Source organism: Pelecanus crispus, chromosome 5, assembly GCF_030463565.1.
Source record: "Pelecanus crispus isolate bPelCri1 chromosome 5, bPelCri1.pri, whole genome shotgun sequence".
NCBI lineage: Eukaryota > Metazoa > Chordata > Aves > Pelecaniformes > Pelecanidae > Pelecanus > Pelecanus crispus.
Window position 1 is genome coordinate 30,301,761 of NC_134647.1, and position 119,486 is coordinate 30,421,246.

Genomic DNA, 119,486 nt, shown 5'->3' on the forward strand with positions numbered 1-119,486 from the left:
TCCTCTAAGATCACAGAGCCGCAGTAAGGGTTGAGGTTGGCAGGCACTTCTGGAGGCCATCTAGTCCAACCCCTGCTCAGAGCAGGCTCAGCTGGAGCAGGCTGCTCAGGGACACATCCCATGGAATTTTGAGTATCTCCAACCACACGCACTCCGCAGGCTCTCTGGACAACCTGGTCTAGCATCTGACCACCCTCCCAGTTAAAAAGGTTTTTATGTTTAAATGGAATTTCCTGTGTTTCAGTTTGTGCTTGGTACCTCTTGTCCTTTCACCGTGCACTACCGAGAAGAGCGTGTTTGCCTGCCGGCAGCTGGACCGCTGCTTGTGCTGTATGGCCCCTGGTGCGCTGGCACGGTCTGCGGTGGCTGAGGGGAATAGCTGGCACTGAAACCCTTGCCCAGGGGAGATTTTGTTCAGGTGGGGAGCCCAGCCCATGAAGGAGAAAGCGGCCGTGACAAACAGCAGTGCCAATGAGGATCTGCGCAGGCTTTGGTTTTCCTGTGGTTTACCTGGCTTCTGTAGCAACATGAGTCCTCTAAACCAACTTCCTAAGGCTCAACCCTCCCTTCTTTTTATCCTTCAGGAGTTAAGGGGTTTTTTTCCAATGGAAGACTTTTCCTTAGTTCTTTTTAATATTTCAATTTATATGGGTTAGCTGACTGTAAATCGAAAATGTTATAGTTGTTTACTACAATTATAAATTTGTTAAATGTCTATACAGTTCTTGCATATGTTCTTTTCATGTTTTTTTTTTCTTTTTCCCTCTTTGCTTTTAGCTCCGTAGTTGAGATTTTTGGATTGGTTTACTTTGCTTTGTGTCCAATATTTTGTTCTAACTGGCTTAGTATTAATTTGTTTTAATAAACATTTTACAAATGTAGTATTCAGGGTAACTTGCTGTAGCTGTTTTCTTTTGGGCTTGTTTGGGCTGTGAGTTTTTTATTGTTGTTTTTGCTTGTTTCTTTTCTATGTTCTCTCTGAATGAATCTGAGCTCCATTGTCATCAGTTTGCATGAACCTTACTAAATTATTGAATTACATCTGAAGAGGGGGGAAAGACATGAGTTTGCAAGTCACTTAGACTCCTCTGGAAATTTTATGTAAAATATTTAAGTTGTGGTGTGTTTGGGTTTTGTTTTTTTCTTTACCACCTTTCTTTTTCTTCAACAGTGTTTTAAAGATTGCACTTTTATCAACGTTTTGACAGTCAAATTGGTCAGGCTATAAGTGGGTTTGAAAGGACTGAGTGGTGAAATTCAAGCGCAAGTTGACTCTTGTTTCTAATTTTCATTTTCATGTTTCTAATGTTTAGAAGCGACGATGACTATCCTTATATCACAGTCTCAGGTTTGTACTTTCAAGGAAGGAGAATTTTGTTTCTAAATGATGAATTCTGATGGTATTTGTACACTAATTTGGATGCTTCAATGGGGAAAGGTTGTTGTGGTTTTTATTTTTATTTCAAGTAAATGTTTAAACTTAATGCACTTGATGTAAGCGAAGGTCATGTAGCATCTTGGAAGTCGAGAGATCATTTTGTAAGCAGCATGTGGGAGGATACCTGCTCTTTTTCAGCATTAATGCACATAGAATTTTTCTCTTGTGATTGCAAAATACATGTGTCTACTACACTGAAAATTAACGTTGGAAGAAGTATTAAGTAAAGGGGCAGGAAACACTGTTCTTGATTAAAAAAAAAATATTGCATATTGCATGAAAGGCCTTTATGGCATTCCCTGTGTGATATCAAGGTTTTATCCATTCATATTTGTGCATGCACAGGGCTTATTTGTCAGCTAGAAAGTGTTTCATTGAAAGATGGGTCTGAAACAAATTACTATGTTGAAGTAACTGAGATTTTGGAAATTTCGGATGTGGATCCTAATTTTGCAGGTTGAATACATGAATTTAATAAATACAAAATAAACTCTAGAATTGCTATATCTGCTCCACTCAAGGGAGGGCAATAGGGCATCAATCCAGTAAGTCAGAGCATAAATCATCTAAGAGAAAACCAGCCAGCTTCCGTCAGTTCAAGGGGACATACTTCTGAGCTTCAGCTGAAATCTTTAAGGTTTTGTGCTGTTTCAGAGCCAGAATGCTGTCAGTATAACAGAATATTCATCCACGTGGTTGGGCTGAAATCAGCTGGTGTCAATAAAAAAACCTCCAGTGACAGGCATGAGCCTGGATCAGGCCCCAAGCAGGATCATAGAATCATAGAATCGTTTAGGTTGGAAAAGACCTTTAAGATCATCCAGTCCAACCATTAACCCAACACCACCAAGTCCACACCAAACCAATTAAGGGTAGACTAGACTAAACCATGTCCCCAAGTGCCATGTCCACCCGCTCCTTGAACACCTCCAGGGATGGTGACTCCACCACCTCTCTGGGCAGCCTGTTCCAATGCTTGACTACCCTTTCCGTGAAGAAATTTTTCCTAATATCGAATCTAAACCTCCCCTGGTGCAGCTTGAGCCCATTTCCTCTTGTCCTATCACTAACTACTTGGGAGAAGAGACCAACACCCACCTCACTACAACCTCCTTTCAGGGAGTTGTAGAAAGTGATAAGGTCTCCCCTCAGCCTCCTCCAGACTAAACAACCCCAGTTCCTCAGCCGCTCCTCATAAGGCCTGTGCTCCAGACCCTTCACCAGCTTTGTTGCCCTTCTCTGAACACACTCCAGCACCTCAATGTCTTTCTTGTATTGAGGGGCCCAAAACTGGACACAGTATTCCCGGTGCGGCCTCACCAGCACCGAGTACAGGGGAACAATCACCTCCCTGCTCCTGCTGGCCACACTATTCCTGATACAAGCCAGGATGCTGTTGGCCTTCTTGGCCACCTGGGCACACTGCTGGCTCATGTTCAGCCGGCTGTCTGCCAACACCCCCAGGTCCTTTTCAGCCAGGCAGCTTTCCAGCCACTCTTCCCCAAGCCTGTAGCATTGCATGGGGTTGTTGTGACCCAAGTGCAGGACCTGGCACTTGGCTTTGTTGAACCTCATACAATTGGCCTTGGCCCATCAATCCAGCCTGTCCAAGTCCCTCTGCAGGGCCATGCTACCCTCCAGCAGATCAACACTCCCACCCAACTTGGTGTCCTCTGCAAACTTACTGAGGGTGCACTCAATCCCCTCATCCAGATCATTGATAAAGATATTAAACAAGGCTGGCTCCAAAATGGAGCCCTGGGGAACACCGCTTGTGACTGGCCGCCAACTGGACTTAACTCCATTCACCACTACTCTCTGGGCTCGGCCACCCAACCAGTTTTTTACCCAGTGAAGAGTACGCCTGTCCAAGCCATGAGCTGCCAGCTTCCCAAGGAGAATATTATGGGAGATGGTGTCAAAAGCTTTGCTAAAGTCCAGGTAAATGATATCCCCAGCCTTTCCTTCATCCAGCAGGCAGGTCATCAGACCATAGAAGGAGAATCAGGTTGGTCAAGCAAGACCTGCCTTTCATGAAGCCAAAGGATCAGGTTCCACCGAGATTTGAACTCGGATCGCTGGATTCAGAGTCCAGAGTGCTGACCATTACACCATGGAACCACTCCTGAGTGTACCATTCTGCAAGAATATTTGTGCTGTTCAGTTGATTTAAATGTACAAATTATTTTGCTATACAGTTATCAATCATGAAAAAGCTTTACAACTACAGGAAACAACAATTTTCAGGAGTGAAAATTATGTTCACAATTTATACTGCCTTGTACCAAAACACCCAAGAAGGTTAGTTGCATTAGTTTCTTACCTGCTGCTTCCAATTAAGACTCTATTTAGCTTGATTTTCTTCAACAGTTCACGTGTTGGACAACATAAAATCAACGACCGCTTCCTATCACTCTGCCTCGAGCCAAAATGCTAATTCTTCCTGTGTTCTTAACTGGTGTTTTGATAGCAAGTACCACAACACAGGCAACTGCACAGATAGGCTGCCAGTGTACATTCTTCTCCCAGCTGCGCAGCTGCCTCAGGCAAGCTAACTATAGCTTTGTTTTTGTGAGTGGTATGTCAAAGCCATCTATTTATAAACCAAATTAGAAAATGCCTTGGAACTGTAATTTTTCTTTCAGGCTTCACTTTCAGCTATCCAGAAGCTCAGTATTCCATATTCATAGATTTGGTTATAAAATTTAACTTGCCTGAAGAATAAAAATAATATATTAAACAAAAAGAACCCTGTTAAATTTTTAAAATTTTGGAATATAGATATCAGTCATAAAACATTTTAAAATACTTTTATACCTTTACCTGCAAGATGAAATGTGAAGGATGTGGGGATGCACTAACCAAATAAAGAAAATGCATACTTATTTTTTCCATTTTCCATAATTTCCAATGAGTAGTTATCCTGAAAAATATTTCTTAATGATAAACTGCTATTATGCTTTTTTTAAAGGTTGGAAAAGTGAGGTGAGATGCTTAAGAGAAACATTCTAAACATGTTCACTGGTTTTGACCTTCTTCAGTTTCAAATCAAGATGCACACTGACCAACTTTTAGAGGTTTGAATGGCCTGGATGCTGGTCCAAGTCTTTGCTAGATATTTATGAGGATCAGGCCCTAGGTAACCTGAAACGAATATCAATAAAAATGGCATTCAACATAAATGGGGATCCTTGATAATGTGAGGATAAGCAACCTTCCAGAATCCACAAAAGAAACACAAACTCTCCAACTCTTTCCGATTTTCAGATCAATAAACTGTATTGCAGGGGCCCGACTTTTCTTGTCTTTGTTGGGGCCTGGGTGAAGTGGTGGAGTTTAGATCTTGATTATTGGGCCAAACTGCATTAATCTCCTGTGGAGTAATATTTTAATCTGTAAGTAGCCAGCCTTTTCTCAGTGGGGCCATTCTCTAAACACGAGAGCAGACAGCATGAGGAACGAATAGCCTATAGTTACCCATAGGCAGGTGATGTTAGGAGTCCATGCAAGTGATTTTGGAAGTGTTTTCTTTATTAAATAATAGTTCTCTCTCGCAGATTAATCTCCTATAACTAAGCACTTTCTTTAAATATAAACGGCTCTGTGCCACTTTTAGAACACTCAGATTACTTTGTTAAATTATTAACCAGTTTTTATCATCAGTAGGAGAGTTTTTATAGAAATGAGAACAGGATCTCACTCACTGGTTATTTTTATAATGTGCCAATGTGAAGGCTTGTACTTGTGACAAGACTCATGAAGCATAACAGAGCTGTTGTATGGATTTTAAAGGAATTAAAAAAATTAGACATAGAAAAAATTCTTTTTAGGTGTAAAGCTCCATCCAGGTTTGGTCCTCACAGTGTATTTTATGTTCTGCTTCTGAAATCAGTGGATGCTGAGGCTGCTCAGCAGCTCTTGGTAAGTTTTTATCATATTTCAGGATCCAGCTAGTAGGCTATGAATCAACATTCATATAGATATGAAGCAACAGGAAAGCTTGTATTTAAGGCTTAATGGACTGGTAAGCATTTTCTACCTTGACATAAGACATGGGTTGGCAGTAGGCTATATGTTGTCAACTCTGTCTTCTCATGATTCTTCTATTATTTGTATTAGGGGCTGCAGGTAGAGTAGCACTGAGGTCCTGTTTCTCTTCAAGGCCTGACAGGACGAAGGTCCACCTGTAGGGGTATGGCTGGTGCATTGCTGTGGATATTTGGATAATATCAATAAATATTTGGAAGTGCTTACTCCCAAGCTCTGCATGATCTACCTGGAGTATACCAATGTACCTGCTACCCAACAATTCCAAATCCTGGACAAGTGTGGAATGGGGTGAGGCATGGAGAAGTCTCTGTAATGATGCCTGCCAGCTTCTGAGCAGTGCAGCTTCTGGACAAGAGAGACATAGGCTCGAGAGACATAGGCTTTTCCAGAGCTGGAGCTCTGTCCTCCTTGGTAGGCAACTGAAAACAATGTTTTGCTCCAGACTGCAATGAAACATAATGCAAGAATATATCAAAATCCACCAGAAAATTCAATTACCTTTCTGCGGAGTACAACTTATCTGTTGTTGTAACTGAAAATACTTTGGTGAAGGATGGTGTAACAAATGAGAGTTGAGAGAACATGGATGTCTCTTCCTCCTAGGCCCTACAGCGTTACTTTCTCCAAATAAATTTCAAAGTCTCTGTTTTAAATCTCACATGCCTGTTCCAATTTTCCTATTCAGATGGTTAATCATAAAGTATTTGCTAGGCAAGTATGGATGTCATGAAGGTGATTTGTGAAATCTCTGAGAACTTGCATTAAAAGGCCATTTTTTCCCACTAGTGTCAGTGTACCCAAAGTTAAAATTTAAGATTCAATAACATCACTCTCTGCATCTTGTTACGCTGTGGTGCATTTCCACTTCTCCTTTCTGCACTACACAAAACCAGATTTTATTTTCAATGGAAAATTACTAAATTTCAAAATTGTGTATGGATATATGCTTTGTGCAGTTTATATAGCAAAATGCTCTTCTGACATTGGCAAAGCATATTCAGCAGATGGCTGGGGAGAGTCTAATCCTCTCCCTCCTGGCACAAGGTATGCTAATTACTATGTGCCTTGAGCAAAGAGCCTTCTAGATATTCAGCCACCTTTCATATTGGGGCACTAATGTCTGCTGGGGAAGGTAAGGGAAAGATCTCCATGTAAATTCCTTGAGGACATCTTTACTGTGAAAATGAAAAAAATGTAAGAAATCTCTACTATCTGCAGACATCAGTTGGAAAAGTAACAGGGCTTGCTGTCAGCCTAATTCAGATCCCACCAGGGATTTGTGCTGGTGGAGGTCAGGTTTGGCAGTGTAAGTGGGAAGAGATTACAGCTGCTTCAATCAAAATGGAGTCAATTTTCAGAGGATGCAGCAAAGGATCTCTCTGTGTCTCCTCCCAACACAGCCATTTGAGAAAGACGTGGTATGAGGGTCACCGGATGAGCATTTGGCACTTCTTGTCTTGTTATTTGCAGTTCCATTGAAGTGGCAATGTAGCATCACAGCAGAGGAGCCAGAAAGATGCCAAGAAAAATGCTGCTTGCCTGACACGGGAAAATCACTCAATGAAACCCAAGACACTCCACCATGGAAAGCAACCCAGAGAGCTCCCGTACTTCCAGAGCTGTTCAAAGAGTAGATGCACCCCTAATGCTGACCCAAATTCCTCGTTCACAGGTGCCTCAATTCCAACAGCGACATGACAGGAAGCCAAGGGATGGGAAAGACAAAAGGATATGGTGCTTGCCCTGGCACCTGCAGAGATCTGGCTGCCCTTACCCAGTTGCTGCAGCCACAGAGCCCTTCTCTGCCCCTGCCCCACCACCCGGCATGGCAGTGAGTATGAAACGTGACCTGGCTGCAACAGCAAGTCTGCTGTGGGGGCTGCTGGTGCCTGATGTGGCTGGCAGCAGGGAGCTGGGGAACTTAGAGAGATGCTGACCAGTGTCTTCATCCGGCAGTGAGGTCTCCTCCAAATAAGAGCCTGGAGATGGCAGTGGGGATGGAGAAGGAGCTCAGTGCCTGACCCACATACCTACCTGTAAGGGTGTGGTGGGTTGGCCCTGGCTGGATGCCAGGTGCCCACTAAAGCCACTCTATTGCTCCCCCTCCTTGGCAGGACAGGGGAGAGAAAATATAATGAAAGCCTCATGGGTCAAGATAAGGACAGGGAGAGATCATTCACCAATTACTGGCACAGGCAAAACAGACTCGACTTGGGGAAATTAATTTAATTTATTACTAATCAAATCAGAGTAAGGTAATGAGAAAATAAAAACTAAATCTTAAAACACCCTTCCCCCACCCCTCCCTTCTTCCTGGGCTTAACTGCACTCCCGATTTATCTACCTCCTCCCCCCTGAGCAGTGCAGGGGGATAGGGAATGGGGGTTGCAGTCAGTTCATTGCACGTCTCTGTCACTGCTTCCTCCTCAAGGGGAGGACTCCTCACCCTCTTCCCCTGCTCCAGCATGGGGTCCCTCCCATGGGAGACAGTCCTCCATGAACTTCTCCAATGTGGGTCCTTCCCACGGGCTACAGTTCTTCACAAACTGCTCCAGCGTGGGTCCCTTCCACTGGGTGCAGTCCTTCAGGAGCAGACTGCTCCAGGCTGGGTCCCCTACAGGGTCACAAGCCCTGCCAGCAAACCTGCTCCAGCATGGGCTCCTCCCTCTCCATGGGTCCACAGGTCCTGCCAGGAGCCTGCTCCAGCGTGGGCTTCCCGTGGGGTCACAGCCTCCTTTGGGCACATCCACCTGCTCTGGCATGGGGTCCTCCCCGGGCTGCAGGTGGATATCTGCTCCACCGTGGGCCTCCGTGGGCTGCAGGGGCACAGCCTGCCTCACCATGGTCTTCACCACGGGCTGCAGGGGAATCTGTGCTCCGGTGCCTGGAGCACCTCCTCCCCTTCCTCCTTCACTGACCTTGATGTCTGCAGAGTTGTTTCTCTAGCATATTCTCACTCCTCTCTCCTGGCTGCTGTTTTGCCACAGTTCTCCCCACCCCCCTTCTTAAATATGTTATCACAGAGGTGCTACCACCGCTGCTGATGGGCTCAGCCTTGGCCGGCCGCGGGTCTGTCTTGGAGCCGGCTGGCATTGGCTCTATCGGACATAGGGGAAGCTTCTAGCAGCTTCTCACAGAAGCCACCCCCCCACTACCGAAACCTTGCCACACAAACCCAATACAGGTGGAGAGCCTCCTGGGCTGTTGGGAGGGTGCTGGTCACCTGGGGGCCTCCTTGTCTTTGTATTTCCAGCAAAGGCCATCAGGCCCAAACACTGCAGGTCTTGGGTGTGATGCTTAGCCCTTTTCCCTGCATGCTCTTGGAGCCTTTTACTCAGGGACTTAGTCTGCCAAAATGACCCTCATGAAACAAGCCCCCCCATCCCTGCCCAAACCTGTCCCCAGAAGGTGGATGCCACGTGGGGACCCAGCCTCTGGAGAGACAGCAGCTCTTCCAATCTCCTCTGTGGCAGTAAGCCAGCTGGGAGGATCTCCCTGCCCACAGGTTACGTGGGCACTACTGACCTATTCTGGCTGATATGGTGGCATCAGCCAAAAAAAAAAAAATCCCAAAGGCAAGATTATTTTATTATCTGTTCTTTTTAGAAGTGAAAGTTGTTACCACCTGCTATTTGCCATTTTAATACTCTGACTTACCAGCTGTTAAAGCTTCTGTGCTGGCTCTTTTCACTTGCCACTAGAAGGTCCCATTTCCACTCACGGCGGTACTGGTGGAGAAGCTCTTGGGGTCCATCACTCATGGCCTGCATCACTGCTGCTGGGGGCCCTGTGAGGTCCAATGCCAGAACCATGGTGGGAGCAGCTGAGAGACAAACAGGACAGTCCAAGCCACAGTAGCAAGCTGGGAAAGATGCTCTCTGCATGCTCAGAAAGTGTTCCCCTGCTGTGTGAGCATATTATTTCCTCAGTGACCTAATTTTATGAATAAAAAATTCTTCCCTCTTCATAACTACAGCAACAGAGAATTTTATTAATGTTTGCCACTATAAAGAAAAGGTTACTGTGTCTTAATTTTACTAGGTTGCTTTTAAACCTGTAAGATCTTTATGGAAGTTAGGAGATAGCTTGTGATCAGCTGTCAGTCCTATGTGCACGGTCCTTCTAGAAATGAGTCTGTAGGGATGACTCAGGCTTGGCAGCCCAACAAAAGATGTTCCCTGTGTAAAACAGTTACCTCTGAAAATGTAAGAGTCTTTCTTCATTGCTCTGGGGGGGGAAAGATTGCTAAGATAATCATGAATATTTTAAATATTCAGCTCTGCAGCTGAGCTCTGTGACAGCTTGTATAAGCCAAATAACATTTTATACCCTGACTGGATAAGCACATTAGTGCTTCCAGTACAGATTCTAGTTTCGTCTCTGCAACTTGTTGCCTTTACACATATGTCTGGGACCAAAAAGTGTTCCAGAAACCAGTATGTAAATGTCACTTTAAACCTGTTCATGTACTTACCTAAGCCTAGACTGAGGGCCATTACCATATGGCCACATCTGTAAGGGCTGCTTGGCACTAGGAATTACTAAATACAAGGTATCTTTCCCTGTACTCCAGCAGCAAAGAGGAGGTACCATGTGAGCTCTGCCGAGCAATTTGCCTCTCTAAAAGGAACCCTTAAAAAAGCAATGAAGGCAGATGTAGGGTTGCTGTATTGCTGAAGATAGGACCACAGAGAATACAACGTCATGTGAAAAGTCTGCAAGTCTTGGTCAGTATCCACACTTGGAAACCAGGGAGAGGTTTCAGGCATGGTAGCTCCTGGGTGGTAACCAGTGCTATTTTACACTGGTCTGGGTACTGCACTGCAGTGTAGAGTGGGAAAGTCAAATTTAAAACAATTGGGGTCAAGAAAATAGGGTGACTCTTTAGTTATCATAAAACAGGCTGACATTTTGAACTGTACTGTTGAGTGGCCAAACTTCCTGAAGCAGAAATAGAATTGCATGGGTTTCTTGTGGTTATAAGAATGGAAAATAATGAAAAAGAGATGATATAACTCTGATTGCATTACTTTCATTCTAAGCATGATTTTTTTTTTTTATTAGTAATGCTCTTTGTCCATATCCATTCAGCTATTGTTATTTCCCCCAAAAAGATTGTAGGTGGTATAATGTTGTGAAAGACTGCTGTATTGCTTAAACAATCACTGAATCAATGGATGGTTGTGGCTGTTTAGAAACAGTTTTCTCTTCTACAAGAAAAGTCAATTTATCTATAGGCATAATGAGGAAAAAGAGACATTTTGTGCTCAGCAGGATTTCTTTGGTAAATGGAAGTTTCATTGATTATGCAACTGTGTTGGAAAGCAACATAAATTTTGGGATGGGGCTAAAATAATATAAAAAAATAAAGGCAGGAAAACACTGTTCAGTGGGAAGGACCTTGAACTGCCTTTGGTCTGCAGAGGTCAGATTGTCCTTTGGACTGTGCAGTTAATCTGCTTTGTACCTTTGGGCATGTTCCACTGCTGTTTAATGCTTCAATCCACCAAGCTCTACCAGTTGAAGTGTATTTGTTTATTTATTTAAGAAATTCTTTTGTACTCCAAGCTCCACATATGGTATCAGCACATGAGAACAGTAATAAAAATTAAGAATAATTCAAGTTTCTGTGACTAAATTCTTTATTTTGCAGCCCCATGATCCAAGTTTTGTCTATGTGTTTGTTATGGGAAGAGGATTTGGTCTGAAACCCAACTTAATCACAGGTGAGATTTCTTTTGATATTGGTCCTTGCTCAGGCACTTTATCCTTGCAATGTTTTGATTACCAGCAAACTGGTCCCTTTCAGCTACAAGTAGGAACAGCCAATTTTCTGGAGTTGCTTACAATAAGCAAATATTTTCTGCTGCAAGTTAATACATTCCTATGGTTTTCTTAATACTTATGTGAAATTCTTTAACTGTGAAAGTGTAGTTGGTGCAACTAAGCCTTAATTGGAGGTGTGAACTGCTTTTGGTGATGTATCACTTCAAGCTGTAGCTGGCACATGTACGCATACAGACAACTTTGTCATGCCACTTTAGCTCGGCTCCAGCAAGAAATTGCTCTGGCATCATTATGCATCAAAACCTTTGGTTTCTCAAGGCAACAGTCTTGAGAAAGGAAGTGACCTCCTTCTTTATGGGGCTTCTCGTGCCCACATGTAAAAAGCAGGATGAAGAGGATGAGAAACTGAAAGATGGTTACAGTTGGAGCATTTCTTAGCCATAAGATATGGATGGAATTTAAGAGAGAAAAGCAAATTAATTAATTCCCTGTAAGAAGCAGTTTTGTAAGTAATAACACAAAAAGTTATTTTTGAAGTATGGGTTTTGAATAATAAACATGTTCTTGGGGGTGGGGTACTATAGGAAAACTAGTGTTTTTTCAATCATGTATGCTACAAAGATACTCCATGCAGGATAAAATAATGCTGTTTTAATTTCCAAGGAAGCCTTAAAAAAAAAAAAAGCTACATTTCCATAGTAACAACAAATAATAATGTGTGTTTAAACTTACAGTTAACTAGTGGGATAAGCAACTCCAGAAAATCATGGGAAACATATGCATATAGAGAAATAATAAGATCTTTGAAGGGTGACTAAGTGTGAGTTCATGTGGGCGAGAGGAAGAATGGAAGCAGCAGGGTAAAGGGCATAATTTCACATCCCCAAATAATGGGTTCTCGACATGACAATCCACATGGTCAGGCTGTGTGTGGCTCCTGTGTGTGTGAAAGAGGAGTATCCACTTCCATGGTCATGAGGACTTGTGGGGTTTATGCACTCTAGAGATTTGTGGCTGAGATTTTTGTCCAGAAAATTAGCAAGAAGACTGAGGGGTGCATACTACACCAGGAAAGACTGTTTGGGTCTTATTTGCCTTTGTACCAAGCTGAAAAAGCAGAAGTAATCCCCTGAAGTATCTGCTGCATTATGGCACTGGCATTTTGAGTCTAGCAAACTAGTAAAATATTATTGGGCTGTGATTCTTTCTGTGCTTTGGGAGACTGAAAATTTACTGGAGCTTCCTCAGGAAGCAAGAATCTGCTCAAGGAATTAACTGCAGAAATTATGCAAAGCATTCACTAGGATCTGTGCATAATTTTGATGCAATGTTACAAAACAACTATGTTGACATTACTAGATGCTGTCTTTGGCAGATGGGTCATGACAATCACCAAATCTGTGACTGACCTCTTTAAAAATTGGGAATCCATAGGTTCAGACTGATTAGTGGGGAGAAGCTGAAAGAGGACTTTCTTTGGCTGTATATCAAACTTGTAAGGAAATTAGTTTAGAAGGTCTTGGGGGGGGAGGGGGCAGGCATGATAACACACCAATCTGTTATCCACATCCAACACTGAAAGTTATTTATGTAAGAAAAAATATATTTTAGTAACTCAAATGTGTCGGGGACACCATAGGACTTTAGTGCAACACTTTGATAATACTTTGCACTGATTTTTCTTAAAAATTCAGACCATCTCTCTAGAGAGATGATGGTTAAATGTTTTAGGCTCTCTAGAGGAATCAGTGCCAAATCCTAGATACATCCTCGAACAGGAACCTTTCAGGATAGTGTGTTTCATGTCTGATTCATCCCTATGCCTAATTAGGGAAGGAGCAGGGAAGCTGGTCCACGTTTGTCTACGAAGAAAAGGCAGGACACCTAATTGGATAAAGCAGTTTCTATTTCTTTTTCCTATTTTGTAGATCTGCATTTTATGGAAATGCCAGGATTTTCCCCATCTGACTAACATTGCTGATTCTCAGCATTTTTACCTACCTTTTATAGCATAGGATGACAGCAGTGATGGCAGCAGCATCAGCACAGGTCTCCCTGCTGAATGCAAGACTGTGTAGAAGTCTCTTACTTGAGCAGCAGCCTCAGCACCTGCAAATTATTGGAGGAAGAATTTTTTTATTTTTATTTTTGGGTGAACATAAGAAAAGCAACTATAACACCTTCAAATGCTGCACGTCTATGCCGAGCAAACCAGCTTCCAAGTAGTAGTAGTAAGTTGCTTTTCTCAGTGAGGTTTAGTAGCTCAAGCATGCATTGTACTGGCATGGCCACATTCCTTCTGCTTCTCAGGCTAATGCAGTCCTTGCTATTCTGGGCATCTCTGTGCTGAAGGTAACACCCTTAATGTTTTCAGCTACAGTCTCATGAAATTTTCAGCCATCGCTTGGGCTTAGATGCTGTAAGCATCGAGAGTCTGGTCATTTCTACCAGCAGGGGGAATGAGCTATTAATGCTAGCACTGGCACAAGAACAAATGGGTTTCTTTTAGGCATGAATAAATTTAGGCTGGGAAGTAAAAGGATTTACTTAGTGGTTCTAACAATGAACTTCTGGAATAGCCTTCCAGTGGTAGTAGAAGGGCAAAAGCCCCAATTACTTTTAAATGCAATGTATGAAAGGAACTGCAATTGAATAGCCAGTGGTAGCTGGGGGCTGGACTTCATGACTCAAGAGACCTCTTGCAGCCCTTTTCTCCCCCGTGCATGTGCAAGTGGGTCAGGGAAAGAGTGACGATATCTTCCCTGCCCTTTGCAAAGTCACGCTGGAATAGCTGCAATCTGGCTTTTTTAGAACCTACCGCTTGGAAGTATTTGATCAGCTGTGGCAAGTCCTGGGGATGTGAACATGTATTCAGTTTGAAGGAAATATAAATCAAAGTACAGATTTAAGTAAGATTTCCCCTGCCATCCCATCTTACTTTCTTGACACTGTTTTTACATTTTAACTCACAGAGTGAAACGAGCTAGCAAGGAGCAGGCTGATGTCACAGCCACAGTTAGAAGTGCTTGCCTATCAGAAGAGCAGCATTTTTTTTTCTGCTAGTGGCATATGTTTTACTTGCTAAGTATATCCATATCAGAACAGCTGACAAAAGTGTTCTAGATAGCATTGCTGACCAGCATGTTTCTGCTGCTTCTCTGTGTCTTATTAATAAATTGGACAATATGGTGAATAATTGGAGCCTTTAGTATCATAATATTTCCATTGACGGCAAAAATACCTCACTGCAGTATCCTGTATACAATGACTTACATGCAGTTGTCTAAATGTTTCTGAGGAATCCTACTAAACAACTTACTAAATCCTTTGGCTATGAATGCTTAGTTAATTACACAAGAGTACAGTGAGTTAATTCTGAAATTGCAGTCTGGTGTGGTTTATTCAAAAGAATTTTTTTCTGCAATCAAAAGTAGATTACTGATGCTAAGTTTCACCTGGATACAAATTGAACTGAAATTAATAAAACTTTGACTTGTTTGCTATTAGCAGCACAGCTGAGCTCCCTTCCCTTTCTTGCTGAACATTGGTAAGATATATTCTTTCTATCATCTTACTTTCTTCACTTGACTTTACCATTAACATTTCACAATGTTGAGGGGAGGGGGCTGGCAAGTATATCCTAATTACCGTGTATATTCTAACTTGCAACACTGGAACATATGGTACTGACAAAAGAGTTCATTTGTGTAGTACTACTGGTGAGAGGAGTAGCTAACAATGATGTGCATGCAGAGCTTGGTAAATGAATGACAGTTCTGATGGAAAAGGGGCGTTTTTACTGTATTCTACTTTATAATATTACTGTGTTTAAAATAGTGTTGTGCCCATTATTGTGTGTTCCACTATTGTACATGGAGGGGAAAGCTGGGTTTAGGGCTCTGTTGAACTATGGACTAAGTAGCAGGAGAAAGCTCTTCTTCTGAAGAGTATGAGGTTGAAATAAAGATGGAAAAGTGAAGAGCCATGGAAACCCTGTTCTGTTAGATCTACAGTTTGGAAAGTAATGTTTGCTTCAGAAGAATCTAGAGCCACAGCTTTGTTTCCTCAATCAGTCTTATGTGTTTGTCACACTACTGTGACATTTATGCTTTTTTTTCCCCCAGTCACTAAAAGGTATTTAAAGCAGTTAAAAGAAACAGAATAACTGAAAAGTACTTATTTTTCTGACCAAATGCTGGGTTGCTGCTGAGCTGTTAGGTGGTGGGATGTGTAGCAAGAGGTGGACATATTACAAAAAAAAAAAAAATTAACAGCCCTTCATATAGAAATACTCTCTTTCACACTAATGACTGAGCAGCTCTTTGAGAATAGCTGAACATGGAGAATCAGTGAGTAATCAAACATGTTTGATTTTTAAAAAAAAAGTCATAGTAATGCAATGCATTGTTCATTACAATTGCCAGGTTTCTTCTAAGTATAAATTATCCGTACTTACACTGCGTATGATATAAAGTAAGGAAACATAAGTGGCATGAAGCTTCAGTACAGCTTTGTCTAAGCTGTTAACCCCCTGTTCAGAAACAGAGAATGGCTACCACCTTTTTTTGCATGCAAATTACAGGTTGCGTGGATTAGTTATGAGCCAGCTAATGAGGTTCTATTGTTCAATGTCCCCTATGTAATTACCACTTTTTAGACCTGCAGTGTGCTTGGGACCCCTCCTAGAGCTGTTATATTTTTTTCTGTTATTTACAACGCTGGCTGACTTATTTGCTACTGCAAATCAAAAGAAAATTTCTCTAACAGATCTGTCATTTTGTCCTGTGTCTGTACAGCACGGAGCACAGCAGGATCTTGGCCTACGGCTGAGCCTGCTAGTAATATGAATAAATCATAATCATACTTGACTGCTGCACTCACCTGATAGCAGAGTTCAGCAACGGCTGCTTCTGCTCTGCTGTTTGTGCTCCCTGTTCCCTGGGGCGTTACACCCTTCATCACCCAAGGCCAGTGTCCTGGTTTCGGCTGGGATAGAGTTAATTTTCTTCCTAGTAGCTGGTGTAGTGCTGTGTTTTGGATTTAGTAGGAGAAGAATGTTGATAACACACTGATGCTTTTAGTTGTTGCTAAGTACTGCTTATGCTAGTCAAGGACTTTTCAGCTTCCCATGCTCTGCTGGGCGCACAAGAAACTGGGAGGGGGCACAGCCAGAATAGTTGATCCAAACTGACCAAAGGGCTATTCCATACCATATGACATCATGCTCAGTATAGAAACTGGGGGGGGTTGGCCGGGGAGCAGCGATCGCTGCTTGGGAACTGTCTGGGTATCGTTTGGCAGGTGGTGAGCAATTGCATTGTGCATCACTTGCTTTGTATATTATTATTATTATCATTATTATTACTATCATCTTTATTATATTGTTGTTATTCTCATTACTATGTGTCGTGGTTTAGCCCCAGCCAGCAACTAAGCACCACGCAGCCGCTCGCTCACTCCCCCTACCCCAATGGGATGGGGGAGAGAGTCGGAGGAGTAAGAGTGAGCAACACTCCTGGGTTGAGATAAGAACAGTTTAATAATTGAAATAAAGTAAAATAGTAATGCTAATAGTAACAGTATAATAATGATAATAATAATAGTAATAATAATATACAAAGCAAGTGATGCACAATGCAATTGCTCACCACCCGACGACCGATACCCAGACAGTTCCCAAGCAGCGATCACTGCTCCCCGGCCAACCCCCCCCCAGTTTATGTACTGAGCATGACGTCATATGGTATGGAATAGCCCTTTGGGCAGTTTGGATCAACTATTCTGGCTGTGCCCCCTCCCAGTTTGTTGTGTGCCTGGCAGAGCATGGGAAGCTGAAAAAGTCCTTGACTAGCATAAGCAGTACTCAGCAACAACTAAAAACATCAGTGTGTTATCAACATTCTTCTCCTACTAAATCCAAAACACAGCACTATGCCTGCTGCTAGGAAGAAAATTAACTCTATCCCAGCCGAAACCAGGACAGTATGTTACTTTATTTCAATTATTAAACTGTTCTTATCTCAACCCAGGAGTGTTTCTCACTCTTACTCCTCCGATTCTCTCCCCCATCCCATCGGGGCAGGGGGAGTGAGCGAGCGGCTGCGCGGTGCTTCGTTGCTGGCTGGGGCTAAACCATGACAGCCAGCCTTGAACTGCCCAACTGGTATCACCTGATACTACCAAAGTAACTGGGCTAGTCTTCCTACACTTAACCTCCTCTTAAACTGAAAATTTATTGATGCAGCTTCCTCTTCTGAATGATCATCACTATTGTCAACTTGATAGCTGGTGTTCTTATGGCATCCTTGCAAAGACTTTTTGATAAATTAGTCATCCATGTTTGTATCTCCTGAACTTGTTTCCTTCATGTTCCATCTGAAACAGAAATATTCCTCTTTCTATTAAAATGGTAAACAGTTTGTCTCTGTGAGGAATATCCAGGAATACCCCATCTGCTCATGTGTTACAGGACCTAACTGGATTCTTGAAATAAGTGTTAGGTAAAAGACAAATGTTGAAATGCAGAAATTTTCTTTATTTCCTAGTAAGACACAGACTTATTGCGCTCACTCAGCAAGATCAATATTATTTATGCCTTGGTAAGAAGCAAGTTCTTTAAAAATGTATTCTACATAGACACTTACCTAAGTCAAGTGATATGCTGACTTTTTTTCTTTTTTCAGGTGGTATCAGAAAAGGCATTTGATCATGTTGGAAGGTTATATCTTTAGCACTAAGTTAACAGAGCCGGGACTAACATTTCCTGACTGGCTGTCAGTATGAACCGCCAAGACTACTATCAGCAGTTTTGCATCTGAAGCCTTTTTGGTTTGAATTGTAGCATTACAAAATTTCATCCCAGGTGCTCACTGACCTCCATCCTGATAAAGGAGGAAGAAATTTAAAAGCTCTGGGCAATTATCTGGAGATGTGATGTAAAGTTTATTTATCACCCAGATTGAAAGTACATATATGCCTTGCATAGTATGTATTTCCTCGCTAGCCAGTCTTGAAGCACCGGCTATCAGTGGTTTCCTGCGTGCCTCTGACTTGGATGTTTCAATTTATTTCACTTGGCACAGATGCTGCTATGATAATCCACGCTTCTGGTATTGTGTTTTCAGACATCTGCAGTGCAATCTATCTGCGATTATTTAATAGTCTTTCAAAGATGAAAGGTTGAAAAAAACCAGCAGCTGTCATTCCTCGTGGGATATTTCATTTTGAGCTGATTGTGCCCAGTGAATTGCATATGACTGTCTGAAGATTTGTAGCAGGTTTATGAAACACAGCTTCAGCCACATGTCCATCAGGGACTGGGAGACTAGGCATGTCTGCTTCAGATGGTTATTCAGGTGATTATTTCTGCTGGACTTGTACATGAGTTAAAAGAACTTTCAAAAATCTTTGCCCTAGACAACCCTTGTAGAAAGAGGCATTCATGATTTTCTCCCCTCAAAATCTGGACAGCAAAAATAAGAACTGATAGTTTTAGAGCGCAGGTGTTTCTACCATTCATTGTTGCTAGCTTTGTTGGGTTTTTTTGTTGTGTGGTGAAAGTTAGTTTCTGGATTTTATTTTTTTAATTGTATGGTCATTCTACTCCTTTGTTCTTTGTTCCTAAAATATTTTTTTAGTTGTATTTATTTATGTTAGCTCTAGATGCACTGACATAACTGGTCCTTTGATTTGTTTGTATATTTATGGGGAGAAACAGGAGCTGCTGTTGGTTGAAATATTCTAGTGGTATCTAATGATGAGGAGCGGCTGGGCTAGGTGTGCTGCATGGGAAGTGTCAAGGAAGACCATTTTATATAGAAAATTGGTACAGCTTTCTCCCTAGACCCAGACAACAGAGAAATCCTAAGGCATGTTTTCTGTTATTTTTCACACCTGGTCATCATGTGGGTCTGTGTCTTCTGTGTGTTTATCTGCTGTTACACACTTAGATTTTGAGCTTCCACAAGTAGCACCTATTTGACCAGCATGAGAATTCAGAATTAAGTTTTTTTTAAAGTAATAACACTACTGCTACGAAGTAGTCTGCATGGTAATGATTTGTAAAACTGCTTATACTTTCTAAATTAACTACGATAATGAATTCAGGCTGGAATCTAAAGAAAACTATGTGAAGCAGAGAAAATTCCTATCTTTCTGGAAATCCACGTGGTATGCAGACTCAGATTAGAAGGAATAAGCTGACAAATACAAAGCAATATCCAGACAAAAAGGAGAAACATCTTTATTTCCTTAGCAGTGAGACCTGCACCAAAATAAAACATATCTATTCTTGGGTATTAGAATTCTGCTGGGCAAAATGTGCACTAAGAATTCAATATCTAAACTTGTCCCTGAACTCAGCTTCCAGGTTTTGTGACTGCTGAAGCCATGGAATCAATACAAAGCAGCAGATTAATCTTCTCATATATCTTTGAGGTTATTTTTATCTTTGCAAATATTCTTCATATTGGTCGTTCCCCCCAGGCATGCTGGACTGAGGTATGGGAGTTAATACTCACCGTACAGAAATGCACTAATACGTCTTTCTGTTTGTGGTCCAGACTGCCTGCTGTTGAACACAGCACACCAGAGTGGATTTACACCAGGTCACAGTCTGATTGCGCACCTTCCTGCAGTGCTCCTTTTTGTTTATTGCACACATTGTTTCGTCAATATATGTACATTCTTTCGGTAACATTTTGGTTCACACCTTCACAACCACTTCATTGCAGGTTGGCTGCAGCGAGTAAGGATGAGTGGGTCACTGGGACTAAAGAAGAGAACAAGGTGGGAGATGCACGGAACAAATCTGTGAGCTGGAGGTGTTGGGAGGGAGCAGAGGGGAGCCTGAAACTCCACACAACACTTGGAGTGGGAGGAGAGGAGGGAAGGGCCCCTTGCAGCCCTCTGCAGCACATGAGGACTGCAAGCTGTGAAATGGCTCATGTGCCTTATCTGTGCACCTGCAGAGCTTCCCCGGAGAGGATGAGCCGCCTGCCTCTGCCCTCAGGGGAACAAACCGACCTGTGGCGGCTTCTTCATGGCTCCAAAGTCTCTTCCAAGCCTTGCTCAGGGCTGCCGGTTTTCAAAGTAATTTCACTCTGCGTGAAGTTCTTAAAATAATTTGAATGTTTCCAAACTCAGCTTCTTGCCGTTGTGCGCGCTGCAAGAGTGGGTTCCTCTGCGTTACCCCAACCAGGAGACGACGTACTCGCTCCCTGCCCGCCCCGGGTACAAGTTCAAACCTTTAGCGCTTGTCAAGGCAGCGCGAGGCGTCGCCGGTCCCTGCCGCGCCCACCCTCCCCCCCCCGCCCCCGGCGGGCAGCGCGGAGGCCGTGCCCCTGCTGCAGCTCCGTGACCCGGGGGGGCGTGGCGTGCCCTGCCCCGGTGCGCACCTCAGGGGTGCAGGGGGGGGGGGGGGGGTCGGGGTTGTCGTGTCCGTGTCCGTGTCCGTGTCCGTGTCCCCGCCCCGTTCCCCTCAGGGGCGCGCGCCCGGCGGCAGCACAACGGACAGCGGCCGCGCGGCCCCGCCCCGGGTCACGCGCCCGGCGCGGGACGAGGTCGGCGCGCGTGCGCCTGCCGCGGGGTTGGCGGTTGGAGGCGGCGCGGGGCGGGGGGGGAGGTGAAGGGGAAGGTGCGCGCGCGCCGCTACCCGCCCGCCCTCGCGCTGAGGTAACGGTCTCCTGTAACGGTAGCGAGAGGAGGCAGACGGGCGGGTGCCGCCGTGCGGAGCCGCCCGCCTCACTCCGCCCGCCCGGCCCCCCCGCCCTCCCCCGGCCCCCAGGGCGCAGCCCGTCGGGGGTGAGGGCGCCGCGCTGCCCCCCCGCCGGCCGCCCCCCGCGCCGCCCCGGGGCGCTATGAGCTATGAAGCCGCCCGGCAGCATCCCCCTGCGGCAGCCTCGCTGCGGCCGCCGCCGCCTCCCCGCCGCCGCCTGCCGCTCCACGCTCCTGCCGCTCCTCGGCCGCCTCGTCTCGCTGCTCCTGCTGCTCCATGGCTCCTCCTGCCCCCGGGCCTGCGCGGCTGCAGCGGCCGCCGGTGGGTATGACGCTCTGTGTGTGTGTGTGTGTGTGTGTTCGTGTGCGTGAGGTGTCTGCTGCTCCTCGGTCCCCGTCCTCCCCCGGCCCCCTTGCCTCCGCCCTGGGTGATAAACCCCGATAGCATCCATTGCCCCTGCACGATTTCTTCCTCCGCCCCTTCCAGCTTTGTGTATGTGTCTGTTTCGGCGTGTAGAAAAACGGGGTTCAGAAAATGTTTCCTTGATTGCTCACAAAAAAGAGAGAAATGTGAGGTTTCCCCCTCTGATCTTCTGAAGCCAGTGCTGCAGTGTTTTAGATAGAGGATGGTGTGCGTAGAAATACGCTGGTGAGGTATGCGACAAAAAAAGGCTTAGGTGTTTTTTGTGTACGGGGATCTGACTGGGAAGCTAATTTGTTTGTTTGGGGTTTGATTTTTGTTTATTTGATTTTTGTTTATTTGCTTTTGATTGCATATAGATGACGTGGAATGCTGAATATAGTTGGTTTGTGCATTGTGTTATTACTGTTATTGTTACATTCCGTGTTGATTGACTGTGTCTTGAAATTTTAATGAGGAAGGATAGAGGATTTCATCTGAAAAGCTGCCACTGAAGAAAAGGGCTCTTGTCAAAGTTAAAAGAGAGAGGTAGAAAACTTCCTATTATGTAAAGGGGATTGATTAGCATTGAGTGCGCACGGACTCTGAACTCAGTTTGTCTTAGGAACATGGGGAGTATTCTTAGCCTTTTGTAGATGTATATTTGGGGTTTTGTGTGTGTGTGTCTGAGAGGGAAGAGAACTTAGCTATCAAAGAGGGTGTAGGGAGGGGGTAACTACATATCCATTAAGGTTGGGTCTTTTCTTTTTTCCCCTCTTGGAGCTTGAGAGGCATTAAAATATTTATAATCTATGACTGCATATGAAAACGTATATGCATTTAAATAAATAATGTTATTTCTGAAACCATTTTATGTGTGAAAAATGAATCAGATCTAGCTCAATGAGTAAACTATCTTGTTTGCTTGAGTGATTAATAAAATATTAGAATACTGCAAGCTAAATATGTAGCTTTTTATGGAAATAAACACATTCTGCCATCTAATTTATGGCTGGCATATCTTTCTTCCTCAGACCTGCATTGGAATGAAACGGCAGGCGGTATAGAGAGAGTACTGGCAGATGGAGAGAATACATTTCAACAGAATAAAAGCAGTAACAGTAAAAATAACAGCTACAGCAATGCAATCCAGAAAGAAATTACACTGCCTTCAAGACTAATCTATTACATCAACAGAGACTCTGAAACCCCTTACCATATCCTGGATACTAGGGCAAGGCACCAGCAGAAACACGACAAGGTAGGGTAAAAAGAGGCTCATCTTGCAGAATTTTCAAAATGGTAATGTGTGATGTGGAAATGTGTTTGAATGTTTTATTCTGTAGATCTTTGAGACTTAATGGTAGTCCTTACCACCGTTTTTAGGAATTGAAGGAGCACATGTAATTAAACACGAATGTAATTTCCCTTGTGTTAATTTAAAAATAATTATTTTGAATTTCAGGATGGTTCAGAAGCTGAACTGTAGATAAAACAAATGGGAATTATGTGAAGTTGACTTGTCTGATCAGTGTAGATTCCAGTGTCTTGACTTATGGTATACCATCATCAACAAAATGCTTCCTCCAAAATAGCTCTAGACTGCAGAAATGTCTGCATAGGGAGTTTCTTTAGAATCCTGAACTTAACAGCATGAGTTACTTGGCTTTGAGTGTATTGTGCACTACCTAATAAATGCAGTATTGGTTTCCTGCCAGTGTATGACCAGCGACCACCACTGTAAATTGTTACCAGCTTTGTCAAGTAATACCTGCCTTTTTCATTTTTAATGACAAGATCTAATATTTAATTTTGTATAGATGCAGATAGTGATTTTTCTTTTTTTTTTTTTCCCTGAAGTTGCATGGGATTGAATTTGGTTTTGTGAAATAACTTGGTAAGGAAGTAAACCTATTCTAAACTATATCGCTTAGGAGGCACCCTTTAAAATTATTCCATCCTATTTTTGTAAATTTTTATTTAAAAAATTAATTTCTTCCCACAGGTTAAAAAGGGAAAGTGAAGGTAAAGGTGGTTGGTATAGGAATAGATTGCTGTGGTAGAGAAGATAGACAGCAAAGCAGATCAGTGTGTATGATATTACTGAAGGCTATAAAGGAATTGAATTGCATTTCTTCTGAAATTTTAGGAAGTGAATTTATTATGCATTATATGTCCTTTTGTTGATATTGATTATGTGCCATTTCAAATGTGGAATTAATATGGAGACACTGTATAATCTTTGAAAAAAAGATGAGATAGTTGAATAGTTTTGATGTTTTAATGGGAATAAAGGTTTCTTCCTAGCTTATTGAACTTGGATACTAGTACGTGCCTTTGGATCCATCTAAATACACCAATATATTATGGATGGCACAGAAAAACTGTTCGATTGTTGGAAACTGGAGCTACTTAAGAGAATAGTACATTTAGAACTAATACCACTTTAAAGTGAGACCACTCATTTAAATACACTTAAACATTAGGGACTTTCTGTTCCCCTCTTTGGAGAGGGGTGTGGGAAGAAAGGGATTTGCAAGTGCTCGCAGACTTGCCTTTGGGAATGGTGCTTCTTCCATGTTTCTACATGAGTTTTTTCTTGGGAATCCACAGAGAATGTCCACCAATCTCTTTACTTACCCAGCATTGCCCACAAGAACTCTGCTGCCATTGCCTATCCTTCCTATGCCCTACCTTACATTTATCTACCTGTTGGGGTGAAGCTCTGCAGAGATCAGTGCTGACAGAATCTGTATTGATTTCCTTGCTGCTGAGTATTGTGTAAAGTGGATCTCCTTTCTATTCACTGTGTCCCTTTTAAGCGTAGGGAATGCTAACACTGCAGTTTTTCCCCACAGACGGGTTCTTTAGGCTTGGGGCTTCATGGAGAGTGACATTATGTTGACTTCATTCTTCTGGCATGAAACTTCTATCGCTTTGATCCATTTAATTGAAGGAAAGGGTTGATTATGTTCCTTGTCTGGATTGATTTTTGCATGTCTTGCTTCCAGAGCACCATAGAGGGCTTCCCCCCCACCCCCCCAACTTGCATCTTGTGTCTTTCCTTGCATGAAGTAATTTCTTTGTCCTTCCGTCTATTTTACCAATAATACAATAACAAATATTTTGGTTATTTTGTTCTGTTTAACGTTCGCTATAATCGCCTCTGTAGAGCATTAATTTTGGGGGGAGTCTGCCTAGGATGTAAAAAGAAAACAATCCATAAAGAAAACAGAATGCAATTGGATTGTGAAAGATACACTAGGGTTTTGATTTTTTTGGGGGGGGGGGGGGGAATTTTTCAGTACTTGCTTTTGTCTTTTCCCAGAATTAAAATAAATGCTGTGTTGTAATGAATCCTACTTGTGAGATTTTTGCTGTCTCCCACATTGGTAATAAAAAGAAATAACCAAAATAGCTTTATAGTTAGGTAAAGAAAGAAATCTGTATTTAGGATTAATTTTTAGCATGTGGAAAAAAAGTAGAGACAAATATGATGACCTTATATACATACACAGGGGACAGTTGAAGAAGAAAAATACCTTTTTTTTTTTTTTTTTTTAACTGTTCTTGGAACCATACATCCTTTAACCTGTATTTTCTTGTCAGCCGTAATATAACATTTGTAAGGCATATGATATGGATATACTTCTTAACTATGGATACTATCCAGTAGACCCCTTTCTATGTGGGACTTCATTATAGTTGCCAGAAGAATATAAACCATATGGATAGTTTGTGGGATTAGGCCTGAATACCTCAGAAATGCTGAGTCACTATAAGAAGAGGGGAAGAGGAAAGCAAATTGTGTGCATGTGGGAAGAAAGAGGTGAAGCTGGAGAAATACAGTTATGTAAAATGATTTAAAATATTTTGTTTTTTAAAGTATCTTCCTAAAAGTAAGGGTCTACAACCTTCTTCATGAAATGTATGTAGAAATGAAGGACTGGAGGAGAAAACTGTACCAGAGAATCAAAAATTTAAGTAATAAATTGCTTGCTTAGCACTGATCCTCTTTATCCCCTTTTGAATTTGGTGAACGCCATCATAATGAGAGGGTGTATGTGATCTAAACTGTTGGTAGAGTCTCTCTCATTTCTTCTTACAAGAAGCTTTTTCTCACTGTTGAAAAAAGGGAATGTTCACTGTAGTTTTGACTAAGTGGTCTATCTCCAAGGTGGACAAAAGTCCACTGTATAAACTATTTTCTCTTTGTGCTCTAAAAAAAGCATATTTTAAATACTTGATGCTTGAAGACTCTAAAATCTGTATACCTGTTTCCTCATAGTCAAATTAAAGCTAGCTGTTTTTGAGATCTTCTGAAGTTATTTTTAGTGTGAAATGCTCAAAAGTGAGCATCTGTTTATAAAACCACACTGAAGAAGCTCACAAGAATCCTTAGACTTGCTGAAGAGGTCTGAGTCATTTGTGTTCTGCGGCTCTGTCTTTCTAAACTTCTGCAGATGGAGGCAGCGTTTTGAATGAACTGGTAATCTCTTTATTGAATCAGATGACTGCTTTGATTAATTTTCGCAGACTGCATATACAAGATTCTTAGGACCTAGCGGGAAGACTGCATGGGACGCAACTTGTCACAAAAGGCTAGGAGCAAGTCCTTATGGTGGCCAGCAGAGGGGAAAAATCTCACAACCCAAGATGTCATCTCAAGATAATAGGATTGCCAGAGAAACACAGCTCAGGGCAATCTTACCAAATTTTGAATGGAAAATTGCTTGAACTAGGCGCATATGAAAGACGACTGTATATGCTGGATGGCTTCTAACTGTTTTTAGATCACTGAATCATAAGTTCTCAGAAGCTGTAAAGAAGCAATGTCTTCATGCATATTTTGAAGCTGCTAGTGTAGTTTTGGGGAGGAGAGAGTTGTTAAGGAAACTGTTTTGCAGACCTTAATGACTGGAAAAAAAAAGTGTGGTGGTAGTTTTGACTGTGAAGACAGTTCCACCCCCCTAAAAAAAATTATATTCATTTTGAGCTATTTTTCTTGGGGTGAAAACTCCAGGTGCTTTTGTTCAGCTCAGCTGTTTGTCATTTTAATAAAGCAACTATTCCTGCCAGGCTGAATGTTGTGTTTTCTGCTATGTTGCCCTGCTTTAAAGGTTGAAATACAGTGCTGTCTCAGTCCTTTATGCAACTTTGGTATGTAGCATATGGAAGTTGAGAAGGAAAGCATCCTTAAAATGAAAACAACTGTATCACAGCCATTGCAAAGGAGGTGGCACTGAAGAAAAAGCAGGCCTGTGTTGTAAAAGATGAAAGGTCATGGTTAATAACCTCTCAAGAGGTGGCATCATGTGAATTCTTACTAAAATCCAGATAAAAATCCTATGCATTAATTATTGTCTTCCATTCCCTTTCCTATCTTAGTCCAGGCCTTCACTTTTAATCCCCATGTAATGAAAACTTATCAAAATAATGAATGAACTTCATGTGGCTTATGTGTATGAGTTTAAGATAGTTGGAGAATCTTTGTAGTATTTCAGCTGGCTTTACCTTTTTTTTTTTAAATTTCTGTGGTGCAGCTTCAATTTACACTACTTGCAAATGGATGATTTTGTGTACTTTGTCTTTTTTTCTATTCTATATTGAATTTATATTTATGCAAAAGGCTTATCTGGACTCTGCGTCTTCAGTATTACTGACTAACTAGAGGGTTGAAATTGGTCTTCCTATCTTCTTTGGTTTCTGGGAGTAGAAAGCCATCTTCCTTACGCCAGCTTCTCCTCAAGCAGATCTACATGTTGGTTTCCTAGCTGAAATGTGGGCCATGATATTTCTGAAACTTTCTAATTTTTTTTTTTTTAATATATTTCTGGGTCCTCTCATGAGCTTCAAGCAATAACATATAAAAGGTTTCAGTTCCCAAGTGTTAGGTAGTGCAACACTTGCACTTGTTAGGCCTGTTTCAGTATGAAATGATTTATTTCCAATGAATAGTAGAAGGTTATCTTGGCATATGTGCCATATAGTGATGTTTTCCAAACACTAAAGAAGCATGGCTTCTGTATGAAGTCTGAGGATTGGCAAACAAGCTCAAAGAAGAGTAAGGAACTAATACATAGTAAGTCACATTGATTTGTGACAAAACTTGTGCTATTATCAGAAAGAAGGTCTAGATCAAAAAATGTTTTAATGGTGACTTAGGTTTCTAATTCCAAAATGGGAGTGATAAAACCCCTTGCTCAGCTACTGAAATGAGAGAGCAGCTTTTGGCCATTATTTTAGTCAGCAGAACTACATGCAAAAATAGATTTCTAAAAGCAGTGAGCTTGTTATTTGGTGATCATATCTGTATGAATATAGCAAAAGACCCGTAGGTACTATCAGTCAGTTAAATAATGCTGTTACTTTTGTTTAAAGACTTGTGACAGAACTTAGTATTTTTGAAGGGATAGCACATTATTGTGTTTGACATAGTTTTGCTGTGAAGAAAGTAAAACCAATATAGGACTTTATTTTGGGGATGATGGTTGTAAATTCCTGAAAGTCTGGAAAAAGTGAATTATGGACAAACGATGTCCAAGTGCAATAATGAAAACAATGAAAGCGTTCAACTTGTGACATGGATCAGTAGAACTGAGATTCCAGTTACAGCGTTCTAGTCCATATTTTTATCCTGAAACTTGTAGTAAGCTAATGACTGATTTGAAAGAAACTGGAATTTTTTAGGTATATGGATTTTTAGCTTGGAAAAAAACCTTGAGAGCTACTGCTTTGCACAAGCAGCTACAACACTCTTAAAATGTCCCTGGTATGAAGAATCTCTTATTACAGTGACTACACTAGTAATCTGAGCTTCCAGAACAGTGAAAAAAAACCCTTCCCTTCTCCCCTTCCCTCCCAAATTTGGGGTTGGGAGCAGGAAAAATTTTAAAGACTCACACTCCTTCAACCCACTCCTCTATGTATTGTCAGGAAGTCTTTGCTGCAGAAGAACTATGTAATTTTGCAGCTTTGCCATTGGAGTAGTTTATAGCTGTCAAAGCGGGAACCTCTGCAGAGGTTTGTAAATGACAAACAAATGTGTACAAAGGAACTTGGTCTCCTGTTTGTGTAAGTAAAGAATACTCATGCAGATGTGAACATACGCATGTATGCAAGTGGTACAAGATGGTGATGTGTAATATTTTTCCTGTGAGAAGACATGACATCTAGCCTATATATATTCTTCAAAATATATGCTAATCTACATTATATTATTGTTTGAATTTGTATTTCTGTGCCAATCGGAAGACCACTGTATTTCAGATTATACTTCAGGCATTGTATTACACAGTAGCTGATAAGAGAATACTGTGGAAAGATGAGCTGTATAATAGGATGCCACAGATACTTTTCTGAAGTACTTCCTGCCATCATGGTGGTACATGACAGTTGTAATGGCCAAAACCACCTGGTGACAACTGACTGGTAGTTTTCTGTACTAACTTGTTACAGGAAAAATGTCAGTTTCAGGATTTAATACTTTAGTCTCATTACCTTCACCTGATTTCTGGCTTACAGCTTTTGTGGGTTGTTATCTATTATTGAACTGGCTTAACAAAATCTGTATTTTGCTGCAGCAGTGGTGTATCACATTCACCTGAATTCAAAACTGGTTTTGCTAAACTGCACGGATTTAAAATCCAGTGTTCATTTTGTAACCAATGGTTTGAGCTGAGTTTGGTGGAGAACACACCCTACTGCAGGGCAGCAAACTAGTGTCAGCTGCTTTGCAGCAGTTGCTTATGTGTACAGACTACATCTGTTCAGTGAGGCACAGTAATAGATAGCAAGTGGTGTTTTTATATACAGAAGCTACTGTTTTCAGAAATGGCAATGATTAATATCTAGTCCTAAAAGATGAAGTTTTTCTTATGATATTGTAGACCAAGAATACAAGTTACTTGAATTTTAAATTGCAGAAAGATAAAGACTACATGGTTGACGGCTTAGAAACTTAAGGGGCGATATACATGTGTCATTAAATGGGCTTGACTGGACAAAAGAAAAGCGGTAGCAGATCAGACTAGACATCCATCTAGCTGTCCCTGAGAGCAATCAGATGCCTAGGGAGGGATATAGGAGCATAACAGTCAAGGGGTGCTACTTCCTAGACTGGTCTCCCAGACTTCAGCAATTTGTGGCTCAGGATCTTCTGGGAACCACAACTTGTCACTTGGATTTAATATCCTTTGATAGGAGTTCCTGATCTTGAGGCTACCAATTTTTTTTTTTTTAATACACATACATTTTTAGTATCTGTGATGTCTTGTGCTGAAGTTTCAGGATTTGGGCATGTTTCAGTACACAATGATTGCTTTTGAAGTGTGTTTTATTATTCAAGGTGGCGTGTCATCCTCCACATTTAAGCATTTTCTTAATCAGTTAAGTAGCTTGAATCTTTTTGAAAGGAAAGATACTCAAGAGTTTGGCTTAGTTAGTTGTTTGGAATTGGTAGTCAGAACAACAGTAGTGACAAAACAAAAAAAAATTTGACGTGGGAAACAAAATACTTGGGTATTTCTCTGTTGCAAGTGATTATTTAGCCTTGATGATGCTCTTGTTCTAAAAAGTGTTTCAAAGAATAGACATTTTAAATAATGCGTAGTCTGTTAGGAGAAGTGAAAGAAATGCTGCACTTGCATCAGACTGAAAAGAAAGAGTGCATTTTTATTTCTAAACTAACCCTGGAAAAAGAATATAGTCACTTTTGATGTTAGTTTTTTGCTCAACTTGGCTAAGTACAGCATTTGGGATCACTGGTAGTTTCTAAAACAACTTGTAAACATCATTAATGAAATACTACACTGAGTAAGTCCTGATTGGGCAGTCACTTTGCCATGTTATGTGTGTTAGGAGTGTTATGTCATAGATATGTAAATGATAATCTTACCTTAAAGGAAAGACTCAATCTTCATGGTTTGTATGTAAAAATGCAGTGTACTCAGAATTACCATGTTCATCTTCGAGTAGGTGATATTTTGAAAAACTTCATACAAAAAACGTAATAAAAACTAGGTACTTTAAGAAATTCTGTAGTTCTTATTTCTCATGTTTCAGAATGATCTTAATGGAATAGTACCTGCTCTTTTAAACTTTCCAGATAGTTAATATTGAAGTGTTGCTTGTGGCATATATATGAAGACACACAATTTTAGGTTAAGTGTTACATGTGAAGGAGACTCAAAGCAGTAGCTCCTGTAACTCTTAAGTGGAATCTTTATGGGATAAAACTAATTGCAACCCTTTTCCTGCAACAAATTTTCACGCTTTTTTTTTTAAATTAAATCAATACATTAGCATGTTGAAAACATAATGAGGTTTTTGTCACAAACAGGTGCTTGAAAAGCTTCTTGTGACATTTGTTCCTTGGTTTCACTGCGCAAAAAAGCGGAGCAGGGGCTGAAAAGCCTCTCCTACTAGGCATGCATTTAAACTGAGATTCTATGCTTTTTTTTTTTTTTTTAAATATATAAGCTAGCTTTTATCCTTGCAGATTCTCTCAGATTCTCTCTTGATGGAGATTCTCTCTGTCAAGTCACTTGTCTTTATACTTGGATTCAGAGCAGCTGTAAACTCAGTTTGCCAGGCTGGTGTTATCTCAGTGAATTGGTGAGACAACCGTTAAGATTAATTTACCAAAAAATGTAACAGAGAGCAAGCTTGATACTGGTTTGCTTCCTTGTCATTTTAGATATCACCTAGGAATATTATTTTTAAAATTCTTGTTTAAAGTGGTTGTATTTTTTTGAATAAACAAAACCCAGGGTTTAGGTAAGAGATTGTTTAATGATATTAAAGATCTTTAAAATATTTTGTAACTACACACTTTTTTTTTTAAAGCAGCTTGACAACAAAGCTCTGTGATGCTCTTAGAAGGGAAATGATAATTCTGGGGGCAAAGAAAGATAAACTAACACAGGAAACATCACAGCTGATTTTAATCGCTATAGCAACTTTTAGAAATAGTTGTTTGAAATTATATTGAAGGATTTTATGAAAGATGACTGATACCTTTGCTGCAAAATAAGATGAAAATCAGTGCTGCTCTGTGTAGTGCAAGAATGGAAGAGGAACATAAAGAATTTATCCTGTGTGGAAAAATTTCCAGAGGAGAGGAAAATTGTAGGCCTTGTGGGCCATAAAAGCTAACCGTCGTATTATTTAAGTTATGCCATAAACTATCTAGAACTTTATATAGTTTTTGTGACATACCTGAAGATTCATTGTGGTGTTTAATAAAAAATAGTATTTTTTTTTGTCTTTTGATTAAAGGGCTTAGTCATAGTATTCCAACTTTATGTAATTATTAATGCCCTATCAAATTAGTGTATAAGTAAGCATGATTTGATTAGAACATTATGAGGGAATAGATTCTATGAAATTCAGATCTAATCTCTTCTACCCTGCTGGAACAGTGTCTTTACAAAAAGAAATTCTTGGATCATCTCTTATCTTTGCCTTATTTTTCTAGAAAACAGATGAGCATGTTTTAAATTTCTTTGGCTTCAGTTACAACAGTATAGAAAATAATAAAGAATACAATTTATATATCTGACAAAAATTGAATATCCTGAAAGTTAAAGTTAAGTCCCTATGCGAGACAAGCTAATGTTTTGGGTTTTTTTTTTGTTGTTGTTGTATGTTGAGCGGCATCAGTCTTCTGTACACTGGTTTGGCTACAACGCTAAGTACAAAGCTTTTAGTTGTGAAGGGATTACTTTGAAGGAGTCTTTCATAACATATAATACGAGCCTTGCCATGATTTGCTTATTTGAGGGCGTGTATTACAAATGCTTTAATTATTTCAGGCCTTTTAAAGTGAATGAATGCAGTAACATAATTAAAAGAACAGTATACTACATTACTTATGCTTTTGTTACATAGCCATCTGGTGATGGCAAAATACAGACATTTATGTGACTCTTTTTTGGTTTTTTTTTTTCCTCCTTGTTTTTGTGAGGAATGAGTGTGTATTTGAAAGCATGCTTTTCAGGTACCATTTGCTTCTCTTCTCTTCCTTACCGTCTAAAAAGGCAAATCGTTTTGAATCAGAATTTGGTACAAGGGCAAAGCTTTTCATATGCCTATGAGATTCATGAAAATAAGCATGTTTTGCATAACTTTGTTTTTCACAGGTGTTTGTCACATATTTGTTGCATATAAAGCTCAGTGATTCTTTTGACAACTTTAAATGTTCTGCAAAACTGTATAGTGCTCCTGTGTGTTCATGTTTACAGGCTGTACATCTGGCCCAGGCAAGTTTCCAGATTGAGGCCTTTGGCTCCAAATTCATCCTTGACCTCACATTGAATAAGTAAGTGCACAATTTGAGGTTTCTTTCTTTCCTGCTCTTATTGTCTTTAACTTATGGTACAAGGTCAGGGCATGTGAAATCCCAAGATCTGTGGAAAAATATGCTGTTACCCAAATTTATTAATACAAAATAATATTTAGCCTTTTTTAAGCAAGGTAACTGTTACCCTTGCTGATGTCCGTAACGTACATACCTTTAAAATTTTATCAGTCATGATAAAATAAATGATGATAGAGAGATTCCAGTACCAGTAGTGCTTTAAAGGTGTGGATTTTCTTGTGCATTTTTTTACTTATTGATGAACTGTCATGCAGATGTTATTTTAGTTGCTGAAGTTGGAGTGTAGGAGTATTGTAAATACTTGTATGAATGGCTCATCTTTAATGACCTGGAAAACATGCTATTGTCACTATAATCATGAAGTTCCTAATGAGATGAGAATCCTAACGGTTTGGCTGTGCTGAAAGGTGCAGCTAGAATCTGTTTACTAGTAAGATAGACAATTTTACATAATGGTCAGGTCTAGAAGATCTGACTTGCGATACAGGTCAATGGTGGTTTAGTTGTTTGTATCACATCTATTTATATCCCCACCCGAAGGTATGGAACTATGTGTTTTTCTAAAAATTGTAATTTTTTTTTGCCACTGGAAGTTTACATTGAGAAAGTTTAAGAATAAGGTAGAAGTGTAAAATCAATACTAAATACTAGACAAGTAACATTATCTACAGTATTGCTTAAAAGTGCATCTGCCCCTTGTGCTGCCCTTGAGCCTTTCAGCACACTTAAAGGAGAAACAAATTTACAGAAACAATTGCATACTGGTTTAAAAAAAAAAGTGTTCCTCTGGTCTTGAGGTCCATATGAGGTCTTACTTTGGTCTTAACTGTCATGTAATGAAAGTTTTGTTAGGGAGAAAAATGCAAGCTTATTAAATCTAATAGCTTTTCAAAGCAGCAAGCTATGGATTTATAAAATTTGCTGAACTGTTATATTCACATATTTTGCTCCTTGGCTGCTAGTTGTCAGATGTTTTGCTGTGAAGGTGAACTGGAAACATTTTCCTTCATCCATGCATGATTTTGAAGTTAGGTTGCTCTTGCAGTTCCATCTTTTAAAATGTGACACAAAGTTTTGAGTGGCTGGCGAAAGGTGAGTTAGTACGAAGGCAGGGAATGGCACACAGAATGGAAGGAGGAGGAAGGCTTGAAGATAACTGGGTGTCCTCTAGCCTCTGGAAGAACTATAGTGTAGTGCAAGACTATGGTGTTTTGTGAGAGTTGGAGTTGGACCCATGCAGAGTAATTCCAGTGGGGTGTTCATGACATATTTGTGAAGGGAACCTATGTCTAGTGGCCTCTAAGCTACACGGAATTTCTCCTCTTGGTCTGCTTGCCACTGTTTCTGTTTGCACGTCCAGCCAGTAACAAGACTGAGCGCACATGCCCAAGATGGAACCTTATGTAGGATATGGTTGGTCACACAGACCATCACAGAGAAAAAACATTGCCTTTACTGGCGCCACATACAAATGCAAACAGCACTCAAGTGAACAAGAATACAAACCGCCTGATGTTCCAGCCATCTTCTCCAGCTGATGGGAATTGGAAGTTTGCTAGTGAAACATGTGCACTAGCCCTCTGCTGATTCACAAGCATGCCTATGTTCACAGACTCAAATGTTAACACAGGCTTCAAGGTTAAACATTCATGTCTAGGCCTGAGGTGTCTCTACTTGGTCACTGGCTTAGACCCTGGGTCTTTCCAGATACAGGTCTCCTTGTAGTTGTTGACTGAAGTTTGCTTGCACATCACACCTATGCAGAATAGAGAGCAAAGTCACATAGAAAAAAATGACAGGTAGGACTCAATGAAAACATAGGCAGACTGCAGTGATCAGGTGTAGGGCTGGGCTGAACAAACCTACTGATTTACACTAATGACTCCTTTTTATGCCATTTCCCCTCCATTTTCCCACACTTGTTCCATCTTGATTCGCCTTCCCTACCTTTGGCACTTCCCCTGAATGTCCCATAAAAATGTTTGCACAAGCCCCTGCAGAAATCCTGTAACAAGTTTGTTCTTTCCCAGGAGACCCATGATGACATTGTTTACCACTTCTTATCTGTTCTAAGGTTCCGGTTGAACCTCTTCAAGCAATGCCTGAGTGGCTCCTTCCATGGCCCATCAGTCAGTGACCTAAAAGAGATAATAATAAATACCGGAGCTATTATCTCCTTTTCATTAGGGTTTGTGTGTCTAGGTGTTGATTGCTTTTCCTGTCCTGGTCTCTTACACTGAATTGGCTGTTAACCAAATACCATCGCAAGCCCCATAGCCTTACATTCCCCATATCCTTGCAATGTTACCCATTGTCCAGCCCTGCTGTTTGTCCTTGCTTATTTGTAACAACAAATGGTCCATAAAGAAAGTAAATGTATGTATTTTTTCCAGCTTTGGTTGCTTTATCAGCAATCAAGAAATGCAATGTCTTTCCCTTCAAAAAAAGAAAGGGAGATCACTTGCTGTGCACCTTATGCAAAGAAGTTCTGCCTTTGGGGTATCAAGAACTTTCTTACTGGCTATATGTAAGGTGCAGGGTGTTCAGGTGCCTTACTGGTATCCCAACCATTTGCCTCGTTATACATTAGGTCTTCTCCTAGCTTCCTAAGTGGTTTTTGACTCAAATTTTGAATCTTTATTTGGTTCTGCTCCAGAAAATGATGATTTCAAACCCTGTCCTACTTTTTGACCTGAGATAAGGCTCTAAAACAGTAAGTCATAAAACTTGTAACATCATAAATTGTATATACCCATAGACAATGATTTGAAAAAGACCCATTCTCATATCTCAGTTACATTTATGTGTTCAGCAAAATGCTGCCTTTTGCTACTATGTTGGATTACAATGAATTTTAGTTGACATACTGGTATTACTAATGTCTACTCAGAAGGAAGGGCAGAAAAACAACAGGGCCACAGGACTGGAGCTGTTATGTGCTATTGGCCAAAATAATCCAATTGCATGTGGAATACGTATTCAAAAACTGGAATACCCTTGAATATGTTGAACATATATTTGTATCAGTTACTCTCAAGGTGAGTTAGTCACCTATTCTGTGTGTGCATTCTGTATATTCTGGTTTTGTCCCTGCCTTTTTTAGGAAAGTTCTTGGAGTATATAAAGCTGAAATCAGAGGATGGCTGTTACCTACAAAGAGGTTCTAGTTTTAAGTTTTCTTTACCTTTGCTGAAATCTGTGCAGTTGCCTACCTTTGATGTTCCAGCTACTCTTTTTTTCACAGCAAGTAGTATAACCAGGAGGTGAAGAAAACTGGATATTCACTTGCATTAACAACTGTCAAGATTTTGTGACAAGTGGCAATCTGAAAGTTTCTGGAGCATGTTAATATAAATTTTTACTTGATGGTTTCTATCTTGCTGTAGTGCAATGGCACAAACAGCTTGAAGGAAATAGAAGTTCATCAAACCTTTTGAATCCAGTGTGCAGAGACGATTCAAGTGTTAAGAGTTATATGGAGTTTGAATGGGTAATCAGCTTTTCAGTTGCACAAGGCCTACAGGTGTTAAAACAGGTGAAATATAATTTGTTGTCCTAAAGGTCATTGTTAGCAGCTTTTTCTGACCAGAAGACTCAGGAAAAAAGATTAGTTTTGAATGCTTTAACAAGGTGGACTACTCTGAAGTTTCAGACATCTTGCCCCTCATTACACTTCAATGTTTGACCAATTTCAGGCTGTCAGTGTGATGTCATTTATGACAATGCATAATTTGCAGATACGTGGATTACGGAAATACTTTGATGCAAAAAGTAATACTTTTTTAACTGTAATGGATTAAATAATGTTTTAGTTAATGCTCTTCATACAAAAATGAAAGATTGTAGGGTACTAGTGGGGTAATGATTAATCCCATTTGAAAAGTTAGACTTTTTATAATTCAGCTATGAATTGTCTACCCAAACTTGATAAATGCCCTATGCAGCAAGTAATATGTAGCATTGTCTTAAAAGCCAATTTATATAAAAAGCCTTTAAAAGTCTTCATTAATTTCAGTAAATTCATACTTTCATTCATATTCATATTTCAAACAATACTGTCAATTCATTTGTTGTAACAATGTATTTGAGTAATTGATGATCCTAGTATATCTGAACAACTTTTTTTATTTATATATTATATACATAAACAAATGTCTGTGAGGTGCTAACAAATCACTTTTTAATGATCTCTTTTCCACCAACATGTAAAAGGCTTTTAAGTTGCTGATCTTCTGTTGAAGGACAAGTGTTCTGCAGGTAACTCTCATCTCCTGTTTAAAGCTAGCAGTCTTTATGTTCTGGTGTAGTACTAAAACAAATTAGGGTGCAATGCTGCCAAAAGCAGTGAATTAGAAATGTCTACTTGCTGGTTTTTTTAGTGATGAGGGAAGCTGGCTATATTGTCTGGCAGTTTTCAGCTGATGGTCTAGCACCAGTTTCTAAATAAAGGAGTCTCCTCCAGCACTGGGGGCTGGGGCCATGCTAGAGCCTTCCCCCGCACTGGGACTGTGGTGGCTGAGGCACATAAAAGGAATGCGGAATTAGGTATCTGAGCTGTACAGAAACGGAAAGTAAAAAAACAAAGACAAAAACTTCTCTCCCTTCCTACTGAAAACTTCTCTCAAAATTTAGGGTTTTGGGGGAAGGGGGGAAAAAAATCACCAGAAACAGCCTGTATTTTTCAGCTTTTCCTTCTTTTCCCTGTAGGAGTCCCCCTTTTCAGGAAAATCCGTTTCCAGGAAAATGGATTTTCTTTTCAATGAAGAGATCATATGAAAAAATCTGGCATCTTTGGCATGAACTGAAAAAAAAAAAACCCACCACATTTGACTGCAACATGACTTAAATATTTTGAGACATTAAAATATGATGACTTTTGTGAGCAGTCAGTCTCTTATGTGAAGTGCAGCATTATGGACAACATACTACAGCTGATTCTATCCATCAGTTTAAAGCTTATAATTGTTGTGTAGTCTTTGTGGTATATGTTTCTGCAGGGTTGAATTTAACTTGGGAATAGTCCCAGAGGAGATCACATTGTTAGCGTAATTTAAAAAACAGTAGGGTAATAACTGGATTATTTGAGAATCTATTTGATTCTTGCGTTTTCTCAAAATTTTTTCTAATGGAAATGGGAAAACTTTTCCAGAAGGAAACTTCAAATATTTGTAACATTTTCTTTAATAAAAACTTAAACATTTAGGGTGCTAAATGAATCCTATAAGATACACAAGCTGTGTGAATTAAATGTGATAGTATTAGTGTGGCAAGTTTAACTCTAGTCTGCTTTTTAAAATTTGTTACAGGTGAGATGGAAAGAACTCAGTGTTAGGATTTTACAACAATGTGTGTGTACTCCTGTGAGTAAGTGCAGTCTTGAGTATCTCAGCTGTAGATAACAGAGTTTTACTGCCTCATTTGCCACTCCCAGAACTGGAGGCAATCTATCATGTATCATTGTCGTGGGTTAACCCCAGCCAACAACTAAGCACCATGCAGCTGCTCGCTCACTCCCCTTGCCCTGGTGGGATGGGGGAGAGAATTGGAGGAGTAAGAGTGAGAAGCACTCCTGGGTTGAGATAAGAACAGTTTAATAATTGAAATAAAGTAACATAGTAATGATAATAATAATATACAAAGCAAGTGATGCACAATGCAATTGCTCACCACTCACCGACTGATACCCAGACGGTTCCTGAGTAGCGATCGCTGCCCCCTGGCCAACTCCCTGCAGCTTATATACTGAGCATGATGTCATATGGTATGGAATAGCCCTTTGGTCAGTTTGGGTCAACTATCCTGGCTGTGCCCCCTCCCAGTTTCTTGTGTACCTGGCAGAGCATGGGAAGCTGAAAAGTCCTTGACTAGCATAAGCAGTACTCAGCAACAACTAAAACATCAGTGTATTATCAACATCTTCTCATGCTAAATCCAAAATGCAGCACTACACCAGCTACTAGGAAGAAAATTAACTCCATCCCAGCTGAAACTAGGACAGTCATTTGCCTCAGTGGGCATTTCACATGCAAAAAGACTTAGAGACAGATACTAAAACCTCTCCATATTTTTCAAGACATGTTAATGTGTGAAAAAAGCTTTCTTCTGTTGTTTTAAAAATCATAAAAACCTGACAGTGTGAAGAAAATTCCTTCTCAGCTACTGTGTTCAGTCATAGATTAGAAACATTGATTATAAGCAATAATTCAGTTATTCTGTCTTCTCTTAGTATTTTGTTTCTGTAATTTTAAGTGTTTAGTACAATTCTATTCAGGTATGCTTTTCCATCCTGTCACTAAGGTGGTGGTAAAAATGTGTATTTTATGATATTATGTATGCATGTGCATTTGTATGTTTGCTAAGGTGCATTGTCTAGTGTTTTACTCATTCACTCTTCCAGGAGTACAGTAGGAGGTAGCACCAATCCTGCCACTGACCAAGGGCTTGCACTTTTAGCTCAATGTCTCAAATATTTTTCAGCACTATTTCTAGCTCCTTGTTGTCTACTTCTTTCATTCCTCCTAGAACTTTCCAGATCAGTCCTTTTAATATTTTTTCTTCTTTTTTGATCTCATTTTTCTTCATCTCATCCCCTTCTTCTTAGCAAGTGTTTATAAAATAAAAAGTGTGTATGTATGTCTGTTTCTATATATGTTTTATAGAGGAGAACTTACAACTGTGGCCATAAAAATTAGCGTTGCAGTCCCTGACTTTGAAGCACTCAAGTTTTGGATTTCCTTGTAGCAATTAAGTAATGTCCATATGCCTCCTGTGCAACGCATGAATAGAGTTGTGCTCCGTAGAGTGCCTATCAATAAAATCATTGACAGCGGAACATATTTCAACAAGACTATAAGAAACTCAGCATACGGTAATATGTTTGAAATTCCACTTTTTTTTTTTTTTTTTTTGTGCTGGTGTAAGAGCTCTGTATTCCTGCATGGGATCTGGGAGCCTCTGGGAAGAGACATCTTAAAGAATTTGTTTAAAAAAAAAACAAAAAAACCCCACCCAAACAAAAAAAACGCACCACCAACCAAAAAAAAAAAACCCCAAAACCTGAGAGGACATGCAGTTTGTCTTTTAAAATGCAGACATTGGTGTGGTGAATATTAGGCCTCTTGTCAGACCACTTGCTTGTGGAGTGAAAAGACTTTATTCTGTGCACTCCTGATCCTGGATTTAATTAAGTGTGCGTCTCGCACCCTTCTGAACAGAGTTTTGAATGCCTGTCAGCTGAGATGCAACCACAGCCATTGGTTTGGTGGATTGTTAGGGTCAACAAGCTCAGGGCAAGACAAATATACATCTGGGGCAATATGATAATGCTATAAAATTCTGTGTGGCAGGATGGGGATGTTTATTGCCTCCTCCCGTGTAACAACTACAGGTATCAAATACAGGAGAAGGTTTGAAAAGAGGTGCTTTTCACAAAAAAAATTAAAATGCAAATCTTTTTGTCACAGGATATTGTGCATATTTAAACTATTTACAGGAGTTGAAGGATTGGAAGAACTTACAGAAAAGAAATCTGCTGGGGGCCATCGAAAACAATTATACTAGCTCTGGTTTATGAAATCCTGGTGTCACAGATCACTGAGTGCTGAGAAAACTCTGTGAAAAATTGCTACCTGTGTGTATTTGCTGTCAAACAACATACTAAGCAGTTGTCCGACTTGATGTAGATTTTTCAGTCTGTTTCTGAGGTGGTCCAGTCTTGTAAATAGTGAGATCTTTATGCTGAAGTGCATTACTAGGATCTCAGATTCTGTTATAGTCAGGCTGAAATATTTGCATTTGGAGCTGGTATAAAGCCTGTGTGTGCTTGGCCTATGACTGATTAAGTTCATCAAACTAGCTCCTAAGAGCCTGTATCTCTGAGTTTAACTTGAATCAATGACAGAGCTAAAGTTGTGCAGTATAGTTCAACATGGAAGCATGGATTAAAGGAACCAAAATAAACTTTTAGTTTGCTGGAGTATCGAAATGTATTTCTGATTCTGCTGTGGTCGTTAATCTAATCTGAAGGTGGTCAAGTCAGCTCTCTATAAGTATAAATAAACTTATTTCACTAGTTTTAGAAGTAAAATAAAATAATAGAAAACACCCACACCCACATCTGGTTGGATTTTTCCTTCATAGTAAGAGTTGGTTTAAATTGGACTGTTATCATTAGACACAAAGTATCAGAACAGGTGGAGCATTCAGTGAATTCTCTGAGAAGAAACCCAAGTTTCTTTTGTTTATTTAAAAAAAAAAAAAGCTTGCTTTAAATGAAGGAAGTTTTGGCAAACATGGTTATCATTGAATGAGACCATTCTGGCAAAGACAGATGGCAGCCCTCAGCCTTACACTACAGGTTAATAAAATTCTTATTGATAATTCAAAACTACCTGTTTTCCAAGCTGGTGATGGAAGAAAGGGATCAATTAAAATGCAGTATTGAATGAACTTGAACAATTGTTTAAATGAAATATTTATTTTGTCAATTGCTCTTCTAGGAAAGTTCTGTCATAGCAAATTACATTGAAGGATTTTCTGTGACACAGTACTCACATCTTCTGTAATACTGTCTAGCCGCTCATTTCTTCACACCCTTTTACATGGCACTTTTTAAAGTGGTATCATCTTCAGTGCTATGGTAAAGGGAGATATGGTAGAAACTGAGCAACATACTGTTCTTAATATTCTGAAGAGCTCTTCAAGCTCCTACTTTGAAAATGCTTGCTGAAGTAGCCATTAAAATATAGCATGCTCCATTATCAGATGGAGGGCTTCAGGACATAACTAGAGAAAGGATGATGAAGAATGTGTTGTCTGAACTCCCTTGAACTGACTCAGGGCTTCTTGCACTGAGGGAAGCAGACTGATCCAGAAAAGAATCTGGAACATTTTCTGCACATGTTCTATATGACTTCAGAACATGCTTTCCTGTCAGTCTTTTTTGGAGTTCTTTCCCCATTTGAGGACCTCTTAAAAATACCTAAAATATCACCTAGGCAATTTCAGTTTAATAAATTTATTGTCAGGTCATCCTTTTCTCTACCTGAAAGACAAGCCAAATAAAAACAAACAACAAGAGCAAGTGTGTGCAAGAAGTGATTTTTAAATAAATGTACTGTTTACTGTTATAGAATCATTATGGTGTTAATAGCAGAAGTGAGTGGGGGCTTTCTTTGATTCCATAGTTATGAAAAAGTTAACCTATATACCTGAATCATCAGTTGTTTCTTTTAATTGCTTGTAAACACAGATGCTTGATTCACAGTATCACATTTTGATTTTTAAGCTTCTTCAAGATAGTATAAGAAAAAGTAGTTAAACCTTGCTGTGTTTTAAAAAAAATTACAATGAATATTTGCAGTATATTTATTCCTTGAAGACACTGTTGTCAGAGCAGCTTCAAAGACAACAGCCAAGAAAAGACTACTGTAAATACATACTAGACAATAATAAATTCCTATAAGAACAGTTGATTCAACAAAGCTTGTGGATATAATTGAAACTGGTAGGACAAAGAAGGCTATAGATGGCCATTTCATTAGATGACAGTGTCTTGATGATCTAATAAAATGCTGTAGCAAGGTCTCAATTTGGTTTTCACATCTTTGTGTGCTACTAAACTATATCTGTCAAATGGACAAAAACATCTGATGGGTGTTCTGTTAAGTAATTCAATAAAAATAATTGCTCAGACACCGGTACTGAGCTTGAATAATTTCAGAATACTTAAAAAAAAAAAAAAATTACTGCTTGATGGTAGGTTAGTATAAAGATAATTCAAGAAGTATGCAAGAAAGATAATTCAACTGTAGTGTGATTTTTCCACAGGCTGCATACTAGGTTCCTGGAAGCTAACTTGTTTACTTGTATGAGATATCTTTTAGTCATTTCATAGCTGTTACCTACCCAAATCAATTCTTTTCACCAGGATAGTTAGATGCTAGCTGAAGTAAGCCATTTTTCACACTGCAGCTCTCCTCCTAATGAAGACAGCAGCAGTGAAATATGTGCTGGGGAAGTGGATGTGAGTTCTTCATAAAGGATCTGCTGCTTGCTTTAACAGCTGGCCTGTGTCTTCAAAGGCAGCAACTACCAGGAATGGCATATCCCTTTATTGCTTATTTTGCATCTCTCAGTGTAACTCAGATAGAAGAGCTGGTGATGCAGGACAGCTTAATAAAAACAATTATCTAAGACAAACAAAGCAGGGTGGGAGAACTATGGAAAAGGACACAGCAGACTAAATTTTTTTTTCATAAGTTCATTCAGCATGTTGCAATTTGATGTGTTCATTGTAAGGCATCGTGCCAATTTGTCACTAGCCTGAATATGCTTTTGTCTGATGTGATCATGACTTACACAATTGTTTCAATTAAAGCTTGCACTGTTTCTGGTGCTCATAATATTGAAAAATAAATTTGCTGTACTGGGTGCATTTCTGCTCAATCAAAATGTAAATGGATCAACTGAAAGGTGACAAAACACAGTCCAGTGTAGATGAGGCACAAATGTATTTTCTAAAATTCAGGGCTGCCTTTCAGAGATAAATTTAGGCATTCTGTAAATGATAAGGAAGGAAGAAGAGTTACTTTGTGATGTGGAGACCCCTACTTTATGCATGAGCTCTGTATCTTATTCTTTAGCCACTTGTACTTCTACATGAGCTCTTAATCAGTGTATTCCAGGCCTTTCTTTTTGATGCCACTTGCATAAAGGATCCCATCACACCTACTGGTGAAATTGCAGTGCTCTTCTGTATGTCTGTCTTTCATGTTGGGAAAAATGTTTGAAAGTTATTTTGGTTAAGTGTTCTTTTTTTTTTTTTTTTTTTTTTTTTCTTTTCCTCAAATAATTTCTCCTGTCTTTTGTCCAATTTGTCAGCATTAATAACAGGTAAAAGTTTTGGTAGGGAAAATTTGCAGTAGCAGTTTTACGCTTATTTTTACAGCTGTTGTTATTCGTGGAACTTCAGCAAAATATGGAACAAACTCCCTTACCAAAATTCTGTCTTTTTCTTTGCGGCAGTAGTGGAATATTTTGCTGAATTTTTCAGTCCTAGACTACTCTGCAATATCACATTTCAATACTAACCATTTATAAGCACATTTATGGATGTGTTTGTACTGATTTTCTATGAATATAGAGAACAGGACTGAGACTAGCTTTTTTATAGAAGTAACTGGTTGTGTGTACTAGCAGAGCCATGCTGGAAAATGCTTGTGTCCTGGTTTCGGCTGGGATAGAGTTAATTTTCTTCCTAGCAGCAGGCATAGTGCTGTGTTTTGGATTTAGTAGGAGAAGAATGTTGATAACACGCTGATGTTTTTAGTTGTTGCTGAGTACTGCTTATGCTAGTCAAGGACTTTTTCAGCTTCCCATGCTCTGCCAGGCGCACAACAAACTGGGAGGAGGCACAGCCAGAATAGTTGATCCAAACTGACTAAAGGGCTATGCCATACCATATGACATCATGCTCAGTATATAAACTGGGGGGGGGTGGCCAGGGAGCAGCGATCGCTGCTCAGGAACTGTCTGGGTATCGCTCGTCGGGTGGTGAGCAATTGCATTGTGCATCACTTGCTTTGTGTATCATTATTATTATTATTATTATCATTATTATACTGTTACTATTAGCATTACTATTTTACTTTATTTCAATTATTAAACTGTTCTTATCTCAACCCAGGAGTGTTTCTCACTCTTACTCCTCTGATTCTCTCCCCCATCCCATCGGGGTAGGGGGAGTGAGCGAGCGGCTGCGTGGTGCTTAGTTGCTGGCTGGGGCTAAACCATGACAGCTTGCAAACATACTGCCCCCCTCCCGTTCCCCGCTCTTCCCCTGAATAAGATCATGGTTGTCTTGGATTAGCAGTACACATTGAGGGATTTCTGGATGATTGGAAGCAAGGTGTTCTTTAGGATGTTTGCTAGTGTAGACAGATACTTGAAATAAGTGATACAAGGTACCTGGCAAAAATGTCAAGGTAGAGGCATACAGTTTAATGAGAAGCTGACTGATTTTTTTCAATGGAAAGTTCCAAATTCTCGCGGCCCTGTGGCAAATGTTAAGAGAAAAATGCTGTTGGCAGTATGTTGGCGTTACATGTGACAAGCTTAAGAACATAATAATGATCAGAAACTAGTGTTAAATACCCTGTTACAGTGTAGCATGAGAACAGGTTTATGAAAGACAATAGCTTTATAATAGATTTTCTACTCCAACTTCTAGGTGCTAGATACTGTGTTGTATGTGGCAAAAGGGTGGTTCACAAATTAAAGGTGCGTTTTGTTCACAGCATGGCATTTGGGGAGTATATCATGAATAGCAGGCCTCAATTTTTTTCAGAGAGAATTTGTTCAGTGTGGAGAATTTCATCGATGTGCGGATCCTACAGGACAGTAGTGTTGGAAAGTCACTGATGAGGAAAGTGTAGAGTCTACTGGAAAAGCTGCTGTCTGTTGCATCCTTGCTTTATATTTCTAGCATATATATAGGAGTATTCCTTCATAAGCATGTCATGTTAGATATCCTGTCATGTGGGATACTGTATTGCTACCTGAATCAGGAATCTCTTTGCAGTTGGAAGTAATGAGAGGCTAAAGAATGGAAAAGGTTGGCAGATGAAGGAAACAACTGGGTTACAACAGAAGTTCAACCAAAATCCAAGAAAAGAGCACTGAACTCTGGAAAGGTTCTGCAAAGGGTGGGCTAAAGAAATTTTGAGCACCTCTTGTGTCACACAAAATGGGATAAATCTAAGAGACAAATGCTGTAATTAAACTACAGTTAGTTGTGAGTCAGTAGACACAGTGCAGAATCACCTACTGCAAGTCTTAGAAGATGCCAAAAGCACTAGATAGCACTGAAAGCAATTCTGAGATTGGTCATCTAAGTTTAGTAGAAGAGGACAAAAAAGGGGGTGTGACAGTGTGAGATTGATTTGGAAACGGGTAGATAAAGGCTGATCCTGGAATTGGATTGAGGAAACCAGATGGTCTCTGTGAATTCAAGCAGAAGTGTCTATAAAAATCTGAATCTGGTCAAGGCTCTTTCAATGTGAGCATAGTTCCAATGTTTAACCATCCTCAGTGATTTTTTTTTTTTAAACTTGTATCTAATCGGAATTTTCCATTTTCCTACTTTTGTCAGTTACCTCTAGCCTTGTCTATACCATCTCATTAAGTACTGAGGATGGCAGTCCTTATGCTTCATAAGTATGAAAAATGCAAAGAAGAAAATTATATTATCAACACTCTAAAGTTTAATTGCTTTGTGTATGTAATCCTCTTTAGAAGCTTCAAACCTTGCCACATTGAAGAAGTGAATGTTTGCATTGTAGTCAAGTGCTTACACTTTTTATAAAGCATTTGTATTGTCTTGCAGAAAATGTATAGCTTACTATGTTACAAATAGAGAAAGTGAAAATTATTTTATGCAACTGAATTTATTTTTAAATCTGCACTTTAAAAATATATCTATTAATGTGGATTTTGATAGTAATATTTAAGACAAATTATGAGACTTCAGTCATTATGCATGGCTGTTAGTGTTGGTTTTGCAGGCACAAAGTGACCATAAAATGGTCTCTCAATTCCATGAAAAAGGACTTTTGAGAGAACCACAGGTAACTGACTTCTGCAGGATCTTCTCTGAGAAGTGTAGTGCCTGATAAATGCAGCATGAAGAATTGATTTTATGAGTCAGTAGTCCCAGAGTTGAAGTGTTACCAGGATTGCTAATAGCCTAATCTGAGATACCCATTGTCATAAATTGTTGTTAGTCGTGAATTCCCATCAGAGCTATTTTGTCAAACCAGGCTTCCATAATGATGATGATTTTTATTCATAGCAACAATATTTTTGTTTGATGTACGTACCACTATCAGACCCTTTAAAGATTTTCTTTTTTTTTTTTTTTTTTTTTAATTCAGAAGGGTACAGGCTCTTAGAGGCTTAAAAAATGCTGAGAATTCTGGATCACATTAAGTAAAATGCTTATCTTGCATATATGGTGGGGCCAGTTAACATATTTAACTGCTTTGCTCTCCCTGGGCCACTGTGCTGCAACCCTGATTATAATGGGGTGAGAGGTGAATCGGGCATTGAAGTTATCCCAGGATATGTACAGGCTAGCTAATCTTATTTAAAAAAACAAAGGAATTTGAACTGAAAATTATACAGTATGGGAAGTTTTTATGCTTCAGAAAATTTTCTTGCCAGAGTTAGGAAAAAAGTAAGAGTGACAAAAGAATCTGAGAAGAAAAAGTGAAAGGAAGAGAAGGTGTAGTGGGGGGGAGTGTGTGTGTGCTGTTTTTTTTTTTTTTTTTAAAAGAACATTACTGGTTTTGGAAAAAAAATCAGTATTTAAAGTTGTGAAAGTGAGGTACAGGTAAAGTATACACTCTTATCTTCAGAAAAATCGTGTATGTATTTGTTCAGCCTTACTCTGTTTAATGTTTAGATGAAACATAAAACTTACTTGAAAACAGTAATGAACTAAATATGCATTTTGTCAGTACCAGTTACTGGCAGCAAAGAAAGTTCTAAAGCCATGTGATTTTTTTTTTTTTTTTTCATATTTAAAAGGCTGATAATCTAATTGTAAAGCTAAAATATAGGGGATTAGGTTGCAGAATGAAATTCCCCCTTCTGTAACACACTCTGACTTCCCAGTGCACCAGCAAACCATTTACTGGATACAAGCTGCTTGATTTTTTTAAACTAATTTACAAGGAAAGAAAAAAATGGTTTGAAAATTCTAACAAAAAAACCCAAACCCACCCATAGCAGTAGAAAGAATATTCAGATTTTTCTCATCTTGATTTTTCCTTTCTTTAACAGTGACTTGTTATCTTCCGATTATGTGGAGATTCACTATGAAGATGGAAACCCAAAGTTTTCTAAGGTATTGTGCTCTTAAAATGTGTCGGAATGGTCTTTCTGAAGGAACAATGCCAATAAAATGTCAGAAAAAGAAAGTTTTGCAAGACTTAAAAACACCAGAAGTGTTTTTCCACATGTACAAGGTAACTATGATTTCATCTTGTAAGGATACCTCAGTAATACAAGAAGAATCATAGAAAAAAGGAAAGCTGTGTGTCAGGGTGAGGGATAGGCAGTGGTAGGTGGTAGTAGTGCAGATGATGCAGATACTACCATAACAATTACATCTTGTAAAATGTAGGGGATGTAGGCATTGAAGTCACCATCAGTATAGTCTTCATTAATTATTTACATGTCCTTAGCAAAAAGTGCAAGGGGAAGGGATAATGGTAATCTAAGACATTCAAACAAACCGAAAAAACTTGCAGTGACTTTTCTTTGCAAGAATTATACGGTTATGAAACAGAAAATGAAAGACTTGACTCCAGAGGTTAAAGTTTCAGTTATTACAAAACCAGCATATTGCTTGACATCCAATTAATTACATTTGTCAGACTAGCTCCCAAATTGAATTCAGTGCCATAAGCTATTGATCCAAAGACAAAGAGATCAAAGTTACGCAAAATAGTTCAGCACTGACTAAGGGAACCAGATCAGTCTTTTTGTTTGTTGTAGTAACAAAATGAGGACTGGTAGGTTCCTAGGAAGGTTATAAACTACATTTTCAGGGAATGACTTTTTTCATATTTGGTATAAGTGCTGGAATATTTGTTGTGAGCCTATTACATGTGAAATATATCTCTATTTAGAGTGGAGGAAAGCAAGCATTCAAGTTGCATTTATGCCTTCAGCAAGCCGGGAGTGTTGTTTGTCCAAGTATTACATGTCTAGTTTGTTATTTTGCCCTTGTAATAGAAAATATCAAATAAAACAATACATCACAGAGTAGGGCAAAATTAAAAAACTACATTGCAATATAATTATTGCAATATACTGTTTTGTTTTATTCCACTGAAGAAAAAAAATAGTTTCATGTAACATACTAAGGAAGTTGTTTCATTAAGACTCAGTACTCTGCAGAATAGGCAAAAATGCTAAATGATGCAAGAAAGCAATTCCCTCTGGCGTTTAGACAAGCTCATGCAATTGTCAGCTGCAGCACTAGTATTGAGCACTGCGGTTGCTGAATCATGAATCTGACTGGAAGATTATATTAGAACTTTAGACTCAGCAAATGGACTGCCTTTGCATGCTGCAGTAACTTGATCCAAACTTCCTGGGGGGTGTTTTCTGAATCGATTTATTTAGAAACAATAATAGAGCTCCTCAGGTCACATTTATCTGTAAAAGGCTTCATTATAAGTTCAGGCAATATAAACAGGAGTTTATTGTGTAGGAGATCAAATAAGGACTGTATCCTGGTCTTTTGTGGTATCTTATAATCCCTTTTAGACCTGAGTAAGTAAAAGATTGTTTTGTTTCCTGATGTGGATGTAAAGAAGTGAGATCTTGATGAAAAGTATTGTATTTTCTAGAAAGGGGTAGTTTATTACAAGAATGAAAACACTGAAGAACAAACAGCAATTTTACTCGGAGCACTGTCATTTAAAAATATTCTTGAAAAGCTGCTTGTGTGAGAAAGATAATCACAATTTAGTTGTTAAAAAGCATGGCTTAGGCATTCTCCCTGATGGAAAGGTAAATACGTAGTAATTGCTTTCAGTGTAGTACTTCGATTTAATTACGCACAATAGTCTGTTAGGAATTGCATTTAGAATCTGAATAACTCATTAAATAAGATGCAAAATGGAAATAATGTTGTGCATACTTAAACAAAGAGCATTTACATTTTTGGTACTTTCTTGAGTTACAATAATTGCAGAGGGAATGGTCCAATATGCTTGCTGGCATTCAGATGACATATTACACCAGAATTCAGAATATTTTGATGATGAATGGTACGTTTTTTAAACTGTGTGAGGGAGACAACCACACTTAAGGGTTTTTAATAAAACTTTGAGAATACTTTTTATCTTTAGTTTAGCTGGGATTATTGTTGATAGACATTAAAGACCAGCTACGTAAATGAGGTAAATGTGTCATTCAGTTTTCCTCATTTTAGCTTCACTGACATAACAGCAACAGAATTTCTGGTGTTTAACAGCTGCTAAATTCACTAGTCCTTTTTCTTTAGAAAAGTTAAAGTAATGGTTTAGAAAGACAAAGTAATGTTTCTTGGTTTCTTTCTAAACATTCATAGCTTGAACAGTCTGGTAATGTTGCTCTTGATGCTTTGTTTCTGTTGATAGAAAATACATATATTCTTCTTGTTTATTCAGTTGAACCATTCCTATAAAGCCGGTTTATTTTACCCTTAGTCGCAATAAGTAGTTCTGTAAGCCTCTAACAGTCTAATCAATTTATTCCTCAGCAATTTATGGAATTTTAGGGATTAGTAATTCTGCTGTCCAGCAATAAGGATAGAATTAATTTCTGTATCAGAGTAGAGATACTGGATTTAATAATTTGCTGTGTGGCCACCTATAGTATGTAATCCTAAAAATATGCTAAAGATTTTAGGTTTTTATACATCTTCAGCTATTTACAATCAAATAATACAAAACTCTTGATAGTGGAACCCTACTTCCATTACATGGAGAAATTAAATCACACAAATATAGTACATAGAAGAAAACTAGAACATACAGAGAAAAATGACAAATTGTGAAACTACAGAAAGTAAAAAAACTGGAGATTTAAAAAGATCTTAATGAAATTGTTTTAACACTAGTAATTATTGTACTTGAGTAGATGATGCTTTGACAAAACAATTATTTCTGAATTTCTCATCTGAATCATTTATTTATTGTAGTCTGCTGTTAAGACCTCCTCCTAGAAGCTTCCTAGCCTCTGGGGTACAGAATCATGCTCCCTCTTTCTGACTTCATAAATCTTTTTGTGTTTTCTACAAAATGAGACTGCTTTACCTTGATTCATGTAGGGTGCTCTGACACAAAGTAGCCAGTAGCTTTGGAGAAAGAGCAATTTTTAGAAGGTGGGGAGATGTGAGTTGACTCTCCTCAAGGTGACCTGGGAAATTGTTCAGCAGTTAGGAAACCTGGGATGAGTGCTGTAGTTATTAGCCACAGAGGACCATTGGCATGTAATGGTCAATATTTTGAAAAGAAAGTCACTGCAACTCTATTTTGTGAGGATCCGTCTTGTCATTCTGTCTTAGGTGTGTTCTGAGCATGCTTGAAGTTCTCTGTCCACTTTAAGGAGGACTTAGACAGGAGCTGATTGCTTCAGGAGAGGAGAGCTCAACCTAGCTTATTCAATTATGAAAACCAGGCAGGTCCAGGGAACCTGCACTTTTAATTCAGAGGAAAGCGTGTAGCATTCACTAGCTCAGTTGGCATCTGAGCAAGGCTTTTCTGGATCAGAACTTTAAGATTTTAAGTATATACCAATTCTTCTCTGTGGTATTTTGGTCTCCTGCTGTGTCCTTTTCCCCCCATATATACACATACTGCCACTTCCCTTACGTTCTTGTGGAGAAGTAGATGACTATACACAGAGCTTCATTGCACACCCATTTGGTAGCAGATTTTGCACTAATTCTATTCAGCCTAATCCCTGCATCAGTTGACTGTTCAAGTCTTGCATTGCAGCATTCAGCAGGGTCTCCCTTACTTCCTATCATTAGGGCCTTTGAGAACTGAGGGTTTGGATCACAGTTTTGGATGTAGTTTGCCTAATTTTTTTTTTTTAAAGTCTCTGTTGCGGTTTAGCCCCAGCCAGCAACTAAGCACCACGCAGCCGCTCGCTCACTCCCCCTACCCCGATGGGATGGGGGAGAGAGTCGGAGGAGTAAGAGTGAGAAGCACTCCTGGGTTGAGATAAGAACAGTTTAATAATTGAAATAAAATAAAGTAAAATAATAATAATAACAATATAATAATAATAGTAATAATAATATACAAAGGAAGTGATGCACAATGCAATTGCTCACCACCCGACAACCGATACCCAGACAGTTCCCGAGCAGCAATCGCTGCTCCCCGGCCAACCCCCCCCCAGTTTATATACTGAGCATGATGTCATATGGTATGGAATAGCCCTTTGGTCAGTTTGGATCAACTATTCTGGCTGTGCCTCCTCCCAGTTTGTTGTGTACCTGGCAGAGCATGGGAAGCTGAAAAGTCCTTGACTAGTATAAGCAGTACTTAGCAACAACTAAAACATCAGTGTGTTATCAACATTCTTCTCCTACTAAATCCAAAACACAGCACTACACCAGATACTAGGAAGAAAATTAACTCTATCCCAGCCGAAACCAGGACAGTCTCTAACATTTAAACACACTTGTAGGTAATTTAACTGTTACTATTTTTTAAATAAGAGGCAGGACCTTGTCTAAAACATGATTGCTGACTTCCTTAGAGAAACACAAAAATCTTGCCATTTTTTGAATAATTTGGGTTTTGCCTCTGTTTGGAATTTTATGCAGTTAAAATGAACAGTTGACTTTTAGTACCCTTTTGATACGTACAGTAAAAATGCAACTGTACACTTTAGTGTTACTAAACCAGATTAATTTTCTGGCTCATTCATCATTAGTGATATTGGTACCTACAGTCTAATGATGTAACATTTCAATTGATAAATTTTTAGTGAGACAAAATTGGTAGAATCCAGATCTAAGCCAAATACATGCCAGGTTATTGATGAGCACTGTATCACTTGTGATTTTAACAGACCTGGAAGGTATGAAGAAACAATTCAATGCTCATGTAACCTGCATTACATAACATGTTTAGAGAATCAATTTACACCAAAGAAATGCACGTAAAAAAAGGTCAAGAATGCTGTGACTTCAACAAAAGAATAACCCATGTTATAGCTTGAAGACTTATATAAAGTAGTCTTTACTGGGCACAGTTTTTCCTCTTATAAGCAATTAGGGCTAGTCATTGGTATTTACTTTATCTATCACTGCTTTTTCTGAAATTTTACCTAATGCAAGGTGTTAGATTTTTTTTTTTTTTTTGCCTTGGTTTTAAGCAACAGACATTAAGTCAGAGTAATTTTGTGTGTGATTGTTTGGTTTTAAACATTATTAGGGTGGAGAGCATTGTTACTACCATGGAAATATCAGAGGTATCAAGGATTCCAAAGTTGCTCTTTCAACCTGTAATGGACTTCAGTAAGTGCCTGTTCTCATTTTTCAAACAAGGCTATTAACTAATTATTACTCTTGAATATTATCTCTTAATATGTGAGGGACTGAAACTGTACAGGCCCAAAGATTTTTGATGTTTTGAAATGCCAGTACCAGCTATGCCAAACTGCTAGCATTTTTTTTAGTATCACTGGGATTAAAGTCTTTTGATGCTGTCTCATGAAACCTTTGAATATGGTTAAGTGCAAATAAATATTTCACCAGATGACTTATCATGGTAAAGGATAAACAAGAATTGTACTTTAGCAGTTTGCATGTTCAGTATTCATGTATGATTCTGTCAGCCAATAGAAAAATTTATCTTTTTGTTAGATTGTACAAGGAAAAAATGTAAGAAATTAGTCCTTACTAGGATTAGTTACTGTTAAGTGCAACTCAGCTGTTGATTATGTTCTGCATGCTAATGTGTGTCTTAGGACTTCCTCTTACCAAGGTCAAATCTTTACTCTTTTTGGTGCTTTATCATTACATTGCCGTTACACTCAGTGTTAGCTCATTAAAATGCACCTGATCTCTTAAAAAAAAAAAATTCTTAGCTTTAGCCACATGTGGTATTAATGAACATATATGGAATTTATTTTAATATTGATCAGTTTTTCAGCCCTGAGTTTGGTTTTGTCTCATCAAAAATCATATCCTGGAGTCAAATTAATTGCCATGTAATCCTAAATATCACTTCTTTTTCTCCATGTTCTAGTGGCATGTTTGAAGATAGTACTTATTTGTACTTGATAGAACCGATGGATCTGACCCACCATGCAGTAAGTTTATTTTTATCTAATTTATTTGGTTTGGGAAGGAGAGTGCTCAAGGAATAGCAAATAAAAGTATTAGAATAAATCAATACATGAGTGACGTCTCCCATGCATTCATATGAAAAACAAAAGTATTTTAGAACACTTGATTGGAATTTATTTAAGGCAGGAAATGTGTAAGTATGAATTACCTAAGATTTTTCTCTGCTTTTCTTTAATCTTTCTTTTCCTAGTTCTTGTTGATCATTAGATGCTGGGAGTAGACTAATAAGACTATTTCCATAGCAAATGGTTATGGACTGTGAAAAGGTGTTTATCAATTTGCTCTAGTACTTGAACTAAAGGATTTATAAATTCACAGAAGGGATCTCTGGAAGTCAGTTATTCATCCCTCTCTAAACAGTTGGATCAGATTACTCTTGCCCTACCATGTTTCCACAAAGAGCTTAATGAAGTAGAGCTTAATTATATCTGGGTATCTTACACTTTATATGTGTTAAGTCAATGATCGCTGTATAGCTTCAATGATTCTGATCCAGCATATTCAAATACATGACTGTGCTGAATCAGCATGTAGTACTGCATTTACACAAATATTTTGCTATTATTTTTGTACTTCATGTTAAGTATTATAATACAGCTGTTCCTAAAACGTCAGCTGTTAATAGAACTGACTCAATTTCAAAACCAGTAGTAAAACCATGTAGATTTCTACCTCCTGAATGGTTCAAAGGTTTGAGTGATTTTCAGTGAAATAAGCCTGCAACATTGAGACAGAGAATTCTTAAGGTTTGCATCCCTCTTGGTCTGTAGGGTATATTCCAGATGCTGTATCACAGCTCTCAAGCTTGTCTCACTCTAGTACTTACTGGTATATGACAAATAATGTAATGCTGCAGAACTGATACATTTTAGTGACTGTAAAACTGAACTTACAGTTGAAAGAAAGATCTGCAAAATCCTTGACTCCTGACACTTTCAAAGAAACTGGATCAACACTTAGAGGAATCAGTATCATTTGGACGGTCAGTTATTGGGCTGTAAATGAAACTATAGAGACATGGGAAAATACTACATCCAAAAAGATTTCTTAGTCTCCTCAGGAACAATATTACATGCCATATGTTAAGCTATGTAATGCGTTTTGATGTAGCATGTATTTATAAAGGTTGTAAGGCTGAAAACTGACAGCACAGATACAGTAAATTTGTGGAGATTATATTTATACGATGGTATCCGTATAGTAGGCAGAGGAGAATTCAACTAAACTGTTTCCTTCCTTGGGTGGACAAAGGAAACGAGGATGGATCTCTCAGGGTGATATTTCAGTAAAACTTGGAAGTAGAGCAAAAGTTCTAGTTATAAAAGTGAGATACCATCTGCCAACTCTGATGATTCAAGTGGAATTTTAAATGATAAGACGACAGATGAGATGAATGTTTTTCTCAAAACTACTGAAGAACAAAATAATACAGTTACAGAGTGCTTTCAGAAGCTCGTTTTTTGATTGTACTATGTGAGATAAGTATCTTGGACACAGCCTTCAGCATGTACTTTATTCAGCTTGATTAATCTTAACTATAGCAGATACTATATAAAACTCCCCCCCCCCCCCCCCCCCCCCAAACCCAGCAAAAATATGCAGTATTTTCCTTCAATGTGTTATGTGTTTTTTTACGGAAGTTACAGAACAGTAGCATCCTACCCTTTGAAAAGAATTGCTTGTTTTGGCAGACTCTGCAGAGGAGGTGTTATGGAAGAAAAGATAGTTGTTTTCTAGAACAGATACCAAAATGTGATAATTTGGGGCATGTCAGACTTCTAAAGAAAATATGCATTAAAAGTCTTCTCCTTTGTAAGTGTTCTATACACCACTAAAAAAAAGGTGAAATAATCACCTTAAAGAGAGCATATTGATTAGTTTCTTGCATTTTGCTGCAATTAGAAAGGTACATTTTTGTCATAAATAGTAATAGTTGCTTTTCATCTGTGGGAGGAAGATTTCAACTAGATATATACTTTCTAATTTCATTTATTGGAATAAATGGTCTGTGTTCTCTAAGGCTTTTAAAGAACTTTTTTCAAGTAATTGCAAAGACATCTGTGATACTTCAGTTTTGTAGGCCAGTAAATGTGCTGAAGCAGAGAGGCTCCATGATTTGCTCAGGAATGCAAATAGATTGTTTCAAAGTAGTACTGCACCAAATTGGTACTATGGTTGCCTGCATTTTATGGGAAAATAATAAAAATGATAAATACTGAAAGAAGTGCCTCACTTTTCCCTTAACATTATTAATTAGAAGAAAACGTCACATATTTTTCTTATCAGGAAGGTAAAAGTAGGCCACATATCATCCAAAGAACTTACGGAACACAAGCCTCCAAGCAGTTGCAGGACCTTGGTATGTTTTTGTTTATGTTACAAGTTTTTCGATATTGGATATAATTGTATGTATAACTTGAAAAATTTGAATATTAGGCTAACAGTCTATATAAAATTGCTGATTGTTTAGAAAAACTTGAAGACTTTTTCACAATTGTTTCAATGGAATTTAAAGTTGTCAAAAAGCAGCTGAAAGATTTCCATCCATGGAGACGTGTATTTAGCTTTCTTCTGCGAATCATTTAATTTAATCAGTGAGATTAATGCTATTGAGGACATGAGACGGAAGAAAACATATATTTAAGCCCACGTTACAATCTCTTTACCCACCCTTGCATGCTTTAATTCTAACTTTACATTTCTAAATTACTTGAGTTTTGACATGAGATACTTTACATTTTGTGTATTTTAAAAAATGAACTTTTCAATACCAAAGGTTCTTCTAATTTTGGTGATACTAATCTACTTTTGGTTTGGATAGTGTACATAAGTAGTTTAAAATAATGGAATGAAATTCTTAAATTGTAATTTGTACAGACACTGAATCTAGTTCTGAATGGCCCTTTCTGTCTGAACTACAGTGGCTGAGGAGAAAGAGAAGAAAGAGAGCAGTGAGTAGAAGTGTGACCCTGAATTAAGACCGTTTATAAAAACAAAACCACTAATTTCTGGATTTTTTAATGTTGAGAGAACGTACGCTTTAGAAAACAAATATTTTTGGTAGCTTAATATTGTCACATAATACAGTTATCAAATGAAAAAACAAGAAGGCTGTTCTTTAAAAATACAATATTTGGAGAAAAGTGGATAAGCTTTCTAAAGTGACAGCAGTACTGTTCATCAATTAAATGGCAGCTCAGTAGTGAAAATTAGTTTAGAATTTTAAGTTTTGAGTCTGCTTGAGGATAAAGAATAATTTTGAATGAAGTCTTGCTACTTTGTAGATATCTGACTTTATTTTCATTTGGCTCATTAAGTAGCATGATTAAATTAAAAATCCAGATGAGGACACCCAGAACTGGGTAACTGAGAGAACAGAAGTGGACAGTCCTCATGATCTGCACATGCATATGTGTCAGAGGAATAATCGAGTTAAAGAAAATTAACAGTCTGTCTTCACTGAGTTGCACAATCCACAGCATGTTTTTTGAGGGTGCATCTATTTTTGGTAACTTACTTCCTCATTAAGTCTGTGATGAGTAGTACAGTAGACCAAGAGTTTTTAGTGTTCGAGATTTTTGTCCTCTATGAAAATAAGAGAGGAGGGAAGCAGTGGTGGCTTCTGCACTGAACCAAAAAGAATAGACTCTAAACATTCTTAATGATGTGACTCAGATTCTCAGCCAGTGTCTTATCGTAACTCACTAAGTTACTGGAGCTGTGATTGTGATTTACCCTAGTTGAATGTCTGACCCAGTTTTTACAGTTTTACACACCCTATGTAATATTTATGGGTAATCCTGTTAAATCAGCTGCAGTTTTGTTTTGTTTTTTTTTTTAAATCACTACGTCTTCATGAATTCTCAGAGAATTTCTTTAATCCATCAGGTATCTCGTGGTATCTTTGAAGAAATGAAATATCTGGAGCTCATGATAGTCAATGACCATAAAATGGTAAGTATATCAATTCACTGGTTATCTTCATCTTGATTATAATTTGTAGGTTGATGTACAGCACTGTGCTACATCAGCTACTTCTGGGTCAAATATTTTGTTTATCAGCAGCTGTTAACATTTGTACTGTAAGACACAGTATAGGCTGTAATACCTAACAATGCTTAATGTTACGTAAGATTTTCTAGAGCAATTATATATTCAAAATACATCTGAAGCACTTTGGTATCATATGGATAATTTAATATGCACATAACCAGCAAAGTAAGGCAACAAAACATTTATGTCCAGAACAAATACAGTAAACATTCTGAAATTACATCCTATCCTTAAAGTAATAAAGAGAGAGGTCAGAACTTGTTACTTTGAGTTTAGTTTTACTAACTTAAATTTTAATGCAGGAAAGCATATAGGCAAAACCAACTGATTGTTCTTCCTGGCTATTGCACACTTATAAACAGGATTCATAATGAAGTGCAAGATAAGTTGTTTGTCCGATTCAGAAAGTTTGTAATTTGTTTTTTTGTTTTTTTTTTTTTTTTTTAAAAAAAGGAAAGTGGAGGGGAAGCCTGTGTTTTTTTCCTTTTTGTCTTGAGGGATGACTGGAAAAACTCAGACCAAGGGGTGACATCTGTTATTGAAATGTTACTGCTTTCACTAATTATGCCAAGTAAGGCTATCAAAGTGTCCATGTGTTACCCTTATGAAAAAATCAGGAGAGAGGGGCTTGGGAGTGATAAGTTTTGTAAACCTAAACAACTATTTTACAGACCCTTTTTGAAAAGCATCACAAATTTGAGTCCAACAGCTACATTGTAACCAGAGCATGTTTGTTGTGGAAAAATACTCAGTGTAGGTTTAAAAGTTTTCTAGTAACAAAGAATATACTGCAACTGACAGCGAGTTACTCTACAAACAACTTGATTGTGCCTTGTTCTGAGCCTTTGTCTCACATAGTCAATGAACAGCTGAGAAAGCTAAGAGGCAAATAAGGATCAATTCTTGGTATGACTTTGCTTCTGTGTGAGCAAGACCTTTTTTTAAAATCAAATTCTGGTTATAAAACAGTTTCTGGTTATTTTATGTGCAAGTAAAATAAACTTTTAAGTTTCTGTAAGAGCTCCTTGCATCTCTCACTCTACTGCATGTTTTCCCAGTGCTTTATGTTTTGTGGGCTCTTTTGTCAACACCGAAGCATGATTAAAGAGCCAGAAATAGCAGATATCAGAACAGGATGCAGTATTTTGTACTTGTTCCAGTGCTGAACAGACAGATAATACAACCTTCCCTTGTCTCTTTTATAAATCATAGAAATAGTCTGGGCAATAATAACCTATATTTAATCTGTGTCAATTCAGCAATGTGGGGGGAATATGAATGGGTGGAAAGAGTAGGACAGAAATTTCTTCAACTGTTTTCACTTGTAAAGCCACCTGGTAGGAAACTGTTCTAAGAGCGCTCATGTGTTAGTTGTTCAGGGATAAGGTACACTAACTGATGTTATGGACATTTTATTTTCTTGTTTGAGGTGTGGTTAGTGTTTCTTATAAAGAGATAATATTTCTATGTCTGATTCTTCTGTCCTCTCATATTACAGACATGCTTAAATGACAACCATCCTGTTCTGTTCACTACACTTGTTGTCTCCTCTCAGGCTTTATTTGTTAGAACTTTAGACACAAGCATTCAAGATTTTTTGATTCGGAGTTGTCAGTGACTCAGAAGCAGATAATAATTCTTTTCAAGGAATAAAATGGATATAATTAAGGAAGTGTTCACAATTACAAGTTAAAGCCTGCCAATCCAGGAGCTCATTAATGTACCTTTAAGGTTTTCTGCTTACCAGTAGAGGGCAGATTTCTCCTGCAGCAAGGTTCTGTGTTGGAAGAAGTTATCTTAAACCTCTTTGGCCATTGTGTTGTTAAGTGGTTAATACTATGTATTTTCACAAAATTTTCTTTTCCTATAATACTAAAGACACAGCTAAACGTATTTAATTAGGTTGTTGCACTTTTTACTGACTGACTTAGCTTAATTTCTGTTTTAGGAGCTGTGTTTAAACACATTATGTTGTATATTGCTGTTGATGTTGGCATTTAAATACTTTCATGAAAACCAGGAACATTTTCCAAAGCATATTATTTTACCTTTCCACTTCTGGGAAAGTTTGGGATTGGCTCAAAGCAAAAAGACAAAGCTACCCTTCCCTCCTCCCCCATTATTTTGTTCTAGTATCATGGGTCCCTAGGGAGCAAACAGAGTCCTGTGATATGGATACTCTTCTGAGTGTATGTGCTAAGCACCTACTAGCACTGTAGCTGAAAGTGCTTTGTTTTGAGAATAGTTATAGGGGAGGGGGGGGTCTCTGCACACCTATGTTGTAGGATCTTTGGGTATTAAAACCTGCTGTGGATGTGCTGAAGCATTGTGAAACTTAACAGTAAATAAGTGCATATATAAAAAAATTATCTTCCTGCAGTCAAATGAATGACTGTCATAATTAAGTTTGATGAACTTTTTGTTATCTCTGTGGCATTTTGCCCATATAAAACTAGATTGCTTGTGCAAAAATAACTGGAATTTAAAAGGATGGAAAATTTGTTATTTAATAATGTAGTGTGTGTGTCACTTCTGACTTTAAATTTGAGAAACAGATTATTTTAATTTTAATTTAATTTTAATTTTAAAGGCTTATATGTCTTCCGGTTTTACTTTCACCTTTGCACCAACATAATTCTGGAAAACAGGGTATTTGTCTGTTTTGTAATTCTAACTTGGGAAGGTTAGGAATCATCTAACTTATTTGATGAGAATAGCTACTCAGTTGCTCAGAGAAGAGTCAGACCCTCTTGTTTCAAGGCCTCTTTTTGGGTACTGTGTTTCAGAGTGGGAATAGCTGACGCTTTCATGGAACTTGATAATGTTTGCTCATGAGGTGATGAGATTTGTTGCTTTTAACCAGTAGCTGAAATTAGTAAGAGTTTTTTAATGAAGACTTTTTACCCTCTTTGTTCTATGCAATTTTGTGTTCCTTTTCTGTGAAATTTTGAAGACTTATTTTTCCTGCCTGAAAATCATATTGTGTAATGCAATTTTGGTTTATAATTTCACAGTTTTTGGAAGTCATGGATTCACGTTCAGATACCCTAGCAGCATCTTTGGAAAATTTGACTTGAAACAGAGGGGACTTGTGGGGCAGGATGAGGAAAGACATGAAACAATTATGATGACATGCACAGAAATTAGGAAGCAGAACTTGTAATACAGCTCATCTAAGTCTATAGAAATGGAAAAAATTTGAAGTTAAAACTTCAGATATTCAGGTTAACTCTTTCCACATTCAAACATATTTACTTTTACCATGCACTCCCTGTTCCTTTTTGCCTTTTGTTATAACTAATGCTACTTGTCATAAAAGTGTTGTGCTATAGTAGAGGAAGGATGCCTTTGCAAAGAGCTGTAGACAGGATAAGTGGTAAATGCTTTGTTTTCATGTCTCATAATTATAGTCATGGAACGTGGCTAGTACAGTCTGTTATTTAACTCATCAGGTTAAGCACAGTTTTAATGGGTACAGCATCCTCTCAATTTTGAGCTCATGTTTATGTTCATGTTTACCTGTAATTTTGTCTTGAACATTTGAACTCTGATTCTAACTGGGATATTTCTTGTGGCTAAATGCTCCTTTTATAGATGTGAAAGGCTGTCTAGCATACATGGCTTCCTTTATCTTCCAGGGATTCTTGAATATAAGATATAGGCTGTGATCTGAAAAGCTTTTTGAGTTGTTCCCTTACTCTTTCTTAAAATACTAATTTTCCTTTCTCGCTGTAAAAATAAAGAATTAGTAATGAATATTTAACTTCTCACTGTGTTCTACTTTTTCTTCTTCTTCTAGTTCAAAAAGCACCGTTCTTCAAATGCATACACAAACAATTTTGCAAAGTCTGTGGTAAACCTTGTAGATGCTGTAAGTATCAACGTTTCTTCTGAAAACTGTATCACTGACTTTGTTAGTTTAGCACTGTGTTTAAAAAGTTAACATTAGCAGATACCAGAATAAAGAAAATGAGCAGCTATAAAAATTACATTTTAAAACTCATTTCCAGTTCCTCTGCAGAAGAATAGCCTGGGGTGAATGTGTAAGAAACCACCAAATTATCCTTGGCGTTTTTCTCAAAGCTTGCAGTTGCCAGAGTTTGCCCTTGCTAGGGGGGATTTCAAACTTGAAGCAGCTTTCAGAACAATTTCACATACAGCGTATAAACTAAAAGTAAGATTTGTGGTAAATTTTGATTTTTTTCTCTTTTTGATATATGTGTAATGGCCACACACATTTCAGAGCTGTGTTTGTAGAGAAAACAGGATAGATTTTCTAGTGGTGATGAATACAAAGGCTAACAAAATTCTGATTCTTAAGTCCCCTTTCCGTGTGACGTTATTGATACCAATAGAACTGTGTGATATGATTCAGTGCAAAACATTGTCAACAGTTTGTTTAGTTTGGAGGAAGCAACACAGTATTTGTTCTTAGTATCTTACATATAAAGTATTATGTGGACTGTATATGTATTGAAAATTTAGGTGACTATAATACATGAAATACTGGAATGTTTTGGAATATTTTTGTGTAATGGTCTGAAAATGCCAGTAGTCTGAAGTAAAGTTACTAGAGCAGATAAAAATATAAATAATTGAAATAATATTTCTGCAATTTATATTGGACATTCCCAAAGAAAGGGTGGTATTTTAATTTTTTTTTCTCATCTGATCATTATTTCTTTGTATTTCTTCTGCATTTTAACAGAAGTTATTTAATCTGTCTTTCCCTTCTCTGACTATTCCTTCTGTTTTTCCATTTTTATTTGCTCTGTGTGTGTATACAGAAACATTCAGCTTCTCTCCAGTGTAGAATTCAGTCCCCTCATAGAGATCTTGCAAAATGGTATCTTAATGGCCTTTTCTTTAAACAAAGCATGAAAAGGAGCAGGAATTTCTGCCTTGTTATTCCCTTGTGTTCATATGGAGTGGGCTGTATTTCTTACTGATATATTATTGGGAAAAGCATATTGGCTTTCAGAGGCTTCCAAGTTCTCTGCCCCCTCTTCCATTCTTTCCTTCCTGTTTACTTCAGGAAATACGGTTTTCCTGTCAAAAAACACATGTAAAGTCTTTATTGATCCACCCATAGATAATCTCTGGGGTTTAGTTTTACTGATTTTTCTCATGTCATTGACAATTTCCTGTGTACGTCCTCAGCCTGTCTCCCTCAGATTGAAGCATATTAGTATTCTTTTTTTCCTTCAAAGTTGGACAAAATTGAGCTTAGCTGGTTGTTCTCTGTTGCTCTTATAGTTATTGCCTTTTTTCCTAAGCTGAATATTTATACATTGACTTTTTTATAAGGATAATGCTGCCTTGATACCAAATACTGGCATGCTAGTCAGCCCTAGTTTATTCAGTATAAATATCTATCATAACTGCAGGAGAATATTTGCAATTCATGTTGTGTATTGTATGTATAATTTGGCAAAAAGATAATAAAAGCGTATATTTAATCTGGTGCCTCATGGACGTGACCAAGTAACTTGCCTTTTATGTATTTTATGCATTAGGCATCCAATGTATTAATTATCCTGTTCTTTTAGATCGTAGCTAAGTATGATCAGTAAGTGTTCTTCATGTCCCATATAAGACTTTTGATGGGCAGACTGTCTGTTGTGGATAAGGAATGCATCTTTTGTAGATCTGCAATTTCTGAATAACATTAGTTAATAAAATTTGGCATTTTATGACCTGAACCTAAAGAGAGCAGCAGTTTTATTTCAGAATCAAGTATCATGTACAAAGTTAAAATGGGTATTTTAAAGCTATTTTGTAATTACTAGGGCCTGATTGTCACTTCCTTGTCTACTGCTACAGTGACGTTAAAATTAATAGAAAAATTAATACTCTTAATTCTCACATTACTTGAGTAGCATTAAGTGATCATACTATAAATGGAAATCAGGCATTATGTGAATTAAATTTTTGATATATTGGAGAACTAAGAAATTACTTAATCTTGACTTAAGAATTGGCTTTAGCTATTTTTTGTCTTTGAGATCTTTCTTTTCTTTTTCTTTGAGATCACCCAGTGTACCTTTACGTTTCTTCTTTGCTGATTTTTGGACAGGTTTTCTGCAAAACTCAGTGGTGGAATTATTTGACATGAGAATTTTAAAGAAAAGGGAGTAGCTCAAAAAAAGAGCAGCAAGGGTTTTTTTTGTCTGCTAAAACATAAAATTTAAGTTTATCAGGATATTAACTTTTAGGAAATCCAAGGCATTACCAGCTAACTGTTTCCCCATGTTTCCCTCCTGCTTTATCCCTTTTGTCCTTCCGCTTTACTCTTACTGGTGAACTGTGTATGTTTGACCCAGTGTTCTACTCCTGTGCCTGTCCTGTCTCTGCCCTCAGATATACAAGGAACAGCTGAACACCAGGGTGGTTCTTGTGGCTGTGGAAACTTGGACAGACAGAGATCGTATTAATATTCACCCTGACCCTCTGCAAATGCTTCATGATTTCTCCAAATATCGACAGCACTACATCAAACAACATGCTGATGCTGTGCACCTGCTCTCGTATGTGTCATTATACAATGGTTTAGACTATTACAGTTTTATATACTTTCCTGTCTACTGCTTTTGTCTACCTGTCTCTTCTTGCTTACTTTTTTGCTTGGTAGTCACTACATCAATCAACATCTGCCTTCCTTAGGAAGCTTAATCTATTTTTTAACACATTAGTCTATTTTTAATAGGTGTAGTGTGTACCATGGTCATATTGACATATATCTATAATGGATTTTTAATGTCTTTGCAACCTGGAGACAGTGTCACATATTTGAAGTGTCTTCTGATGAGCCCTTAAGGACACCTAGTTTTGCTCATCAGGTGTGTAATATACTGCTTTCCCAGTAAAGAGCAGGAGAGGGCAGAGCTGACAGTATTATGTGTTGCCACAGTTCCAGTTACTATATTTATTCACACATGTAGCTGCAGTGATGATTTGTTAATGGAAGGTCTCCTCCTTTAGAGCTGTAATGAATTGTTTTCTGAGACACAATGCATTCTGAGGGGAAATTCCACTTGTGTTATTAGGCACAACATCGACTTTAAGTAACAGTATTTTTCTACTTCATGGCACTGTAAGCAAAGAGGAGGAAGAGTGTGTTCCCCTGTCTAGCATAAAGTTCTTAAGCCTTCTCCCAGCAGCATGACATGCTACAAGGATGGAGTGACAGATGTCTTATATGTGATTCTCCTATCATTCATCTTCTGCAGAGGAAGATAAAAACAGGGGATGAAAAATTTCCTCCAGCCTCTGTCATAGCTGTACTGCCTTAATAACAGGCATTGCAACACAATGCTAATTGCGTTCTTCATAACATATGCAAAGTGCTGATGATGTGCACTCTTAATTACTTTTATGCATGTGTTGTGTCACTTGCTGAAGAGTTTGCCAGAGGGCAAACGGGCTCTTCTCAGTGGTACACGGTGAAAGGTACCAAATACAAACTGAAATACAGGAAATTCCATTTCAACATAGGGAAAAAACCCTTCACTGCCAAGGTGGTCAGATGCCAGAACATGTTGCCCAGAGAGGCTGTGGAGTGTCCATGCCTAGAGATACTCAAAAGCCAATGGAACATGGCCCTGAGCAGCCTCCTCCAGCTGAGCCTCCTTGGAGCAAGGGGGCTAAACTAGACCATTTCCAGAAGTGCCTGTCAACCTCAGCCCTTACTGTGGTTCTCTCTGTTATAAAGCATCTAGCATTAAGCATTTAGTGTAGTTAAGCTGCAGTTTGAAAGTTCTGATGCTGTCAGAATGTTCTGAAAAAATGAATATATACCTGTCTGGAGTATCCCGTCATTTAAAAAAAACAAAAGGGACGTTGATTTTGCTATTGTAAAAGGATTTCATTTTCAAAGATTAGGGTCATTTGCTATGCATGCCCGAGGCTGTGTAGATTTATTATTATGACTATGAAGTTAAAATAGGTATCACTCATAATTGTTTATAGACATTTTATAGAATAATTTATGTCTTCCAGATTACATTAACTAAATTATTTGGGGCTTATTAACAATAAATGAAAGGAGGCAGGATTAAAGAGCAGTATTAAATTACTTTCCCTTTAGGTATACTTCTCAGTCTTTTCATTCGGAGTTGAAACTGGAACTTGAATTGGTTTGGATTAAAAGCATAATTAAAAAAATTCTCAACACTGATACATTTCAGTACAGAATTCCTTCCTGACAGACTATAAATTAGAATATATTGTTATCTTTTTGAAGGAAATGTTATAATTGTATTTTCTTAGGAATCTGGTACTCTAGCTTTCTCTGCTTGGTTTGTTTGTGGGTTGGGACCGATTCTGATTCTACAAGATAAAAACAGTATTTTTGTCAAAGGTTGTATCTAATTGACTCTTTCGATGCTGGTGTTCTGTTTGTAAACTTACAGTTGCTTTTGATGCTAGATGAGGATTAATGTGCATGCAATGTATCGTAGTATGTGTGAAAGTGTGATCTTTCAGTAAGTTCTTGGTGCCCAATGTCAATGTGTTACATTTTCTTTTTTTTTATTTGTTTGTAAGGAATGTGACATTTCATTACAAAAGGAGCAGCTTAAGTTACTTTGGAGGGGTTTGCTCTGTGACCAGAGGAGTAGGAGTGAATGAGGTAATTTTTTTTCATGACTGAAGTGAAATAAAAGAGAAACTGTACATTATAATCTCAGAGTTTATATGTTTCAGTGTGCACAGCTTTTTTAAGCTAAGATAACTTACACAGTAAAAGTTAGGATTCTCACCTTATCATCATTAAACTACAGCTCACTGTGCTTTCCTTTTTAAAAAGCATTTTCTCCTGTTTGCATTATTCTCTTAATAAGCTCTTAAAGTGGCTTTTAGTATATTTGACAGAAATTTAGACCCAAGAATCTCAGACAGGAGTATTTGAAGTATAGCACTGAACATCCTTTTGGGTCTTCTTCCTATAAGAGGCTTGATCTTCTGAGGTGCTGATGACATGTAATTCTTACTGATTTTTTTAAACATTAAAACTAGACAAATTTGGTCCCTGTGTATTAATTTTTAAAATTATTATTAGGTTTTTTCCCTCAGTGCAGTGTTAAATTGATAATGAAAATCTCCTGTTTTAATATGGGTTAATCATACTATACAAAACTATATTACACATATATCAGACAGACTCCTTTCTGTAGGTCCAGCGGACAGGGATTTCATCAGGGACTCCACCAGGTTAAGAGAGGAAAATTTTTTCCGTTATGCACTTCATTGCATTTATTTTCCTTATATGCATACAGAATTGTGATTGGCTGTACAGAATTACTGAAGTAGTAGGTATGTGGTAAGCCAGAATCAACTGGTGTAGTATTCATTACAGTAACTTATGTTGTTTTTTTTTTGTTGTTTTTTGTTTTTTTTTAAATTGCTCTCCTATTGAAATGCAGTATGGCCTCCCTTTGGCCATGGCACAGGAACTGGCGCAAAGTCTTGCTCAGAACCTTGGAATACAATGGGAGCCAGCTGCCAGGAAACCGAGTATGTACATGGCCATGGAGTCGTCTTTTGTCCTCCTTAGCTAAATATATAAACTCTTCCTTTGTAATATTTGAAACAAATACCAAACTTGTGTAACTGTAGAGCAAGAATTGTTCCTTTTGGAAATATATGCACCAGAATTTGAGTTTAACCGAAATAAGAGCCACCAGTTTAGCACTCATTTTGCAGTGACCTCAGTGATGTCCTGTGTCAGGAGGTTAGATTAATAACCAACATTGAAAGGTATAATGGTTAAAACACCATTAGTTTAACTCAGAAATCCTTATCTATCATAATGTGATCTGTAATTCCTATAGAACTATCACTGACTTCTTAAAATACAAAAATATCTGATTTATAATTGAAGAAACAGTAAGAAGCTGTAACCAAGCCCAGGGTGACGTTTGCTAAATTTGTTACCTTGTTGCTTCACAGCCAGAAGATTACACTGATGTGGCTTTAACACCTGTAGAGTGTAGGTACAAAAGCTGCTGCAAAAGCCCTTTTTGGGGCTAAAGAAAATTTGTAGGGTTTTTCGCTCACATCTTGTAAGCAATTTGGCTACTTTCTCTGTTTCTTCTTTAAAAATGTGAATGATAATGCTGACTTTATTTTGGAATCACTTCAGAAATCTGTGAATTGGGAAACAATGTGGAAAAGTTTAGGGAATGTTGTTTTGTAAAGCATCACTTGAATTGTGTAAACTTGCAAATCGCTAAAATATTTCTATATAATTGGTTTTTTATTATCGGTAAAACAGAGTTCATAGAATTTGGAAATCCAAATCTTTTTTAACTGTAACATAGAGATTTTTAAAATAATAGCTTAGTTTTCCTTATTTCGATACCCTTTATAGCAAAAGATTAATGAAAGACCTGGGTAGAGCAGAATAACCATACAAATAATCTGTGAATATGTTCTGTGGAGAAACAGTATGGATTTGCAGTAGTTACTAGAATGCAGAACCTTTCTTCTTGAAAATATTACTTCTTTGGTAGATAATTTTTATGGGGAGTTTGTAACTTCTGTTTTACCAACCATAAGATGTTGATCTTTTGTTTTTATTTTATTAATTGAGTCATTGTTGACTTACATGCTATAGCTGTAAGTAAACTGTAAATCCATTTTCACTCAACTACTTTTTCTAATGAATGTTTAATTGGCTGATTCACGTATTACTATTAATAATTCTATGCCAAAGGGAAAAAACATGGCCTGTCCAGTAACAATTCTCCTTCAGGGTGTTCTGTACACATTCTAAGGACGAGGAAATGTGAACGTTTTTAATCACCAGTATCATGTGTACTGCACATACCCTTGTGCTGCCTGTTTTGAGAGTATGTAGGGAAGAATGATGCCAGCTATTTTTAGCTTTCTATACTGTCTGAAACTTTTTGTGTTGAGTCTAAGAAGCACATATGGTAATTTGAAAGTACCACATTTATATTAAGTGTGTTAGTATCTCTTCAAGTGGGCCTATTTCCATTTTAGGGCTAGAATCTGTACAGCCAAGCAACCATCTAATCTTTGTATAATTAGTCAAGGTCCATTTTGATAGTGAGTACTTTATATTTATTGTAAGCATATTTATAACTGCTTTCCTTTTCTGTTGTATTTTGGTCTTGTCTGAGAAGAGTGTGACTGCACTGAATCCTGGGGTGGTTGCATCATGGAGGAAACAGGGTATGTCATAACTATCAGTAATTGAGGGCTCTTGAATGAGTTCATAGTTTACATTATGACATAAATATTTATGTATTGGGTTTTGTCCATGTGTTTTAGTACTCATAACTGAAAAACTAGAAGCAGTTGGAGCCACCCAAACGTGCAGATCAATTATTTCAATTTTCAGCAATTCTTTCCTTTTGCTCTTCATATTTTAGGAAGTTATTAATAAATCTTACATTTTGAAGTGCAGTGCAGTGTATTCACTAATGCTTTGCTATACTTAGAATGATTGAAAAGTAAAGTATGTATATTTTTCATTAAATAAATCCAATTACACTTTTACATACAGCTGAAAAGGTGTTCTAATACAGTTATGATAAGTGATATTTCTATTTTCCTCCTAAATTTTAATCATTTTTTCCCTGAATTCCTTCAAAATTCTACTTTTGAGTGAACAAATCTCTCTGCTTCTGTTCTAGTGAATAAAAGTAGAAACCTGAAGCTTTCAGCAAGTGCTCTCAATCCTTAGACAGATGGACAGTGAAGTGTGAGGGGGAAGCCCATCTGTATGGGAGGAAACCAGGTTTCATTGCCCATCACACACTGCCAGAGATTCTTTTCTCTATACTGTAAGCAATTGATTAGAAAAGGGTAGCTTCTGAAACGCAGGGTTTTGAGTCTTATAAATCAATTCCTGTCAGAATTCTTGCTCACTGTGGAAACTTGATTGCAAAAACCATGGAGAAAATTAGTTATAAATAAGACAGAAGGAGCTTAGTTTCTTCATATGGTATTTGGAAATTGATTCTTCAGTAGAATTACTGTGTGGCTTTCCTGTGGACTTGTAATTGTTAGCCACTGTATGAATGCAACAGAAAATTATTCAGTAAGTTTGCTTCTGGAATCCAAAATAAGGCATTGATCAGAATAGATATTACCTTCCTTCCTATGGTGCACTCATCAAAGTATCAGTCTCAGGTGGAAATACCGGTAGAAGAGGTTGTGAAACAAACCTCTTCTGTAGATAAGGTAATAGTAAAAAAAAATGCCAGGAGCAGATGATAGTCACCCAGAAGCTGAAAAAGGACTGACTAATGAAATGAGTGAATAATTAGCTGCAGTGTAAAGCCTTTTCATTTAACTCCATCAGTGCCAGAAGACGTTTCTTGTATACCGAATAATTCAGTGGGGAAGTGTCAGCTCAGTAGCAGTGAGCTGCTAGGATAGGGAGAATCTCCTTATGGAATGGTTACCTCCGTCTTTAATGGTGTGAATAGTTCTCATTCCCAGATCTCAAAACATGGCTAATAAAAATATCAGACAGTTTCTGTGTGAGAAATGACTGGTAAATTATGTTTTAATCAGGCTGGGAAAAAGGTGGAGATGAGGAAATATGAGAGAAGTCTGTGACATCATGAACAACATAGCAAACTCTTATTGTTTTTTCCAGTGTAAGAACTAGGGAGACACGAAACAAGACTAGCAAATAGGTGACAGAAAAAAACAGGATTAAATTGTTCTTCTACCAGTCAGTAATTAAGCTGTGAAGCTTCTTGCTATAGCATCTTGTAGATGCTAAAAGATTTTGGGCAAATTGATGGGAGAAAATACAATGAAGATCATTAAATAACACAAAATAAGGCTTCCTGAGAAAGTAATTGAGCTGAAAGTTGTTGGAAGCTGTCAAAATGTTCTGCAAGTAGTAGTACAGTGCTCTGTTCCCTACTCTTCTCTGGGCATATTCTCAGGGCCAAAATCAGAGATGGGATTTAGGTAAAGTGGGTTTTTAGTCTGACCATACACTGCTGTTCTTATGGCTACAATTATTTTTACTTTAAAAATTAACTTTATTAACAGGATCAGGTGAATTGAACAGTTTTAAAACCCTGGCATGAATTCAGGGATCTGGAATGTAATTCATCTTTTAAACTGAAGCTGCAGGGAAGACAAACCCAAGAGAACACTGGATTATGCATGCAATCGAGAGGGTGCATAGCAGCTATTATCATAATATGGGTTCACCTTATTAAGAAGATTAGAAGACTGCAGTTTCGTATACTGTAGATCCATAAAATAGACATATAAAAATGCAAGATGTTTAAAAACTTTTTCTTTTGTTCTGATTTTATTGTTTGAGAATAAGACTGAGCTGACATACTGTTGCACACAGTGGTTGTAAGAAACTGGGATTTACAGTATGAAAAAAATGTTGTGACCTTTCCGCCCGCTTCCAGTAACTGTTAGTGTTTCAAGGCATTTACTCAGCTAATTCTTTGCCATTTTAGGGTATACCATTCCAGGAAATTCTCCAAATGCAGCATTGCAGAATACAAAGAATTTTTACTTCGTGGGGGAGGTGCCTGTCTTTTCAACAGGCCAACAAAGGTAATAAATATGTTGGTAGACAGCACCTCTGCTAAACATTGTAATGAAAATGTAATAATTTCACTAACACCCATCTGTTCTCAGATTTATTCAAATGTCTATGTGGATATTTTCTTAAGGTTGCTTGTAATTAGCTGACTATTCATTCCCATAATATTTAAAAATAATCTTAAGAGGAATGCAGCTTGTTTTCCATCAATTCTTCATGCTCAAATAATGACAAATACTGCAGTTGATTTTTCACATCCCTATTCAGCATAAATGAACTATTTATTAAGCTGAAAGTAGTGCAAAATAAATCCAGAAGTGAGGTCATAGTGCATGCTCCACATACACTCAATTCTTGGATGTTTTGTCTGAGGTTGTTAAAAAGAATGCCAATTACCACACTAGGAATTAGAAATCAATAGCTTACATCATATAGACAGTAGCAGCTTGTGGTTGTTCTCAAGGTTAACTTCATTTCATTTCAGATGTACATCTAGCAAACTCTGTAATTTATAACTGTTTCATGGCTTTTTTCACCTAAAAACTTATCAAGGTCATAATTTTTTCCAAGGCATTATTAGCATGACATCCTTCTAAAGCTGAGTAGTATAAAAATATTCCACGTGGCTCTTTTTGCAAAGAAAGATCAATCTAAAGTATTAATATTCTATTTAATCATGGTGTCAAACTTGCTGTCCTTGTAGAATTTAATACCACATGAGACTATTAAGCTGTTCTGTTTACTGTGCTGTATCCTTTGGTAGACCACCATGTTGCACAATTAAGTAAAAAAATTTTGCTTGTTAGACTGTTTTTTAATCTTTTCCTAGGGTAGCAATCTTTGCTTATAGAATAAGAATGTAAGAACTCTTACAGAAAAGAGTAAATAGGGAGAAAGAAAAACACAGCTTTGTTTTTTGATGATGGTTGTCTAGCAAGGTCATGTGAACAAATTGTCAAATTGACTGTATACAGAATAAAAATCTAGTTTACTTCCATGAAAATGCCCCCAGGAGGATGGTTGAATTATCTTTATATGTTATCTTTGTCAGTGTTTTGCAGCTTTGAAGTTTAAGTACTTGGGGGGGGGGGGTGGGGTGGAATCATACAATGTTTTGAATGCTGATATTTGGAGGTTGAGAGGTAAGGTAGAAAATGGTGTGTTTAATCTTTAGGTAAATAAAATATAGTTGTGTTAAGCAGTTGCCATGATGTCATTTTTAATTATAACCTTTTAGTTATGCTCTGACATCTGTATGAACATTTGATGGTCCCTGATTCATGCTGTAGGAAATTTGTGTGTGTTCTGTTATTTTCTTGCATTTCTCTGGTTGACCCCTTTTTGTTTTCTTATGGGCTACAGGTTAGATAACCAGGTCTGTCTGATGGAGAACTGAATTTCAGGTTCAGAATAAGAGATCTTGCTGTTCAGTTCTACTGAAGCATAGTAGTAACAGTGGCTTATAGAGGGGAAAAAAAAGAAAATTTAGTTTTCTGAATCATGTTGACATTGCTAGTGAAGAAGAGTACATATGGGTGTTGCTTCAGTGTAGTTTTGCTTCTGGCACCCAAAATTGTAGGTGCTATTGATTACCTATGTGGTTTATGCAACAAAAGTAAAATGTTTTCTTTCTTTTTGATTAGGTATTATGATTCCCTCCCCCTCTCCAAAGTACCAAAGAAGAATTCCATCCAAGTTTATAAATAATTTGTATTGTATTATGTTATGTTTCATATCTTGATGATCCTCAACAGCTGTACTGCCACTAAGCCCATGCAGAATGTTTACTCGCATCTTTCACCCTTATCTAGCTGTAGATTTATCTCTTCCCATTTTAACTTTTTAACTTCTCATTTCAACCATGTTCTAGTGATGAATGTGTTTCTGTTGCTAATATCCCAGTTAAATTGGAGATTCCTGATATTCTTACAGGATTTTAAAGCAGAATTATTACATTGAAAACAGACAAGGTTTTTGCAAAACTATTTCTGTGACAAGACTGAAAAATATCTTAAATCACCTTTAATCAAAATTATGATATGTGAAACCAGTATAGAATCTGTATCATCCTGAACTGTGGATTTTTCTGTATTGTATATATCTGGCCCTAGGATCAGCTGTTTAGTACTATCTGTATGTGGTTGTGTTATTCTAACTTACTAATAAGGCACGTAGAACTTCCTTTTGGCAGTGTTTCTTAATGTTTATTATTTTCATGCACAAACATGTTACACTGGAATAGGCAGTAGCTAATTGCATGAGCAAGCATGGGTACCTGAGTAGATCCCAGAGATCATATTGCTGACTGGTTTCTTGAAGGAGTTGTCAGAGAAATGGAGTCCATAGAATAGGAATGAAGTTCAAATGTTATCCCCTTAAGTATTATTTTATTGTCTCTCTGTTTATCAGAGTTTTCCGAGATGAGTATTCTCCTAAAGAGGGCTGGCATTCAAGTGATTTAGCTGTGCATCTTTCATGTCTGAAGAATTCTGACTAGCAGCATTTGAAAAACATGCTGCCTTCCCCATTGCAGTAGCATGGCATATATGTTCTCTGTGAGAGCGTGTTTCTGTAGCATTGCAGAAATGGGCTATGTGTGACAGGAAAGTAATTTGATACGAGTTTTATTCTTACTTTTTTGGGGGGGGTGGGGGGGCTTTTTTGCTTTCAGCTCTTTGAAACCACTGAGTGTGGAAATGGATATGTAGAAGCAGGAGAAGAATGTGATTGCGGTTTCCGAATGGCAAGTAGAGTTATATATTACTCCACAAGTCTTTCTTCCAAAATGTATTAAGATAAATTATGTGATTGGTAAGGGAGGGGGAAAGGTTATGGAAATTAATTTGTTTTGCCTATTGTTAGGGAACAACTTCATTAAAGGACTGTGTTAAAACATTTCTTTCAAGTGAGAATGAATGCAAAGACAGAGAGTGTCCTCAGAACAGTTCCTGTTATGGTAATGAAAAGATGTAGCTGCTTCCCAGCAATTTTTGAATTGTACTGTAGAAGTGCGTACCCCTTTACTTTTCCTGGATAGCGTGCCTGGAGTGATAGATTCCTTATCTGTGCTATGCAGATAGGTGCCTGTGTTCAGACAGAATAAGTAAACTGTTGTTTTCTTCTCTATTGTAGAAATATTCCAATAATGTTTTTGCAAAAATCTGCCCTGTAGATTTCAGTCCTAGTTCTAGTATTTAAATATAATTGCACCCATAATTAGTTTTCTTTATCTTTTTTCTGCATTGGATGCAATTTGACTAAGCAACATGCATTTGGCACAGGCTGTTCCACACCTGTGAAGAGGCTTCAGAAGGTGTGAATCCCCTTGTTGCTATAGGATATATGTCACTGTTTTCCCTCTACTTTAGTATTTGAGCATTGCAAAGAATTCTTCCAATTGATAATTTCAAGTCGTCGGTACTGAACTGAATCCTTTGTCTGCTGGTACCTAATAGTTGTTGGAAAGATTGTGAAGAAAAACTTATTTAAAATGGAAATCTAAAAATGTCGCTTAATATTTTCTTCAGGAATGCTATGCAGACTGTTGTAAGAAGTGCTCTCTTTCTAACGGAGCTCATTGTAGCGATGGACCCTGCTGTAATACATCATGTCTTGTGAGTGTTGCTGCAGTATATCTGTTGTTCTTTTCAATTGTCCATGGAAGTCATGTGCAGCCTGTTATAGTTCAAAGTGTGTTTTATGTAGAATGAAACGGAACAGCTTCTGTAGACATAATCTTAGTCCTGAACTATATTCTCATTTTCTAGTTTTTCCCACGAGGCTATGACTGTCGATACGCGGTGAATGAGTGTGATATTGCAGAGTTCTGCACTGGAGATTCTGGCCAGGTATGTATGCAGAAGCTTTTTCTGCTTACACTACTGATGTTTGTTTGCACTCATTTTTATATCAATTTAAGAGGAAAATCTGGATTAGCAAACTGCACACTCATATACCCAAAATAACTGTCGGGGTTATTTTTTAATCCTAACAAAATTTTTTAAACATAAGAATAAACTATCATAAGCTCAAAAAAACTTAATCTAAGTGGACTGAAAATATAACTTCTGTAGGTTTATTTGTGGTTTTTAAAACTTGTGGGGTTTTGTGTATCTATATAGAGTTTGTGTCAAACATCCTCCTTTACTCTTTGCCTGGTCTATAGTGTAAGTACTAAGAATATACAGCAAATGTGAATGGATTCATAGGTAATAACAGTAAGATTTTATGAAATAAAATAGTTTAAAATATAAATGTAGAAAATTACAACTAATTGAGTGTAGAATCATAGCATCATTTAGGTTGGGGAGGACCCTTAAGATCGTAGAGTCCAACCATTAATGTAACACTACCAAGTCCACCACTAAACCATGTCCCCAGGCGCCGTGTTTGCTGGTCTTTTAAATACCTCCAGGGATGGTGACTCAGCTGCTTCCCTGGGCAACCCTGGATAACCCTTTTGATGAAGAAATTTTTCCTAATATCCAGTCTAAACCTCCCATAGCACAACTTGAGGCCATTTCCTCTCGTCCTATCACTTGTTACTTGGGAGAACAGACCGACACTCATCTCACTACAGCCTCCCCTCAGGCAGTTGTAGAGAGCGATAAGGTCTCCCCTCAGCCTCCTTTTCTCCAGGCTAAAGAGCCCCAGTTCCCTCAGCCACTCCTCATAAGACTTGTACGAACTGTTACGTTTTTTAAGAGCATGCACATGTATGGTAACTTTACAAGTTGTTGATCTTGTGCATTTCTCTTGAAAACATTTGGCTAATACTCAAAAGTATAGGAATAAACAGCAACAAAAAGGTTGTTTTAACTTCAGTTCTTTTAAATAGTCAATATTCTGTACATCTTACACTTTCACAGAAACTTTGATGCTTTAGGTGATATGTGCTCCTTTTCAATACTGAGTATTTAGCTTCAGGGTTATGTAAGAACTTCATAACTCTGCTGCAGTCATCTACTGCATCAAGTTCTTAGCTTCGAAGAAATAAGATTCAGGATAGATCACATGTCTCTCTCTGGGCGTTGGCTGTAATTATAGATGCCAATAAATTAACAGTAAGCTCTTTTTATATTATCATCCGAGACATCCACACTTACAGATAAGTAGCTATTGCTGAGATTTTATTGTAAGTCTCTTATTCTGTAGATGGAGCATTCTTAATGGGAGCTAGAAAGGCTGCTGTCAGAGTATTGGCTAATATGGTACATTGCAGCAGTATACCCTTTCCAAATCTTCACAGGTCACTTTTTGATGAGGAAAAGCTTTGAGAATGGTCTGCTCCTAGCTTTAGTAATCTGAGGCTTCTGGAAGTAATGACTTGTTCATACCAAGAAAGTTTCCAATGCCAAGAGAACATGACAATTAACATCATAAAAAAACCCCGCAGCTCTGTCAGCAACAGACTGGTAGGCTACAACTAGGTGCTCACTTACTTTCTTAGTGGAACTGAAATGAATGCAGTGGCAGTGTTGCAAACATGGCCCCAGTATTAGCTACCAAATATCCTGTTACTGAACACATTTGTTTTGCTTTTCATTTTGCCTCACCTCCTTAATTTCTACTTGGAATACGCAGAAAGTTGGAATCAAACCTTGTATTTCATGGCTCAAGATGTTCATTTTTTCATTTGTATTTGTAGTTATAAAGATTCCTACACTAATTACGTTATCTACCCCCTTTATATGTTGTGCAATTGTCTTTTAAAACTGCGAAAATTCTGTATGTGATCCTTTGATGTATGGTACAGTACACATGATAAAAAAATTCTTAATTTTTTTCAGTGTCCACCAAATCTTCATAAACAAGATGGGTATGCTTGTGATTCTAATCAGGTATGCAGTGTTTTAAAATCCCTGCACATCAGCAAATAGAAATCAACCAAACAAGTTTTGGTTTTGCTTTGTTTTTGTTTTTTTTTAATGCTGTCTTCCATGTTTCTTCATTAATTTTGTTGTTTGGACATCAGTGTTGCTTGTGCTTTATGCACTCTATGAATAGTAAAAATTCCTACTTTGAGTAAAATCTGCTTGGTATCTTTACATTTTACATGTAGATCTTTTATTACACTCCATGTTAATAAGTTCTTTACAACTGTGTTAATAAAAAGTATAAAGCAGCTGCTGAAATGTTAGTACATATTAGACACCAACTGACTTTGAGAATCTGGGCCAAAATGTGTACTCCATCTACCCAAATTAATGAAAACTACTATACGTCCCAATGTGTGTGAGGAATCAAAATGAGACATTTGTTGGGGGAGGGGAAGGAAATGCAATAATGTTCAGTTCTCATTACTAACATGTCATGTTTTGTTTAGGGTCGTTGCTATAATGGTGAATGCAAGACAAGAGATAATCAGTGCAAATATATCTGGGGATCTAGTAGGTTGACTTTACCTTAAATGTATTTTTTTTCTTTGTTTTGTATTTTAGTATTTTTATTTTTTGTTCTTGCTACAGTAAGCTAAAGCTTTCTGCTCAGTAGAGCAGACTGCAGTGAGAAACTGTGGCTTGATTGCCAAGTGAAATTTCCAGTTTGGGAGTGATGACAGATTGTTCTGACGTGGTGTGTTTGTAGACATGGGTAGGGCAGCAAATGCTGGACTCTGGTGGAATTAGGTGAGAAAACATACAAAATATTGGCAACTTCGAGTTACTGTTACCAGGGGGAAAAAAAAGGGGGTTGAGGACTTTTCTGGTACAGTTCAAACCAGACATTTTGGATTTTTTTAATGACAGTTGTCAATTCCATTTCCCAGCAGTAGTTCATCCTAAAGCTGCTCCACCTTGCCTCTCTTTGCTGTGCCATCTTACAAGTCGGGAAAGTTAGTACATTGGTGTGAATTTAAATACACATAGTACGTATTTAAGCCCAGAGGTGTTGAGTAAAATAGAATTGCAGTTGCAATGGATTTTGCTTGCAGCTGAGAGGGGATAAATGCTCTGCGTAATGTCTTTGAGACAGTTCAACAGAGCAGAACTATCAGGATGTCCTGTACTCTAGCACTTAATGTTTTCATGTGCATTTTGTCTAATTGTAACTGCCACTGCTGACACTGCCTATTTGAGGCAGAAGAATCTTTCCATTCTAGGGAAGATGGGAGGGGAGGGATGTAGTTTTACCATTTATTATTTGTGTTGTACAATACAAAAGATGCTATGTAAGTGTAAAATTGGATGGAGACAACATTTTCTTTGTCTTCTGATGCCTTTTCGAGCTTTATGTTGCCACCTCACATTTATTGATAATATTAATAGATGTTTTTGTTAACTAACTTCTTTGTATCTTACACACTTACATTTTAAAATATTTGGTTTGTCTTCTGTACAAGTGATTTTACTGAAACTATTCTGTCTTATTTACCTTTAATATTTTATCTTCCTCTGTATAATTGTTGTGCTTTTTTCTTTTTTTTTAAAATTGATTTTTAGAAAAAACAAATGGGCTTGCTAGTAAATAATTGTGGTTTTAAACCTATTAGTTCAGATTTCTACTCCTAAAAAGCAGCAGAAATTACACTCTGACTGTTCAACCTTGATTTCTCTGTGAACTCCTAAAAAATAAAATAAAATAAACATTGAGTTGATGTCAGAACATATGCTTATGGTATATGCCATGTGTAAAATCTTTGATCTCCTGAAATACAGATCAGGAATAATTGCAGTGCAAACAACTAGATTAAATCTATGTGCAACTGTTACGAAGTGAACAAAATTAGACCACAGATAAACTCAAATGCAGAAGACAATACAGACACTGTGGAGATTGCTTTTTTAAAAGTTCAGAGTAAATGTTGAACATTGAGCATTATTTTAGAAAAGCCATCTGTAGGTATTGCAGTTCAGTCTGCTAGATTTCCACTGTAGTCACTGGAAAATACCATCTGTGTACATACACGTGGTTAGAGTTCTGTTTTGTATTAAAAAAATACAGACAACTGCTGCAATAAATTATGCAGGTTTTCAAAGCTCTCATGTTGCCAGTGGAAAGTACATTCTTTTTTCTTTTCTTCATCAACAGAGTCTTCAGGATCTGACAAATTTTGTTACGAAAAGCTTAATACAGAAGGCACAAAAAAAGGAAACTGTGGAAAGGATGGAGACCGATGGATTCAGTGTAGCAAACAGTAAGTTCAGCTTGGTAGAGATTATTTATATTTTAAATAGATTAATACTGGTTTAATATCGTCTACTTTTTCATGAATGTTTCAGCAGTTTGTTTTGCATTATTTTGAATCTTCTTTCCCTCACAAGATTTGCATCTTGAAAAAGTCTGATTCTGATAAATCCTTGACTCAGCAATACACTTGTAAGGAATTCCAGATTTTCAGAAGAATGCACTGTGACTTTAAGTCTTTCAGAGGAGCTGGGGAGACAAGGCAGCAAAAAGTCACAAGTTCATAATATACAAACACCTCAGACTTGGTAGGGAAAAATTAGGCTGCAAATACACTCACTGTTTTTGCTTGCTCTGGGATTGATAGCAGATTATGCTATTTCAAGTTCATTCCAACCTTTATTTTGACCAGAGAGGACCATTAGACATTTGGATGCTATACAGAAAATGACTGATTCATTTGCATGTGATCATTACTAGGTGAATATTTGATTAAATTTACTTTTCAAGTTAATGATCATTAGTGGATAGACTTAGATTTCTCCTAATTTACTTACAGTTTTGTAGTTTTTAAGTATGCATGTAAAAATTTCAGTCTCGGAATGGTGTTTTCCTTCTTTGACTATCTGATGTATGTCAAGTGGCTTTTTTTTTTTAATTACATGATTCACTTTTCAGATAGGATCATAAGCAAAGAAGTTGTTTAATAGATTTTTTTATATTTAGATGAGAATAGTGTTGTTCTGATATGTATATTAAAAACCTCATTTGTGTAAAAGCTTTTCTTGGTCAGTAGAGAGATGCAGAAAAATGGTCTAGCTGAAGGGCCATTTAAATTTTTTGCAATTTTAACAAATACAATTTCCAGCATTCATCCAGTTGCTTCTATGACTCAGGACAATTAGAGTAAGATATGGAAGTTTTAAGCTGATATCCTTCTATTGAAGATTGCACATATAAAACAACATCAAATAAAGTAGATTCTTTACCAAAATTCAGGCACACACACTGCATGCTAATGATTGTTATTATGGTTCTGTTGTCCTGCAAGAGAAATAAAATACAATTAAAAATTCAAACTTCACATTAATGTACGGCATCCAAGCTGCTGGAGAGAGCGAAATGTAATTTAGCCTGGTATGACAAAGCTTTGTACTGTTTGGCTCCTCTTAATCGTACTGTATCGTATTTAGAGCACAGATAAATTTTTTGTTGATGTGAACATTCGCTGGTACATTGGAATGAATGATTACTTGTTTCTGCCTCTTGTCACTTACATCAAATAATACTTTATTTCCAGACTTGTACTCTGAAAGTCTATCATGTGGCTTATGGTAGTATATTACTTAATGCAATCAGCAGCATCATTGCCAGTCTTTCTTTTTTGTAAGTTTACTTCATATTATTCCAGTAACTTTTTTATTTATGTTTTCATTTTACAGTGATGTTTTCTGTGGCTTTTTGCTCTGTACTAATCTTACCAGAGTTCCACGAGTTGGTCAAGTTCAAGGAGAAATTATCCCAAATTCTTTTTATCATCAGGGACGAATAGTGGACTGCAGGTAAAAGATAATGCAGTGTTCTGACATGATTTTGCTTTGTCAAACCTAGTTGAATTAAGATAAACATAAATGTAAAATTGTATGATTTTTAGGTAATTAATATCTTACAGCAAAATCATTATTCTGAGTGGTATTTCTTTTGATTAAACAAAAAAAAATGCTAATATTCCACATTTAAAGAGGGTGAAATGTGGGTTATCCTCCTGATTACTCTATCTGGTCTCTCCAGTAGCAGAACTTCACAGTCAGGGTTTAATGCTCAGCATTACATTTTTCTTGGGGGGGGTAGTCTCTAATTGCCGAAGACCCATATATTAAACACAATGTTTTTGAGTATTATATTCTCACAGAAATAGCTGTAGGGAAGTAAAGGCTGAAAGGGAGGAAACTGAAGAGTTGTGGTAGAATAAGATGTTAAGTTACATTTCAGTTAAAGGGCAGGTAAATGGGTTTTATTCTACTGTGCACAATACTGGATTTGTATTTTAAAGACATTGGCAACATTGCTGTCATGCTAAGCATGTTCTTTTGCATAGTTAGGTCCTGAGTGAACAATGATTCTTAATCTTCTGTTATTTCACTAGTATTTTTATTTAAATGTCATCACATGGGAAGTGAGTTTTTAAAAATTTTTCTAGCAATAATATTTCATAGCATTTGTGGGGGGAAAAAAAGGGGAAAAAAAAGGAAAAAAAACAGAAAAAAGCACAGCCCATCAAAGACTCTTTAAAAAATCCCAAAGCCTAAGGTGCCCTTTTTGAGTATTTAAGTCATTATCTAGATTTCTTTTAGTCTGACAACTGGAACACCTTGTCAATGCTGTGGACAGACAGAAAAACTTGATAAATTTATTCAATCTGTCTGTGTGCTTGAATGACAGGAAAGGTATGGGGCTTTTAGTGTCTACGCTAACATGTTTAATATTTTCAAAAGACTCCAGTCATAATACTAATAGTATCTTAAAACTTATTTCTCCTAGTGGTGCTCATGTTCTTTTAGATGATGATACAGATTTAGGTTATGTGGAGGATGGAGCTCCATGTGGACCTCACATGATGTGTCTGGACAAAAAGTGCCTGCCTATTCAGTCCTTGAACATAAGCAGCTGTCCCATTGGTTCTAATGGAAAAGTCTGTTCCGGTCATGGGGTGAGTCTGTACTGGGAGTTAGCAGCTAAGCTTCTCCAGCTCTCTCTGCTGCATCTGATCTTAATGCACCCTGTGGAGTTCTCTCCCTGAAAGTGTTCCTAAGACCTGTTGATCTGAAAACACAAATGTTAGATTCAGGGGAAGACTGCCATTCTGTGAAGCACAGACAAAATTTTAGAAAGAAAAGGTATCAGATTAGTTCTGCAATTATATCCAAAGTGGTGTTTTCATTACTAGCAAGAGCAAGCTTTGACTTGAGTTATTGTAAAGACTTCTGTAATGTACTACGCATATTTCAACCTACTTGCCATCTTCAGTTAAACCTTTTCCTGAATACTAACACCTTTATAAAATTGGTCCTGTGTTCATGGAGTTACACCTCATGACTTAATTAAAATTCTAAATTGTTGGACCTCAACAGAGATGATACATTCTTCCTGAACAGATGCAAAATGTGTCTCACATTCAGGCACATTATATTCTGTTATTCTACCCATAAGTCCATTTGTCTAAGACATTAGGTATGTTTTGATGAACAGATTCACTGTTCCATGTCTTAACTGATACTGATGAAGTATTGATAAAACCTTTCCAGTGGCCAGATTCTTGCCTAAGGGGCTAGACTTTATACAAGAAGTTGTTTTTTTTTTTTTCTTCTTGTTAAGTGTAATTGAAGATTAATTTGAGTGCTTCAAAGAAGAGGATTAGGTTCAAAATCAAGAAGAAAAAATTTTAAATTTGAAAGTAAAGGATCTAGGAGATCTAGAAATCGGCTTGGTACTTTTGGAGAGTGGCATGAGTGGTGAGGGAACAGTGTTACCTTTTCTGTTTTGCTTCCAATGCAAAATTCATAATTTTAAAAGACTACTTCAGTTGATCAAACCTGCCATAAGATATATTTATCTTCAGCTTCCTAGATAAGATTCTTCAGTGAATACTTTAAGCAGCAGAGTGAGATAAAAGTTAAATTAAAAAAATCACATGTACTACTTACTTGCAATCATTAGTGTGTAGGTTATTTTCTGGGTTTTTTTGGCTTTATCCTCCAGTGTCCAAAAGGCATTACTAGCTGATGCCTAATGACTGACTTCACTTCTAGTCCCATAATCAAAGCTTCATTCTTCGTCTTGTGTCTATTTCATGCTTTTTCCGTCTTCTAGCAACACATTCCATGTATTCCATTCTTTTTCATATGGAAAGTTTATAGCTATTATCTCTCACTATTGATTTTAGATTTTGTCAGTTGGATAGGTTTTCCTGTATCTGATAAATGTACTGCCAGTTTTAGTGAGTCCTTTTTTAGAGGTCATTCGACTAAACACTGAATGAAAGAACTATCTCCTGTCTTTCTGGAAGATACGCAAGCACTCCTCATTGCTGCTTAGAAAAAAATGATGACAAAACCAATGAAAATCTTACTATTTTTTCTACATGGGAGCAAGCTGTGAATGAGAGGTTGTAAAGCATGACCATGTCTTGAACCTTTTAAATGCAAATGCTTGTATTCCTTCTGGACATCCAGGCTCAAAGTCTAAATAGTTGGTTAGTGAAGATCTAACTAGTCTAGATAGGGGTTTTTTTGGATGAGAGTTTCTGTTATTTTTTACATCCTATGCAGGTGTGTAGTGCAAGTGATGACGGAACCACTGGGAACACTTCTGCTTTTCCTGGCATCCGAGTGTATTTAGAGGGTTAAAATAAACTTTCAGGTTATTGATGTATTATACTCATTCTAAACACTCAGTGCTATTGTTACAATATATAAATGGATAAGTTTTATACTGTGAATTAAATACCTAATCACATGTTAAATAAACTTAATAAAGTATAGTTAAAAACCAACTGCTGTCATTTATTTTCTTTTCCAGGTTTGTAGTAATGAAGCCACTTGCATTTGTAACTTCTCCTGGGCTGGGACAGACTGCAGTATTGATGATCCTATCAGGGATACTGGTAGCAAGAAGGATGAAGGACCCAAGGGTTTGTGTGATTTCAGTTTTGATGTTCTTTCAAGTATTTATGACATTTTCTGTTGATAGGTGGTAGTAGAATTAGCATGTAGAAAGAGAATAATATTGTGCAGTTCTGCTTAGACCTAGACAGTAAAATGCTGCTTCGTGTAGATGAAATGGGTCTTTCTGCTTTGAGAATTGATGAAACTTTTATTTTTCTAACCTAAATTTGGGGAAGATTTCAATAGGTAATGGTATGTACTTTCTGATTTTTTCCTTCATCCCTTACTCTCTATTCTTTACGATCATTTTCTTTGTGATTGGAATCTGACTAAGAGTAGCTCTTATTATTTATATGATAATTGAGTATTTATGTTTTACTAGAGATTTTCAGTTCCCTTAGTTGTTCTTAGCTAATTCAGAGAGCTGTGGCATAAAAAAGGAAAAAGTGGAATGTCCCTGGTGAAAAAAGCATTGATTCTTTGAAAACAGATTTCAATGGGAGGAAAAAGAAATAAATTAAGATTTTAAGGACTTACATTATTCTTACGACTATTATTGCTTACTCTTATGTATTTAGTACATATTTCAACTGCATATGAAGGATAAATACAAAGAGGAGCTATTGAGGAAATAATTAATCAAAAAAGTTTTTCAAAGAGGAAGAAAAGCACTTGAGATTCTCTCTGACTTCTCTGCCAAAGAATGTCTTTGGTTTGTGCTGTCCAATTTTTTTATGTCTTTCCTGTCATCAGGACATTGTCTAACATCAGACTGTATTTATTTGGTGTTACGCATTTACAGATAAAGTTCCCAATAAACAACTGAGAAACACAAATGAAATTTTTCCAGTGTCCAGTTCCAGGTTCTTCTGTCCCTTATACAAGGCTGATGGAAAGAAGATAGAGTTCTTCAAAAATGTAGTCCTTAGAGCTCAGACTCTAATTGATTACTCTAAAATATCCAAGGTTTCAGGGGAGGACAGGAGTTTGGTATGTCCCTCCAGAATGGCTCTACTTCTGTCTTGTGTGCCTTATTCTTTTGCCCATTAGCAGAATGGTTCCGGTAGACCTTTATCAAGAACTGTTGAAGAGATCATCTTAAAACAAGTTGCCACTGTGAAGGAGGCTCTCTAGAACAGTCCAGATCTGTATTAGGGAATCTGTGCAGGTGCTTCCTGGACTCCCAACCCCACCACTGTTCAGTGTAGAGCTGCCTGGTTTGTACCCTGTCTTACAAAGCTACTTGTCATTCCATTTCCCATAAAAACCTTGCTAACTGTGGAACACTGCTTACAGAGTCTTAAAAAAAATGAACAGCGCTACAGAGCTCGTTACTTCTCTTTGTGTGCGGATGAGGAGAGCAGTATTTACAGTTGTGACACTGAGAGTACATGAATTTTATATTGCTTATTTCCAAATCCTGTAGGTAAGAAGTAATTCCCTCCTCTGTAAAAAGGTCTGTAGGAAAGGCAACACAGAAGGTACACTTACTTGGTTAGATTTTTGTAATTAAAATTAACTCAGAATTCAGAATGGAAATACCTTTTTGAAAATTAACACATCAATGCTGAATATTCTGGGAAAAAGTCTTAAATGAACAGTATCTTCATGGATTTCTGCCAGTAGGTACAGACGTAAAGTTTAGACTGCATTTTTCAGTGGAGTCCTCTGCAAAAAGGCAGAATATGTTTCTGTACCAGGTGGCTCAATTGTTTCAAAAGATGGATTATTTTTACTTAAGTTGCTATAGTAATTTATTGATGTTGAAGCACCTAGAAATGAATTTAGGAGCCTGAACGCTGACAGCTACTGTAATCTCTTTTGGTGTGCTAATAGAGGAATTCCTTTGTGAGGAGATCTCAGAAGAATACAGAAGTAGTTTTCTGTATTGTAAAGATCCAACGTACTAAAGTAGTTTCCGTTAAGTTTTTTCCCCTTATTACCAGTACTTCCGATGTCATATGCCAGTTTTACAAGTCTGAGACAGAAACCAAAATACTTGTTTTTCCTTAGCCCTAAATTTGAGTTTTGTTACATTTCAGAAATGGAACACTCATGATGTAAAAATTCACCTAATAGATTGAAGATTTTTCACACCATAAATCCAAGCATTTTTCTTACTACAATTAAAGCATGTATAGCTAGGAAGTATTGCTATTTGTTTATATATTGTTATGATAATTGTCAGTTGACTGCTACTCCTGCTGCACTTTTCAGACCTTTCCATTATCCATCAATTGCTTTTGGCTCCATAATGTATTACAGTATTTAAAAAAATTAGTGGTCCTTAGTTATGTTGGTATTAATACATGAGTCTTGAATTACTCTAAACTCAGCAACCTACTGTATCCTGTACTAGCAGACCTACACAGTGTGCTAGCAGTTTTGGGAAGACAAAGAGTTCTTGCTGTTAGTTTTTGGCTACTGCAGAAATTTTTAATTACTTTAGAGTGTTGGCTAGTAGTTTTGAAATCAGTAGGACTCCATGTGCACACAAGACTCTTCCTTTGCAATTTCATTTTCAGAATTAGGCCTTTGTTTGACTAGTGGAATAGCGTTTGTTTGTTTGTTTGTTTAATATAAAACTTATGTCTCAACTGTGTGTGTGTGTGTGTTTATGAAACAGGAAAAAATTATGAAACATTTTCAAAACAGACTTTATTCAGCATGAAGACTGTAAAGTTTCTGTCCCTTGGAGAAGGTCCCATTAGACAGGGAATTCAGCTGCTTGCTTGTGGTCTATCAATGAATCTATCAAGCTTTTAATCTTTAACATAGGAAATGCATAGATGTTTGTTCTCAAAAGAGTTCCCTTAAAAAATGAAAAATAAGGCCTCAGTGTCTTAAGAGGGACTATCTGAACATATCGAAATTTCCAGGGTGTTACCTGAAGCACACTTCTAGGGTAGGTTTTTCTTTTTATAAGGTGTTACCTGTTTTTAGGTGATATAGATAAATAGAGTCCTATTGATAAAGGCAGTAACAAAGGAAAATATTACTAACTAGTAAGGGAATGAAATAAAAAGTTGGGTTTTTTCCTTTTCCTGCAATGGAACTGTTTCCAAACAAAGAGTCTTCATTTGCTTAATTATATTATGGATACAGTAAGTTTCTGGTGATCAAAAGGAAGCTTTCTTATTGGTGATTTATTTACATTTTGGCTGTTTTAAATAAGCAGTAGGTTGAGGATGTTCTGGTTTTAAGTAAATAATAGAATCACAAGCTAAAAGGAATAGTCTTACATTTACAGGAAAACTTCTAATTGAAATATTTGCACGCATTCAAAGAAAACCAAACATAGCTCATTTCAGAATTTTTAAAGCTACAGTATTTTGTAAATAAAGGTTTGTTAGGAGGTTTGAATTGTTTATCCGACAATGGATTATAGTGTAAAATACTCCTTTGAGGACTTATTTCATGTTTTCATTTCAGACATATATGTGATCAATTCCTTAAAAAATCTTCCATTTTCCCTCCACACAGTGAGCATGGCCACTAACAGGCTAATAGGTGCAGTGGCAGGGACCATTCTGGCCTTGGGGGTGATTTTTGGAGGCACAGGGTGGGGAATAGAGTAAGCATTTTTCTTAGTTTGAGTTTTATGTTTGGTGCCTAGTGTGTGAGGTAACCGTATGCACCTGAGCCCTCTGTGTATTACCCCATTAGCTTTGTCATGTGGTGACCGTATTTGTCATGTGATTTGACTGTGTCTGTGTCATGTGGTTTGCTCATGCAGTGTTGAACCTTCTCCTGTCTGGGATAATGTGGGGCATAAAACAATAAGTTTGTGAATTTTTACATTGTCACAGTAAAATTAAATGTCTAAATGTTTCCATTACACCAAATTATAAAAAAATGGGAAAAAATCGAAGTTTGTAATTCTTTTGCAAAATAGACTGAGTAACATGGACTATTTCATAAAATGCAGAAATTGTTTATTACAATCTATGGGGCTTTCAGTCTAATAATAGGTCACACAATCTAGCTAGGAAGATGAAAGCTGATGATAACAGTATAGACAGCTAGTTTTACAGTAAAGCTTCTGAATGTTCTGATGCTAGGATTCTGTTCCCTCAAGGTAGTAGAACGCTGAAGTATAGAATTCATGTATAAAGAATACGTATGAGCAATTTTTATCGTCTTTTCATAGTTTCAGGAAACTGTAATCTTAAGTGTTAGACCACTACCTCAGTTTTAACAGTGGCTGTGATTTATTGTGTGTATGCGTGTGTTTATATATACACATATAAAAATGCCCATATAAGAATTGTCTTCATTCTTGCATTCACTGTGCCAACTACAGAACTAATTGCTGTTACTCTGCTCATCTGAGAATTCCAGTGTCACTCACTGTTTCCAACTTCACACTGTTGTGTGACAGTGCCATCTCTCTGAAGGGGGAATCGTAACAAGACAGTCTAATCAGGCTGTGTAAAAAAGCATTCATGTACAGGTGTAATTAAGGCTGCATAGGCAGTCTTCTGGTAGGCAGTGTTTTGTGTGTCTTGAGTTTGCAGCCCCAGATATAACCTTTTCAGCTTTTGCTAAACTGGCCTGTTACATGAAACTCATCTTAGATTCTCAGAAGAGTAGAGACCTTTGCACTCACAGAGGACAACTAATAGAAAAACAAATAGAAGGAAGAAGGTAATAGATCATCTGCTTGAGAAAGATCACATCTGTGTTTACTGATGGCTTTTACAGCTGTTTGCTGAAAACTGAAGACTGTGAAGATTGTAGAGGTTTGGGACCCAGATTCTGGAGCAGAATATTTGTTTACCTACAGGTTGAGGACCATTTGCCTTTTGCTTACGTTCTGCCTTGTACCCTTCTGTTTTTAATCTTCCCTTACCTGCTGTCTCAATACACTCAGCTCTGAGCAGCGTCCCTGACCATTTGTTCTTGCTCCTGTATCCCTCTGTTCTAATTGCAGCTTTTCTTCTTCTTTCCTGTCATCTTCTCACTCACTATCTGACTCATTCTTCTTTCCTGGATCATCAGTCTTTTATCTGTCCTCTGGTTCCTTCAGATAAAAATGTACATTCAAGGCAAGCCACTGCTACTTTTTGTTGCTTGGTTTAAAGAAAGCACATGGGGAACACAAATACCCTCTGTTCCTAATGCCCTTCAGGCCCTGGTGGCTGTTACCATCAATGGCTGCAGGAGAGGTTGTACTCATCAGAACCTGATGCCAGGTCCTGCCCTTCTTCCTCCTTCCTTGCCACTTCACTTGCAAACTGCAACCTTTTCTTCGAAGTGCTCAAATAACTTCAGTTTCTTAATGCTTTATGAATTTATTTTAGTAATCATGGGGGACAAAATGGCGGAGTAGGTTTTTTTCCAGATTTCATCCTAAAATGGATACTTAGCTTTGATAACTTAAACCAGAGGATTTAGCTGGCAGAGTGACAGGCAAGAAAAGAAAACAACAAACTACCACAGTGTGTTGTTACCTGCCGGACAGTCTGCAGTAAACTTGCCTCTTCTACAACTAGCAGAGTTTCAAAGCAATGTATATTAATTCTTGTAGAATCTATCTGATGATGATGAAGATTTAGGGAATAGTCTGAAGTTCACTGAAATTATAGGTGTGTTCTGTTTTAAAAACTTCAGTAGGATTTATGTCAGGGTCCTAAAAGATATCTAGAGATGATACGATAGCCGTGCCAAAGCAGATAGTGCCTTGCAGGAAAGGGTGGTGTGCCAGGCGGTTATGGTGCAGTTAGTTGCAGGAGCTTCCTCCTGATAGATCTGTGTTTGCATTATACCAGTAGTATGGCAGAAAGAACAAGTATACCAGAAGTGTTGTGTCTTGTGATTGATAGTCTGGATGGAAAATGACCCCACAGCATGGTGGTTGGTAAAACCTTCCTCTTACTTTGGGTTTGCATGTCAAGCATCTGAGTCCAGTCACTAGAGGAGCTTATTTAGCTGAAACATACTGATTTATACTTACTTCATAAATGTCACTAACAAAAATGACCCGATACAAAGCGGGCTTCATACTGGTAGCAAAATTCTGGTTTATTAATAATACAATTTCCATGATAATGCTTAATAAAACATAAGGATACATCCTTAAGGTAAGGTATAACATGTAAAAGTAGTCCCATTGTAAGTACTTTTATGTGCACAGTCTGTTATGGTCTTAAAATGGCCTACGAATAATCCTCTTAAATCTCTGTATTTTGAAACTGGAATTCGTTAATTGGAGAACTCCATTCTGTTAAACAAGTGGTTGCCATTAAGTAATCATAAGTATTCCACCAGCTTTGGTTTTATATTGAAGTCAGAAATGAGATTATAGTCTTGTTGATTATCAGTGAAATTTTACCTTGAATGTAGCCTTTTCAGTTTCTTTACTAGGAAAAACAGCTGTTTCTCTGCATTCATAGGAACTGCCACTCCCAGTATACTGTGAAACAGTTTTAAAATTATTCCAGAGGAATGGACATGCCTTCATCCACAGCCATCTATCATTTACTCTGCTCTTAGGCTCTCTCTAGCAGATAGGCTAATTCTCACAGGCATGTGATTTTCAGGGTTTTTTTCTGTGTGTTAAAAATGAACATCACTACTGACACTTTATAAAAATTGGGTCAGATCTGAAAAGTGTTTTTTACCAGGACCCATTTATTATTTAACATAATTTTAGTAACTTTTCTATTAACTGAACCTAATTGTTTTATATGTTACCCTCTTCTGTTTAAATTTTGATTTAATTCTTCCATATTTTTAGTAAATAAAACCAATATTGGTTTTCTGTATTGAAAGGACAGACGGCTGTTTGTTGAGTGGATGTGCACTATGAAATAGATTTCCCCCACCCGCCCCATTTAACAACCAGGGAACGTGCTGAGAAGAGGGATGTAAAAAAAAAGTGCCCATTTGGTACTTCCTTATCTAAGTTTATGACTGTTACTATCAGTTAATCATTGTACCTCTTTTGTGGGAAGATAGCATTCTATGGCTAGAAAGAAATCAGCTTTAGAATTTTTCAAGGCTTGTAAAATTTATTACAGATAAATTACTTGCTGTGTTTTCAGTCTTTTGTTGTGTGCAATCATTTGATAAAATTCAGAGTAAGCTATAGATCCAAGTCAGATACAGTAGCTCATTAGGCTGCTGTTGAAGGCAAGCCTTAATTGCGAATATAATGCCTGTGGAATGGCATTAATTTACCCTCCACCATGCTCACTCCTGTTGATTTGAGCCAGGTGTGACTTTAAAGGTAAGTCCAAATAAGATACGTTCTTCCAAATTGTGAAAAATTACCTTTTAATTATTGTTGTTGAATTTGTGCACTGCTCATACCTGTAAAGCTTACTATATTTCTTTTCAGTCCAGGTCTTTTATTCATATTCCTGAATACTCTTTGTGTAGGAATCGCAGGAAACAATTTTTAAACCTTGGTTTTCTTTTAGCTAATCTGATCTCCAGAAGCACTGATATGGGAAACATGTACTGGATGCAATGAGGTTAGGTCACTGTGGTAAATTTTAAAACTTAGGGGACGTACTTATTGTAGTGTCTGGGACCGAGCAGAAGGTTTTGTGATACTGACCTAACAGCTTAAAACTTTCAGTTGTTGCAGCTGCCCTTGCTCTTTCCTTTGCTGATCTCTGGCTGCTCCTTTTTCTTCCTTACGTTAGCTGTCTGACAGTTTTCCAAACTCAGTTTCAGAACATGTAAAATAGGAAAATTTCAATTGCTCGGTTTGGGGAGACTGGGATAGAACTGTTTTTGAAGGCTATTCCTGGATATGTTTTATTTAAACAAAAAGTGTGCAATATGGTGAAAAAGAACTGTTGGGTTGGTTTCATTTTACCTTGAGCTCAGATGTAATTAGCTTTACATCAAAGACTGCTCAATAGGAAATTTGTGTACAGAGCAATTAAAATGTTACTCAAGCCTATTGTCAGTTTTCTTCCACGCTGTGTAAACAGAGCACGTAAGGGTCAATTATGAATATCTTATTTAGGTGTTCTCTTGCCCTCTTCAGAAAATTGCACAAACATATTTTGTGCTGCTTCTTTTTGTTGCTCTTTTTTCCTGCCTCACCCTTCCCCACTTTGTTGTTAAGTAGCTTCTTGAGGATGTTGAAGAGATGCTTTGATGTTTGGAAAGCTTAATGGGAATATAGCTTTTGTTTCAACTTTTGTTCCTTATATAATCCTTTGCTTTTGTCAAACAATTGTAAATTTAGCATTGACGTAACTGTAGGGAGCCTGGACTCTGGCAAGTGGTGCTAGATGCTCTCAGCTCAAATTAAAATCTCTACCACCTTTCAGGAGCTCCATGAAAAAAGTTAGGCTTTTTGATTCTTGCAGCCACCCCCCATTTCATGTAGTCATAAAACATACAACATTCAACTTTTTCCTTTAAGTTAAGGAATTATTCACAGATATCTTGGTGTCCTCAGCTGAGAGTTCATTCACTAGATAATGGAGTAAGTCACAATGGAATTTACTGTCTAACACTACATTTTTATCTATGGTAGACATCAACATAGCACAATGCAGAGACCAACAGCTTTGTTCATTCTTAGTGTTAAAGAAAAGTAAGTTGGGCTTGCTGAAATTGTCTAGAGACATCACCTTGTGTGCTGTCTGTATTCCTTGAATTGTTTGACTACCCTTCAGTTGCTTCACTTAATGTGAATAAAGTGGTTGGTTCTTATGTCTGTCTTACCATAATCCTTTATCACAGGTCCTAGTGCCACCAATCTTATAATAGGCTCCATCGCTGGTGCCATCCTGGTAGCAGCTATTGTCCTTGGGGGGACAGGATGGGGCTTTAAGTAAGCAATGCCGCATGTCTTCTCTTCAGTGGCTATGGCATTTCTATTTCTTGCTTACATCACTAAATTTTGAGTTCCTGCTACAAGATTTGTAAGGTAACCTCCCCCCCCCCCCCCCCCCCAAACTATAACAAACTGCTTTAAAGAGAAAGAATTACATGTGCACTGAACAAAAGGAGGAAATGGATTTGAAACTAGCAGATGTCATCAGGGTGCAAAGTTGAAGAACAATAAAAGAGCAAATTTAACTGTCATGAGTTCACCCTAACACTTAGGGAGCAGGGTGGTTTTTTCACCTCCAGTTAGTAGTGTTGTTCTCAGAAGTTGACTACAGTGGTTAAAAACCTCGAAAGATACATGTCTGAGGAGTGTTTATTTTGAATGCAATAGTCCTTTCAAACTGATAAACTTTTTTATAATTAAAGACTTCATGTGTAAATGGTAAGTGGTGGCAGTAGCTGAGTGGTTTTCAGTAACAAATGTGTTGACAGTTGACTCAGAAGTACCAGAGCTAACTTTTGTTTGTGGTTACTGTTTTTTGGGTTTTTTTTTTTTCTAATTTTCAATTCACAATTTTTTTAAAAAATTCAGGTTTGGAGAGAATGTTTTGAACTCTTGAACTGTCTCCTGAAAGATGAAAACATTTCTCACGCAATTCTAGTTCAATGTGTTTTATAACTATGAAGAGTAACATACGAGTCATTCTGCTTGTGACCGTTAAAGCAGAGAGTCTTGTACAAAGGTATTTAATTCTTGCCTTTTTTTGTGGTGTCAAGTCTACCTACATGCATGGTCCATATTTGGTAAAAGGGATCTAAATTTAGAATCAATGTTTATAACCTTACAAATTACGGAAGCGTTAAGCACAAGAACAAGTAATTTCTCATGGTATTCAAGTTGTGATTTCTTTTCAATAACATGAATCAAGATTAAGCCATGATACAACAATAAGCCATAATTCCTCAATCAGGTTTTTATAATAATTCAAAGAATATTTTATGTGGCCTCATGTCTGAGTTGAGAAGAAAAAAAAATTATTCTTTAATTGATTAAGAAGGCTATCAAAGTAGAATTAGTGATCAGGTCATACTTATCTGTTAATTCACTTTCAAAGGTCACCTGAAAATGTTTGTTTACTTCTGGTTTAGACTTGTTATATTTTCATAGTGTCGGGTGGCCTTAATTACACATGTGTATAGAAGCAAAATATTTCTAAATCTCTGTCAGCCCTGCTGAAAACAGAAAACAGACTTTGCCCTTTCTTCTGGGTAAGTCAATTATTACTTCCTGTTGCACTGCCTGCCACTCTCGGTGTTTTCAGAAAGACCCAGCACCTGCCGCGTTCATTTTTCTCTAAATGCTTGTTCTGAGGGAAGTAGCACTCCCCATGCTTCCCCTTGATGCTGGCAAGAGCTGCAGAGCTGCCTGCATCAGCTGTAGGAGTTGGTGCCCCTCATTTGCTTTGGTAAGGAAAGATTAAATACAAAATACATCAAAACATCCGTCTTTAAGCATGGGTGTATGATCTTCATAAGCCTTTTTAATTCCTGCTGATAGACTTACCTTGAGCTGCTGTATTTTTTCTTATAGCTTCTTCTCAGTTAAATAAATTAAATCCACTTATTTTTATAATAAATACCCCTAAGTCAGGCTCCAGTATTTGTAAGTTACTACAGGGCAGCTCTGAACAACATAGTTTTAATTCAGTCCTGTATCTTTTGCATTGTGTCTCTCATGGCTGAGATTTGTATTTTCCATATTTATAAACAGTAAGATAATTTAGTATTTATGTAATTTTTATTTGTTGTTTTGAACATAGATTTGATGAAGGCAGACATTCAAATGAGGCGTGTATTTTAGAATATGGAGTGACAGGCATGGTGTCACATGTGGTGTTAACATAGGAAGGAACTGGGCTTCTTTTCATATGATGGATTGAAAGATTTCTTCTGTGTAAAGGCCTAGTCTGGGAATAATGATTTTTTACAGAGTCTCTGTAATACTTGGACAAATTCTATAGCATTAACTAATACAAGTACATTTACATTTTTTCTACTGTACCCTACTAGATGCAGAATTATAGGAGAGAGTTGTCTTTTTACCTAAATAAAGCATATAAAACATACATAAAGGTTTCAGTTAGTTGCAGAACTGAGGTTTTTTTTTTTTTTTACCCCACTCTTCACTGCAATTCGCTTTTTAACTAAATACAGCCAAATTTTCTGCAAGGCTTGCGTTAACATTTCTGTTAAAATTTTTTATTTATTGAGAACAACAATGCACACACATTTAAAGTGATAATATTAGAAACATTGATATTGCAAGTTCCCATGGGCATTAACCAAGCTAAATTTTGTTGGAGAAAATAAATGTCAGATTATACTTTTAGACCAGTTTTCTGCTATCAGAGACACGTGTCTGTTACTTAGCAATACATATAGTTTCCAGACACAGAGTACTCATCCCTAAATAACACGTTTGTATTGCAGAAGGTAATTTGTTGAAAACACAAGTCATTAAAATATGAAAACTGTGGGCAGTTTCTTCCTCTGAATCTTTTTAAGCTGTCTTGTGCCATAACAACCTTTGCTCCTTTACATCAGCGCTGCAGCACCTGTTAGTAGCGGTGCGAGCAGTCTGACTGGGGATGCCTATGCTCAAGAACTTGCATGAACACAGATCTTTAGATGAATCTCTCCCTGTCTGAAATGCTACAGTATTTAATTGATTATTTCTTCATGTTCCACATCTCTCAAACTACTCTCACAAGTGTTCAGCTTTGCATCCTGGTGTCATTCATTTGCCCAAATGTAGAAGTTTGTTATGTAGAGGATATGTATTGGAAATGTCTCTTGAAGCTCTTACTCTCAAACGAGCAAGATACAAATGTTTATTCTGTAGCAGAACCTCAAATACACTGGCCTGGCCTAGCTCACAGCTTGAAGTGCATGTTTCTTCTGGGGGTCAGAGGGGAACTGAAAAGGCTTTTCAGCTTGTACACAAAAGAGAGCTAGCACATGTAGACCCTCTGATACTTTGCTTCAGATATATCTGGAGGGACAGATGAGGATAATAAAGAGGATTTTAATTTTTCCTTTTTAAGCAAGTGATATGTTTAGTCTCTGCAAATATGAGAGAAGGTAGCTAATGCTTTACAAACTGGGAGATGTGATTTCTGTTTCACAGGTTATCAGATGTTCATATGAACATACGGTACTGTGGTGTCAAGTCCATATCAAACGTAAGCTGCAACTAAGCAAACTTTGTTCATGAACTGAGATGGTGGGGGGGTGGCGGTTGGCGGGGAAGTGTAAAAGAAGGCTTGATGTGAGTTTGGAGAAACAAAGTAAAAAAAAAAACACCTCAAACCTTAACTTCCGGTTTCAAGAATGAATCCTAGGTTCATTTTTCTAATCAAGTTATTGTGTGGATAGAATAGGAAAGAAAAAATTTTAGGGGGTATAGAGCCTCATTACATATTTCAGGTGGATTTAAAGGCTGTGGGTGAAACCTTGTTAAGAAGTAGGTTTTACTTGAGTTAAGCCTTGCACAGTACTTTAAAGCTGTTGGTGTTTAGACTGCGGTAAGGGAGTCCTACATATTTCTGCCTGAACTCTGCTGGGTAATGTACAGAAGTACAGCATTCATGAAATGTGAAGTTCATTTTGATGTAGCAAGTCTGTGCAAGATTTCAATATCCAGTGTTTAGTATAGGACCATTATAGGAAGGACGTTTTTACCATTGGAGTAGTAGTTCTGTGCATTGGCTGCAATCACAGTCTCAGGGGCGTATGCTCACTGTTTTTTCTAGCATATATTCACTTACTTTTGCAAAGCTACTGCAGTAATATAAACCAGTTAAATGCTTTTGTTGCTGACTTTAACAGTATTAAAGCGATTTTTGATAATAAAGCAACACTGCTAAGAGGTAAGGCTAGTGAAAGTGATGGGGAAATGCATATGAAAAGCTGCTTCTCATTATATAAGAATGAAAAAGTGGCTGGCAGAAAGGAGTTGATTATAGGCACAATTCTATTTCTAGCAATTGTTTCTTAGCTGAAGAGCTGCAGGGGTTCAGGTCCCTTTAATGGAAGATTAATGAATGGACCAAAGACCCAGTCCTTACACATGCCAAGTTTTTAACTGGTCTGTGCAGATGCATTTAGACCCCAAAAGTTCCTGCAAGATAAGGCAGTGGAATGCTAATGGCAACTTTGTGAGGAAGGAGGTTTTGGTCCCTTATCAGCATTTCCGTAAAGCATGGATCATGGACCTAAATACACTTGTCACTATACAAATATCAGCATTAGAATCAAATGTAAGGTATTTTCTCACTTTTTTCCAAACTACTAGAATAAATGGCAGGTCAACATCTTACTTTAAGATGCTAATTTTAGTCCCTCATTTTGTTAATTTGAATAGTTTTGTATCAAAAGGTAATTTATTTACCCTCTTCTTCAGCATTTGAACCATGCTTTAGGAATGCCTATGAAAACATTAGCTATATGAAGTGGTTAAAAGGCTGGTTTTGGATAAATCTTCAAATACTTAAGTAAAGCTTTGTATTTATGGGATCACAGACAAACGCGCAGATTTGCAAGTAATATACCGTGTAACCGCATTCCTGATTAGTTGAAAAAAAAAAAAAAAAAAAAATGCAGAGGATTGCAGCAAGGTCTTTCTTATATACATCCAGCCTTTTTTGAAAACAGTTTTCTTTTCTAAAATATTTTTCATTTGTAAAGATGACCGTGTTAGAGGCAGTTACATGCTCTAGCATGGTGTGCTTTTTTGAATCAGAATCACCCAGCATTTTGTTTTTGTTAGAGCCACTTCTTCTGGTTGGATTACAGACTGAAAGGCTGACCCTCATTATTTAAAGAGGCATTAAAACATTAAATGCAAAAAGAAGTTAGTGTTCTAAGGTCTTCCATATAAAACAACAAAGAACTAGGAAACAGCGTCATTCTCCTGTGTGACCTTCCACAGAGGACTCTTCTGCCCCCTGCCTCATCGTTTTACTGAAGTATACTGAAAGGAACCTTGTACTACTGTAACACATAGCTGCAAAGACATGCAGATACCCAGGACCTGATACTCACCTAGTTTCCCTTCTTTTTATTGTCATTTTCTTGGGGAAGAGAGAGACTTGTTCTATTTGCTGATTTAAGTAAGACTGCTGTCTTCATTTTAGCATTAAAATGGTTGGTAATCTGAGATGAAGTTATTAAAGCAGGTCGGGGAATCAGAATAGAATTCCGATTCCTGCAGGGTAACACCTGACTGCCAACCTCTGTGAAGTGCTATGATGGCAGCAGAGAGATGTGGCAGGCTCTTGCTAATGCTTTGCACATGTGTACTGTGTTCCCTTATTGACATGGTACCTGATGTTCCGTATTTCAGAGACTTTCAGGCTCTTCTGTTAACTGTTCTTTTAGTTCTTCATTCTCATGCAACACTGTTAGCAGAATATCTTAAGAAAGGCAGTGGTTTGGTTAGTATCTTGTTCCTTGAAGTGTGTATTTCTGCTGGATAAAACTAGAAAATGAGTAAATACATGGTTTGGACAGATCACAGAATGCATGGTGAGGGCACAGCAGACTTTGCCTGTTTCCCCATGGCATGGGTGCTGGCTGAGCTGTCATACAACTGAATGGTCCTTACCGGAATACTACACTGATGGAGGTCAGGTTAGAAAAGATTTGATAAGATAAAAGTCAAAAGAGTTTTGTTACAAGAGTTGTACTGGGAAGCTAGCATAGCATCTGTCCTCTGTACCTTGTTCTAAGACTTACAAAGTCCATTTCTTTAAGTAAAATAAGCTTGGGCAACAGAATGTAATTCAGTGTATGTTTTAATGACTTGTCCTCTTCAAGCAAACTGGAATATGGTACTTTCCCTAAGAGTAGGAGGACAAGTTAGGTCATCTGGATTTTTTACATGCATTGATCATTTGTTTTAAAGGGGACTGACTAATTAGTTGCTCAGCAGTACTATTTGAATTCAAGTACGCTAGACAGTATTTAAAGGGCGGGGGGCCAAGGGGGAAGAGAAGCAGACATGTCCTTTCTGCCATTCAAACTGGCAGAACAAGCAGACACAAAGCAGGTTTTAACTCACATTTAACCAAGTTATATTATAGTAGTACTTCCTGTCATGCAGTTCTGCAAGTTGGCCTGAAAAAATAATTTGCTTATCTCAAATTTACCTGTAGCACAGAGGAGGATGGATTGAGGCATTGAAGTAGTGTCAGCCTAATTCAAAAGGAGCATTAGTACAGTACTCCTAGAGAGGAAATGATTGAAAGATGAATGTAGCGATCTTTCAGAAACCAGCAATTCTTAAGCATTCATCTTGCAAAAATGTAGGCGCTGGTACCCAAGGGAAAAAAAACAAAACAAAGGGTGCGCAAGAATTACCAGTCTCTGGAAGTCTTCTCAAAAAGAAGTTGCCTTTGCATACATCTATTAGTCTCTTAAACCACCAGGCAAACCTTGGGTGTGGTATATTTATAAATATTGTAGCAGTGGTGGTAGTTAGCAGAGCTGCAGAAAATAGAAAATCCTGGGGTTGGTCTGTAGCTTTAGGGAATTTATGACTTCCTGTTCTGTATTTTTTGCATGTCAGTTTGGTGGCAGTAGTGGTGCATATGCCCAATGTTAAAACTAAATGCATGAGCCCCTTGCTTGATGCCCCACATAAAGCCAGATACCGGGGAGGTTGCACCCAACTTTTGTTGTCGCTTCCTAATGTCTTGCTGTTTGACATAGGATATCAGTGTCGCAGGAGACTGGATATCACCAACCGGCTTGCTATCCACTGTTAACGTTAAATTCTAATCACACAATTTACTAAACTGTCCAGTCTCCTTCGAATGCAATGTCTTTGCTATATTTTGCACCTTACTAAGATTCACAGCAATTACAGTCAATAGTGTGGTAAGAGCTCACAGAGGCACTCACTTCTTCGTCACTCTGGAATATGTAAACTAAATTCTGGTGTTCTCGTACAGCCAGAGACAGGCACTTGCTCTGAGAACTCAAGTCTCCGTGTGCTTACGTATTTCCAGTACTGGCACTTCTGACTCATTCCCTTTAGGTACATGCATGCTTTCTTGGCCTAGTGGCCACACATGTTACTGTGGGCTGAAAGTTTCAACAAATTGAGAGCACCACTTGAAGTACTACACAAATAATTGAATTCTGTATGCCAGCATGATCTTTAAACTGCATAAGGACGCCAATACTTGATAGTATGCTACAGAAAGCGTGCAACCAAATTCCTTAAATTGTTACCCCTTGGAAAAGTTAAACTGTCTCAATGTGAGCCTTTTACTTTACTATGACCTTGGCAATGGCGTTGTTCCTGTTATATCTAACTAATGTCTTGCATTTTTCTCTTTTCATCTCCTTTTGATGCAACCTGGAAGAAATGTCAAAAAACGAAGGTTCGATCCAAGTCAACAAGGCCCTATCTGAAGCAATGTGATTCAAAAAACTTCTTCTTGCACTACTGGATTTGGGGTATGATGTCTTTGCTGTAGCTGCACAGGATCTAAATCAGTAAGGAAGAACATGAGGAATAGTAACTATAAACACAATGTTGGGATGGTAGGATTTGAGGTGGTAGAAGACTGTCCTTTTTGGAGATAAGTTTGAAATACTTCCTCCGTTCACTTTTCTCTTGTTAAAATTAACTGACAAGTGTTACAAGAAAACTGTTTCAAAATCAGGTGGGTGTTTTGGGTTTTTTTTTTCCTTTCCTCAAACAAAGGAGGAGACACACAGACCAAGTGCAATAAGAGAACTGTTCCAAACCAACAAAATAGCAGAAGATTTTTTTTCCCAGCCTACTGGCACTCTAACTTCACTTGAGTTCGCATGACTTCCTTTTTCTTGTCAAACTCCATTGGCATGAGGAGCTAATTTTGAAGGGGTAATCTGCATGGCTCACAATCAACCAACCAAGCTAGCAAGCTGACCCCAAGCAGAACCTGCAGCCCAATAAATAGAAACCACAGGGAAGCCGATACCAGGCTCCGATAGCTTTTCCAGCCATGCAGCGCATTCTGCCGCTGCACTTCAGAGGTCCCTGCTCTGTGAGCTCACCGTCCACCTTGGTTTGGTCTCCTGGGCCAGGAGGCTGTTGGGTATGGAAGCTATCGAGTGATGGATGTAATTCTTCCAAGAAGGAAAAAGTGTAAATATGGAAATAAGATTTTGACGTATCATTTTCACAGATTATATATAAATATATATATATATGAGAGAAAAGGATTTCCATATAAAATGGTTCTATTCTTTATGTAAATCTATTTTTGATGTTGGGTTTGGTTTTGGGTTTTTTTGCTCCCCGTTTTTTTCTATAGCATGTTGTACAGCAGATGTTCTGGGCTTGCTCAAAAAAGGCAGATAATAGCATGCAGATGCAGGGAGTTCTGACACCAAACAGATGTGATCTAAAGTTTGTATGCTTGAAACCAAAAACAATTAAAATGTATAAATGCATATCTATGTACTGACTATAAGTCTGGGTTACTTTTTTTTGGCAGTTTTACAGATTTTTCCATAACTCAAACTAATCACAGAAGTGCCAAGCTTTTTTTTTTTTTTTTTTTTTTAAAAAAAACCCCAACCTATTAGCTATTTTTTTCCCTGTCTAGATCCTGTGAAATAAAAACTTAAATAAGCCTTAAAGTACTCACAAAATGTTAAAAGCTTGGAACGAGTTATTTTTCTCTTGCCTTCTTTGGTGCGTCTCACTCTCAAGGTACAACGCAAAATTAATACTTTGACCCTTGGCTACCGATAGCTAGTTACCATCACAAAGTGTGCAAAATCCCATGTAACTTCAAGGGGTTGGATGTTGTAATTTTAGATACACCTTATGTACGGACATAGATTTTTGCAGAGAAGTGCTGGGGCAGCAGTACCATGCCCCTAGTAATCAGGCTAGCCTGGGTGGCTCTGGCTTGAGAAAGGTACGAAGATGCCTCGTTCAGGCCTCCCTGTACAGTCTGGCTCATCCTTTTCATCTTGATTTAAAACTTAGGTAATGCAGTTTATGTATGTGAAGTGACCTGAAAATTTCATTGCTGCATCTGATAATCAGAATTAAAAACTTCTGGATTTAATTTAAAGGTTGGATATTAGGAACAACAGAAGTCCAGTTACATGACTTTACTCCATCTTTGTTCAGTGGAAATCCATTTCCTGAATTAGCACTTTAAGAGCCAAAACATTAAGAAAATGCTGCAGATTTCCTGCGACTTACAAATTCTCGTTTCAATTAGATTTCTTATTACGGTAATGTTCAGTCCAACAGTCTCACAAGCAAACTGCACTATATTGTTTTGGTTGACAGTTATTATTACATGTTTTTAAACAGCTTTAACATAATCACATTAACACTTTCTGTGTTATGAGTTAAAGGTGCTGCACACAGGTAGCCAACATTGATATATATATTATCAATCTTACTCTGAAAAATTCCTGCCTGGCTTCAAGAAGAATGAAGTTAGTGACAATACTGTTATGGCAAACCAAAAATACTTGCAACCGTATTATTGTCCTCTAAAAGTACTTTGCTTGGGACCATAATCCCCAACTTCGTTAGGGTTCTGCTTCCAAAGCAAGCATAACCCACAACAGAAACACTAGTGGTTACCAAAAATTAAAATAAGTAAAATCGACTGAATATACATAAACTACCTGTGTAATAAACCTTTGAGAAGCATTTCACAAACAACATTGTTAGTGTGCGATGTGATGTTTTAAATCAGACCACAGTGGTCCCCAACTACTATGTACATATGTCCAGTGCTGGAGTAACTTTTTTATTTACACCAGCAGTTTCATAGTAATTATGGTTTCTTGACTGAATTATGCTCTGCTCATCAGCCACTGTGTGTATGTGTGTATGTAAGACGACATTTGCTTTCCACCCTGCGTGCACACACCACAAGCGACAGCATGGCTTGGAGCAGGTGCAGGCTGACATGCTTTCTGTGGTGGTAAACAATTAAAAAACTGGTTTCAGTAGGTGTTGATTTTTGACATCCTGCCTTTGCTGTGCTTTGGGAAGTACATGTCCGTGTCGTGTTCATTCATCACAAAGCATCATCAAAAGAAGACCTGTTCAGCACTGCCTCCTTGTCATCCGCTATACATTTGCTCCATTATTCATCTGTTCACATCTGGACAAGAAACTGTGGTAACTGTATAGCTCGTTCCAGTTTGCTGCATGATCTCGCTGATTTGATCTGATCCTCCTAAACGAGGAGTCTACTAGGCAAATTAACAGCTGTATAGGTGCATGTTAAAGATTACTTAAGGCTGGAGTTCAACCGATTTTTCTTTACTATGCAAAGATGGGTATTGCACAAACAAATTTAAGACAAGTGTCTGAGGAAATGCCGTACAATACTTGAAGTTATGTTTTAAGCCTAATCAGTCATGGTTTATATTCATTATTGCTTCCACTGTTAACTCTTCCTTTTAAAAATTATTTGTAATTATTTTTTTAAGTGTGCGACTTGATGGTATAAATCAGTTTTTGTTCAAAGTTAATACTCATTCATATCTTGGTGGCTGCTAATGAGTGGAAATTCAATAGTCCTTGTTCTGCATCTTAGCAAGATGAGCATTAAAAACATCATGAACATGGACTGGAATAGTTTTTAATTTTCAGTCATTTTTTCCTTATTTATTCTCTCTGTTTTATTTAATTTCTGTGTTCGAGATATCACCACCTTTATAGTAGCGGAAACTGACAGGAGTTCTCTTACCGAAGATCTCTCGAACCACGTCCCAGCTGGCAGCGAGGCTGTGTCTGCACCCCGGCCCTCCAACCCGCGGCAGCCAGCGCCTCGGCCCCAGGGCTGGGCAGGCCCGCAGAAGGGGGCCCTCGGCACGCCTCCACCCCGGCTGCTGGCTTCACCGCATTGAACGAGACCTGTACGCGTTAGCTAGCCGAGGAAAGCCTTTTGCAGGTCAAAAATCTGAATTCTATAATTACAAAAAGTCTAAAGTGATGTACTTAATTAAAAAAATATTTCAAAGGCCTCATGATAACCAAATAATACAGTCGTCATTTTAACGATTACTGAATGAAACTCCATTTTCCCTTTTGGTTTTTTTGCCAGGCTAACTCTGGTAAAGCCAGGCCAGGAAAACTAAATGCATGCATGACACAGTTACCAAATAACTACCGGTATTTTTTTTTTTTTTGCTTTCTCCAGCTCCAGACAGGGAAACAAAATACACTTTTGTCTTAATATCTCCCAAGGTTATGTATGAAAGCATGTTTCTCATTTAGAACTACAGAGTGAGGGAACACTGTCATTAACAGATCTGCTATCATCCACTTTTATTTCCTGTCATTTGAGTATAGGAGGATTTATCTGTAAACTCAAGATGAACATGGAACACTTTGGCTGTAATTATAGTAGACAGTCATTCCTAAAATAGGAGTTAAGCCTTTTGCAGTATATGAAAGCAACGTATAGATAGATGCGTATCTGCTTTTGATTTTACAAGAAAAATTCTTGAAGTTGTTCTTGAAAACTTTCACAATTACAGCACAAAATCCTGAAGAGTGATCCTGCTGGGGCACTTACTAGTAAGAACAAAACCAACACAACACAGCGGCGAGTTGTGTTGTACAAACCCCCAAAACCCTCTTCTGTTCCAAATGCGCTTACTACAGATTCCTACCCACAAGAGCTGAAAAATTAATTTAATGTGAATCATCCATCGGAAATACAGTAGAGACTGTTTAAGTGCCCTCAGAAAGCTTGAGGAAAAAAATAACTAGGAATTTTAGTAGCAGTGATGCTCAAACCGATACTATTGAAAGCAAAAGGTCACAAGAACATTATCTTAAAGCTGCACATACTATAATTCAGAGATTTGTTGTTCAGAACTTAGCAAGCACAGCAGCACATCTTCACTTTTTTGTAGGTTTGTTGAGTAAGGTATTTAATGGAAGCGTGTAACGCCAGAGGACATAAGGCCTCTAGGTAAGTACAAGGACTCCACGTCAGACCAGCACAGCCATCGGTTTAACGTGTGTTGTTTCTGGGCAACCACGAACTGCTGAAGGCAGCATAATTCAGAATGCTCCAATTTGTAGAAACCCGGTGATCGAGTGTCAGTCTATTTGTTCTTGTTAAAATTTTCTTTTAAAAGAGCTTGGTCTTGTCCTAAATCGCGGGACGCTCCTCTTTACCACTACCGGCGTAACAGGCTGTGCTTTAGCATGGCACTTTCTGAGCCAGTACAAGAATTTCCCTGCCAAGCTGGTAACTCAGAAGTATGAAGGAACCAACACTGGTGTTCACCTGCTCTCGCATACAGGACGCGGCTGTGCCCAGCGTCCACCGTGCAAGCTGTGGGGAAGCTGCTGCTCTTGGCATTGACTTAACCGATGCCTCAGTCTCCCCCTGTAGCGCCCCGTGTGTCCCCCCCAGCAAGGGCTGGGTTCAGTCTGAAGCGCTGACCCGGGAACTGGTCCCCTTTAGGATACGCGCTGCTGCGTGACACTGAACTGTGGAGAAGCAGACACCGGAACAAATCTGGTCCAAGTCCAGGTCTCAGACTTCATAAGCACAACACTGCACCACTTAAAAAATGTCTCTAACTGTTCATGTGTCATACATTGACAGATTTCCTCAGCCATCAGACCAAATATCAGAAGCTTTGAATTTGCTTTTGGGACTGTGAAGCAATAGCTTCTCATCTGCACTACCTATGGCTTTGTCTACTGCTTGAAGTCCTGCAGATCCTCGGAGAAGTTCAGAGAGAAGGGCAGGTTATTAAAGCCGTGCTTTTAACTGAAGACCAAGGCATGAGCATATGACGCACTTACTACATTAGCGACAGGTAACACGCTGTGGTTCCGTAACATCGGTTTCCCCTCTTCTGCAGCAAGGGAGTGTTCCCACACATAAACGTGTGCTGCTTCTCTGCAGTCTGACCCGGACAGTGTGCAGCTAAATAATGACACAAGCAAATGGTACTTTTGACTGGTTTCCTATCTCCAGCTAAGATGAAGACCAGGTTTTTTTCTCAAGAATGAGAAGCGTCCAGCTACCTCAAACCGAGTGCTATTTGCATAAGCTTTAATTTAAGAGAAAGTAGGAGAAACTAAAAAACAGTAACTTCATGGCAGCTGTGCTAAACTTGCTTCCGTATCAATTGCAAGAAGCACTGGGCTAACAACGGATGGCTCCCAAGTTTTCCCGTTTGATTCCTTTGAAAATATTTTGTGCATATTCATGGTTATATGGAAACAAGAATCAATATCCTTATGCACGCTGCCGTCGCACATTAGATCCAGGAAACAAATTTGACAATTTGCCTTGGAACAGAATAATCACTGACCTTATTAATCTAGGACAGTTTTCCACAGATTGGGTCTTTGGACTGTCAAGGTTGAGGTTTTAAATATCTACTTTGTATCTGCTCTTTAGAGGAGACTCTTCAATACACGTATTACTTAGGATGCTTGGATTCACAGAACAGTGAAACACTCCCACCTAGTACATGAAAGCTTTACTGTTCCCAGAAAAGAGCATTTAGTATTCCAGAAAGCTGAACAGATCTACCCCTAGCATCTAACCCAGACGACAGGGCACCCGGGTGCCTTCTGGAGCTGCAGCACAACCAAAGTAACTCACGCTACTTGTAACAGCAGAGGCATTTTCTTGCCCGAGAGAGAAACAACCCCCTCTTCCCCTCCCAGCCGCTTTGTATGAGCACACACCGGGGGCAAAGTCCCCTGAGCTGCTCCCAGTCACTGCTAGAGACCAGCGAGAAGGCTGCTGGGTGCAGCCGTGTGCAAGACCTCCTTCCTTCGCTGCTGCTGAAGTGCCAGTGCCTCCCCTGAGGCGGGGGGAGTGCAGGACCCCATGAGAGCCCTCCCTGTCTCCAAGCTGCCACAGAGGAGCTCAGACAGCAAACCTGGGGTGCTCCTTGGAGTGACTGACGCTCTCCTGCCTGGCCTGCCAGCTCAGCTTGTTCCTTGGGGCTGCCAAGCTACAGACCTGCTCAAGCGGAAGTCATAAAATCATAGAATTGCTTAGGCTAGAAAAGACCTTTAAGATCATCCAGTCCAACCATTAACCTAACACTACCAAGTCCACCAATCACCCAGTTAAGGGTAGAGTAATAATTAATTTCATGTTTCCTGGCTTGGTGGCTGGATTATTTTTTAATGAAAGTAGAACTAGAATAGAATCATTAAGGCTGGAAAGGACCTCTAAGATTGTCAGTCCAACCATCAACCCAACACCACCATGCCTACTAAACCATGTCCCAAAGTGCCACATCTACATGTTTTTTCAACACCTCCAGGGATGGTGACTCCACCACCTCTCTGGGCAGCCTGTTCCAATGCTTGACCACTCTTTCCAGGAAGAAATTTCTCCTAATATCCAATCTAAACCTCCCCTGGTGCAACTTAAGGCCATTTCCTCTCGTCCTACGGCTAACTACATGGGAGAAGAGACCAACACCCACCTCACTACAACCTCCTTTCAGGTAGTTGTAGAGAGCAGTAAGGTCTCCCCTCAGCCTCCTCTTCTCCAGGCTAAACAACCCCAGTTCCCTCAGCCACTCCTCATAAGGCCTGTGCTCCAGACCCTTCACCAGCCTTGTTGCCCTTCTCTGAACACGCTCCAGCACCTCAATGTCTTTCTCGTATTGAGGGGCCCAAAACTGGACACAGTATTCCAGGTGCGGCCTCACCAGTGCCGAGTACAGGGGGACAATCACCTCCCTGCTCCTGCTGGCCACACTATTCCTGATACAGGCCAGGATGCTGTTAGCCCTCTTGGCCGCCTGGGCACACTGCTGGCTCATGTTCAGCCGGCTGTCTGCCAACACCCCCAGATCCTTTTCAGCCAGGCAGCTTTCCAGCCACTCCTCCCCAAGCCCGTAGCATTGCATGGGGTTGTTGTGACCCAAGTGCAGGACCTGGCACTTGGCCTTGTTGAACCTCATACAGTTGGCCTCGGCCCATCGATCCAGTCTGTCCAGATCCTTCTGCAGGGCCATCCTACCCTCCAGCAGATCAACACTCCCACCCAACTTGGTGTCCTCTGCAAACTTACTGAGGGTGCACTCAATCCCCTCATCCAGATCATTGATAAAGATATTAAACAAGGCTGGCCCCAGAACAGAGCGCTGGGGAACACCGCTTGTGACTGGCCGCCAACTGGACTTAACTCCATTCGCCACAACTCTCTGGGCTCGGCCACCCAGCCAGTTTTTTTACCCAGTGAAGAGTACGCCCGTCCAAGCCATGAGCTGCCAGCTTACCAAGGAAAATGGTGTGGGAGACTGTGTCAAAAGCTTTACTGAAGTCCAGGCAGATGATGTCCACAGCCTTTCCTTCATCCAGCAGGCAGGTCACCAGGTCATAGAAGGAGATGAGGTTGGTCAAGCAGGACCTGTCTTTCATGAACCCAGTCCCCTCACTCAGGGGGTTACAGAAGAAAGGGGCACTAGCAGCAGCAACTGGTTTTCCTGGGACCCTGCAGCTTTGACTCACCATGGACGACGTCCTAATGGCCCTTGCACAAAGGCAATATGAACTGTGCCGAATGGCACCTTTGCCGTCAAGCCAAAGGAAGAGCCCAAATCACACTGGCACAACACCCACCCTGCTTTCCACAGGTCAGTGTGCCAAGCTGCACAGCAGCAGCAGCATGGACACTTACAGCTCCAGCTGCCTATAGCACTGACATCTGGCAAAGCCTGAACATCAGCACAGTCACACAAAGTATGCTTCCACTCATCTCTTCAGCTTATGGAAACAGAGATGTTTATCTTCCTGACAAGGACCTCTTCCCAAAACATGATTTCTAGCAGCCTAGTTTGCTCCAACTCACACCAATAACTCTACAACTGGAGAATGACTATACAGAACTTGCTGCCACAGTGCTCACGGTCGCGTTAAGTGGTCTCAGTCAGCACTTTCAAAGAGAAAGCTCAAGTTACTTTTATAGTACAGGGACCACAGTCTAAGCCTCCGTACTCCATTCATATATTCATGTAGGCATTTGACATACTCCGACCATCCATTTCCTCCCCAGACCTATTCCCTTGTCAACATGCCCCACTCTAAGTAAGGGTGGCACAACAATGAAATCAGATGGATGCAAAGTGCACAAGAAAGCCCATTTGCTTTGGAGTCAGTCATTTCTCCCCTATTTCCTTTCAGGCACATCTGAACTCTGTATTGCTATTGCAAGACCTGCTCCATTACAAAGTTACTCTTACAGATACTGTTAACAACAACATAGTTTACAGGCAATGCATGCTTGACTAGGATTTCTGTGTAATGAGAAAGCAGTTCCAAGAAACTGGAACTATTACAATGCACTCCAGCATTCACTGCAAAGCTTCAGGAAATTAAAGATTTTAAGTTCTCCTTTGTTTAATGAGGAGGCCCTGAACTCAATACTCAAAACTGCCTCATTCACAGGAAGAAAGAAACAATTCCCTTACATAGCAGGATCCTGACTGTGTCCTGTTGGATCAGAGGGCCAGACAGGTCGGTAAAAGATTCAGGTCCCATTATATTTTGCTTCAGTTTTCCTTCCTCTGACTTGGCTGGGTATTTTTCACTGCAAGCATAAGATCTCTAGGAGAGGAACTGTTTTACTCAGGGGTGACCTTTAGCACCTAGCCCAGGGAGCTCTGATTTTAGGGAGAGCTGGTTGGCCCGATATATTTATGACAACCCTGTGCACAGGCATTAAAAAAAAAGAAATATCATTCTTCATGAAATATGCTGGTCTTTAGGCATGACTAATTAAGAATAGAACAGGAGAGAAGGACCTTGTTAAATCAAACTACAGTCTCTCCAGAAGCTCTGATTTAAAGATAAACTTACTACATAGAATTTCTACTCCAGTATCACCTTTGTAGCATCTCCTTTGAGAACAGGTTTCAAAGGGTACATTTGTGAAGTAAAAATGGGGGTTTCAAAGGCTGAGTGATCTGAGCTATTAAAAAAATAAAGAACAAAAATAAATTAAAAAAAAAAAAAAGAAAAACCACACCAAAAAAAAATCAGTGCTTTATCTGCCTCTATCACACTATTCCTTACTGAAGATGTACGGGTTTTGTCTGGTCTAAGTCTGCTTAATAACAGAGCTTGTACTGCTTCACTTGGAAAAATCATTCAAGGTGGCAAATTTCCCTGCCAGTAAGTTATGCATGATAACATATCAATACTTATAATCAGATTTTACATGGAAACAACCATTTTCTTCTGACAACAGCTGAGCATTAGCGTATGTATAAGGCATCACATCCTTGGTTTAGCGAGATGGAAGTACTCCGAGTGCCAAGGAACCCTCGGCCAGAACTAGCAGCAGAACATACAATAAAGCAGATTGTTTGCTGGACTATCTGAGAATCGGTGGGTAACTAACAAAAGCTGAAGATCCCACAAGTCCATCCCTTTCACAGGAGACACAATATCCTTGTTAGTTTCCAGAACCTCCTGTGACCCATTTCTTGGCCCTAAATAATTCACTGCCCCCTCCAATTTCTTCTTGCAGACTAGTTTCCCCAAACGGCTTCAGATCTGAACACACAGGCTCCTGGCATCGGGTCCTGGCTGCCAGGGGAGCGCCGGTGCTGCGGGGTGCCCGCGGCAGTGGCGGGGCCGGCACGCCTCCCCGGCTGGCCCACTGGCGTGGCACAGAGGCTGCCCCGAGGCAAGCACCCTCAAACACCCTTTTCGGCCAAGAGCCGTGGGAAACACCTCTAGAGCAAGAAGAGGTAGGAGAGACCACGTGACAATCCTACTCACCTTCAAGAAAGAACACGCTGTGAAAGTGTTTTTCTTCCCCAGAAGATTTGGCTGTAACACACTAGGAGAAATTGATCCCATAATAACTTTGCTTTCTTTGACGTTAATGGCAGTTTTATGAAAGCACGCTTTGCTGAACTGCTCTTTTGACTGTGCCATACCCAGGGTGACTCTCACTTCTGCCTGGAGTGCCTGAAGGTGAGAAGGGTTTCTTTATTGCCTGTGAGTACTTGAGGAAGGGGGGTGGAAATCAGGAAGAACCAATGATTTTATTCCTGAGCACAGAGATATCAGTGCAGCACCCAAATGGCAATGAATTCCCTTAATTCAAAAACTAATAGTTGTCTGGATATAAATATCCTGAATGCCATTAAAATTAATCAAAAGCTCTCTAAAAACCGCACTGAATGGTTAGTGAGACAACCTGCCCACGGGACATGAACAGTCAACTTTTAATGTACTATATTAATCAGTTTAGGTGTTTTTATTATTTTCTTGGAATGCTTCAGTTTGGGTAGAAATATGGGAGGTTCACAGTCACATTCTTTACAGAGGTAATTTGCATTTATAGTGTCACATGTCACCAAATTACATTTTCAAAAATATATATTCATTCTCTAACCAACATTGCTTAGTTTGCACTTGTAAAATACCTGCTCCAAATGTCTTTTCAAAGGCTGTGTTAAATACATTTTGCCACAAGAAACGTTACCTCTTTCATGAATTAATTTAAATCAATGTCAATGATGAAGCCACTTCAAACTTCTGACTAATGGCACCAAAATTTATTCTTGGCAAAACTCTCCAAATATGCCCCTGGTGACAGAACTGCTTGCATACGACAGCTAGTAGACAAGAAGAAATAGGAAAACTTCTTTAATAAAGACAGACAGGTCTCGTCTAATAAGGAACCGCAGTTCTTTCTAGCAGAAGCAGAAACCTGTGGAGATAAAAGAATGCAAACTCAACCCATTTACACTAAGGCCAAAATATACCAGTGATTCAAAAGGCCTTAATAAACAACATCCCTACACACTGCTGAAACAGGATGACAAGATCTAGCAATAAGAGGTAAACCTCTAAGTGCTAAGATCTAGAGATCTGCCACACAGTAGGAAAACCAGAAGAGGAATATGACCCATGCGATGACAAGTGGGGAAACAAACAAAACACACTGCGTGGCTTGCATGCCACACAAATAATCAATTAACATCAGCTTTATCAAGAAAAGATTAAGAAGTAGAAGCCCTGTAAAAAATTAGATGGGCTTTGGCCTGTTGGTTTTTTTTTTTTTTTTTTATACGAAATACTGACTGCAGCACCAGCTCACAGTGGAGATCTGTACACACATTTCTCGGAGTATGCAAGCAGTTACCAGTTAGTAGCAACTGGCAAAGCCCAGTGGTATTCCAGACAAATACCACAAACACTTGCTCATAACTCAAGCTGTGTTCTAAACTTAAGTGTCACAAAAATGTATGCATTCAAATGATCTAGACTTTACATTCTGGGCAGGTTTAAAGGTAGGACTTAACAGCAATGAAAATGTCACCTTTTAAAGTTATAGGCAAAGAGAATAACTAGATATAGCATGCGTCAGGAAAGAAATATCAGAATATTGCAATTTATAACTGTCTAAGGTTTAGCCAAAGAAGGTGACAAGTCACAGGCGCTAACAAGCTCTGTCAGATGAGATACTGAAGCCCTTTGACAATGGTGGCGTTATACGTTATCACAGGGCCAACAAGAGATGGCAACCAAGACGGGCTCCTGCTACCTCATGAAGACAGGTTGAAGTAACTTGGCTTGTTGGGCCTGGTAAAGAGGCAGCTAAGGGATGATTTAAAAAATATCTATAACTTCCCCTTCAAGTAATTGCAAAGATAACAGAGCCAAATTTTTCTTGGTAGACATAGAGGGAGCAATAGCCACAAATTAGGAAACTCAACCTCGATAGTAGGAAAAAAAATTGCCACCAGGAGTCCAGCCACAGCTGACTTCATCTAGTGTTGTCTCAAGCAGAAGTTTGAGCTACAGACCTCCAGAGGACTGTTTTCACCAACACTTCTTGAACTGCACGAAATCCAACAGAGCGCAGAAGTACGACCTGGCAGAGGAAAACAGCAGAAGCAGAGCACCACAAAGCTTGTGTAAGCCATCAGGGGCTTGAGTCCACTTCTCAGGCTCAGGCCAGAGACATCCTAGCGTGTCCCACAGCGCTCCAGCTCCTGGCCCAGAAATACACTGGTCTCCTGCCTGTCCCACGTCATGTCTGCTAGCTCCATGGAGATGTTTCAGGTCATCACCAATAGCGTATAGCACTGAAGACTTCTATGTTTAAGTAATGACAGCTTTCCACCAGTTAGAACTAGTTAAGTGTCACATCACATCCACTGACTTTCCTGCTGGCCGTTTCAACAGAGAATAGATCCAGAGGATTGTTTAGAGCAGCGTGGGGTCATCAAACACTTTGTGATTGCAGATTCAACCCACCAGAAAAAAAAAAAAAAATTGGAAAAATTGGAAGACTTGACATCAAAAGCGTAAAAAAAAAAAAAAAGGGGGTTTGATACCAGTACTTGGATACAGACTACTTATCAAGAGTTACACAAGCCATCCTGGATGGGGGATTATGGGTGTGATCAAATCATTTGGTGAAGAATTTGTTCCATTTTGCCCCTCTTTCCACTTACAAAACATCAGTCTCCTGCTAATAGGATACAGACTGCTTACTATCCTATATGATTTCCTAGCTAAAATTACTTTTTCTGAAACAGATACTCTACTTTTCAAATAAGTTCTGCATTCAGAGGTTTTCATTGTTCTTCACTAGGCAGTAGTGTAACTCTGAGTCCACTCAGAGTCCTGACTCAAAGCCCTCTAAATATCATTTTAAAAATTAATAAAAAAATATCCACAAACAGACTTTGGATCAAGCATAGGTATTTCATTTCCAAGAAGCTCTTACGTATATTTGTCAGGGAGCCAATTTTAAGCACAGTTTAGTGTCCTGCTTAGAAGAGAATTTGAGAAGGTATAAATGGGAGTTAGATTCCCCACTTTGCCTTTGTGGATTTTGAAGAAAAATCAAGTCTCTGCCACATACTGTGAATTTAAAAACTAACAGACCTTTGGGTTTTCCCCCCTCTGAGAATCACAAGTTTTGCCTTTGCTGTCACTTAGCCAGGTTTCACACGAAGCTGGGATAGTTTGGAACTCAATTCAGCAAAACACAAACTTTCAGCTAAGAATATGTCTTTAAAGTGAGGGGGGTTTTTTATTATTATTATTAAGGCTTAAATAGGTCTCTCTCATCACACAGATCATTTTACAAAGCTTAGTGCTGGGTGCAGGTGTGGCTGCTTATGGACGTAACAGGCGAGCTCTATGTACCATCACACATCGCTGTCTCTCAGTCTCAGTACTGAATTTAATTTTTTTTTAATTTGTAAATGCTTACTTAGCTCAAGCAACCATAAGCCATTGCCTATTAACTGCTAATGTTAAACCACATTGGAGGGTTTGCAGGGAGCAAATGCAGGAAGGAAGAAACTGCACGTAGTTGTTTACGCCTTTATTCAAAATACAAATACCAATGAGATGGCCTCCTACTTTTCTCTCTTCCCATCCCCTGCTCCTACAACCTGATCATTTTAGCATTTACTTATATTTTATTTTGATATTTTTCTGGTAGAAATAACATCATTCTGTAGCATTACATGATCTGAAATCTCTCTCCTATCTATGAGTTAAGGAATCAACTTTTCCTGATAAAAATATCTTTTTGCAAATTACTCTGGATATGACCTACAGCCCATCTGAATTAAATTCATTCATAAGATATGGAGACCCACTGAAGATGTGAACGTTGTCTGTCAGGGGAATAAGTCATGCAGTGCAATGAAAGAGATATTACTGATAGGCTAAAAAGGGCACAGAAAGCTTTACTGAGGGAGAGTATGCGGAACTGAGTGCGATGGCCAATCCTTCGACGTTTCTTCTCCACTAGGAGATTGAGGTGATGAATCCAATTATCAAAAACCTCTTTCCCAGAAATAGAATATGAGTGCTCTGGTTCAAACGGAACAGAGTGTAGTAGGCTCAGGAAGTATTTGTGGAGCCAAGTATTTTATCTGTAGCAGTATTTCCCTTGAGTAGCGACTCTCATTTCTCTGAGAACCCCTGGTTCAGCACCCTTGGGTCTACCAGAAGGATTCTGAGTGGGATGAAACCAATGTCATTCTTGATCCGACACCAGATAAAGTGCTCCCCAGAAGGGGACTCAATTAAACAAACTCACTTCTTAACAATGAATCCAGAGAGGTTCCAGGTTGGCAGAAATGTTATCAACTCACAGGAAACATTTTGCCTTTTCCTTTCCAGTTGCAGCCTTTTGCTCTACCCTTAACAGCATAGGGCAGAGTCCTTAGAGCAATGCATCACAGACCCAGCAAGGGCAGCAAAAAACACTCCCTACGGCATCTTAGTCCCGCTCTGGTCTGGCCTCCTGCACCCAGGCCAACCACAAACACAAGCAGCTGCAGAGCCTTTTCTACCCAGGAGCTGCCTTTAGGTTACATCACAACACCCATGTCTTACAGGCACACTTTCCTTCTCTCCCTCACCCAGTCCAACCCCAAACACAGAGGCCAGGAGAAGCACACTCGTTACTCACTTGCCAGGGGGCCCCAGATAGCACACAGGCCCCAGATCAGCTCCTACAGAGTAGGCTTTAAAAAAAATGCTTAAGGATCATTTTAGCCCTAGAACCAGGAAGAAGGAAGTCTACTGGAATAGCCTGTATTTGATAGCACAGAGAAGAAATGCTGGAGATCCTACACGCAATGAGAGGCTTCCTTCCCCTCGCCATGTCACAAGGACTCCCTGCGAAGCATTGCACTTTTCAGTTCCTCCTGAAGTCTGTTTCAGCAGTTGGTGCTCACTATTCCCCCATTCCCAACCCCACACTTCTTGAGAAATAAACATTTGCAAATTTGCAAAGTCCTGCAATAGTTATCTATATTGGTTCTAGGCAGATGCGCTCTCACCCCAAAAAAGTTCCTTTCACTTCTGTTAAAAAGTAGCATTACTTACACAAAATACACTTTCACATGGATTGCTCATTGAGAAAGGAAATAAAGCATCAGGAGAAAAAAAGCCAGCAGTGTTTATTGTCATAGATGCATCGTAAGATCATGGGTTAGGAAAGGAACATGCTTCTCCATTTACATGGACCAGGTGCACAGAAAGATGTAAATTATAAGGATATAGATGACTAACAGAAAAATCAGTGTTTCAAGCCAACTTTCCAGATAGTATAAACCAGCGTGGCCCCACTGACTTAAACCAAGATAAGCCTGCTGCTACCGAAGCACAGTTGCTTCATGGAGAAAGGATTATGGTTCAAAGTGCAAAGACAGAAGGGAGCTGCCAGTGAAAGTTTTGAAAAAAATGGGCTACTGCCCAGTTGGTATGGACTGGTGCAGCTGCACTGATGTCAGACAGTCAGCAGAGGGCTACGTGACTACAGAGTCAGGAAAAAAGAATGGTCTCACCCTCCCTGTTGCTTCGAACAGCTAGTGTTAGAAAAGTTACGCGCAACACGGGGTAGCAGCCTGTTCCCAGAGCCCCAGCTCTTTGGGTTGTATGTTTTATGCGTGCAAGGGGGTGGCTACAGCAGGCACAGCGAACACAGGCAGAGTTGGCACTTGCAGAGTCGGCACTTGCAGAGTCGAGCTCAGGCTCTCCTCTCCACACTGCATGTACCAGGAGATGGCTTCCTTACACTTCCCTGCTAGCTTGGCCTAGTTCCCTAACGTGTACAGAGGTTTTGCAGCTGTTCCAAGGGGGTGCAGCAGGGAGGGGTTGCAGCTGAGAACCTCACAGAGAGGAAATGCAGCAATAATAGACCACATTATAATGTTTTTTTTCCAAGGGAAAATGCAGCCAGGGCCCTCTCCTTTTGGACGGTGCACAGCCCTCCAAGGCAGCTCTCCTTTACCTAAAGTTGCGTGCATTGAGCTGCAGCGAGTAGCTGAGCCCCGTTGCTGGAGTTAGTGCCTTTACCGGCTTTCTTCTGGGACTCCGCTCCAGTTCCCAGGAGAGCCGGACCTGCTGCTGTACGGCCTGAGCCCTAGCCAGCAAATAGCGCTGGTTGTGCCACACAGACTCCTGCTCTGGGGTGGAGGGACCTCCGGCAGCCAAGCACAGCAAGCAAGGCGCCTGGAGGCTGAGCCAGGCCCGGACAACTTGAGCTCCCAGGTGGGGACTTGCTTTTCATCCTCGGCCCTCCCGAAGCAGCGCTGCAAGGAGAGGGGGCGAGGGGAGGGCTGCAGCTTTGCCAAGTGCCCGGGGCTGTTACCCTCCCACCGCCTGCGCGCAGCTTCCCCTCGGCCGGAGGCAAGGCGGGCGGCGGGCTGGCTCCCAGGCGGGGCCGGGGGCCCTAGGGAGAGGGGGACCGGCGGAGCAGAGGAGCGGAGCGCGCCTTGCAGCAGGGGCAGCTCCGCAAAGGGAAGGAGGGAGGGCCGGCTGCCCGGGAGCGGCGGCCGGGGCCCGGGGGTGGGGGCTTCTCCCCGAGCCCTGACGTAAAAACTAAGCGGGGCTGCCCGCTCCGGCTTCTTAAGGAGCGCGGCGGCGGCGGCGGGCGCGGAGAGCCCTGCCCTGGCCGGCCCGCCCTGCTCGCCGGAGCGCCGAGGTAAGGGCTGCGGGCGGGGGCCGGGGCGGACGGGACGGGCCGGGAGCGGGCGCGGTGGGCGGGGAGCGGGCTGGCGGCGCTGGCCGCGTACCGGGGGCGAAGCCGCCCGGGACTGCCCGCGGGCGCTCCGCCGCAGGCGCTCGCCAGTGCCGCTCCCCGGGACCGGCCTCGGCACCTTTCAGGTCTGGGGTCGAGTGACTGACTAGTGGCAACCCACAGCTCCAGCCAAGTCAAATGGTGATAACCAATGAGCTAATGAACTTTTTCATTATTGTTATTGTAAGGCGCTGTTCACGACCGGGAGTGGAATGAGGGGTTAAACTGCGAGAAGCGGGGGCGAGGGGGGAGTGGGAGCCAGAAGGTGTAAATAGCACGCACGCGAACTTCAATTTGGGGACAGAAAGACCTGAAGACTGGAGGGAGAGGGGGTGGAATTACAATGGAAGCATTCGCCACAAGACATTAATGAAAACTGACATTTCCTGAGCATCCCCTCAGCTCTCAGCCATCTAATAACAATAATTTTAAAAAAAAAAAAATCCTGAACATTGCAGCAGACTAACAGCAAAACGCTGCCTGAGTTTGACCAAACTATAAGGACTAGTGGTCTTGGATACCGGCCCTGACCCATGCTGTTCACGCTGCACCTGAAATGGCACCCACACCCTCCTATTAATGCCCTGCCAGGGCAGTCCGTTTGCTCACACCTCTGACAAATCCAGAACCCTTGTCCTTGTCTTACCCAGTTTTATAACTTAGAAAGTTTCCAAAGGGGCTGGGGGGCAGAGAAAGCAAAGCAACCAGCTCAATTGTTAACCAGTGCAAACCAGATGGCCCCTGTCCAAATGACAGAGCCATCCTTAAAAGCCAATTTTAGTATTACTCCTTTGTTTGAACTATCTGTTGTTTGTGGGGTTTTGTTTTTTCCTCCCCATGGTCATATCTGAGATTGCCAAGTTGTTTTGAAAACTAGAAGCTTGATAAACAAAGTTTATCCCTCATCCCCAAAGTTATGTCCGTTGCAAAAAGTCTCAGTAAACAGATATGTGCATATTGTATAGCATATATGCACAGGTGTCTGCTGCTCAGTGGAAAGGCTCTGATGCACAAACAAGTAAGAATGGAGTAGTGACTCACAGGATATCTTCGGTTTTGCTTCTGAGAAAGCAATCAAAGCCTGCCTTGTGCAGTAGGGAACAGAAGAATGATGCTTCTGGAGATCTTGGGAGCAGCATGAGGACAACCCCATTATTACCACCACTGTCATAAGTGACATCCCACTAGGTAGAGCAGTGTGGGAAGAGTATGCTGTCCCTCTTTATTCATTAGATGCAAGGTTCAGATCCAAGGCTGTCAAGCCAATTCTCCTCATGAGATTCCAACTCAGATTAAAAAGTGACTGTAAGCAGTTGGAGACTAAAGTCTGCACACCTCCAAAATGTTTCCAGAACCTGACTAGGTAGCCAGATAGAGGGCTAGGTAAGAATATCACTGCCAGGACTGAAATCTCTGAAAAGTCCTTCAGCTCTACAATGAAATATGTTCCACAAAGCAGCCTACCCCTCCCTGGTCTTGCACACTGGCTGTGGCTGGGCTACCTTTCACACACAATCCATCTGCACACACTTATCCTGCCTTCGACATTTTTCTTCACATAGCAGAGAAACGTTGCTTGTGCTTTTGATGATCACTCATGGAAGAGGCTTTCTACACAAAAAAACAGTTGATTATTAAGCTAAGCTCATTAAGAGAGGTAGCTTTCCCCCCTGCAACACCCTCCAACAATCAAACCACAAACATAAAAGCATGAATACTCAACAGATCAGCACACACATTAAACGGAATTGTTTGTCCTAAAAGCTCATCTCAGATGTTGCAGATTGCCACAAATGGGAGGTTCTGCATGTGCCATGAGCTACACTAAAAACAACCCCCAAACTTGTTACACATTAGAAATGTGGATCACAAATGTAATACTGTAAATACTAGAAACATGTTAGAAAGTACACAAAAGAAGCACATACTAGAAATTAAATCTGATGGAGACAGCTGGGCCTTTCTGTCCCCAAAAATGTTAT

The 119,486-nt window shown here is 38.9% G+C and overlaps 1 protein-coding gene and 1 non-coding gene across 2 annotated transcripts; one reads left to right on the forward strand and one right to left on the reverse strand.

Annotated features, from left to right (window-relative positions):
• Positions 1–3,487: 3,487 nt before the first annotated feature.
• Positions 3,488–3,559, reverse strand: TRNAQ-CUG (transfer RNA glutamine (anticodon CUG)). Its single transcript has one exon. It is a non-coding gene; the product is annotated as a tRNA-Gln (tRNA).
• A 17,580-nt stretch (positions 3,560–21,139) lies between these two features.
• ADAM23 (ADAM metallopeptidase domain 23) lies at positions 21,140–100,456 on the forward strand. The gene is made up of 27 exons (XM_075710980.1): positions 21,140–21,311; positions 22,424–22,650; positions 32,633–32,709; positions 47,611–47,674; positions 52,776–52,858; positions 53,592–53,655; positions 55,979–56,051; positions 56,570–56,643; positions 57,581–57,646; positions 61,545–61,616; positions 64,106–64,272; positions 66,290–66,374; positions 67,168–67,258; positions 68,893–68,941; positions 71,212–71,311; positions 73,972–74,043; positions 74,828–74,914; positions 75,068–75,148; positions 77,090–77,140; positions 77,626–77,689; positions 79,329–79,434; positions 80,867–80,986; positions 81,966–82,134; positions 84,003–84,114; positions 92,798–92,888; positions 96,075–96,129; positions 100,318–100,456. Exons 1-27 carry the CDS (start codon positions 21,140–21,142, stop codon positions 100,429–100,431), a joined length of 2,586 nt encoding a protein of 861 aa, XP_075567095.1. The 3' UTR covers positions 100,432–100,456.
• The last annotated feature ends 19,030 nt before the right edge of the window (positions 100,457–119,486 follow it).

Excerpts from the sequence above, each read along its gene's own strand:
- ADAM23 (XM_075710980.1), top strand. The coding sequence starts at position 21,140 with ATGAAGCCGCCCGGCAGCATCCCCCTGCGGCAGCCTCGCTGCGGCCGC. Across the intron at positions 77,141-77,625 it reads ATGCTTGTGATTCTAATCAG|GGTCGTTGCTATAATGGTGA; the intron begins GTATGCAGTGTT and ends TGTTTTGTTTAG. Across the intron at positions 84,115-92,797 it reads GAAGGATGAAGGACCCAAGG|GTCCTAGTGCCACCAATCTT; the intron begins GTTTGTGTGATT and ends CCTTTATCACAG.